Source organism: Prionailurus viverrinus, chromosome D3 (genome assembly GCF_022837055.1).
Source record: "Prionailurus viverrinus isolate Anna chromosome D3, UM_Priviv_1.0, whole genome shotgun sequence".
NCBI lineage: Eukaryota > Metazoa > Chordata > Mammalia > Carnivora > Felidae > Prionailurus > Prionailurus viverrinus.
Genome location: NC_062572.1, coordinates 91,379,746 through 91,522,537, shown reverse-complemented (window position 1 = coordinate 91,522,537; position 142,792 = coordinate 91,379,746). Strand labels below are relative to the sequence as shown.

Genomic DNA, 142,792 nt, shown 5'->3' with positions numbered 1-142,792 from the left:
CTCAGTTTGTTCTCAGTTTTTAAGACTCTCTTATGTTTTGGCTCCCTCCCTCTCTAACCTTTCTTTTTTTTTTCCTTCCCCTCCCCCATGGTCTTCTAGTAAGTTTCTCAGGATCCACATAAGAGTGGATGTGTATTTATTCTTGAGAGAGAGAGACAGAGACAGACAGACATAATGTGAGCAGGGGAGGGGCAGAGAGAGGAGACCCAGAATCTGAAACAGGCTCCAGGCTCTGAGCCGTCAGCACAGAGCCCGACGCGGGGCTCAAACCCACGAACCGGGAGACCACGACCTGAGCAGAAGTCGGATGCTCAACCGCCTGAGCCACCCAGGCGCCCCTCTGAGGTTTTGAAAGGGAAAAACAAAAGGGACTCTAGCTTTCTGGCCCCTTACAATTTTACCAAAAGAATCCCAAAGGCTTTTAAAACTAAAACTCTCCACCCAGACCTACACGGGCACTCCTCGGCATCAGTCACTGCTAACTGCCGGGCATACGCGGATGTGACGACAGCATGTAAAAAGCGATACTAAAACTTGATACTAAAACTAAAGAATGAAGTACGATGTATAGAACCCATCATCCAATGCTTCGCCACGACGGCCTCCATTCTACAACCCTCCCTACACACTGAACACTCCCTTCCGCCCTTCATTCCCTCATTCGGTCAATAACACGGGGGGCCAGGTCCGGAAGGGGCCCGCACTGACCAGCGCAGAGACCGGCACTGACCAGTGCGGAGCCCCTGCTCGGGCTATGCTCAGAGTCAACAGACCACCTCACCTCACCACCTCTTCTCAAGCTGATTCAGCTTCTAAACCGGCAGACAGGAACTAAGTGCAACACTAGTGACCAGCTCTAGCCTGAGAATTTTTCAGCGAGCCCACACAACCCTCTATCTCCCTGCACGTGAACGTTTCCCAACAGCACAAGTGACCAGTGCACTCAGAGCACCAAATGAAGGGCTTCGGACAGTCTTCTAACTGAATGAGAAGTAACTTTTTTTCTCATTACTTTGTTATGAGAAAGTAAAGCTCTAGCCAATGGAATAATGCAGGAGAGAAAATGCACCACTGTTTCTGGGCTCCTAATGTACTGGGAAAGGCAACACTGCCCTTCCTGGTCACGCCGATGACTTCACACGAGCAAAAGCACAGGAAAACTCTGGGGTGCTTTCTTCCTACAATTCTGGATAACCAAAACTCATTTATTTCTTAGAGTGCTGCTTTCATCGTGCTAAGGATGGGAAGGAAAGGCTACATGAAGTAGAGAGTAAATCACAAAATATGAAAACAGGGATTGGAAGAGTAAGTCTTTTTCCAGTTAACCATTAATAACAGCCCCTGCATTACTACTTCGCGGACATAAGCAAAGTATCAGAAAAGCAATTCATTTTCAGATGCCCCAAGAAAAAGACCTTGGATTAAAGCTGGGAGAGCAACATCCCCCAAAAAGTGGCTTGCAGAGCTGTAAACATGGGACTGGCATTGTGTCCGCAGAAGAGGGCTCCTCCGTGGCACCTGGGAACACGATAAAAATGTACTTGCTGATGAGCCCAACGCAAGATGTTAAAAAGTACGCTAACTTTTACTAAATGTTAGAATCAATGATGTAACTTATATAAGTAGGGTTACTTTGTCACATATTGATGGTTACCTCACTTTCACATCCACATTAACTTGATTTTAAATGCAATTAATACATATAGTCAAGGAAGACTAATGGACTACATTCCGCACTTAACCTAGTGGACGTTTTCAAATGGCACAAGTGACCAGTGCAAACCTATTTTGCATTGTAAACGACTAAATAAATCTTAATGGATTAAGAATGATCAGCTATCAACACACAAGGGAAATTAAGTGCTGAAATGCCTACATTGATTATTTTAAATTATTAGCCTTACTCTGTTCTTGAATTTGTATGCTTTTAGTGAGCTTTAACACATTTACAAGACTTATTGACTATAATTACAAGAGAATTCAAGTAATGGACACATCAATTATAAGCAACATGTCTTGACCAGACAGTTGCATAAAGAATTCTAAAAAGAGGTCCATTAGCATCTTTTTCTGAGTTTTATTCCGTTTTATCTGCCTTAAGAGGGCATGTTGAGGAAGTATACACCTTCTACACACGTGAACAAGCCTGATTTCTAAAAGCCCTATCATTTCACAAAGCCAGCTGCAAGCACAGTGCTGACAGAGGTATTAATAATGCCAACAAATAGTATTTGAATTTACTCCCTGACAACAGCTCCCCTCTAGGAAGAGTCAGCACCAGGAGCACAATGTTTGTATTTACCTAGATTAATCTGACGCAGGTTGCCCTGGTACTTTCTTCAATGAAAAACTTTTATCTGCCTTTAATCTCCCTAAACTAGCAACGTTTCACACTCTTTTGTCTTCCTCCTTGTAACCATGCACTAAGTTTCAAAAACTGCAAGAATTTAAAGTATAGCTTTAATAATAAGCCATTATTTAAAAGTACAGTAAAATAAACCTTACAGTTTTAATGAAAATATGTTCATTGAAATGTGAATTTATTATTCAAATCCACTCATAAATTCAACCATGAAGACAGAACTTGTCTAAGCAGAGCACAATGATTTAGAAAAGCTGTCTATTTAAAATAAAGAATGTATGGCAGGTTTATAGAAACAGTGCAGTGAATTTTTACATAAATTTAGAACAGTGGCTTATGCATTTTTCCACACACACACACACACACACACACACACACAAAGTTTAAAAAAAATTTCCACCCAAAATTAAACATTAAAATGGAACACTACATTTGACAGAGCAGGGACTGAATCAGGTGCTGCCTGCGTGAAAACCAAATCCCCACGACATAGCAACTTTGGAAAGTGTTCACTAACTGTGACCCTTGGAAGGAGAATCTTGTTGCCTGGGAGTTACACTTTTTGAAATAAACCATCTGGCAATGAGTAACTTTAAATCCCTAAAATTCCAAGAAAATTTGTATTATTTCATTCCTCAAAAGCCATTTAATGTGTCCTCTGAAACACACAGTGCCACTTGGTAAGTACCTTGGAAAAACCAAACGAGGACTCAGAAACAACTGAAAAGCTGTTCAGAGAAGGGAATTTAACAAAGGCATCAGAGGGGCAAGGCTTCTTGATGGAACGAAAAGAAAGCTGTCAAATCACCTGCCTTGGAATCACTAAGGCTTAACTTTGGAAATGGTAGGCGTCAACGATGACGTATGGCAGATGCCCAGAGGGCCACGCAGCAGGGTGACGGGAGCCAGGTGGAAGGTCGACAGGCAAACGCCCCGAGGACTCCACGTTCAGATGGGACCAAATGTGCCAACTGGATCATGCGTTCGCACTTTCTAGGTAAACACAGGTTTGCTCGCACGTACGTACCTGTGTGAGTGCGAATGTGCGCCAGGAATGCCATCGAATTGCTACTTCGACACATCTTCCCACAATACTTGCAGACGTTCCCCTGGTTTTCTTCTCTCTCGCGGTTGATCTGCTCAGTGTCTTCCACTATGTACTTATTCACCTCCCGAAGCAGCTCTTCGTGCTGCCCTTTAATATGGAGAAATAAATTCTGCTCTGAGTCAAAGGGCTCCGTGCACTTGACACATTTGAAGGTGGCCCCTCCCTCCGGAAGCTCCTCCACACTGGCCTGCTCGTTCCTCAGATGACCAGCACTAGCCAAGTGCTGGTGGAGGTTGCTCTCGGTATAGAAGGACTTTCCACACAGTAAACAATGAAAGTGCTTCTCTTTCGTAGGGTGCTTCATGGCTATGTGCACATTCAGTCCGCTCAAACCATCTGCTAAGAAGCCACAATCATCGCAACGAATTCGTGTGGATTCACCAAAGGAACTACCTTCACATTTCTTCTTTTTCACACCTTGGGCACAGTCTTTTAAGGGCAACTCACCGATCCTCACGCCTGTGGTTATGAGACCCTCTTCAGACTGGTCCAACAACTCACCATCTTCAGGGCTCTTTATTCTTATTATGGAAGAATCAAACCGGCCAAAACTGTACACGGCCTGTCCTTTGTCATCAATGCTGATTATAGTTTCATACACATCATTACTTTCAACTGTGCTATCAGAAGCCAGACCATCCTCTTCCAAGATAATTTTAGTTTCATGCTGGGAATTCATCAGAATCTCCTTGTTCTCTAGAACAGGGTCTTCTTGGGTACCATCTTTCAAGTCCTCTGAACTCTGCACACTTCCAACGTCGTTCTGACCACGGCTCTCCAGGTCTGGCTCCTGTCCCGTCCCTGTCATCACAACAGGGACGGTGCTTTCGGCCAGATGCCCTCCCCCTAAACCTCCAGGACATCCACGTTTGCTCAGGGTTTCACTTGCATTCTCGCCCACACGTCCCACATCACTCTCGCCACGCGTGCCTGGACCACCAATGTCATTCAGCATGCTGTGGCTTCTCTCTACTGGCTCATAATCCAAAGCTGAGCTTCCTGCATTTTCATTCTGAAATCTGCTCGGGGAGGCACAATCAGAGGAAACAGTAAGGGACACATCCTCGGGTTTCAGAGCTTTTTCCTTGGCAAGGGGCTGTTGGAAAGTTTCACAGAAGGAATGCTCTTCACTGACATTAGATTCATCTCCAGTCTCAATTTCTACTGAGTCGGGAGCACGGAGTACTTTAGCCACACCTAGATGAGTATTCTCATCCAAAACAGAACAATCAGCGGTACTTCTAGATTTCAGAATTTCTTCAGATGGTTGGTCTGAAATCACTTGATATTCCTCAGAATTTTGCTGATGCTGCTCGTTGGATATGATGATACTCCTGGGCACGTCTGCAGAACCTGCTTCCATGTCCGAAGAACTCAGGTAAGACTGTCTTTTCACCTTGTGTTTCTCTGTGGCTGCATGCCTCGTCATCTCTCGACGGGTCACAGCGTAGTAATCGCACGCCATGCAATAAAAAGCAAATTCCTTTGTATGCTTCCGTTTTACGTGCAGCTCTAGAGAAGCAGAAGAGTGGGCACTAAACTCACAGTGTACACACTTATTATCGCTTACACCCGTAGTGTCCCCCTGCTGGACAGGGCCCTCCGGTTCCAGACACATCTGTTCCTTTTTATCAGGAAGACGGCTGTCAGCTTCCCCATCTACAGAATGACACACACCTGCCACTTCGACTTCAGTTGGATTTCCACGCTCTGCTCCTGGCTTTTCTGAAACAGAGCCATCTGACTCAGCAGACTTGTTAGCGTGCTCCCCTGAAACCGCTGACGTAGCACTCTTTCTACAGGCTTCAAGGTTACCCCCTTCAGGGCCGACAATGATGTCTGAACTTTGTTTGCCGCTGGCTTCTACTTCTACTCGTCCTTTATGCTTCTTAGTGGCACAGTGACGCTCCATGTCTCCCTTGGTTACGGTGTAATACTTACACACTTTGCACAAGTAACTGTACTGGTGACTGTGCTTTCGTCGAATGTGAACAGTCAAGTTTGTGATACTAGAGGCCAAGAGACCACAATGAGAACATGTCCGTGAGATGTTACCTTTCGGTCTCCCTCTCTTTGGGGTGGCGGTCAAAGTGACCTCCCCTTCTTTGGTCATTCCGCCGGACTGTGACAGTTCCTTGGTAGTCAGCACGCTCTTTTCGAGGCAGACATGCTCCTGTAACTGTGCACCTTCCACGTGGCCTTCTATCCTGCCATTTCCAGAAACATGAAACTCTTCCTTTTTATCATTTGCACCTATACACACCCTTTCAATACATTCTTCAAAACTCAAGCCAATGTTATTTTTCTTGGCATTTTCAAGATGCTTGCTTCTCTTAATGTGCTTCTCCATGCCTTCTTTGCTCAACGAATAAAGATTACATGCTTTACACAAAAAGTGGTAGTCCTGACCATGCCGGAGCTTTATGTGTCTCGTGAGGACAGTGGAAGACCTTGTTTTATAAAAACACTTCTTACACTGAAACTGAGGCTTACTGGAATGCCTGACTTCATGTCCATGGCTCACCCTGGACTTAACGGGCTCTTCCTGAGCTGCTTTACCGGACTCACTCAGAGCATCTCTTGTATTTTCTGATTCTAAAGCACTTAAGGGTAAAGACTGTAACACCAAATCACTGTTACGCGGTTGAGAAGCCTCTGGCTGAACCAATAAACGAACGTGCTTCTCAGTTGTTCTGTGCTCCTCCAGGTCCTTCTCAGACAAGAAGAACAGACTACAAGGAGTACAGACAAAACACATATTGTGTTTTTCCTTCATGTGGTCTGTAAGACCTGGTTCGTTCTCGGAACTAAACGAACAGCGCTGACAACGGAGGACACTGGCGGTGTGCTGGTGCTGGTTGTCGTACAAATGCTTGTCCGAGTCCCTCCTCGACGGGCTGGAAAAGTCACGCTCCTGGCAGCGAAGCTTCACGTCTCCGGTGGGGCACCCCTCCCCACGGGTCTCCAGCTCCGTCCTTTCTGTAGCTACTTGAGCACAGTCCGTACAAGGACACGTCTGCTGGTCGGCAGCTGGCCTCGCGGCGGGAGAGTCCAGGGAGCACGCGAGGTGGGAGCTTCTTCTGTCCTGCTTCGGGTCCCGTGTTTCTGGGGAAGTCACACACAGACTGTGGACACCGCCACTCGCTTCTGCGTGTCTGGAAGCAGACTCTGCATCACCTGTTCTCACCTGGGTTCTCAAGTGTTTCATAAACACCCTCTGCACATCAGTAGTTGCTCGTTTACTAATTCCTAAAAGATTAAACCTTTTCTTGGCCTGGCCCTTTAAAGTAAAAGTGCCGCTTCGTCGACGGAAGCTACCGCCCAACGTGAGGACGTTTCGCTCAGGTCTTGGTCTCGAGCCTGCGCTGATACCGTGCACTGCCTGTAGGCTACTTCTGGAAGATTCCACCTTATCTAAGAGACCCTCTGAGCTGACCAGAGCTAACTTTTTAGTTTTACTTTGGTTTTCAGGATTTCGAGCTATGCCAAGAGAAGTTACATTTTCTGCAACAATCTCTACTGTTTCTGACGAAGGATCCCTGGACGGCGTCATTTCGACAAGCAGCTCACTGCTACTTCCGCTTTGCTGAGAAAGGCCCCCTCTGAAATCTTTAAATTTGCTTCCAACGTCTCGTAATCCTTTTGAATCACTAGCCTTTGCTACTGGCTTAGAAGCTCTCGGTTTCACGCGAACACTTTTTGTTCCCATGGAACAAGGTTTCTTGGGAAAGGGCTGTTTTGTTAAGATCTGTACAAATCCTCCACGAGCAGCAAGATTCTGACGCCGGAGGTGTGTTTTGCCAAGATAATGTGCATTCAACAGGTTTTCTTCCACGCACTGAAAGCCGCAGAGATCGCAAGAAAAGACCCGCTGCGGCCTGTGGGTCTGCCGGACGTGCGCGTGCAACGCCGCGCTGCTCTCTGCTTTGTGGCTGCAGTGGCAGCAGGCGTGTTCCCCAGGTGGCTGCAGGTGACACTCAGCATGCTTTTCCAAGTCAGTGCAGGAGGAAAACAGATGACCACATACGTCACACTTGAAGACCGTATCTACGTTTCCAACAGTACAACCGACACTCATCTCTTTCAGGGGCAAAGGAGATTCTCTTCCCGGGTCAAGGGAAACCATTTCCCGAGCAGACTTTTCTTCGGTGTCTGTTTTCGGAGAAACAGCATCAGTGGTGCTCAAACTGGGAGGCGGGGAGAAGGCACTGGGGAGACTCGTGCCTCCATCGGGGCGTTCATTCAGGAGGGTCTCCTTCACTGCCTCACCCAACGGGACGTGCCCTTCGGGGACCGTGCTCTCAGAAGCTTCCAGCCCGCGAGCGCCCCGCTCTTCACGCTTTAGGTGTTCTGCCTCGGCCGATAACTTCATTCGTTTGGAAGCATGTTTATTCCCATCTTGCCCCACGGTGACGCTGCCGAGGTTCGAGGATTCTGAAAAACCTCTCTTGCTTGTGGAGTTTTCAGAGGAATTTGCTACCGCATCAACTACGGGCCCACAATCTACATCATGACGTGAGACATCCCTCAAGTCTCCTGCTTCTTTGTTTGCATTTTCATCCTCATCGTTCTCTGGCTTCTTCTCAGTATCCATCATTAAGAAGGTCCTGCGTCAGGGCGGCTCACTGGGCACTCGTAACCTGCGAAGAGAGCAAACGCGGCGTTACACCTCGGAGCGGAAAGAACACGCATACGTTAGTCAGGCCACCGGCAACATGAAGGGACACACTGAACGGAAAAGGTAGCACAGCATCAAGATTTCCTTTCGTTGAGATGAACTTGATCCCACGTGTGATCCTTACGAAGACTGTGAAGTCAGACTCGGGGACACGGTTGACGCAGGAAGCGATGCCGCGGCATCTCTGACTGAAAGTGTTCTCACCCAGCTTGCAAACACACTCCCGTGCTTAATTCTCTTGACCGGTATGTTTCGGTTTACTTGTTTGTAAACAGAGAAGCCCTCTTGTCAAATTTCTCTCCTGTGAACCCGCCCCCCCCCACCCCCATCTGTGAAACACATTAGACCAAACAGCTGAGAGGCAAGCCAGGAAGTTGGGCCTTCCCCTAGGTAGCCTCCCAACAGAAGCCCAAGCCCCAGGGTAAAAGGAACAGAATTCAAGAACAACTGCTTCCTCCTTCCCCCCTACAGCAAAGAGCCTAACCTTGACTCTCTAAACATATGCTAATTAACAACATGCACATTCTTCTCGCCGTCACTGTTCCTGCTCAAACCCGCTGCCAATGAAAAGCCACTCCTGTCCCCACTGTCCGTCACCAGTTTCCTCACCTAACAGGCCTGCTGTACCTTCTGAAGGTTAATGGCAAACGGAATGTCGGCAGGGGAGCAGGATTAATGAAGCAAACTTTGGGGGGAGAAAAGAATTTCACCGAATAAAATGCTTTAAAATCAATAATATTGATTTTATTTTTCATTATGCTATTTAATTCAATTAAAACATATCATTTTCCATTTACTTTACACCAGGATTGGAATTTTCAGCCAAATGCTATTTGATTTGATGTGACTAAAAAACCATCACATATTATGGCCTCAAAGCTAATGATAACTATTTTTAACTATTTTAACTACTTTTTTCATAACAACGACAAACCAAATGAAGGCTGTTGCTTTGACTCTGCTAAAAGTGGGGAATGAATAAATAAATACACACACACACACGCACGCACACACACACACACACCAAAAGCATGAACAACAGAAGAAAAAGTAGCTAAATTGGGCTTTATCAAAATTAAAAACTTCAAATGACTATATGCTTTAAAAGCCACCCTCAAGAAAGGGAAAAGACAACCCATAAAATAGATAAAACATACTCCAAATCAAAGGTCTGACACAGGACTTAATCCAGAATACAGAGAAAACTCTTAAACAACTCAATAACAGAAAAAAAAAAAAACTCTAATGAGCAAAGGAGAATATACATTTCTCCATAGAAGATACACAAATGGCCAAGAAGCACAGGAAAACAGATTCTCCATCAACAGCCATTAGAGAACTGCAAATCAAAATCATCATCAGTCCCATTGGACACTCATCAGGATAGCTAGAAGCCCAGCATCAGATATAACAAGTGTTGGTAAGGACGCAGAGAGGACACCCCCGCAATGTTAGCGGTGTGTAAAATGGGATGTCACTCTGGAAACAGTCTGGCAGACCCTCACAAGAGGAAACACGGAGTTGCGGAGTTCCGATACAGCTCATCAATCCTGCTCCCAGGTGCATGCCCAAGAGAAATAAGCCATAGGTCATCGCAAAAACATGCATACAAAGGTCTATGGCAGTATTATTCGTAACAGCCAGGAGGTAGAAACAACCCAAGTGTTTATCAACAGATTAAGGAAAAACAAAAAGAGGTACACCCACATCCACACAATGGAATATTCAGCCACCAGAAGGAATGAAGAACTGACATGCCCACAGTTCGCATGAACCTTGGAAATGCTAACTGTAAGAAGCCAGTTACAAAAGACCACATACCAGGGGCGCCTGGGTGGCGCAGTGGGTTAAGTGTCCGACTTCAGCCAGGTCACGATCTCGCGGTCCGTGAGTTCGAGCCCCGCGTCGGGCTCTGGGCTGATGGCTCGGAGCCTGGAGCCTGTTTCTGATTCTGTGTCTCCCTCTCTCTCTGCCCCTCCCCCGTTCATGCTCTGTCTCTCTCTGTCCCAAAAATAAATAAACGTTAAAAAAAAAAAAAGACCACATACCATAGGACTCCTTTGAAAGGAAATGTCCAGAATAGGCACATGTCGGGTACAGAAAGCACATGAGTGGTTCCTTAGGCCTGGGGGAGGGACACAGCGGGTGACTGCTGAAGGACCCGGGGTTTCTTTTTGAGGAGATGAACATGTTCTAAAGTGTACTGTGGTGATGGTCGCACATGTCTGTGAATATACTTCAATCCATTAAATTACAGTGTAAATGCGTAACATGTATGGTGTGTGAATATCTCAACAAAGCTGCTTAAAAATACAATTTGTCACATATAATCTACGATACAAAAACATCTTGTATTTGTTATTGTATTACAGCACAGTAACATATAGTTTTATTGCAACTATAAAGTATTTACCATGTCTCCAGTATGTGATCCAGAAAATATAAATTAAGAGGTTAATAGATGTTTAGGCAAGAAAAACATATCCCTAGTCAAATACGTTTAGGAAACTCTGATTTGAACCAAAGTTTCTTTACCACAGGATTTCTCGGCACATATGCATTTCCCAAACCAGTTTCATTACAGAACTCATTGTTTATAAAGAATCAAGAAACCAGTGGTTCCAAAGGACCTTTTAGGAAAGGGACAAGGGACCTGTAAATAAAGCATTGGCTTTGCCATTCAACATTCACAATTAAAGAATAAACAGAGGGGGGAAATGAATCATGCATCTGTTCCAAAAACTTCACTTAGTGCCCACTACATGCCAAGTATTGTTGGTTGTAGATACTGGAATTATAGCAGAGAATGACACAAATTCTCTGCCTTAATTGTAAAGGGTAAGATGTTTGTTTGTTTGTTTGTTTGTTTGTTTTCAATGGAAACACTGAACACGCCTCTTCTAGAACATCCATTTCTAGTCAAGAAGAATCACAGGGACCGGATTTCCTCTCACGCGTGAAACAACCGAAAAAGAAAAAACGGACAGAATCTCTGAAACAACAGCCTAAGACTTTGGACATCAGCAACCAAGGGACAGCGATCCCTGAGAGATGAGATACAAACAAGGGGGGTCCGAATCCCAGCTTACTGCCTGGAGAAAGGACTCAGGCCACAGCACAGGCAGGGATCCCAGACAGGGCCCAGGAGTCTTCCCACAGAGTGGACAGGCAGCTAAAGTCTGCAGGGCAGAGTCAGAGAGAGCAGAGGCACCAGAAAGAGAAGCCCAGAGACCTTCCAGGGGTCCCTCAAGGGTGCTCCGATCAACACAGACAACATGCCATCTTTCCAGAAAATTGTCCCTTGCCCCTCCCACTCACTCCTTGGTAACTCCCCCTCCCTGAGGCAACCACTGTCCAGTATTCCATAATGCATCAGTCTGGCCTGTCCCGGATGTTCATATAAATGGAACCAGACAACAGGCCTTTGCGGGAAGGAGAGTCGGCCTTTTGCTCAACACAGTGTTTTTGCTGCATGTATTAACAATGCATCCACTTCCGCGCTGAGCAGTATCCTGTTGTATGGAGACACCACAATTCTGTTGATGGGACACCTGAGCTGTTTCCCCCTTCTGCGGCTATGGTGATAAAGCTGCTCTGAATATTCTTGTACAAGTCTTTTTATGAACATACATTTTCATTCCTCTTGTGGAAACACCTAGGCATAGCAAGGCCGGACCACGGGGACCAACGTGCATGCTAACTTTGTGAGAAACCATCTGACGGACCTTCAGAGTGGCTGCACTGCTTTGGACAGCCACCAATGTCAAGAGTTTCGACTGATCCACACATTCTCACCGATATTTGATGCTGTCAGTCTTTTAAACCTAAGTCATTCTAGTAGGTGTGTATGGTTTTAATCTGCATTTCCCTGACGACTAGTCATGGTGCTGAATACCTTGCTACGTGCTTTGTGAAATGTTCATTAGCCTTCTGCCCATTTCTTACGTAGGTTGTCTATTTTCTACTGAGCTGAGGGGTTACTTATGTGTTCTGAAGATAAAACATCTGTCGGATATATGTCTCACAAATATTTTCTCCCCTTTCATTTTATTAATGTTTTTTGAGAAGCAAAAGTTTTAAATTTTGATGACATGAATTTTTTTCCTGTTCTGGTTATTTTCTGTCTCCCCATGATAGAAAGTAAGGGCATGGTTTATTTTTTCCACCCTAATATCCCAAGAGCCTAGAACAATTCCAAGCACATATGAGGTACTAGAATAAACAAATACCTCATTGTGATATAAGAAATGTCTCTTTTCTAAGTATTTAGAGATAAAATGAAAAAAGTGTGAGAGACGCTTTAAAATAGTCCAGGAGGGGGGCACAGGGAGGCCATGTGCGGATAACAATGAAGGCTAGATGACAGTGACGTGGAATTCAATACACCACTCCATCAACTTTTGTATATGTCTGTATATGCATGTGTTTGAAAACGTCCGTTACATACTTTATGTTTAACGGGTTTTAATGGTTTGTCTAAAGTGGTATGAATTCCCTTCCTTTCAATGTTGAGTCCAACCGTCTCCTCCTCTTCCAACACCACTCTGACACACCACTGCCGCCTTCACTATGGACACCAGAGGACTTTCTTCTCCAGAAGCATATGCCTTCAAGAAACACGAACTTGGGGAGGACTCACACACGTACATCTAATCAGAAAGAATGTTCTAATGATGGCACCTGACTAACACATTTCTGAAGACACAAGAGTGACACCTGCACTGATATGCAGAAGCACAGTATTGAGACCCTTTATTATCTCCTATATAAGGGCTCCAAAAACTCTAAAACAAAAGGAGAAAATATTTTTATACTTGCTATTCCCCAATTAAATAATGCAACATCTCATTGCACCGAGAAAGAACATCAAACACTCAACAAATACATACTGAGTGCCTACCACAGGACAGGAACTACCGAGCTCCAAACGCGATCTCTGCCCTCGCCAGGCTCGTGTTCTGTTAGGAGCCACGTGACACACACGCCCAGGAACTCTAACACGAGACCACGTATGAACACGGGCGACAGGAACTAAGACCGAGAGCTGTATAAATGAGCAAGGGAATCCTGTGCCAAGCAGAACATTTGGCCAGAAGAGCAGAAATATCACTCCAGATAAACCTTGAGGAAACAAAAACTGCCGTTTTCTTTTTCTGACAGAGCAGGCAAGAAGGGTGAAACACTCAAGTGGAAGAGCGAGATTCGGCAAAGCCACTCCACACGCGAGACTGCAAGCGCACACGACCGTCAGCAGCCCGGACAGCCACGCCGCTGGCTCTTGCCTACACAGCGGCAGGAAACAAAAGCAGAGGACCCACCAAGAGCACGTCACACAAGGCTCTGAACTGAGAGTTGGAACGCATTCAGTGGTGTCGATGGGAAGTCACTGGAACACAACACTCCTTCCGGATGATCACTTTTACAGAATGCAGGACGCATCACAGGTAGAGAAATTATATAGGCAGAGCCCATTCCAACAGCCCATAACCAGGATGACGTCAGGGCAAGATGATTTAATAAATATCTTCAAGGGATCTAGACGAGATTAAACAGAAATGAGAAAGTTTATGCTAATATAAATGAAAAAGAAAAGCCTTCATCAGAAAGATTATTAGAACAAGTACCAAATCGCCAATGGAGATGGGGGAGAGAATTCAAACCTCACCCAACTGGAACAGTTTAGGAGCTCATTTTTCTGGAGGCAAATTTCACTCATTCACTCCACAAACATTCATTGAAAGCCAACCAGAAAGCATCTTTAGAAATTTTTTTTTAACGTTTATTTATTTTTGAGACAGAGAGAGATAGAGCGTGAACAGGGGAGGGGCAGAGAGAGAGAGGGAGACACAGAATCTGAAACAGGCTCCAGGCTCTGAGCTGTCAGCACAGAGCCCGACGCGGGGCTCGAACTCACAGACCGTGAATCATGACCTGAGCCAAAGTCGGACGCTTAACCAACTGAGCCACCCAGGCGCCCCAAGAAAGCATCTTTAATTCTCTCAGAAACAAAGCAAAGGAACAGAGTGGCTAGGGGACTCACTGCCAACCCTCAGGACAAGTAAGGCCTAACCTTGGTTTCTTCTGAAAGATCTGGTACTTGTCTGCAGAAAGAAAATGAGTCTCAGTTATCCTCCCAGAGTAAGGGTTCAAGACTCAGAAGTCCTGGTAGGTGTTTACACGAAAGGAATGGGATATATTATTTAACCAAATCTTCTTAAAGCATATGTATCCTTGGGGCGCCTGGGTGGCTCAGTCAGTTAAGCATCTGACTTCGGCTCAGGTCATGATCTCACAGCTGGTGAGTTCGAGCCCCGCATCGGGCTCTGTGCTGACAGCTCAGAGCCTGGAGCCTCTTGAGATTCTGTGTCTTTCTCTCTCTCTCTGCCCCTCCATCGCTCACACTCTGTCTCTCAAAAATAAATAAACATTAAAAAATATATATATATGTATCCTATACAAATCCATCAATTACCATTCAACACATATCCTCACTGTCGCACAAAGATTTTCAAACAGGCAATTCCATTTATAGTATCTATTCATCCAGATTCTCAACTAGTTCCTTGACAGGAAGGAAGGAAGGAAGGGAGGAAGGGAGGAAGGAAGGAAGGAAGGAAGGAAGGCAAGCTGCATGTAACTTTATCATCTTCAATTTCACTCACCGAGAATCTGTCATGAAAGAACGTTCCTGCTCTAACCGAAAGACTCCTTGCTACGGTTGAAAATTCTTTTAAAAGTTACAAGAGAGAAATCAAAACAGTCCTTTTTTTTTTTTTTTTAAATTCATATACTTTTAAGAACAAAATAAAACAAATCAACAGCAGCCTTCTGATGACACCTGGTGGCCAGTGCTCACAGGAAGTTTCTTTCACATTTTAAAGAAAGCACTTCAGGAACTACTGGAGAAACCGAAGTTATTGGACCATCTTTCCTGCTTCCCCTGCCCGCCCTGGGCTAAACTCTTCACTCAACCCGATCTCTTCTGCATTTCTCTCTTCGTCCCTTTTCTTTTCTGATCATGTCGCGTTAAGCGAGCTTGAGCCAGGCTCGTGCATGCTCACACTCTTACACACGAGCTCACAGACACGCTCTCACCGCTAGGACACTAGAAGCCAGCTCTCCCTGCCCCCACCCCACGGCATCTCACCCTTCACCCCTCCTGCACTCGCCCCATTAGTGGTACGAACAGTGTGGAGCCAGCAGGTGTTGGCACCAGGCCAACAGGAAAGTCACAGCGGGGGACACGTGTGTGCAGCACGGCAGGTGCGCACACACGTGCACGTACAACAACTCCCAACGGTCTTCTGACCTTTCCCTTTGGGGAGTTCAAAGAAGGATGAGCTGCAGAAGTCATTAAGATCCTACTGTAGGGACTGCCTCCTCCCAAAAGGACAGGGTAAGGCAGGTGAGACTTCCTACAAGCCTATTAGGAGCTGAGTTGACAGGAATAAATGGAAGCCAGCGGACTACTCCGATCTCTTCCAGCTACTACTTCCGACTGGACTTTTTACTGAAAAGAGCAGTCTTACCATTATATATTACCTAACTGAACCAGGTATCACCAAGCCCTATGTGGAGCTGCAATCTGTAACAGAGACCGCAAGACAAAGTATCTGATCCTACAAAGAAAAAAGTCACTTTTCTGTGAAAATGCTTATAAGTTGAATGAACTCTTCCTTGACAACAGAGTATAATTTAACAGCCTAAAAACCATTCACGAAGAGAACACCTGAGGCACCTCACCATGAGGGATGGATGTGGACACAAGTTGTGGTTTATTCACAACTGGACCAGTGCATGAACACCTCGGTCCAGGAAAGCCCGTGTCCTCACTGGCCAGAGAACAGGCTGCAGCGCGTTCTTAAGAAGTAAGTCTGTAAGCGTGCCCATTTCCCCACCCCCGAAGATGCCCGCAGTGGTTTACAAAGAGTCCACACACCCTGACGCTCCCTTCAAAGGATGAAACCTAATTCTCTCCCCTCAGCGTGGGCTGGCCTCGCTGACCTGCTCACATCGGCCAAAAAATAGTGGAAGAGAGAGTGTCCGACCGCGGAGACCAGATCACAGAAGGCAGAAGCTTTCTGCGCGCCCCTCTCCGGCACCCCTGTGCCCAGTGCCAGACAGGAACGGGGGGCTCCTTCCTGCCGGCTGGGGAGCGGCTCCTCCGGCCCCAGGCCACACTGCAGAGGACCGCAGCCCCTACAAAAGCCTGACTGCTAGAGAAACCCAGGGCCAGAACCTTCCAGACCCACAGAAACCGTGAGTAACGGATGCTCGCTGCTTTAAAGCCACTGAGTTCTGACAGAATTTGTTATATAGCAATAGAGAACTAACAGAATGCCCTGCCCTCTCCTGCCCACCTCGTCAATAGCCAGGGCTCAATTTCAGCCTCCTTCCTGTATATTCTTTATATATTTCCTGTCCTATGTGCTCCAACCTTTAATAAGAATCTTCTGTGCTAGCACAGTAAGATTAAGGAACACAGGAGGAAATCAGTACCCGTTCGCGGAAGTATACTGTTTGAGAAGATTTCAGAAGTTTACTCGGCTGACAAATACACACATGCCTCTTCCGCTACCAAAAGCAGATCTGATACAGCTCACAATGCAACGCGGATATAAGAGAACCAAGAGTTATTGAGTGCTAATAAAGAGATGAGGTAGAGCTTTAAATTTAGATTTGTATGGAGTAAAAGACATGTCTTAATGGTTCCTGAAAATCCTGCTCATTTTGGATGAAGACATCACCCATCTTTAGCAAGCAACCGCACCAGAACCAGCAGTAGCCATGCGTCGCTTCCCAGCTGGGCTCGAAAACGCTAGCAGCCAACTCCCAAGAGTCCCCGAGCCTGATGAGGCAGCCCCCGCGGGGAACACCCAAAGAGCCACAGGCCACATGACTACCTCCTTCCCTGGCAGGACATATCCAAGCTCAGGAGACCTGGGGACCTCTGGCCACAGGGCTCGTACCTGATTAAGTTCCATCTCCAAAGCATCTCACATACCACGTTTAGCGTGATCCCAGAAAGAACCTTCCCCTGCCAGAGTGTAAGGACACACTGAAGCCAGGCAGACTGGAGCCATGTGATCCCCAGACCAAATGGCAGGAGTGAAGTAAAACTATCAGATGGAAAAAAAAAAAAAAAATCTCACTCAAGTCAGAACAGAACTTTGCAGGGGATACCCATGTTCTATTTCAAATACCCAATTCAATTTTGCCCAAGTTACAAATTAGAGTATTTGCTTACTGCTTAAGTTAGAGCTAAAACAATCACTAAAAACCCATATTGATAGGGATCAAACACAGTGAGCACAACAGAAAAAAAAGACCATCATCCCTTTCATTACCAAAGATTCCTACCTTTCCAACACTATTTATGAAAACGTATTTTAATACATTTATACATTTAATGCATTTATATCACTTTTAAGTGATATAAAACAACAAATCATGGGACAAAAATAAACTATTAAAGTAGCTCAGCCTTCTTACCTGCCTATTTTTTTTAATCTTCCTACACATCAAGTACGATTTTCCAAATACGTTAAATTGATCTAGTAATAAAGTTAATTTTATGACGATCTTATATCAACCACCTCTGACAATGCATCTTTTTGTAGTCGGAAATATTTTACACAAAAAGTTAAAATTTAATATATCTTTCAGAAAGCATTTTTAAAAATCAATGCTTGTTAGAATTTCCATCTAATTTTTTAAAATTTATTTTAAAGAAATAAAATTCTTATTGGAACAGGAAAACAGGATAAAAGAAGGGAATGAAGACTCCATGCACAGAGAATGAAAAAGTTCAATGCCATTAAAAGCAGACACATAGGACCATCGGTATCTTATGCCATTTGAAAAGGTTGTTTTATTATCAATGTAACTAATCACAATGAAACCATCTCTTACAACTAAAGACATTATAATGAATTTTCTTTACAACTACAGAGAAATGGGATTTGCTGTTTCACATCAAATAGAACAGGCTGTATAAATTCTTCTTCCTATTTATTGTAAAATATAATTTCATCTATAAAATCAGTCATGAAATATTAAAACTGAAACAACAGAATTTATGTCCTTTACTTAATTTAGTTTAAACGGTCTATTCACTAAAAAAAAAAAAAGGAGAGGGAAGTACACGTGATGAACCCCTATACTTTCTCATTAAGTGTCTCCATCAGACGCTTTATTTTCCAGAATTTATAATGCAGCCGTAAAAAAAGCATTCCATGATAAAAGTTAGTATACTTTCCCTAAATTTGCCTTTTATCTTTTTCAAAAGGCAGGAGAACGAAGCACATGGCACGTGCAAGCTGAGGAAAGAGGAGAATAAAAAGAAACACATAATCCATTTGCACTGAACGTTTTAAACATCAGTGGACAAGAACATTAAAGTTCAAGGGACGAAGCCTTTGTGCGCATCCCAAAGGCTCCAACGACAGGTGTGGGACTCCGGGCAGCCACGGAGCTTTCCCAAGCCTCAGAGTCCACCTTCAGAAGGTGGGGGAAGGGCTAAGAGCCCTAAATCCAACAAGAAGCCCCTGAGTGACAGCTACTCAACGCCAACAACAGAAAACACACTCTTAGGAATGGATTTTTTTTTTTTTTAATTCCAGCAGAAACACAGGAAGAAAGAGGGGATTTCCAAAATGCAAATCTTGGGGGAATATAACAAAAAACATCTAGAGACACATTCCACCGAGTTTGTGCTTAGACAGCTTCATCAGGTCCACTGAGAAGAGCTGGGATACAATGGCTCATCAAAGAACTGCAGGGAAAAAAGACTGGAACTATTAATTTTGGAAGAAATCTGGAAAACACTGTAATTCCAAATGTCAATAAGCTCACACACGATATAAAACTATCAAGCCTCAAGACATTTGGAATATAAATTATTAGGTATAAAAGACGTGAGTGCTAAGAAAGTATATTTAGAAAGGAGAAAAACCTTCAGTATTAAATTTTCTAAATGGATGTAGTTCTAACCAAGTTCATTTATATACCAGAGTGAACAGTTTTCTTCCTCTAGGTGGCAAAATTATAGGTAACTTTTTTTCCTCTTCCTGGCATCTTTCTATACTTTCTAAAATATATTACCTTTGGGGGGGTGGGGGGGGGAGACTGACAGAGAAGTTTAAAAAAATCTCTACGTATGGTTGAAGTAATAGAAATTGACAGCCACTCTCGAGAAAAGAAGTCCTAAGATAGAAATGTATTTATGACTGTGGTTCTTGGACTAAACTCAGAATCAAAATAAATAAAAGGAAATTTATGGGCGGCTTATTTTAATAGTTAGAGACGTTTGGTGAAACACTCAGGGACACCAAGAAATTTACCTGGGGGGGCAACCTGGATGGCTTAGCTGGTTGAGCGTTCGACTCTTGATTTCAGCTTAGATTATGATCCCAGGGTGGTGATCTAGGCTCAGCGCTGAACGTGGAGGCTGCTTAAGATTCGCTCTCTCCCTCTCCCTCTGCCCCTCCCTTGTGCACATGCATGCCCCCCCCTTCTTCTCTCATAGATAGATAGATAGATAGATAGATAGATAGACAAATAGATATATAGATAAAAGAAACTTCCCTATTGCTCAGGGACCTCATAGTGACACTCAAGAACGAAGGGAGGCCAGAAACAAAACACTGACAGCACCTAGGTCTCGACCTCTAACACCACCTCCACTAAAAGGAACCTGGTCTCAAGAAATGGCAGATTCTAGGGCTGGGGCAAGGTAGCTGTACAAGATGAGCTTGGAGCATTTTATTTATTATGTCAAAAAATGGAGAAAAGTTTTTTTAAAAAGGATGTGACGATACCCACCCCCACCCCCCATCACTGCAGCTGGAAGCAGCTCCTACTGGCCAAATCTGGGACAACTTGAGCACCAAAATAATGAAGTACCATTAAAGATACGAATGGATAAGTCCACATGGATAACTGGGAAACAGATAGACACATGGATGAAACAATGGGCCAAAAAGTTGGCTCTGTACATAGTAGGATGCTGAGGGCCTACAGGTAAATATGGAGGGAGCGAAGGAGACAGAAAATCATACTGGCAAAGATTACATCAGGCAAGAATCATCATTGGATACTAACTCTAGGAGGCATAATTTTGATGTTAAGAATGTTTGAATGGTGTTAAAGCATCTCCCCACAAATTGTTTATCAGTTGCAAAGGAAGAAAAAAAAAAAAAAAAACTCAGTAATCGTCCAGTAGATAAATGGACAACACCTTGCTTGGGGCGGGGGGGCGGGGTGATAAGAATTAAGATCCTCAATGCAGGGCAGACAGACATGGTATACCTCCAGACAGAACACCCTGAGAAGGACAGGACAGGACACCCACCCTCCCCACCCCCACATCACTGCAGCTGAGAACACAAAACCTCCAGTTAATCAAGAGGAAACAGACAAATACAAAGTGAGGAATATTTTATCTTAGAAAAAAAAAGTGGGGAGGACTACATTCTTCACCAATGTCAATGTCATAAAAGACAAGCAAAGACTATGGAAACATTCCAGATTAAAGGAGGCAAAGGAGACAAGACAACTAAATCCAATACCTGTTCTCAGACTGGATCCTGTGATGGCAGGAAAATGCTATTAGGACATTTTAGGTCAACTGACAACAAGGACTGTGATGATTAATTGTATGTGTTAACTGGGTTAAGGGATGACCAGATTGCAGGTAAAATGTTGTATCTGGGTGCGTCTGTGAGGGTGTCTCCGGAAGGGATAAGCATTTGAATCAACAGACTGAGAAATATCACCCTCACCAATGTAGGTGGGCATCACCCAATCTGCCGAATGTGCTGAATGCCTATGTACAATAAAAAGACAGAGGAAGGGCAAGTTTGTTGTTTTTTGGTTTTTTGCTTGAGCTGGGACCCATCCTCTCCTGCCTTCACAGTCCTGGGTCTTGAGCTTTCAAAATCAGACTCAATTAAACCACCAGCTTTTCTGATTCTCCAGCCTGCACAAAGCAGAAGGTGGGATTCTTGGCCACTGTAGTCCTATGAGCCAACCCTTAAACCCCTATAATAAAGCTGCTCATGTACACATGTACTACATTTATGTGTATGTACGTATATGTACATATACGAATGCGTGCACCCTCTTCTGTTTCTCTGAAGAATCCTGACACAGAGCTTTGTACAGAGTGGTTCTAGAGGAGAATATTAAGGAGAAGTTTTCTGACTTGGTTCTGGGATTTCTAGAATTGGCTCTCTAATCTGATTAGATTGAAAGACAGGAATGACGGTTTTCAGTATAAAGATAGCACTTATATTTGGTCCAAGATAAGAACTGATTACAGGCACACAAAATATCTACATTGGATACTCGTAATCAACCATTTATGTGAACCCAAGAGATAAGTGACTCTGTATATGATACTTACTACCATTCTGGAAAACTAAGGAATAGAATGATTGGTTGGTTGGCTCTAATGCTGCTGGACAAGGTGATGAAAGAGATGATGAGCTCAGGGAGTCAAATTCCCAGCTCAAGCAGAGCATAAATGACCTAAAGCTTCCAAGTGCGCCCTGGAGGAAAGCCTGATCTAGAGCTGCAGGGCTGACAGTGCTGCTTATCAAATGCCTACTGTGGTTCTGTGACTGGCTAGATCAGAAAGCAAGCCGAATGCCCAGCCTCAAGGGGTGCACTGTTACTCTATGGACACCAACTGGGAAGGACCAAGGCCCTGTAAGTTGGGATGGGGACATGCAGGAAGACCCTGATAAACCTGGGGATGTGGAGTCCCTAAATTCTGACAAGTATTCTTTGCGAGAAGAGGTCTCCACAAGGCCAAGGGTCCCCTCATGCCAGTTCCTATAACAAACCTCGTATTTTACGTATGTATACTTAATATGCCATTGGTTCCGTTTCTCTGGAGAACCCTGATATAAGTACCAATGCAAATTTATAAAACTAAATACTATAATTATACAAGGGAATATCCTTATTTCTAGAAGATATACACTGAAGGATTTATGGGTAAAGGGTCATGACATACTTAATTTACTCTTAAAAGGTCCAGGAAAAAGTAAGGGGTGTGTGTGTGTGTGTGTGTGTGTGTGTGTGTGTGTGTGAAGAGAGAGTGAACACACTCTCCAAATCACCTCCAAATAAAAAGTAAAGAAGAAAAGAAAAGAAAAAACAAAAAGCTGAGCTGGTTTCATACATATGGCTTACAAAGACCTTGCCCCATCTCCAGTAACTGTCAGGGGGTCAAAAGATTCTAAAGCTCCTTAAAAATGACAAAGACCACTTTCTTAGACTGGAAAAAAACCCTTACTAAAGTTCCCATAAAGCAGTTCCCATAAAGACTCCCAGGAATCCAAAAAGCTTCACCTCCATCTGAGGGTCAACTACAAACTAAACCCTTCCCAGTGCAGCTGTGTCTCTGTAGTAAAAAGTTTTAACTCCTTTGCCATTAGGAAGAAACAAAAACAAAAACCCATTTGTTGGCATCTTTCTGTCAATTCCTGTCCACGGCTGTTCCCACAGCAGCCTTAAAAAAGTCCTGGGAGGCACCAATGCAAACAGAATGTCCTACGTCAGAGGGGTGTGAGGGCATTTTTCCTACTGCTGGCCAAGCTGGTCAATGTGTGTTCAATCTTTTAAAATTCCAATGGCATCAACCAGCTCCCTGCAAAAGAAAAACGTTTCCTCGTGTCCCAAGCAAACGGATGCAAGCTGGCACACACATGAGAGTTCACCGGCAAAGGCATGACGTGAAGAGGCACACGGTGAGGACATGTGGCTAAGACGTGTCACGAGACTAACGTCCTTCTGTCTGGTCAGCACCGCTTCCATGTTCTGTCCTCGGACACCTGAGCTCTGACTGCGGCATCTAGTCTAATGCTCTGCGACCAAGGGCCACACGCAATCGTACGTACTTGTGGATTCCTTCCTTACCCTGAAGGCTCTCTGCAGATTTCTAGTGATTCAGTATGAGGTACTATCGTTTTTCTGGATCTTGTCTTAGCTCTCACCTAGCAAAACTGCCTTTCCGTTTTCAAGTCTCCCTCTGAATCCTCCTTCTGACTTCCACATTGCTCCTTTCACTAAACCTCTGTGTCTCTTATGCCTCACTCTCAACTACTTACTATAAATGAGGGAAGGTTAAATAATCCCCAAACTTTATTTAAATGATTGTTCTTGGACTACTTTAACATATCTCTTTTGTTTTACCTGATGTGGTACAAATTATGAAAAGAAACTCATTTGAAATTCTATCACCTTTCCTTTATTTTTCTTGCCTGCTTTTATCTATCCCACCTACTGATATGGGTGTTGATGAATTCAAAAAATAAAAAACAAAATAGGGGTAAAGGAAGCCAGGAGAGGAAACAGGACTATATACAAAGCTAGACTCTTCAGAGAGAAAACCAAAAAGACTAAGTTTCAGTTTACTCAATGTCTACCGTGCGAAAGACTCATCTACAGAATTCTCGAACACTTTAAATAAGAAGCTCCCTTTTAACCTTAAAAAACAGATATTCAGAACAAACTTAAAGTATGAATTTGCACACCAGGAGACAAACTTATTGAAGAGGCTAAAAGTTAAATGATGTAAAAGTCCAATGTCGTCAGTAAATTCTAGAACTTTAAAACCACCTGAGAGGGGAGTGAAGAGGCGCTTGGGCACTTCCTCAGCTGAGAAGGACGAAGGCGACACAGAGGCGTCCCTTCCAGCAAGCACCGCCCCCTGCTGACAAAATGTGCCCGCGGGTGGCACCTTACCTATGCTCAGGTGAACACAAGAGGAGGGGCAGCCAGAAGAAGAGGGAGATGTGAATCCTGTCCCCACTGCCCTTCTTTCCTCGCAGACCGGAAACAACTTAAATCTGTAATCTAACGGTGCTTCTCAGCCCCTTCCAAGGCTTCTTACCCCCATATGCCCTCGGGTTGGGGGGTTACCATCACGTTCCTTCTCCACCCAAGTATCGGTGTCTTCCGGGACCTCGCCTTCCTTTCTGCAGGCCCTGTGGCCACTAACTCTAGAAGACTATGCCTCACCCTGTTTACGGACGGTTGAGACACACTGTTCTCCTTATCCCTCGGTGACAAGCAACAGGCGCAGACTTAAGCAAACAGAATACTGACCTTCTCAATAGGAAAATGCTGCAGCCAAAGCCCCGTGAGACGTCGCGTGTCTGCTAGTTTCCATGTGACCTCACTTACTCCTGTTCAAATCTTATGGATGTAGCACTGAAGTTACTAAAAAATCGTATTTCTCACGTGAACAGTATTTCCCAAATGTGACAGAAATATCACTAATGGCACTGTAAAATAAAGTCATATACCACAAGTGAGGATTTTTAAATAAGTTATGTATTATTCAAATGTGTACAGGAAGAAAACAGGACCACCCTAGGACTCCGCGTGTATTAACACATTGCTTCTTATGACAAGGCCAAGTTAAAAAACAAGATGAGATTAAAATACAAGCCCAGGTGAGATAAAATATAGCAAAAACAGCGAGGAAGTAGCAAATGACTTAACACTAGAAAAACTGCATCACACCATATTCATTTACTAACGTTTTAATCACATAAATTCTAAGAAATCAATAAAAATGGTAAGAGTAGGGGCGCCTGGGTGACTCAATCAGTCGCACATTCGACTCTTCACTTCGGCTCCGGTCACGATCCCAGGGTTGTGGGATTGAGCCCCTCATCAGACTCCACACTGAACGTGGAGCCTGCTTGGGATTCTGGCTCCTCCACTCCCCCCCTCCCCAACGTACGCACATGCGCGTGCTCTCTCTCTCAAAAAAAAAAAAAAAAAAAAAAAAGAATAAAAAGTTAAGAATTCTCGGCTCCCAGTTCATTTTTAAACAAGAATGCTCTGACAATCAGTCCCTTCCTGTCACTGACAACCTTCCAGGTCCTTGTCATCGTCTTCATTTACTAACGTTCACATGTGAGTAGCCTCCTTCAGATCAAACCTCTATGAAAATACTCTGGTCTGATAAGATGTCCTAACTCTGTACTATTACGTTTCTACATTGTAGGGTTAGAGAACAGAATTCCGTGGGAAGGAAAACCAGTTCTCTGCATATGTCTTCTTGATTTGGACATCGCAGCTAGACCCAAACCAACATGAACCCAATGCCCTGACACCTTAACTTCTATAAGAAATGGGCTTTAGAATGGGTCACATGCAGATACGGAAGTGTGTATCTTGCTCCTGTAAACTTCCAAGGCCAGTGTCCCTGGGCTGCAGGCAGTCAGCTCCAGGCTGATTCCAGAATCCTGGCTCCCTCCGTGGTCAAGGCTGGCCTTCGAGCTTCCTCATGCCCTGAGTTTGGCTGACAGAAGCGAACACGCTTGAACAAGGCAGCACGCTTGCTTCTTCGAACCCTGACTCCAAGGCAGCACCCACCACTGGACTCACACTTGCGTGGCTGGCAGGGAGTCTGAAGAGTGTGACCTGGAACCACACAGCTCTCTCTGAGCAAAGAGAACGGACTTGGGGGGGGGGGGGGGGCAGCCAGTCCCTCCCTCTCCCACACACCAATCCAAAAATTATCATACTGCTGAGCATCTGACCATTAAGGAAGGCTTTCAGTCTACAAGACTTACAAAACCCTGAGACATATAGCTATCCCTGAAGAGCATGCCCACGGCTATTACTTCCACACATGAAAACCAAGGGAATTACAGACAGGATCAATCACCTACAAATTCACCTAATCATCAAAGTTTGAACTCTTGGTCTTATCGACAGAGAGACACTGATTAAGAAGTCTGGAGTGAGGACAAAAGTCTGCGGTTTTAAAGAGCTCCCTGAGTGATTCTGATGAGCCAGGTTTGAGACCTACTGGATTAAAGTCCCTCCTACCTTCAAAAAAGCGAATACAGACTTCGCATGTATCTACAAGACCTGGAGCTGAGGTGCAGGGGAGGAAAGAGAGGGGAGAGAGAAAGCTGAGCCAGGAAGGAGAGCAAACGTGCTGCACTAAACGGGCCATCCCACAGAGACCCCCAAATCCTTTGCCTACGTCATCATCTGCCATGAAGAATTGCAGTGAGGGCGCCTGGGTGGCTCCGTCAGTTGAGCACTGCCCTCTTCGTTTTGGCTTGGGTCATGATCGCAGGGCTGTGGGATCAAGCCCTGCATCAGGCTCTGCACTGAACGTGGAGCCTGCCTGGGATTCTGTCTCTCCCTCTCTCAAAAAAAAAAAAAAAAATTACTCTGAATGTCACTTTTAACAAACACTGCCTCAGCCTATACCTATACCCCGAAAGCCTAGGGTATTAAACACCACGTATGTGGAAAATCACATAATGGACCCAGACGATTCTTCATGAAAACCATTTGATCTCATTTTTTGAAAGACAATAATTTCTACTAGCTCTCCTTAATGATCTAAATTTTCTAAGCTATTTTTAAAAGTACATTACCACCTTAGTTTAAAATCTAATGGCTTTATAATTATATGCACTCTTATAGCTATGAGTCCTCGTTTTATAATAACTGATCCAATAATTATATATCAAATTCTGATCCATAATTTACAATCAGCAGAATTCATATGTGAATTATGCACTTCAGAAGAAGTAGCTTATTGCTTCTTCTAGGTTTAAAACACAAAGTTTCCATGTATTTAGCAGCTGACAAGAATGCTGGACTTTGGTTAAATTAGATGATTGCACTGATATAACTCTAACTGTGTTAAACAATGTTTCTTCCCAACTACACTTCTTATTACCCTACTTGCATTTATTTAGTACTATCTGGGACTTTGTTGCGGGTTTTTTTTTTTTTTTCAGGGAAGAAAACAGCATAGCATGTGAGAGAAAATAAAAGATTAGTATGAACATGAAACACCGTGAAAAGCACCAAGAATTAAGACTGAGATTATGTATCTTCAGCAAAATGCAGCAGAACTAGAAAAGCTGAAGTATCTAAAATCTGTTTTAAGAAGCCCGTGTTCTACATTTGCCCATAAGGGATCTCTGACAAGCAGTACATGTGTCTGAAATGCAGACATTCCAACTATGGAAGGACTCTCATGGGCTGTCAACTTCTGAGTGAGGGGCTGACGCTGCTAGAAAGTATGACATTACATAATTACAAATGTTTGACAGTTCTCCTGGTTTAGACAGGAGACTAAGGAGACTTTGTTATCAAACAAAATTAGTCGTGCTATTTGGTTCCACAGGACATGTCATTTGACTTAGGGCTTCTAGAACCACATTTTTGTTTTCCCTATACTTGTTCATTTCAAGGAGTGACTGTCATACCATGATGGCTTTAAATAAGGTTTTCAGTATAAGCAATGTTGAAGAAAAAGTCCTCATAATATAGGATAAATATGACAGTCAAAAAAATTATCAAAGGTTAAAAAAAAAAACAAAAACAGGCAAAGGTAGATTTCCCCAAAGCTCCCTTTTTAACAACCAATTACCCAAGCAAAAAAGTATGATTTTCCAAACCCTATGGCATAATACCACTTTCTAATGAACTGGAAGACACAATCCCTAGAACTAACACAGAGTACAATTACTTTTTCTGCTTTAGGGACTTGCCATCTGCTAATGATAAAGTCACGTACACTGGTTTAAAAACAAAGCTAAGACTGGGGCGCCTGGGTGGCGCAGTCGGTTAAGCGTCCGACTTCAGCCAGGTCACGATCTTGCGGTCCGTGAGTTCGAGCCCCGCGTCAGGCTCTGGGCTGATGGCTCAGAGCCTGGAGCCTGTTTCCGATTCTGTGTCTCCCTCTCTCTCTGCCCTTCCCCCATTCATGCTCTGTCTCTCTCTGTCCCAAAAATAAATAAACGTTGAAAAAAAAAAATTTAAAAACAAAGCTAAGATAAAGTTAACTTTGCAAATGGGGTAAACAGCCCCTTTAAGGGTCTCCTACACCCCCACTCAGACTTTTCCTTTTTCTCTCGTGACCCCAACACTCTCAGTCCTGACTCTCTTTTGTCGGGTTGTCTTCAGCTCTGCCCTTCTCGGACAGGGTGTTTCAGAGTCAGACAGCTGGGTGCCCAGAGCCACCTCCCCTCCTCTCCAGGAGTGATCCTGACCCCCAAGGATTCGCTGTGATGCTCAGTCCTCAGTTAACAGAGTATATGCTCAGCACACAATGTGCTTAGCACCGAGTAAGCGCTCAGCAAGCATTACCAATCGTTATCATTGAGACTAATTTCCTTTTTCAAATCTCTACTCATGAAAGTACTTTTCTATCCTAACCCTGCAAAAGCACATCTTTACCACAATCACTCCATCATATCTTTTTCATACAAAGTCCCTGTGTAGACAGACTTTGCAAAAAGAGGGAACAAAAACCATAGATGTTTGTGTTTTAAATATTTAGCAGCTACAGGGGCGCCTGGGTGGCTCGGTCAGTTAAGCATCTGACTTCAGTTCAGGTCATGATCTCACGGTCCGTGAGTCCAAGCCCCACGTCGGGCTCTGTGCTGACAGCTCAGAGCCTAGAATCTGCTTCGGATTCTGTGTCTCCCTCTCTCTCTGCCCCTCCCCCACTCGTTTGTTCTCTGTTTCTCTCTCTCAAAACTAAACGTTAAAAAAATTTAGTATTTGGTAGATACAAAAAATAATTTTAATCTATGCAAGGTATTAAGCACAATGAAACAAAGCCCTTGGTACAGATCACAGCCTAAGAAAATGAAATTATGTATCTTTTAAGCCCCTCTTGGTGCCCCATCACCTTCCCTCTTCTTACAGAGCTGAGCGCTAATGTGGATTTAGCATTTGTAATGTACACGTTTTCTGTATTACTTTACTAAATCTGTACCTCTAACAGTCTGCAATTTTGCTTTGCACATTTCTAAACTTACAAGAAAAAAAAATGAAAAAAATACGGTATGCATTCTGCTGGAAGTGTCTTCTCTTCCCCCCAGTGACATTCCTGACACTAACCCCTGGTGATGCATGCATGTATCTAAGACCCATTCACTCCCAGCACTGCATAGTCCTTCACTGTGGAAATGTAACAGAATTTAACCACTCTCCTGTGAGGGACGCTGGTCCAGCTTTTTCCTCTGACTGGCACAACTGCAGGCGTGCTTTTCCGTGCTGCCCAGCACGCAGGTACATGACTTTCTCCAGGGCAGTGGGCTGCCAACTTGAGCGTGCGCTCAGTCACCCGAAGAGCCTGTTAAGCTGGCCCATCCCCAAAGTCGGATTCAGTAGGTCTAGGGCGAGGCCCCAATCTGCCTACCAAGTTCCCCGTGACATACCGGGAACACAACTTAGAAGCACTGCACTGGGATAAAGACCCAGGAATGGAATTCCTGGGTCAAAGGGCACATGCATCTCTAACTTTACTAGAGAACCCCAAAGTTATTGTACCAATTCACACTCCCACCGGTTGTGCGTAAGCACTCCAGTTGTTCCTTACCTCCCAAACAACAGACATTGCCAGATTTGCACGTGGCTGCCAACCTAATGTGGATGAAACTATACATTATTTTGGTCTTAATTTGCCCCTCCCTAGTTACTAATCAAGTTGAAAACCTCTGCATTGGGTTTCCTCTTTTGGGGATGCCAATGGGGGCCTTTGCTCATTTTTCTACTGTTATTACTGATTTGCTGATACTAATCTTTTTATCAGTAACCTGTACTGAACATAACTACTGTCACTTGTGACTTGTCTGTTCACTTTCTTGATGGCTTATTTTAATAAACACAAGTTGTCAATATTAATATTGTCAAACATTCCCCATCCTCTACGCTTTGCACCTTCTGTGATTTTTAGAATGTCTTCCCTATATCAGAGTCATACAACTGTTGTCCTACCTTCTCTTCTCCCAAGTTTCACAGTTTTGCCTTCTGTATTTAAGGCTTTAATTGACCTGTAGCTGATTTTTGTGAATAATGTGATTTAGAAATGTATCCCACTCTTAGGAAGTTTCCTGTTCGGTAAAGGCCAACAGACACAGCCAACTATAACCTTCAGGAGGATACAAGAAGTGTCTCAAGTGAAATACTGATTAGGTGTTAACACTCCTCCACTGGGTTTATTCTGCTTTCTCGCTGACGCAAACAAAAATCTGAAAATATGGGAAGTTATTAGCAAATTAGACTATGATCCTGAACCCACCACACTGCAGGAACAATCTTTAAAAATCTCAAAAGAACTCAATGTAATCTCTTTCTAAAAATATGAGAATTAAGCATTGTTGAAAAAGTGTAAGAAAATTGTCATTCTCAATAGTACTGGTTGGGACATAAATCTATACACTTTCTAGACGGTAATTTTGCGCTCACTCACTCGCTCGCTCTCTCTCTACACACACACACACCCTATACATATGTGCGTTTATATATACATAGCCTTACAATAGGTGTCTTCTTTAGGCTATCAATGACTCTCTACAGAATTTATTTAAGGAAATAACTGGACAAAGTACATATTTAAGGATATTTACCATGAAGCTCTTTATAATACAAAACTTATAAACAAACTAATATCATATGATGCAAGATGAGCTAAAGAGGCTGCTGTGGTATGTCCACATCCTGGAACACTGCAGATTACACAGCTGTGTCAATGTGAAAAGTTATCCGCAATACTCTGGTAACTTACAAGAGCAGTTAACAAAATACACATATAAATATTCATTTATTCATAAATATTTGTCAAGTACCTTTTGGGGGGGGGGGGTGTAACCCATCCAGCATCTCACCATGGCACACAAAGAGAACACATGCGCCTGGCTCCACGGACCAGCCAGGGCTGGTGAGGAGAGCACACTTAGAGCAAATGCCTTGTGATGAATGAAGTGCATCTATCTTCTACAAAAAGACTCTAGGGAGAATTTTAAGAAATGCAGTGTCATTACAGAAAGTCACACGCTGGAAAACAAATGTGAGACACTGCAGAACCACAGCAAAAGAGTTGGGACAAACAGCTTCCATTCCTGCCAATTCAAAACTGAGATTGACCAAGATCAAGTACCAGTTCTTGAGCAAATAACCATTCTTCCAAGAGCCTACACTTTTCCCTTATCCTGTTATGTTTGTGTCTAAGCCTCTCATGATAAGAAACATCTCACAATTGGGGATAGGCTCAAAGGATTCTGACATTATATGTTCATTCCTTTTAATCTGCTGCACCAAAAATCGGTAAAGTTATGAAACTCATTAATTACAAAGGGAAAATTTTTTAATTTAGAGCACAGATATCACACACTACCCCAACCAAGAAATCAAAATTAACACTCATCAGTAGCAAGACATATCTATATCATGCATGTCCCAATATAAGACTGAGCAGGGCACAACTTCTCCACTGTGGTATTCCTGCCAAAATGCTTAACCCTCAATTTAATCATGAAAGGACATCAGACAAATCCAAACTGAGGGACATTCTACAAAATAACTGATCAGCACTCTTCAAATGTATAAAGGTAATGAAAAATAAAGAAACCCAAAAGGAACTGTCACATTCTGGAAGAGACTAAAGAGACAGAATACCTTAATGCAACGTGGGACACTGGATTGGATCCTGGACCAGAAAAAGGACACCCGTGGTGAAACTCAAATAATAATGTTATCATGTGTCTGGTTTTCATAACTGCACCATGGATGCATAAGATGTTAACGAGGGGATGTTGGTTGAAAGTCTACAGGAACTCTTTGAACTATTTTTGCAATTTTTTTATAATTCTAAAGTTATTTCAAAGTATAAAGAGTTAACAAATCATTGCAACTGAATACTACAAAGGTATGAGAGGGATCACTGATTAAATGTAACATAAAGATAGGCTACATCCTCCAAAATTGTGCTAAAACAATCCCAGTAATTCCAAATAAGGCCTAAATTGGAATGAAGTGTAATTATTTCATAAAAGCTTATAGCTGGGATAATGTAGTGAGTACAGTAACTTTCCTAGGAAACTGAAATCTCTCCAGATAAATGACCTACTTTATTTTCTCCCTTAATGTTTGTTTAATTCAACTTTCATTCATGGGCATGTAACTGTGCTAGAGCCTGATAAGATTTTGATATATAAGAAATGAACATTTTAGAACACTACAGAGAAAAGCATTGAGTAACAAAACTGGAAGTAATTTTTCAATCCTACACAATCTAGCAATTAATCCTGATACCCTTTTTAGTGCAAATGTTGTGAAGAGGCAGGGCCCTCACACTTCACATATATTCCCTTCAGCAGTAAGTGGTTTTGACCTCTAGAGTTAAGTCCAAAAATTATCCCTGAAAATGTCAAAATGACTCTCTGAGAAATGCCATATTTCTAGTCCTTCCCCCCCCCCCCCGCCATTTAATCACTATGGTTTTGGTGCATTGCTGTTTATAGCACAAAATTAAGGAACCTGACTCTCTGAGTACCAGGGAAAAGATTATACTGGTATAAACCCATGGAGTTTACTTAGTCTCTTCTTGTAAGAGATCAAAGGCAACATCGTAGAAGACCAGGGTTCCCAAAGTGTGACCCCAGAGCCCAGGAGGAATTTGTCACAATGCAAATTATCACCCCAATCCAGACCTGCCAAATCAGAGCCTCCAGGGGGGATGCTCAGCGCGTTTTTTCACAAAGCTCCCCAAGTGACTCTGATGCACCCTAAGTTTGAGAACCAATGATGGAAGCAGAAAGACTAGCCTGTAAATCAGGAAGCCTGACTCTAATCCCTGTTCTCTCACTAATCTCTGAGATAGATTACTCAGCCTCTGTGGGGGCTCAGCCTCCTTACAAAACAAGGAGGGAACTGGAACAGATCGCTGCCAGTCCTTACACCCAGATTTGATCAATCTAGGAAAATATTCATTCCTCTAAAGCCTAAAACAAAAAGACCACCACAGCATTTCACCACCTATCTCTTTTTCATTAGAAAGAAACAATGAAAATGTCTTCTTTTCCTCAACTGGTCTCTGAACCATATCTATCTAAAATAATTTATTTAGATAAAATTACATTTGCATTAACCAAAGCTACGGAAATGCTGATTCTAAGGTTTCGTATTTAGTTCTATGTCAGGTGTGTGTAGGAGGAATCCCACATAATGACAATGTCTCTAGGAAACCCATCTACTGTAGACTGAATTACGTCCTGCATAATTCATATGTTGAATCCCTAATCCCCAATGTGATGGTGTGGCCTTTGAGAGGTAATTTAATTTAAACGAGTTCATGAGGGTAGGGTCTCCAAAAGGAATCAAGAGCAGGGCACCTGGGTGGCTCAGTTGGTTGAGCATCCGACTCTTGATCTAGGCTCAGGTCATGATCTCACGGTTCACGGGTTTGAGCCCCATGTCAGGCTCCGTATTGACATCACAGAGTTGGCACAGGATCCTCTCTCTCCCACTCTCCCTGCCCCTCCCCTGCTTGTGCATGCGCGCTCTCTCAAAATAAATAAACTTTAAAAAAGAAAATCTGTTTAAAAAAAAAGGAAAGAAGAGAGACTAGAGTTCTCTCGCTCTCTGCCATGTGAGAACACACCAAGAAAGTTGCCTTCTGTAAGCCAAGAAGAGTCCTCATCAGGAACCCGCATCACGATCCTGGGTAGAGCTGCGAGGCGTAAATGTCTGTGGCTTCAGTCCCCCAGGCTATCATATTTTGTTACAGCAGCCAAGCTATGACACTCACTCAAATGTCTGGCGTGGGATCTCACGCACCAGGTTATAGTTCAGAGCAACTGTGTCCCTGTCTGTGCATAAAGAACATGTGGGATCTGGGGCACCTGGGTGGCTGTCGGGTAAGCGTCCAACTTTGGCTCAGGTCATGATCTCGTAGTTTGCTGGTTTGAGCCCCACAGGGGGCTCTCTGCTGACAGCTTGGAGCCTAGAGCCAGCAGACTCTGTGTGTGTATGTGCGTGTCTCTCTCTGCCCCACTCCCACTTGTGCTCCCTCTCAAAAATAAAAATAAAAAAAATTAAAAAAAAAAGAACACTTGTGATCAGACAAGAAGTATTTAATAAGTTTGAAAACAAAGAATTTTAAAATTTATAGGTCTAGACATTTTCACTGCTGCATAAGAAACACAGTTTAATTTCTTATCCTACTCATGGATTTATGAAGTGGGATTCTTCTCACAACTGTGATACCTGTGACCCCCATGATACCAACCTCTTCTCTGAAATATGGGAAAGAGGAGGAAGAGACTCTGTTTTATGAAGGTTAGAGAATTCTCCCCTAACAACACAAACCTATTAGAGTCAATGTTGGGACAAATGTCCCATGGAGCAAGTGAATACCTACTAATCCTCAAGACCTAACTCACTGTAAGCTGCAAGCTCTGACCCCTCCCTGGCAGGCAGGTAGAATCAGACCATTTGCTCTATGCTCCCATATCTCCATGTTAGCAGTTGGCAAAAGGCACTGTATTTGTTTCTGTTGTCTCCCCAACCAGATCCTGAAACCCTCCGAGGCAGTGTATTATAACTCCAGCACCTAGAGCAGTGTCTGGAAAAAAGCAGGAACCAGTATTGGCTGAGGGGAAGCCACTTTACTGAATACCAGTGGAACTCTCTGTCCGGTCTTACCTGAAATTATGCCAAAATAAGGTTTTTAAAAAAGACCCCAGTGGCAACTGTTTTCAGCAATAATCACACTTGTCTTACCAAATGTGCGAGAAGCCATCAACTACTGGAGAGCCAACGGGAGTTCCTAATCTCGAGTGTGACAAACTTGAGAAAGAACGACTACCAAACACCCGAGATTTGAATTCTGACATTAACTTTGGTCACATTACTTAATCTGGCTTTTAACTGGTAGTTAACAAAGGGAATAAAAATTGCTACTCTAGAAGACTGCGGTGCTAAGCGACGTTTATAGAGTATACATCAAATGAGCTCTCCTAATGATGTTCTCATCAATACGTATTAGTGCTCTTCCCTTTACGGGTGTTTCAACTGGACTCACCCTTCACCGCAAAACAGGTGCATGCTGTAACTAATTCCACCAGCACTGGCCGTAAGGTTGTAACTCAGTCGCCATTAGGGTTATGATTATCTATAAAATAAAGAAATCCTACACGTGTGTCAATGGATGCCAACCTTGCCAAGATGCCCTTCGCGTTCCTGAACTCCCCCAAGAAGTAAAAGGGCTACTCAAACTCAACACAACCGACAGGGGTCAGCAGCTCCAGGACCCAGCTCCACCAGACTAATCTCCAGAAAGCGGGCAAGCGCACTCAGGACGTGCTCTCTGGCTAAGAAGAGGTGGGAATCTACCGGGGCAAAAGCCACTGCTGCAGACATTGGTGCGCAGCAGCCCCGGGTCCCCCCGCCCCCGCCCCGGTGCCGAGAGCGGCTGAACCTGGGGGGCCTGGACCCTCCACCTGCACTCGCTCAGCACTCGGTCGCCAGCGTCAGGGGCCGCCGACCGCACCAGCGTCCTTAACGGAAGGAGGCGCGGGTGGCAGCGGCGCCTCAGTGCCTCTGGGGGGTGACCGGCGGTGGGCGGGCGGCGGAGGAAACCACGGCCGGGACTAGAGACCCACACCTCCGCAGCTCCGCGCCGGGGCAGCTGTTTCACCCGGAGAGAGCCGGGCGGTAAGGAACGCCCCGCTGCGTGCAAGGCTGCTGACAGCCAGCCCCGCGGGGAAGCCGGGGCCCCGCTGGCCGCGCGAGCCCGGCCGCAGGCTGCCGCGCAGCGAGCGGGGGAGGGCGGGAGCGGAGACCGGGCGGCGGCCGGGCCGCGGGCAGCGGGCGTGTGCCGGGCGAGGCTGGGCGGCGTCGGGAGGGACCGGCGAGCGGGGAGGGGCGGAGGCGGGGGGAGGGGGGAGGAGGAAGAGCGAAGGGCTCTGGCGGGGCTCCCGGCGCCCGGCCGCCCGGGCCCGGGCCCTCAAGCCACCGCCCCCAGGCCCCGCGCTGACGCTGGACGGTCCCCGCCTCCAAACCCCCCGCCCCGGCCAGAGAATAACTTACCTGTTTGCCGACGGGATCGCTCCTGCTCGCCCCTCTGACTGACTCCTCCGGCTCACCGTCTTCCCTCTGGGAGGAAGGGGAGGGACTTCCTGTCTCTCCTTTGAGCGACTTCCGGCGGTTCCCAGGTCGACTCCGTCGTGGACCGAGCGCCGAACAGCACGTCCAAAACACAGAATCTCGGAACTGGTTTAGTGAAACCCACATCGGGTTCCCTGTTTCTGCCCCGAGTGGCCCGCAAAGCCCCTGTGCCGCCTTGTTTTCAGGCCATCATCTCTTACCGGAAGCCACTGAGAAATGGGGCCGGAAGTCCCGCCCTTCCCCCAGAGAGGAAGACGGAAGGCCCACGGAGTCAATCTAAACCAGGGGAGATGCGTGTCAGGCTGGAAAGCTGGCGCTGTCCGAGCAGGAGGGCCCCCCCACCCCTTGGGATTTCCAAAGGGTCCCGGAGCGGGCGCCTCCTAGGCGGTCCTGGCTCCTCCCTACCCCCTTATTCCCCACTCCGCCCCGGCGCCCGAAGGCCATGAAGGGCCCTGAGGGCGGCGCGGGAGAAGGACGCGGCCTGGGCCTTGCTTGCAGGGACCGCAGAGGCCTGCGCCGGCCGGCGACCAGCGGCTGGCTATCCCCGGTCTGGACGGGGCGGCGGGCGCCCGGCGCCTCTGAGCCTTCATCCGAAAGGACGAGGGTTTTGTGCTATGGCAGGCGCCTGCGCAGCTCCAGAGTGCGAGGAGACCCACTCGGGTGATTCCAGCAAGGGACCCTCGGAGTCAAGGCCCTGGGAAGCCTCGAGCCGAATCCTGACCCTAGCAGGGAGGCAGGGAAGCCGCAGGTGGTGGTTCGCCTGTTTGGCTGCAAAAGCTGCGAAGTACTCGGTGTTTAAAACGTCCCCGGACGGGCTGATTTCGTAAATGTTAACGGCAGGGCCCGAGGCAGGAGCCTACCCGGACCTACACTTCACAACCTTTTCTTTGGAAACCCAAAGTCTAGCAAGGAAAACCACAGCTTGAAAAGTTCAGTGACAGACACCCCGTCTGGGGTCAGGTTGGCTAGGAAAATCTGTGAAATAATCGGTTTGTATTTATAAAGATAATTTTAGGCAAACGGGATTTTAAAATTATTGCCTTACGGTAATAGTGCTAAGGCTTTCTAAAACAAATCATCTCTCAAGGTCAAGTCCACGCAATTATTTTTTAAAAAATGCAACTATTCGGGTGATGCCAACTTTTCATATTTGTTTAGAATAATTTCCATCGGTGGTATCTGGTCAAATTCCCATTGGAATCCATGTGAGTTCTCACGTCTGTGTTTCACAGCAGGTAGGATAATGCAGGTTGAAATAGTCAAATAACCATTCCAAGATCTGGCCGCTAGTAAAGGTGGGATTCAGCTTTGAACTCCAGTCAGCCTTTTCCAGCCTACCATGCCGACTCCGTTTAGTAATAGTGCATTAAAAGTTCCAGAGAAATACATGGAAAACAATTAGAACAGGTGGCTAGCCTGTCAATGTTATGTTTGTGCCATTAACCAACATTTACAGGTGAAAACAATGAAAATATTACTGGTAAAAGATAAGTAAAAAGCTAGATTCTGTCTCCAAAGAGTTCACGTGAAAATTACTTAGAATTTACTTGAAAATGTAGTACTTGTTAATATAACCTTCTAAATATCTGTTTTGACAGTGTTAGTCTTGTATGACATGGTCACAGGTCTCTGAATGGTAGCAATAGTGCAGTTCTCCATATGGATTAGGCATCCTTTTGGGTCTTTGGGTGATTGGTCTTGCTACCTTTCTTACCTGGGAGATACAGTTAACGTGTTATCTTTCACCCTTGAACATTGAAATAAAATCTGAGTTCATCTTCAGTTTCATCCATTATGTTGCTGAAACCGGACTTTTATGTCATAATGTGACCTTGAGAAAGTCAGTTGGACCTCATTTTCCTCGTGGAAATTTTTGATGATGTGTGTGTTTTCCCTAATTTAAAAAAAAAAAAAAAGCAAGAATAATGGATTTTATTTCCTTCCTACAAGCTTATCATTCACACTCAACTAGAATTTGGAGAACATTTAATTTCTGACCTCATTTGTTTTTGCTTTATAATGTCTAATTCCCATGTCTCCTCCAACCAGATTCTGTAATTATCAGCATTTTACCATATTTGCTTCATTGGTTTATGCATATTTTGTTCAGAACCATTTGAAAATACATTGCGAACAAGATGCCCTTTTAACCCTACATGTCAGTGTACATGTCCTAAGAACATGGGTAGTCTCTGAGATAGCAATACAATTATCAAAATCAAGAAATTAATGCTGATACAATGCTCTTATGTAATAATCAGACCTTGGGGCACCTGGGTGGCTCAGTTGGTTAGGCAGCCAACTTCGGCTCAGGTCATGATCTCTCAGGTTGTGGGTCCTGTGTCAGGCTCTGTGCTGATAGCTCAGAGCCTGGACTCGCTTCGGATCCTGTGTCTCCCTTTCTCTCTGCCCCTCCCCCATTCATTTAGAAGTGAGTCTCTCTCAAAAATAAAATAAACATTAAAATAACCAGACCTTATTCATATTTTTGCACCTATTTTTTATTGTCCTCCTGTATTACATAATTTAAGGGATTTGCAAAAGGTTACAGATGAATTGCCATAATAGATAAAAAAGAGTATCTTAGCCCCATGTGCTGCCCACAAGAGATGTTTATTAAAGATATCTTTCCATATCTTTTGGCCTCCATTTGTTTCTGATGGAGCAGAGATCATTCAGAACTCTTATGTTTCCCTATATGTAATTTGTCATTTTTCTCTGGCTACTTTCAAATTTTTCTCTTAATTTTTGGCTTTTAGCAGTTTGATTATGATGTGCCTAGCCCTGATTTTTCTTCATACTTAACCAGCTTGGTGTTTTCTGAGTTTTTAACATCTGTAAGCTTACCATGTTTGGAAAATTGGGGGGCATTATTTCTCCAAATATTTTTGTTCCCCATTCTCTTTTTCTCCTGAACTCCAATCAAATATATATACACGTCGACATTATATACAATTCACTGAGGCTTTGTCCTTTTTTGTTTTGTTTTCATTTTTTTCTCTCTCAGTTCTTCAGATTAAATAATGTCTATTCATCTGTGTTCTATGTTCCCTTCTTCTGTTATCTCAAATCATCTGTTAAAACTGCTAATGATTTTATTTCAGATATTGCATCTTTTAGTTCTAAAACTTCTATTCAGTTGTCTCACCATTTCTATTTCTCTGATGAAATTTCCTATTTGTTTACTTATTAAAAGCATATTTTCTTTTATGTCTTTGAGCAAAGCTGTAATAGCTGCTTTGACATTTTGTCTGCTAATTCCAATGTATAAATGATTTTGGGATTAAGCATCATTAATTTTCTTTTTTCTTCATTAGAGGTCATGTTTTCCTGTTTCTTAAATGTCTAGTAATTTTGAGTTGTATCCTAGACATTTAACTAATATAGCTATTCTGAATTTAGTTACTTTCCTCTGAAGAGGTTGTTTATGGTTGATAGAGTTTTAATAGGCAGTTAGTTATTCTGACTGTATTCATACTCCATACTTTGTCTCCCTTGTTGTGGTGGCAACTGAAATCTAATCCGGTTCCCTCAGCCTTAGCTGGGATGCTTTAATCTGCCTCACACAGGCTTAGTTCAGAGGTCATCTGGCAATTTAGGCAGAGTATGCAGAATTTGGTGTTTTTCCTTATGTGACTCTTCTTTCCAGAACCTCCCTCCTCTTACTGTGTCCTAATGCAGTAACTCTGGGCTCTGCCTTCTGGCTCCTCAAGTGAGTTTTAAATACAGTTTAGATGGCCTCGTTTATTCGATTCTAATTATTCAAAATTTGAAAGAAAGCATTGGTCATTTTTGGTGACTAATCGTTTTTGAAGATGAATTTAACAGTGACATTTAAAGTGCTAATTTCCTTTAAATTAACATGTACTTCCATTACTTTTAAATGCCTACCTACAATAACAGTAAGAATGTGCTATGAACACTTAACCACCCACGCTAGAATTTTAAATCTACGTTCTCTTTGAATGCTGTTTTGGTGAATTTCAATGTGGGAGGTGAGATGATTTCAAACTTCACATTTTCTATCATAGTCGAAGGCATAATTTTTCTGACATCTTTTCTCATTCTGGATAAGAAATTATACAGCATAATGTTTTTAAATAAAATTTTTCCATGCAATGAAAACTTTTTTCTCTTCAATCTACTCAAGCTAAAAAAGCTCAGAAGCATTTATTTATTTATCATAACTGTTAAGAAATTATAGTCATTACACCTACCATCTGTGCTCTTCCACATCATGCTGGAAAAGAAAGAATACATCACTTTGCTTCAGAAAATCTCCTGTATTTCTCTTTGCACTTCATCAATTGTTTGAGCCTTTGGATGGCTGAGCAAAATATAGAATATACCCAACCCAGCCTCTGCCTCCCAGAGCTTGCTTCCTATAGAGGAAAGTTCTTTACAGCATAGTTAAGAGGAAGATGAGCTTTCTTGAGTGTTACAAGCTCCAGAAAATATAAAGTGGATGTTACAAAGTGAAAGTAAGTGAGAAACCAAATTGAATAGCATTATCTTCTTTTGTGAACCTCCTTCTTTTTCCACTTCTAAGAAATTTGTTGAGCACAAATTATGGGCCAGGCACTGTGCTTAGCACAACTTCTCAGCTCAACTGGCTCATCAGCCTGTGGGAACAGATCAGTGTCGCCCAATCTGGTAGTTGCTCAAGAGAAATTTGTGCGAATCAGTCCACTGATTTTGCAATGCTGGCATCCAATTCAGAAATACTTAGGACACTGCAAAGGCCACATGAAACAGAGTGAATGGAGCCTTGAGCCACAGGTTGCTGTTTTGTGGCCTCTGAATTAAGGCATGATCCTTGTGAAGACACAAGTGCTGCCCAGCGGTATACATGTGAGCCATTATCAGTCACTGGCACCTCAGCATGACTTGTTGTATGTACTTTTCCCCAGTACTGGCTACTCCCAAGACAATTCCAACTAGGAAGAACATGAGAGGAAGAGGATAAAGACAGAAGTCCATGCAGGAGACAGCAGACCTACCAGAAGACACTCCAAAAATGCAACTGCAAAATTAAGAGGAAGATTTCAGCAAGCAATACTGAGCATTTTCTGTGCGCAGTGCACTCCACCGGGTCATGCACACTGCAGTGTGACACATACGTGGAAGAGGACTGCCATTTAGGCAGAGAGATTGGGTGAGGGCTTCTGCCATAAGCAAGCTACACAGGATTTGGCTTTCAGGCCATTGGATGTGACAGTGGAAATGGAAGGAAGTGGTGGCTTTTGAATAATGGAGTCACCTGGTTTTGATATTGAATTGGATCTGAAATAGAAGTGTCAAAGAAGATTTAGGATTCCAGTAGTCCGTGTACCAAGTCAGGGAACACTAGAGGTGAAACAGGTTTGGGAGGATGGGCAAGAGTTTCCGTTTTGGATGAGTCAAGTTTCAGATATGAAATCTGCAGGAAGATCAGGGGTCCAGTTCTCAGAAAAGGTGGCTGAGTAGAGCTGTGCTGGGAGTCCCAGGCATCGGGCTAACAGAGACTGACAAAAGGATGTAGTGGAGTGAGCATGTGGAGGGAGAAGAGGCCCACATCAAGTCCCTTGATGTGCCCTTGACCCACTGCCCCCCTCCAGCTACAAGTGCAGAAAACGTGTCACCGACAAGGCTCTCGCACCATGCAACGCACACTCACACAGGTCTCCAGGCCAATACACTGAGTGATGTTACATTGCTCAGAAGTGCTTGAATTTACTTTACAGCCAGCTTTTGTTCATTGACTAATATGAATACCCTTTTAATAGTATAAATTGGTGTCCTAAACCTCTTGCAATTAGTTCTTGGGAACTCTGCCAAATACATCAGGTAGGCCCTGCAAAATCCAAAACGTCACATGATTCAACATAATCTGGCAAGCATGAACCAAGCTTAACAATAAAGTGTATCAAACACCTGTCCATACTCTACAAATAGGAATCGATGTTCGCTACCATCAGAAGAAAAGCAGATCATTCATATAGATGCCCCCATGAAGCTGACACCTCGTGTGGTGTCCCATTTCTATGACGAGAAGCTGAATCACTAGCCTATGGTGCAGCCCTTTTAGATATGATGCTGCAACTTTTAAAACTGATATTTCAAAAACCCACAAAGAGATTAAATGCATTACGCTTTGATTTTATTTGGAATCCTAGGAGAAACATTCTTAATAAACTCTTAAATTCTTCTCCATTAATGTCATTTAAGTAATGAATTTCTAAAGATTGAATTGATTTGTTTATATACACTCAACTGTAGAAAAATTACATTCTGTTTGTTTGTTTGTTTGTTTGTTTACACCATCAAATGCAATCAAGGCAAACAAGACGGTTAACTAAGATGATTACTAAATGCAGCATTAGCTGATGGCTTTAAATTTAGAATGTGTTACTGATGTCAGGGCTGATTAGATTCATTCTCTATCTAAAACCGATGCTATTAAAAGCTTTGAGCAATTTAGATGTAGTCACTGAGTAAAATTCCAGCGGGGGGGAGGGAAATTCTATCAGGATTGATTCTCCTGTGGTGACTTTACGTGTGCAGGGATGTCTGGGGGGATGGGGCAGGAAGAAAGAAGAAGGTGCAGGAGAGGTGGTTGGTTGGCATGAGTCCTAGAAGAGGTAAAGAGCCTTGAAATAGAAAAAGTACTCATCTTCACAACGGGAATCCCAAATGGCATAAGGATGCAACTACTGACCATTTCTGTTTCAGAACTTTCCAAGAAGCAAGGCAAAATAAACGAAGGAGAAGCAAAAGGTTAAGAGGGCATCACACTCTAGTTACTCCTCTACAAATGAACCCACAGGGAAGTCATGGTCGCCAGTGGTGGGACCAACAGTTTTACTAACAAAAGGAATGTGTGGTAAAGGAAAGGGTGATAGAAACACGGAATGAGTATGTCATGAGCACCGCCAGAACCTAAAAGCACACTGGAGTGATCAGGCCCATCGAAGTGCCAGGGAGAGTCCAGTGGAAGAACTGTCCTTGTGCTCCAAGGAAAGAGTGAGTCTCCTCCCGGGGCTCCTACAGCTGGCCTTAGGGAGATGTTGCAGGTAGCTGTGACTTCAGAAAGGTGTGCCACTGGGATGGTACACCATTTCCAATATCTGTGCCTTTAAAATGTTTTATTACTGGCCCAAATGTCGGAAGATATTTTAAATGGGAGGGAAGACATTATTTCCTGGATGGAAATTCTCTGGATATTTAGATCCTACCCCTATGCAGGGCTGCAGGAGAGGGTATCTGTCAGTAGGTCAGCTCTAAGCTGGAAGGTTCCTGTCATTACAAATGAAGCTTAGCCATCTCTAGGAAAAAGGCAGCAAATAACTTGGATCCTTCTATGTAGTTCCACCTAACAAAAGAAGAAACAAAGAGAAACATTGTTATTTCCATGCAAATGACAGGGCAAAGTAGCCTACAATGTAAATAGGAAGGTTTGGTGATGGAAATTCGATCGCCAGTATGTAACACGACAGAGGGTTACCATGTGGAGACTTGGGGTTTGTGTGGTGAAGGACTGGCCCCTCTGAGGAATCCGCTAACCTGTTGATTTTCTCATTCTGAGAGTGTTCCCCATCATCAACAGCACCCAGCGGGAGCATCATCACACTCTTTTGGATGATATCCTGGAATATTCTGGCAATCGGTATGGTTGAGCCATCCCGGGTCATGTCTGGCTCTGTTCCAAATACTGAAACACAGGAAAGAAGGCATTCGAATAAAATAATGACAACACTACCCCTAGCGATCTTCTCAAATGCAGTGTTTGCTTTCTCTTTTCTTTTTTCTTTTTCTTTTGTATTTAACCATTAAATTTGGTGCCTGGGTTAAGTAAGCTTCTTGATATCATGCAGTTTATATTCTAAAATAGTCACTAGAGGCAAGAAGAAAACCGTGGTTGCCTTCTTTACAATTACTTACTTGGAAAAAAAAAAAAACTTTTAGGGGCACCTGGGTGGCTCAGTCTGCTGAACGTCCAACTTCAGCTCAGGTCATGATCTCAGTTTGTGAGTTCAAGCCCCACATCGGGCTCTCTGCTGTCAGCTCAGAGCCTGCTTCTGATCTTCTGTCCCCTCTCTCTCTCTGCCCACCCCCTCAAAAATGAATAAATGTTTAAGAAAAACTTTTTAAATAAAATTTTTATTTTGAATTGTAAATTTTATAGAAAAGTTGCAAAAATAGTACAGAGTTCCCATATGTTCCTCACTTTTCTTTCTGTAATGTTAACATCTTGTATCAGTTAACATCTTATATCAGTAAGTTATAAAGAATAAGAAATTAGTATTGGAATAATATTATTCACTCAATTCAGACCTATTTGAATTTCACCAATCTTTCCCTTTTTCTATTCCAGGATCCAATCCAGAATCCTAACTGCTTCTTAACTCTCCTCTGGTCTGTGACACTTTCTCAGTCTTCCCTTCTCTTTCATGACCTTGATCCTCTTGAAGAGTACTGATCAGTTGTTTTGTAACCTCTTCTGGGTTTGTCTGATATTTTCTCATGATTGGAAGAGGTCATGCATTTCTGGCAAGAGTATTGCAAAACAATGTACCTACTTTTATGGTTGCTTCATGAATTAAATATTTGGAAAGCGGGACTTCTTTGGTTTTATAAGCAATATATAAATAAATAGCTGTATTCAAGTGTCACCTGAATGTTGTTGTTTTTGTGCTCAGCTGTCAAGGTAGCCCATGGAATAGTTTTCATGGATATCCTAGGGTCTAGAGCCATGAGTTGAAACCGTCGAGGCTAGGGCACAAGTTGCCAGTGACGGAGGGGAGATGCAAAATAAAGACACAAAAGATAACATGCCACATGTTCTTTATCCACAGAGCGAGGTGTGAATGTGAGTCCAGGTGATGTACTTTGCTAGGAGAACTGGCTGTACACACAAGTAAACCAAAAGGTGCCTTATGCGTTCCTGCGAGAGTATTTCAGGTCTTTACTGCTGACCTGGACATTTCAATCCCACATCTCTCCTCAGCTGGCAGGGCACTTACCTTCCTGACTCTTCTTTCTCTCTTCCTGGTTTCCACAGTTTGGTGGGAACACCCTGCGACAGCCGGAGCAGCAGGAATGATTGCGTAGACAACTCTGGCTCTAAGTCTCAGACTGTCCTCGGACCTGCCCTCTAATTTTTATGGTTTTACTTTTACTATATTTTTTAAATAGACAGTGGTGAAAGCGGAATTGACCTTAATTTTATTTATTTATTTCGAGAGGGAGGGAGAGCGAAAAGAGGGTCCCAAGCAGGCTCCACATCCAGTGTGGAATAGGACGCAGGGCTCAAACTCACAGTCGTGAGATCATGACCTGAGGTGAAATCAAGAGTCGGATCCTGAACCAACTGAGCCACTCAGGCGCCCCTGTCCTCTAATTTGTAATGTCCCTGTCCTTGGTACGGATAACCCTGGTAAAGCGTCACTGTTCCCGGGTAGTCTGAACCTCGGAGTCCAGCTCAGCTCTGACTACTGTGGGGCCTGGCCTGAGGCCTCACCCAGGATATAACGCCCACAGGTCCATACAAACACGTGTCAGTGTTTTCCCACTCGGCTTTTGGGGAGACTCTGAAAATCCCCCTGCTTTTCAGAGATTCCCCTACTTTGCAGTTGTGGGCAGTGTCAGGAGCCAAAGAGACTAGGTATTCCTTCTCCCCGCCCAGGCAGCCAGGGCCCAGGCACGTGTCCCGTGCTCACCAACCGCACAATCCGGCCCAGGACTTGAAGTATGTGCCATCAAAATAGGGACCAGCGAGAAAATCCCAAGTACAGCTCTGCTGTCTTCTCTACCCTTGGACAAGCAGAGTGGCAATAAAAAAAGACCACTGGTTTTAGAGTCAGATAGGCTGGAACTGAGTTTATGTGTTTGGTAACTTTGTCCAATGATCTCATCCCCAGGAAGCACCTCTGTGGAAATCCCACGTGGCCTTGGAGCCGTTTGCATCTATGGACCTCACAGAGAGTGGAATTTGAAGACCCAAATATCATGAGGATGGACCCACAGTTAGACCCCTCCAGGGTGAGCCTGGCTCTTGGGGAAGGCCCTACCTTCAAGTAGTGGGTCTCGTTTCCTGTTCTCCACCTTGTGCTGGCCTAAGGCCATGAAAACGCACCCCTCCCTGTGACCAAGAAGAGTGAATCCTGGGGAGCCTGGGGGGCTCAGCCAGTTAAGCGTTCGACTCTTGGTTTCGGCACAGGTTATGATCTCACAGTTCGTGAGCTAGAGCCCCATGTTGGGCTCTGCCCTGACAGCACAGAGCCCTCCTGGGATTCTGTCTCTCCCTCTCTCTCTGCCCCTCCCCTGCTCATGGTCTCTCTAAATAAATTAATTCATTAATTTAATTTAAAGAAAGAAGATGAAGAAAAGAAAATCCCCACAGGGCGGCCCACTGTAAGCTTGCTCCCTCCATGAAATTTTAGCTCCTTCCTCATTTTTAAACCCCAGAGTTCCTTTACTTTCACGCAAATTCAGCTGTGCCCTTTAAAGGACATTTTTATATGTTGGCCATCACTTCCGTAAGTATCAGAGGCTCTCAAGTCCACCATTTTGCCCCAAATTCAGGCTTCCAGACATAAACCCTAATCCTGGCCTTGCCGCTCCCAGCTCAGTGCCCTTCAGCAAATTCCTTAATGTCCCCCAGACTTTATGAACCAGGGGAGGCTGTCGGTAGGGGCGGTGGGACAGTGTGTATGAAGAGCCCTGTGCACAGATGGCACCCAGCGACGTGGCCTTGGCGGAAAGGAGGGCCGGAGTGAAATTCGGAATGTGCTGCCTTCTCCACTGCCCCACCAGGCACCACACCTGGTCCCACGGTAAACTGGCAACTCGAGGTATCGCAAGTCTAACCTGTTTTGATGGCTCTTTTGGCCGCAAGATACTGATTATCTTTAATATTTGCCATCCACGGCTGTAGTCCCAGTGTCATAGAAACAGTCATCTGGTTGGAACTATTTCTTTTGGAGAATATATGTTCAAGATGCTGCTTCACCTGAAAAGGAACATTTTCATTTGTAAGAGAACATGTCAAGTTATTCTCACACGCAGTGACTATATAGCAATTTTTCATCCCAGCCTGACAAATTCCAGTGCTGTGATTTTGCCTTCATTCTTGCAGAGGGGCCTCAGGGACAGAGAGCTTCAGTGGTTACAGAAACACTTGTCTCAGGACCCTGCAGTCCTCAGCCCTCCGCCCGCCCATCCTGACCACAGTGTCAGACTTCCGACGCCTGGCTATTATGAATTTTGGTAATTAGGAAACAATACAACTTCTCAATTTGAATATCCCTCCTTTTTAACTCGTCAGTACCTTAGTGACTATTGTGGGAACATTATGCATTTGGAAATTTCTGGAAAGTGGGGGCAATTCTGAGCTAAGCTATTAAAGAGCATTTGATCAGAGTCCTTCTCTGTCCCCTGGGCTCCATTCCAGTTGCCACAATGGAAATTCTCCCAAGAAAAACTATACTCTGAAATATCCCTCCCATTCATTCCTTCAACAAACTTCTATTGACTGCCTGTCATGTGGCAGGAACTGTCCTAGGTGCTGGGAACACAGCTGTGAGCAAGAGGAAGACAGGCCTGCCCTCTCGGGGATTCGTATCTCCTGAGAAAGAGAAACAATACGTCCAAAAAGAGAAGGAGGGAGGGGAAAAAACAGGGACAGAGACTGGGAAGGCGGGTATTTTGGGATGTAATTAGTGCTAAGAAGACAATAAAAGAGGTCAATGAGAGAGACTTGGGAAGAGGTATTCTTGGAGCTCATCTATCCAGAGCCTACTTTCTGTTGAACTGGAGGTAAACTGATGATAGGTTGATAATTTGGACATGTAACTCCTTCCAGATAACATTTTCATTAAAACGGCTGCTTTCAGAGTACTGATTCCAGACACCAACGGGCAAACTAACTACGGGCTTGAGCATTTCCGGCTCCATCCGGCCGTAGGCAATCAGCTTTTCCGTCTGTGTGTGAACCAATCTTGCCTTTCTGTCAACTGTTTAACGTAAAAATATTTCCCATCACTCCAACCCCAAACGGTTATTTGTCTGACTACTGTAATTGCATACAATTACAGAAAGAGATTTCACCAAACAAAAATTATATTGGTTTCTTGACGTGTGTTACAATCCCTTTTATGTTGGGAAAAAATGATACGTCAGTGCCAACAACTGAATAGCCCACTAAGCCATGGGAGGCGGCCCTCAGAAATGGGCCAATGCACATCTGTCACCTGTTTTTCCACCACAGACGTATTCATGTGAGGGACCAGACGGATTGAAAATTTTCCGATAACTCGGCCAGGGATGACGGTTTTAGCTCCAGGCTCATCAAATGCACCCTCAATCCCGTGGATTGACAGCGATGGGTACCTCCATAGGTGCATTAGAATTTCCTCCTGAATTAAAATAAAATCATTTTACTAAATTAAAGAAGCTCAAGGAAAACTGTTCAATTGTATCGCTTGTATCGCCGATTTATGTGCATCTCTAGCACTGTTTGTGACAAGCTAATTATCACCTTCCTCAGATGTGTCTGGACTAGCCAGACAAGTGGGATCTCCCCTCCAGACCTGAGACACTCTGCTGCCTCTGGCTGACCGAGCCGCTCCACCGATGAGGGCCCCTCGTCGCTCGCGCACTCAAGTTAATAGATGGCAAAGGGGCCCTTTCAGAATTTGGGGCTTGATTATGAATTTCTACCCCCAATCATCACGATGATAAGTTGTGTAGTAAAAGCATTTTCTTTTTTCAGAAGGCTTCAAAGGACTCTGCGTATGGTTGAGCCAGTTTTCTTTGCTGCTGTGACCAAGGCGGAGCTGGTCTGAGGGAAGAGATATACTTCACGGTAACAAACTCTATCACGTCTGTTCAACAGGGTTCCCCTTCTCCTGGCAGGTCCCCCAGCCACCACACACCAGAGCAGCAAAGGTTTTAAAAAGAATAAGAAGGAGAAGGGGAAAGAAACCATCCAAATTTGCCAGAAATGAATGCTTTGGGCTCTGGTTTACTTACACTGAGGCAGCAATGTAGTAACTCACAGATTAGCCCCCAGGGCTCTTGATTTTGTCTATTAAAATGAACAACTGGGGGTCTTGGAACTGGAATGATCAGACTCTTCCCAATCTTTAAGCAGACAGGAAGTGCAGACAGCTGAACACATTGGGTCTAATAAACTGATTTGGAAAAGCATGTCTGTGAGATGGGTGGCTGCCCCAAGGTTACATGCCCGAGGCCAGTGCTGGACAGACCCCACACAGACTTCTGGTTGATCTAGACCTTAGGGAAGTAAGTGGCCACGAAAGTGAAAATCTGCCTCAGAATTAACATCTGCTTTCAGTTCTGAGATGTGTGGATGAGCAGAACACAGTAAATCAGGAATTGGGAAAATATGATTTATTACTGTCATTCCTCTTTCAGATCAGCCATCAACTTGTGAGCATACCTTGGTGTCAAACAGAAATTTCTTAACGTGGCTGCTATGCCGGTATTCCTCCAGGTCCAGATCAATGGCTTTGTACATTTTTCTCTCTTCTTCCGTAAGAGGAGCCACTTGGTCATAGATTCCAGGGATCAGAATATGACCAGATGAGTCCACCAGGCTGCCTGCAAGGGACACGGGAAACAAAGCCAGGGAGGGCTTACGAGTGCACTGAGGTTCCGGCCCGGGCGCGGGGGCCCGGGTGACTCCTGTGGCCGCAGCAGGCCTTGTGACGGGCCCTGGTCCCCCTGGGCAGAGCCGCTAGCAGCACTCACGTCTCCAAAGGACAGAGCTGGTCTCCAGGCAGACTCAGCCTGAGCCAGACCCATTTTAATGTCTACCTCATCAGTGCAGGGATGGAAATACAGGGGTCTGCGTACATGTAACTGGGTAGGACTTAGCTGCATGACACTGGTCCTCAATTGTACCTTCTGTATCAAAAACAAGGTTCGTTTTTTAAATGTTCATCTATGCTGAGTTAAAAAGTAATATATGTTCATCATTTAAAAACTTTGTATGGGTATGTCTATACAGCATTCCTGAGGAACCAAAATCATCATTCTCAGCTTCCCCCCCATAAGAACCATAATATAATAAGTACTCATCTTCAATCAAAAGTATAAAATCCTTGAGATCAAGTCTATGAGGCATACATGATGACTACAAATGCGTTCATAGTGAATAGGCAGATATACCAGTCTGTTATTTCTGAAAGAGTTTGGGGATTCATAGGAAGGGGGGGGGGAATCATCAATGAATATCTACAGAGGAAGTAGATTTAGTAAAACACTGCTCACTACCTTGAAAAAATACTTCTCAAAGCAGCAAGTAGACTAGTGGAGATGGTGAAAAATGTATGCGGGACATCGAAATTTCTCTTCGATCCACGCGGGGACTCTTATTCAAGTGAAGACACTTCGTAAAACATATGCCCCACAGGCGTAATGAGATTGTAACTTGACAATGTCAAAAAGCTACTGTGGCGCACTGTACCTTGAGGTCTTCCTGTTAAAGCTGACACTTGACAAAGCTCGGGGCTGGAGGCTCTGTGAGCACCGGTGTGTCCCCCCAGTTACGGGACACCCGCTGTGCTCAAAGAACCAGAGGAGTGCTGGGGACGCTGAGGATACGTTAAGACCCTGCTTTCGTCAGCAATGGTGCCATCTGTGGCCACACAGACTGAATAGCAAGTGTGACCCGGCACAAGCAGACCAGCGGGTGGTCTGGCTGTCTGCGGGCACAACGGGATCCAAGGCAAACAGGCTACCAAAACCCACAGGACCAGTGGTAGGGTGGTACGTAACAGGTGTCCCAGCACTCTGAGGCCATCCTCGAAAGCAAGACCCCAAGTTTCGAGGGCATCAAGGCAGCAAAATGAGAAGGGAGGTCTTCGCTGTTCTGGTTTTCGACCACCTCCTCCTTAGCCCCTCCCCGGGTCCCCTGTGTACCTCACCCAAACTTCCACAGCCACCCTGGGGATGGTATTGCAGACCGCTATCCACCTCCCTGTGCTACTGTGTTATGGGATTCGCCGCATTTAGCCCAGCACAGCATGTGTGAAATAAGTGATACAAACCGATTGATAAAATTGAAGTTAAAAACTAAGCTGGGTGCCAAGGGATTGGGACTGGCCGTCACTGGTTAGCAGGCCACCCTCTGCACCCTCGCCAAAATCAAAACCGAACCTAAAAGCACCACCAGGAATCACCAGGTCCTCCCTTCGGGGCACGTCCCTAAAGATCTGCCGACACTCTTGTACGCAAGGACAGAGCTGCAAAAGTGCACGAAAGACAGACCCCGTCCGTAATGCGGCTGGAAAGACACAGGGAAAGAAACACCTGAGGGTCCACGAGCAAAGAGCTGTGAAGGGGAGCGGACACCCAGGAGCTGGCAGGGCGCCAGCCAGGTTGTGTGGGACGCGACCGACACGGTCTTGATGGTGAGAAGAGATGGGTGTTCGAAACGTCAAGGTCAAAACAATGAAGACCTGAGACACGCAAGCAGCAGGATGCTCAGTGTCCGTACGGGACACTGAACCGGGACATTGTTGCTGTCATCTCAGCCAGCCGTGCCAGGCATCACCGTGGGGATGGGAGTCAGGGGTCCTTGGCAAATCAGGCTGTGACGTGAGCAGGGGCCTTGCCTCACGCTCACTGCACTTGGCCGGGGCCCGGTGCGGTTTCGAGTCTCGGAGCCTGTTTTCTCAGGATGCAGGACAGCCGTCCCAGCTGCTGGCAGGACAGAGCGCAGCCGACACCCCCCCGAGTCCCCCGCCCCCTGCCCCGCGCACCCACCAGCAGGGAGATTCACGGGAGGCTCAGCACGCGGTGGCCTCCAGGCGCCGCAGGACCGGCCGGAGGGAAGACACCGCGCGCGCCATCCGTGCTTCTGCCCCACACGGCGTGTTCCCGCCGCGTCTTTGCCCAGTCCTCCAACACCGAACGCGTCGGCAAGAAAAAGGACGTTTGCCAAGAATTCATCTCCCCACCCCCTCCTCATTTCCCACTTGACATCACCATCCTCCGAATGGGATGTGATTTCTGCAGCCACGAGGGCCTCGGCCGGGAGCCCAGTCTGGAAGCGCAGGGGAGGCGGAGGGTGGCACCTTTGAAAATGGCAAACGGGAAGCAAATCAAGTAATCCTTGATCCTCAGGAGGCCCCTTGGAATCTAACGTTTGGTAAAAGCACCCTGCACCCGGTGACCTCCCTGCTTTGTGGCTTTTAGGTGAGGGCAGGGAGTAGGAATGCCCACAGAGGAATGCCCAGGAGCAGAGGGCTCTGTGCAGACAGTATGTCCACCCCCACCTCCTCCGACCTCCCATGTACACCCCACTCTAAGCCTCTTTGAAAACAGGAACTTGCAGTGTTCCCGGGGCCAGGGGGAGCTCCCCGTATCCCCCTGGTGGAGACTCCATGCCTTTCATACCGTTGGCACTCAACACACGTTTGTGACTCATTAGCACTCATGGTTACCGGGATCACACAGACAAGGAGCGAGGACAGAGAGATTAGGAACTTGCACAAGGTCACACAGCAGCACCTGACTAACGTGTAGGGCACCTGCCAGTCTGCAGGGGGGAGAACCCAACAGAACCCGCTCTCCCTGACATCCGAACGTGCAGCGGCCCTCAGGGAGAGCCCGGGAGCCAAGATGCTGCCAGGGTCAGCAAGCAAAATCCCTGCTTGTCATCTGATCAGTGCTGCAGTTCAACCGTATGTCCTTCAGGTCTTTCTACAAAGCATATGAAAGCCATAGAGAAGACCCAATCCAGAGTCACTTCACTATGGATTATTTGATTTGTCTCAAAAATAAAAGAAAGTGAAACCACGTGCTTTTCATTCTGTTCGTGATCCTGATCGGATTGTTCTTAACGGAACCATATGCATTTGTAGGACTAAACGGAATTCTATGCCTGGGTGAAACCATACAGTCTAAGAGGATGCAATGCAGCAATCGTGATTGGGGGGGATTGAAATGTACCATAAAGATTTGATGATGCTGTTCTTAAGGAAAAGAAAATTAGCTCTGGTAAAACAGAAGATTAACTCTTTTTCCCCCCACAATACCGAGTTGCATGCTATGTGAATTCTTCTGGAAACAATTTAAAAACTTTAAAAGAGAATGGATTGTTGTATTCCGTCTGATATTTTCAAGCATGTGAGATATGGTCTAAGAGTTATATTTTAGGAAAAGTAGAAGGTCATAAAGGAATAGATAGATGATAGATAAAGAGACAGAAAGAACAGGGGCACTGGGTGGCTCAATCAGTTAAGCGTCCAACTCTTGATTTCGGTTCAAGTGATGATCTCACAGTTCAAGCTCCACATCGGGCTCTGTGTGGACAGTGTGGAGCATGCTTGGGATTCTCTCTCTCTCTCTCTCTCTCTCTCTCTCTCTCGCTCTCCCACACCCCATCTGCCCCTCCCCTCTCATGAGCTCTTTCTCCCTCTCCCTCTCTCTCTCAAAATAAATAAAAAAAAAAAGACAGACAGGACAGACAGATGGGAGATAAATGACAGATAGCATAGCTAGATAACACATGACAGATGGATAGATTTCATTATTTACTTTGGGGAATGAATGAGCAAGAAACTCTACAAGTAAAAACAGTTCTGAAGACCCTAATGGCGCAGGTGGACTGATGGTGCCCTCTCGAGACTGCCGAGGCCAAGGGGATACAAGCCAGGGGGCCAGAGGTGACGCTGTGTCCACACACGAAGAAAAGAGACTTTTTCTAGCTGACTCCCATAGCGGACATGCTTTTTGGGACATGTCTGGCCCAAAAGGGACACGTTGTAAAGCTTTCACAGAAGTACCCTTTGTGCCAAGTGAAGACAGATCCAAGTATTGTGGGGTCTGATGCTTCCCTGAGAACCTCTTTTTTTAAAAGAACACCCAATTATGAACACAAAAGCACAGAGTCCCTGCCAAGCCTGCAAAAGGGGCTCATCCAAGTGAGGCCCCTGAATATGAAGCTTCCTTGAACTCCCGGCATCCAGCCGGATGCTGGGCAGGCCGACATAAGCAAGAGATACAGGAAGAATCAAGGTGATCGGGGTGGGCACTCTGGCTCTCTGGAAACACACACACGTACACATGACCTCCGCTTCCGTACCCCAGACACGCTGCAAGGTCAGGGGCAGGCAGCCACGAGCAGACCCACGGGAGTCCTTGTGCCACTGGGGGCCACAGCAACCTGGACGAAAGGAGCCAAGTGGTGCTGATGTATTTGGCATCATCTCTGGATGCTTCTCCAGAAGGGTCTCTCTGCTAGTGACCCCGAGCGTGGCCAGTTGCGTCACAATATCCAGTAAAAGAAAAGGGGGTGAATTGAGGAAGAGCTTCAGTCCATGAACAAAAGTAATGTGGACTCAGTAAGCCCAAGGAACATTTAGCCAAAGCGGGGGAAGCTAGGAATACGGTTCTTCCTCTACTCGACCCTTACTCAGAACTGGCTTGGAAGCCAAGGGAGGAGAGATGCACTGAACCAAACAGAACTGTATTCCAGTAGGCTCCCCAGTGATTAAAAAGCGAAATGAAATAAGACATTACCAAGAAGTGCAACCAAATCAGCCATTGGCTCATGGAGGATGCCACCAAAGGTTCCTGAATGAAAGTCTTGATCTCGGCATTTCACCTGGAAGGCAGGCAAGAGAGAAGACAGGCGCTTACCCCTGTGGTAGCTCTGGCAGCAGCTATCACGTGGTCGGACACACCCCACGTGCTGTCCCTCAGGACTCGGGTGGATACCTCCCGGTCACAGTGCGTGGGGCACCTCCCGCGTCTTCATTTCCCGTTCTTTCCTGCATCCTCTGAAGCTGATTTCAGTCCCCAACTGTCCCTCCAACATGGCTCTGTCTGAGGCCAGCAGCCCCTTCCCCAAGGGGCTGACGTCTCTGTAGCCCAACCCTGCCTGTCGCTCAGCCCTCCTTCCAGAAACCTCCTCTTTGTCCTTTTCTTACAACTCCACTGGTGTCTCCATTGGTAACTTCTTCCCTGCCTCCCGCCCTGGAGCTCCGTCCCTGGCTCCTACTCCCTCTACACACAGAACTTCAAGAACCCCTTCCCTAGGAGGCGCCCGGGGGGCTCAGTCGGTTAAGCACCCAACCCTGGCTCAGGTCACAATCTCGCCGTTCATGGGTTCAAGCCCCGCGTTGGTTTCCGTGCTGACAGCTCAGGGTCTGGCACCTGCTTCAGCTTCTGTGTCTCCCCCTCTCTCTGCCCCTCCCTGGCTTGTGCTCTCTCTCTCTTTCTGTCAAAAATAACCATTAAAAACATAACAAATAAAAATGAAAAAAGAACTGCCTCTCTGTGCTTCATTTACCGCCTCCACACCCTTCCGTGTCCATCCCTGGAGGTCTGGCCTTTCACCTACCACTCATCTGACCTCAAAATGTTGGTTGCTCGCGGTGCATAGTACTTTGGTGTGCTCCCAGTTCCTGAAATCCTGTAGATGTGGAGGGGAGCTGCGCCTCTGCTCCCACAGCTACCTCCTACCAGCTCACCCATTTCCAAAAGAAGAACAGACACGGGTCCTGTAAACCTGTCACCTTAAAGTTATCTTTGACTTCAGTGCACCCCACACCCAATCTGCTACCAGCTCCTAATGAGTTGCGTTGAAATGTCTCTCTGGTTCGTTCCCCCCATCTCTCCCGCCGGGTTGGTCTTCCCCTCCTCCGGTCCGTCTTCAAAGCACTGCCAGACGCGTGTTCCGTTGAGTCACTTAAGCGTCAAACCTCTACTTCATGAGGCAGTCACACTAACTACAGCACTGTGGGGCCTGCAGAGTCCCACCTCCAAAGTCTTTCCCACCTTCCCCCCACCCCCGATTCTCCTGTCACTTCCTGCACCTGCTCGTGGCCTCCCTTGACCAAGCCAGGATCTCCGCACCTGTTGTCCTCCTGTCTCCCCTCAGCCCTGCATCGCCCATCACTTCTAACCGTCTGTGGCCAGTGGTGCTCTTGGCCGTTCCCTCGTCCCTCCATCACACCGCCTGGAAGGACCTCAGCCCTAGGTCAGCCCTGCCCACTGGGGCCTTCTCCTTCCCTGGCTACTGAGCTCGGCTGCTAACAGTGACCCAGCTGCAGGGCAGGGGACTCTCCCTGCCCAAGCCTCCCCGACGCTTGATCATGATCCGGTCCGTTCTCCCACCCAGTCCCCAGTCACCCTGTGGCAGGCAGACGTACTTCCTACTCAGCAGAGACCCAGAGACGCAGTGGGACAGATGTCCTGCATGTTCTCCCTCGGCAGTGTCATCCTGCACCTGCTCAGAAGAGCTCAGGACACCCCCCCCCCCCCCCGCCGCCCCCGTGCCTTTGCTCTCATAAACCCCTGCTCCCTTGGAGCTTTTCGGTTGCCTCCTGAAGGTGCCCAGACCCGGTGCCCCTCTAGACGTCCTCTCATGTCACGCCTTCTCAAGGCCAAGTCTTTGAGAGAGGTTTCCACAAGGACCTCGCTGCTTCTCCCTCCCATGTCTTCAAGCGTCTGGGTCTCTGGGCAGTAAACTCCTCGAGGGCAGGGGCTGTTTCAGTCAGGCTGTCTGGCCTGGGATTCAGCATCCTCACATCTGGTGAGCAGAAGGCACACGCTGCCATTTAAGTGCCTGTGAGCGCGTGAGCATTTCCACCTTCTCTACACCCTCTCATGCTCACAGCAGTCGGGTGTGGACAGGGCATGTGTGGCTAGTGTGCACCCTGTTACACGAGGACACACGAAGTGGCTGAAAACCTACTGATCGCCCAGGGAGGGCCGTCTGGCTCTAAAGTGCTATCGTATGACTAGAAAAGTTAAAGGAAGCCGAACTGGACCTCCTACTCAGGGATCCCAATGACCCTGGGAGGGGATCACTGGGCCCACTTTACAGGTAAGGAAATGGAGGCTCCGAGTGAAGGAGCCTGCACAAGGCTGCACAGGGAGTGAGCCAGAATTCCCATCAGCCTCAGCCATGCAGGTGCCCCCCCTCCTCCCCCTGCCATAGGGCTCCTGCCCCTCCTTTCGGCAGCCTGGGCCCCATCAGGCAGTCTCCTTACCCCCTGAACTGCTCTTCTCACCTCCAAACTCCACAGCTGTGCTTCCTAAACCTTTTGGTTTTATGAGTCACAAACCCCTGTATCCTCTCTCCAGAAAAATGCACACAGCACAGCCACTCTGTTTGGGGGGCTTCCTGAATCCCCCGTCCTGAGACCTCCATGACCTCCGTGACCCGGCCAAGCCTCCAGGTCAGAACTCTCCTCTCTCAAGAGCTTTCTCTCTTCCCTCCAAGATCCCAGGACGGGCTCCTCCCTCGCCCTCCTGGAGCTTGCAAATACCTCCACCCTGAAGTAGCTGTTCCCTCTCGTGCCGTAGGTGAGGGCCGGCTTCCCCTGGTTGATCCACAGGTTATCTGAAATCACGACGTAGTCTACACTGGAAAAGAACCCGTCCTTTTCTTTTCTGACCAGTTCCTCCAGGGCAACAGAACCGGCTTCTTCCATGCCTTCGATGATGAATTTGATATTCACGGGGAGATCCTGAATCAGATTAACAACAGAACAAACCATTCTGTCAAAAACTTGCACAACATGCCCATTCATCTTTTCGGATCCAGAAGTAGTTCGCGTGTGACATAAATACATCACCACACACATTCAACGTACGGGTTGTCCACATACCCAACGGCTCCATTTATAACAAAGGGGTCAGACCTAAGACCAGGAAGGAGAATTCAAGGGAAGGCCCAGCGTACGGCCTCCAGCATGACCCATTGATTCAGCGTGGACCACAAAGGACTCGGGGAAGGAATTCCTACCGAAAAAGCAACGTCTACACTTCAGGGCTCGGCTGGGCCGCCACAGAGATGGGCACCTTCCTCCCTCTCCCCAAAAGGAACTTTTCAAGAAAGGTTACTCGATTACAAACCTTTTTCTGTTCTCGTAATTCTGAGCGTGATAAATGAGAACTCCTTCCTTTGAACGACTGTCTAATGTTTAAGCCTCAGGATAATTTTTATTTCAAGTATCTGTTATTTTTCAGCTTTGAGTTCAATCTGCCTTTTAACTTATTCAAAGGCTTTGATCTTGCAGCAAAATGGAACTCAGGTTTTTCTCTAGCTAATATTAGGGCACAGAATAGCTCCTTTAAAATTTTTACAATGTGCCTTTCCCCCATTCGGTTTTGATCTTTTTGTATCTTTATAATTTATAACTTCATATCTTTGAGAGCCACATGAAGAGGAGAGGTCAAAGTCTTTTCCTGGAGCATAAAACATGCACAGGAGAACTCTAGAAGTAATTCCATGCAGATAATCAATGGCACAAACATACTAATTAGTTTTAACGAGTGGGATTGACTCACCAAAGATTAACAAAGGCAGGATGAGCGGAGGATTATATATTAGAAATTAAGTGACCTTCGGTCATTCAGTTGGTTAAGGGCATTTGGGGATAACGATTTGTTCAAATGTATCCCTTGGGTACATTTATTTCTATGTGTCTTAAGAAGTTAAGCTGAAGTTCTGAAATATTAATATTTGAAAGCTCTTTATTAACATTTAACTAGAAAACAATTGCTGAGAAGTAGTTGGAAAGCTTAAGAATTTTCTGGCAAAATGTGATTAACACAACACAAGCCAGTAGCTGCTACGTGTTGGGGGAGGCAGACGGCACAGCTGTCCGCTCTGTCACTGACACCCAAGGCGCCCGAGACGAGCTGCTCCACTCCTCGGCCACTCACCTATCCACCTACGCGGTATGGGTGTTAACAGTTGTCTGCCTCTCGGTGAAATTAGCCACTGAGGTGAGGTGCATTTGCGCGCTCGATAAGCAAGACACAGAGAGAGGACGGGAGGGCAGAACAGGAGGGCACCAGCAAGGAAGAAACCACACTGCAAAGGGCCTCACACTCCCGGGCTCGGAGCTCCTCCTACCTGGGACTTCATCTACTCCACTCTAGGTTCCTAAGGTCGAGGGGACTATTCCTAGTTCACACATCAGGTAAATGAGGCTCCAAGAGATTAACTGATTTGTCCAAGGGCAGTGAACATCTCTTCTGTTTTTGTTTTGTTTTTTAATTTTTTTAATGTTTTATTTATTTTTGAGAGAGAGAGACAGAGACAGAGACAGAGTATGATCTGGGCAGGGGCAGAGAGACAGGGAAAAAGAATCCACAAAGCAGACTCCAGGCTCTGAGCTGTCAGCACAGAGCCCGATGTGGGGCTCAAACCTGTGAACCATGAGATCATGACCCAAGCCAAAGTCGGATGCCCAAACGACTGAGCCACCCAGGTGCCCCTCTTCTGTTTTGTTTGTGATCGTGTGCATTTCAGAGTTGAAATTTAAAAAGCAAAGCAAACTTTGGCCTTTATATATAGGAACTTTATTATAAATATTGCTTTCTCCCTAGGAAGGAAGGAAGGAAGGAAGGAAGGAAGGAGACAAATAGAAGGAGGGCGGGAGGGAGGAAACAGAGAGAGAGGGAGGAAGGAAAGAGATAGAGACACAGAGGAAGAAAGGAAGGAAGGAAGGAAGGAAGGAAGGAAGGAAGGAAGGAAGAGAGAGAAAGAAAGAAAGAAAGAAAGAAAGAAAGAAAGAAAGAGACAAGAGAGAAGGAGGGAGGGAGGGAGGAGGGAAGGAAGAAAGGAAATAAGGAAGAAGACACAGAAAGAATGTAGAAAGAACTAAAGAAAGAGAAAAAGAAAGAGAAACCACGATCATGTTAAACACTCAGGGCTTATTTAAGCAGGTATGACAACTCGGGAGGCAGCTTTGTAGGGGGTCAACGGGACCCAGCCAGAACAATGGGCTCACTTAGGAAGCTCGTCTTTCTCAGTGAGATAAAGCAGTGGAGTCAAGAGCAGTTACATCCCTCTCTTCTGCTCTGTCTCAGGAGAAAATGAACTCCTGAAAGAGAAGCCCCTGGCTGCCGATGAAATTGCCTCTAGGAAAACATGGGGCAGAGTCAGGACCTGCTCTGACGGACAGGATTTGGAAGAGGCCATCCAGGAGGGTGGGCTGGCTCGCTCTGCCTGGCACCTGGACACAGACCCCTCCTTCCCCAGGTCTCCTTGGAACAGGCTGGATGGAGACCCACACAGCGGGACCCCCACCTCGAGCCTCCTCTGTCCTAGACAGGGTGTGCTGCTCTCAGAGCCTTTGGCTGGGGTGGGGACGACGGGCAGAGGGTCTGCTTCCTCTGTGACTGGTGACACCTTCCTTTTTGCCCATGAAGTCACCCGGTGGGCCCCATTTCCTTTTTAAATATCCAATCTTCAAATGGTTAATTCAATGAAGTCATGTGAGCAAGAGGAGAGGAAGGTAGAAAGGTTACACATTTCGGTCCCACAAAATCCTTCCGCACTCCAGAGGCACAGAGCTAATGCTTTGTGGAGCCCAGACAGGAACCGAGTGTAATAAATGTGCATGTCCCGGAACCAACAGAGCCAACCCAAGCTTCCTTCTTCTTGTAATACCGCATCGAACAAGATAGGTGCAAAATGTCAACCCTATGACTTAACTTAGACGCCCCATTCCAAACTGCACTTCAAGGAATATTCCACAATGGACGCCTCATAAGTAAGTCCTGAGAAGAAGGGAAGCTCTGGCTCAAAGGGCCTTGAAGAACTTCCTAAAACGCCGAGGCCATCTCAGTGTACCCAGAGACCCCAGGGCCATGAAGCAGGTCCGCTGTGAGCTAGGGAATGAGGCCAGGACCATGGGGACCTGTATTTGCAGCCCCTGGACCTCTCGGGTGTCTGGAGCACAGTAGGTGCTCTGAGCTTAATGCACAGGGAGAAGCCGGCAGGCGGCTTTCCTTGGGAAGTGCCTTAGGAGTTGGGGTGCAACGGTGGTGCCTCCCCTCCTTCCTCTCCTCTCTGCCATCTCCATTTGAAACGGCCCCTCCCACCACGTCTAGCCCTAGAGCCGCCTCCTCTCCAGGAAGATTCCCTGAACTTGCAGCTGGCTTGGGCTCTGCGTGGGGATTTCCCAGCCTTCCCCAGAACAGGGAGCACGGACAGGGGCTAGGAGGGCCCTGTCTCTCCCTGCCATCATGCTCACCAACTCGACGGGCTAACTCAGTGCCAAATGGAAATATGCCATCAACTAAACAGTGTTGGAAAGCTGACCACCCAAATCAATGCCCTCATTTTTACAGAGCAGAATCTGAGGCCCAGAGAGATTAACTCTCTTGCCCGTGGCCACACAGCTAGATTGAATCCTCTGTTTGGAGTCTAACCACATTCGTTAGTAGGAGGAGAGTGGTGTGAGTTGAAACCACCCTTGGAGAACATCGCATGAGACCGTTAAAGATGCAAGCTTGGGTCCACCAATGCCATCCTCCGGTGGCCTGAAAGAGGAGGTCCCCCTCCTCAGGCTGCACTCCTACCTTTCCGTGCCCTGACTTGGACACCTATTGAAACCACTTTTCACACAAATGGAAAGAGATCTGAGGATTCAGACAGAACGTCACATACCAGAGAGTTCTATCTTGATAATCTGTAAAGCAGCTAATACGTTCTTTAAGGTGCATGTCTGTCTCTATTAATGAAGCCATATCTCGTGTTAAGGAGGAGGAGAAGACAAAAAAGACAAGCTAAAGTAAGATAAAGATAAAAGAGACAAGATAAAGATAGGAGACCAGACAAGAGAAAGATAAAAAGACGAGTACAGACTCCTCCTGTGCTTTGTGTTTTGTTTTTAACTGTGGTCAACAGCGCAGGCTCAAAGTACAGCACCACCCCTGCCCCAGACCAGCGGGCAGCCTCAGAAAGTCCCTTTGTTTTCCCAGGCCTCAAGTTCCTCATCTGTGAAATGGGTGTGACAGTAACCCACACCCCTGGAGACTGCTGGGAACAGAAGAGGACACAGCGCAATTTTAAGCTTGGAGCACCGTGACACAAAGCACGCTGCCTTTATTGTCATCGTCATCCTCATCTTTGTCATCCTTGTCGTCATCATTGCCCTCGTCATCACTATCACCCTTGTCCTCGTCATCATCATGATCGTCATTGTCATCATTATGTCCTCACCATCGTCATCACCATCATCGTCGTCATCAGTGTCCACACGTCATTGTCATCACTGTCAACATCAATGTCCACATCATTGTCATTGTCATCATCATTGTCATCATCACTGTCATTGTCATCATCACTGTCCACATCATTGTCATTGTCATCATGTCATCATCATCGTCATCATCATGTCATCATCACTGTCATCGTCATCATCAATGTCTAATCATCATCATTGTCATCATCATCGTCATTGTCAGTGTCCACATCGTCATTGTCATTGTCGTCACTGTCAACATCAATGTCCACATCATCGTCATTGTCATCATCATATCATTGTCATCATCGTCATCATCGTCATCATCACTGTCATCGTCATCATCAGTGTCCACATCGTCATGGTCATTGTTGCCAATCGCCATCCTCGTCATTGCCATCTTCACCATCACCACCACCTGCACTGTCATCATCACCATCATCATAATGGTCATCATCATCAACGCTGTCACCTTCACTGCCATGATCGTCCTTGTCATCATCATCATTGTGATCATAGTGACCAATGCCGACAATATCCCCTCCCAAACACAGCTGGTTACCTACTTCTTCCAGGGCTCTGAAGGCGCTCACAGCATTAATCCACGCTAAAACGGGGCCCTTGTTGTCTGTTGCTCCACGACCATAAAGTTTTCCTTTAAAAATAGGGGAAGGACTTTGAGAAAGGCACAGACACCGCTGCCAAGTTGAGCAAGTTAAAAACAAAGGTAGTTTTATGGGTAATCATTTTAACAGTACTTTCTATTTTTCCAGGCACAAATCGTGCTTTGAGATCACCATGTCCGATTTCTTCTGTACAAACAGTATGGCCATCAGCTAGTCAGATAATACAAACTAATTTGCAATATACAAATCCCTCTGGCCTTAATAGGAATTAGCCCTTTTAGCCAAGCTCGCTGGAAAGGACCTGCGGACCTGTTGTGGAATGCCATGTAACACAGCCTCTCCTTTCAAGAGTTTATAATTTGCATGAGAATGAAAACAGGGTATGTGTGTATCTCCATTAACCTTTCTTCTTTTCTTTAAAAAACATAATTTCACTCAGTACTTTAACAAAGGAAACTGTGTGACCCAGACGACTACCTTCCTCCCAAGAACCCCCATCTTGGGAGTTAACTCGCCCAAGAGCATGCATCACGCGCACAGCTGTAGTTTATTTCACAAATGACTAACAGCCAGCCTTGTTGGACAACTGGTAGACTATAAGACTGGCAGCATTTTGTTGATCCCTAACGGTGACGGGATAGGGGTCACATCTTTAGTCCCCAAGCCTTGTAGGCAATCCCTTATCCACAAAGAACCCAACACTGATGCATCACTGACCATCCACTTCCGTCAGCGTGTAAGGGTCTGTGAGCCACCCATCTTCCTGTCTAGCAGGCTGCACGTCCAAGTGGCCATAGAAGCACACGGTGGGCTTTTTTGGGTCATTTCCCAGTTCGGCCAGGATGATGGGAGGTATCGGGAGAGTCTGACCATCAGGCAGCTGCAGAAGAAAAAGAGGTCACATAAAAAAATAAATAAATAAATGTTGTCTAGTTCTCCCAGAAAAATTCAGACATGAGATTAGGAGTCCTGTTTTGTGTCTACCCATGGTCTTTTGTAGAGCCCACATAGTTTTTCTGATCATCCCTTTATCTACATTTAAAAAGGGTACCATGAGCCACTTAATTAAAACCTAAAACGTAGTGAAAAATACTTTTTTTAGATGCATGGTGACAGTCAGCTGAATCGAATATGCTCTTCAGTATGAACTCAGACTCCAAAGGCCTAAATCCAGTAGACATGGTTCTGGAAAACAGACCATTCAGGGATTCATCAATGCTGACACGGGTGCAACGGCACTTGGATGGAGGATCGCCATTTGTGACCAAGACACAGTAATAAGCCGTAACTCTGATGCAAGACTGCGTCCTTTGAGAAAGGTACATTTGAATGTAAGGGAAAGGTCGGTTTGGGAGTAACTGGAACCACACGTGAAGGATGTGAATAGAATACGGAGGGGGGCCTTCCCAGTCCTGACACAACGAGAGATCGGTAACACCATCTCATCGGGGACAAGATGTAATTCTTCATCTTTACTGGGTATGAAGATTATAGGGGCGTTTTTCTGGAGGATTGAAGCCAGTTCCAGTCTTGCCACCCCCACGGGAAGCCATGGCTGACGCCCAGGGAGGTGGCCTCGCTCGTGGTGGGGGAGGGGCCATCCAACCTGCTGAAAGCCCGTGTCCACGGAGTCCACGCTGGCACCCAGGCACCGAAGCTTGTCTGCAGCCAGGGCCATCATTCGGAAGAGCTCTTGCCTGAGGTGGGGCACGGGCTGAACGGAGTCACTCTCTACGGCCACCCACTCCTTAAGTATCTGTGAGGAAAGGCGACAAGGTGATTTGCCTGAGGAGTGTCATCCACACCCGCTCTGGGTGGGGTGCTCCTCACTGAGACGTCACTCAGGGGTAGGGGACACCAAATCTCTAGCACTCTTCACCTGACCTGAACACTGAGCTGGCAAACAGGCAACACCCAAGATGAACCGCCAGACGGGCCGGTAGAGACGTTTGCTGTGTAAGGAAGAACAGGCCAGGACAGCTTGGGCACAGGGTTGCCTTCCTAGACAGCTGCGTCTGTCCTCCTTGGATCCACAGGGTGCACAGCAGGGCTCCTGACCCACCACTTCTGGTTTAGTAAGAGCCTGGAGCAGCTGTCTGGTGACTCTGCTCCAGGACGCTGGGCCTCCCACAAGGCCCCGGAGGCGCCCGGCCCTCGCTGCTCACTCTGGTTAAGCACACGGTGGCCTCGGCTGGGCTGCAGGGCTCCCTGACCACCCTTGGCATATAGGTGTTGTGGTCAGCCCCCGGCACCTCCGGAACCCAGTAGGCCGTGTATCCCGGGGCCTAAACTCAGGCCTCCGCAGGCGGACAGCCTTGCCTCCTGCACCGGGTTCTGCCCATTCGAGCTGGAGGGACAGCACATGTCCCTCATCCCCATGAGGAGGGCAGTGCTCTCCACCTGTGGGCAGTTGTGCGTGTGATACCATCACACAATAAGAAATGTATATTTTGACCTTTGTCCTGGGCTCTTGACCAGAGCCTCTAAAACCTTGGTAATTTCCTATGAGATGACGGTGCAGGAGTATCTTTTGTTCAGAGACTGGGCTCCTGAAAGAGAGCTCCCAACCCCGTTGGAATTTCCCGGGAGGCAGGAGCATATTTTGTTCTAATGAGGCAGTTCTAATGGGCTTCTGGATGGGGCTGGTCCCCAGAAAGACCACGCTGTGTTTAGAAGCTTGGGGCTTCCGACCCCAGCCACATCCTCAGGGGAGGGAGGGGCTGGACATTGGTTCACAATCGATCCTGCCTTGGTGAAGATCCTGCCTATAAGCGTCCCTGAAAGTATAGGGTTCAGACATCTTCCAGGTTGGTGACTGCATCTGCGGCCTGGGAACGAGGCACACCCCAACCTCAGGGGGACAGAAGGTGCTTCCAGACTGTACCCTCTGTGCCTCTTCACCTGGCTGCTCACACATACCCTTTATCATGTCCTTTATTACATAACATATGGCAACCGTAAGTAACTGTCTCCCTCAGTTCTGGAGCTGTTATAGCAAACGATGGGACCTGAGTGGGAGTCCCGGGAGCTGTATGGAACCTGTGGGTAACTGGGGGCTCACTACCTGTGACTGGCATCCACAGTCGGCAGTGGGGGTAGGGGGGTGACACTCGTGCCAGGCAGGTGGGTCGGGAGGGAGCTGGACTGTGGATGCCCCCTTGGTGTCCAGAGAGCTATATAGTTGCTTGACATGTGGGAAATGCACACATCTGGCCCACAAGAGAGGGAAGCCAAAAAGATAACAAGCATTCCTTTCCGCGAGGATCAGAGAAGATGACGACACATGACTTATCTCAGAGCCTGGGCCCAGGCACCCAATCAACACCAAGTAGTATTGAATTATCAATAATAATCAATCACAGGGGCGCCTGGGTGGCTCAGCTGGGTGTCCGACTTCGGCTCAGGTCATGATCTCACGGCTCGTGAGTTCGAGCCCCGCGTCGGGCTCTGTGCTGACTTTAGTATGAAGTATGTGGCACTTTTATTTAGTAACTGGACCTGAAGGAATATTGTGTTTTGCACTCTTAAACTAACATTTATAGAACAGAGGCCTCCAAGTAATCCCTAAAGGCAACGGACTGGGTACATGTGAGGAGGCTGCAGAAAGGAGAGTTTGGGCTGAAACACCCAAGTCAACACACGTCCATCACACATTGTCCCCCATTAATTCTAAACGACACCGGAGTCCCCAGTTGGGTTTCAAACACCCAAGAGGCCTCATGTGAAGTAAAGACACACACGAGTATGAGGAAGGATTCCATGAAGGTCAAGTGTAGGGCCAGCGGCCTGGCCATTCAGCTTGTGTATCGGCAGGAGACACGAGCTTTTCCCATCTGTCTGCCCATGAATATGGCCAACGCCGGCTGGTGGATCCAGCATACGTACACTGAACGTGAATCGTGTGTCAGACATGGTGTGCGGGCTCGGGTACAAAGTCCCGTGAGATGTCACAGAGTTCCCGGGCCATGGTGGACACTCTCACGCGTCAAGGGGCGAGAGGGCCAGCGGAGGAGGAGGGGACTTTCAGGGAGACAGTGGCTACAGCCCGTGCCTGCCCCCACCCTCTCTGCTCCCAGGCCCCCTCTCCCCTTTCTCCACCCCTCCCACTCCATCTCTTCTCCGCGAGATGTATGCCCTGCACCACGTGCAGTCCGCCATGCACTGGGTTAGGAATGGAGCAGAGGATTATAAGGGAGGAGATAAAGTGCACATTGCACAAGGTCTACAAAACAGCTTTGACAGTGACCTCGGCAGAACTCTGGACCTAAAGCTTGCTGCAGCCAGGTGGTATTACCCTGGGATGGCGTCACGGGGGGATGAGTCTCAGGCAGGCTCTGCAGGAGGAGGGACCTCAGCAAGGGCCCCAGTAGGGGAGGAATTGGCACTCTGATGACGGTCCAGGGTCAGCGTGGGCTCAGCAGGTGTCAGCACTACGCGGACAGCCGTGAGAGAGAGAGATAGCACGAGCTGGGAAGGGGCAGAGAGGGAGGGGGACAGAGGATCTGAAGCCAACTCCAGGCTCCGCGCTGACAGTGGAGAGGCCGACGCGGGGCTCAGACCCACAGACCGTGAGGTCGTGACCTGAGCCAAAGTTGGATGATTACCCAACTGAGCCACCCAGGCACCCCACAAATATTTCTTAGTTTAATTCAGTGAAGACTCAAGGGCATTTCAAATGGAATTAAGTTGTCAGGCAAAAAAAAAAAAAAAGAAAGAAAATTCCACACCTCCCAGCAAATAACCACTCACCCAGAAAGCCAAAGGGTATGCCATTTAAGCGTTTCGTGTGTGTGTTTCCTCCTACCTGTACAAACTCATTCTGGTGGAGATCAATGAACTGGAAGACCCTCTCCAACAGCCCGGAGGGTGGTGGGGACGGAGAGAACATGCCTCCCTCGAGCAGCAGCAGGTAAGCCAGGAGAGAGGTCACCTGCAGTGGGCGACAGGGGAGGGACATCAAAGATAAATACCGGATGTTGAACCTTCGATCTTTCAAATACTTCAAGAAAGCTTATGTTATCCAACACAGCTACTCCCGGTCATTTGGACTAAAATAACAAAAGGTAGTAGAACAGGAAATTAGAGTTTTTGCTATATCTTCACCAAATCACTTCATTTTCAACACTGAAGAATTTTAATAAGACAGAAACCAAGTGAACACGCTCGTTAACATGCCATCTTCCCTGTTGGCCCTCTTCCCGTGAAGGCAAGTCAGTGCTCCACATCCCAGGTGGCAGCAAGGGCAGTGTTTGTGAGAGAGAGAAGTATGATGCAGTTAAAAAAAATTTTTTTTGTGTGTGTGATCATCCAGTTTATTAGAAAAAAAAAAATTTTTGTAAGGACTCTCTAAAATCCTGTGTGGCATTGTGGGTTCCTTCCATCTGCTCCTGAGGTTAGAGTCCCTTAAAAAGAAACTTACAAGCCATGCGGTAAGGACATCAAAGGCCCGGCCATCACTTAGACACCGTTAGCCCCACCCTCCACCTGGGAGGCCCCCCGGCCCTATCTCTCGTCTTCCCCGAGAACTGCTCTGGCCTCTCTGCTTCCATCCATGAGGTGTCCCTCCTTCCCTTACCTGTAAATGTGGGACCTGCTAGAGACCCCAGTCTCCCCCCTCCTCCCTCCACAGCTGTCCCTCCACCCCGATGGTGGGCTCCAGGCTGGGCACAGAGCAGAAAAACTGGTCCTGACGAGGGTAAGACTACCAGCTCAGAACTAAACTCATCACCTTCTTCCAAACCAGCTCTTCCTTCTGGACTTTTGTACATTTTTACAATAGAGCCTCGGCCTACGGTTCCAGGCACCAGCACAGCCAAGGTGAGGACTTGTGTCTACAATATAAGAAACTACAACTCAGTAATAAAATACAGATTAACCCGGTTTACAAATGGGCAAAGAATCTGAATAAACATTTCTCCAAGGAAAATACACAAATGGCCAACAAGCACATGAAAAGATGCTCACCATCATTAGCCATCGGGGAAATGAAAATCAAATCAAACCGTAGCAATACAATTCACACCCACAAGGATGGTTAAACCCAAGAAGTCAGATGATGACAAGCGTTGGGGAGAATGTGAAGAAACCAGACCCTTCATGTGCTGCCGGTGGGGGCGTTAAATGAGGCAGCTGCTGGGGACAGCAGTCTGGCAGGCCCTCAGAGGATTAAACAGTTGCCATATGACCCAGCAATTGCACTCCTAGGTATACACTCAGGAGAGATGAAAATACATGTCCACACAAAAACCCGTACATGACCATTTATAGCAACATTATTCGTAACAGCCGAAAGGTGGAGATAATCCCAATGGCCATCGATGGGTGATACAGACAAGATATGTTGCTCAGCCCTAAAAACAAATGGAGTACTGATACCCGCTACTACAGGAACGAGCCTTTAACACCTTGCTAGGTGAAACCAGACACAAAACGCTACAGATTGTCCAGAATAGGCAAATCCTGAGACAGAAAGCACGTTGCTGGTTGCCTAGGGCTGGGGGGATGAGGGGAGATGGGAAGTGACTGCTCACGGGCAGGGTTCTGTTGGGGTGATGACAGACAGGTTCTGGGATTGTGACAATGACTGCACAAGTCAATATACTAAAGCCACGTAACTGCACCATTTAAATGGGCGAATTGTAAGATATTAAGTTATAGTGCAAAACAGTACAGCTGTTGTAGAAACAACAAGTATAAGCACTCATTCAGTATACCACTGAGTAGGAGAATTGTCCATAAAGGAAGCAAGGTAGTGGGTAACAAGGTGACAGTGAGCCGTCCTCGGTCAAGAGCGGATTAAGAACTTTGTCCAGTAGGTGGCGCCAGTGGGCCGCTCATGGGCTCCCTTTGCCTCCTATTCTGGTGGGAACACAGCTGGGTCCAGCTAGGCTCTTGTGGGGCAGAGCCAAAAGCTGAAGGCTGCAAATAAATCAGGAGGAAGGGACTCCTTGAGACCCACAGTGGCAAGAAGATGGAGCTCTGAGCACCCAGGAAAAGCCCTTTGAAATGGAGCAGGCTATTTTTTCCACCTAAATCAATATTTGAGCTTTTATTATCCACTCAATTTCCATTAAAAATTATCTGATGCTCCTCTCTGATGGAAAACAAAAAGGGCTTTTTGAAGAAGAAAAGGGAGCCACAGGCAAAGAGGGAGAACTGTACCGTAAGGCCTGAGAACATCTCCATTTCCAGGGGGAACTACCCCCTTCCCAATGGGAGCCGTATGCCAAGGACTGACCTTCCCAAAAGACTGCTCCTGGTGATGTGGCCCGGACAACAGGGGTCTACACCACTTCACTTTCACTCCCCCTCCCCGCGGAGCACATGGAGCACTGCTGTCCTTTGCTATCAGGCCCACGGAGTGGCTCGGGGCACCAACCCTGCCTTTAAGATCTGGGGCCGACCCCAGGCTGCACCTCTGCTCCTCTGGAGTCTCTCAGGTTCCTTTATCTGTTTGCTTCCCTGTGTTATAGTCAAGCTTGACCTTGAACTAATCACCCAACAAAATTCTGGAGATTTAGAAAGGCTATTCCTGACTTTGGCCTTGGCAGAAGGAAGAAAGTTGCTAGAGAAGGAGAAGTTGAAGAATGGGGTCAGGGGTAGAGCCGGGAAAGCCCTGGGGTGTTTTCTTTCGGGGAGCAGGTAGCCCAGCCCTGGGCTGCGGGGGCCCGTCACAGAGGAAGCCTTGCTTGCTAATTCCAGCTAGCTGTTCCTTGATTTAGAACAAATTTCCAAGTACCCCGGTGCTGACTCTTATTGTTAAACACTTTACCTTTAAGACTTCTCAAAGTCATGCCCATGTCTGTGGTGTAACCACCCCCAACCCCAATCCAGCCCCACCTCCTGAAAGTCTCCCCTCCCAGTCTGTGGCCTGGCTTCCCACCGGACAGGACAGGACGGACAGGACGGACAGGACGCAGGCCTGTTTCTACTCTCCTCTCTCTCAGCTCCGCCAACAAGTGGACAAAGCCGGGTCATCGTGCGCTTAGCCGAAGGCAGCCTGGAAATCGCCAAGGGCTGCCTTCACCAAGGGCCTTCCCCCCAACCTGCCTCCAAAGCAGCAGGAGCCCTGAGAGGGGGCTGGGGAGGGGGCGGATGTGGATAAAACCCACCCCCTCCCCATTTGCTGTCCTTGTTTGATTCTGACTGTTGAACAGAATAAACGATAGAAAAGGAAACTGTTGCCGCCCACAGAGCCTGGGCCAAGCTCGCTTTCTCCCACGACACAAAGGCCCATCAGCAGGGCCTGCTTCCCCTTGTGAGCAACTTCAGTGCGGGGCCAACGTGCACACATGCACTCTACTCACCACGTCTCCTGGCGTGTCCCGCGTGATTGCTCTACAGGGCCTGCCTCTGCCCCGGGTCTGCTTGGATGGATTTGTTACAACACGGAAAAGAAGGCTTTATTCACCTAGTTAGTCTTACCATGACAGGATTAAAAATAACCCCCCACACCAAAAAAACAAAACCAAAAAGCCAGGTTTTTCTGCCCCTGCTGGCATTGAACTGAGCCAAGCGATCCGGCAGAGATTAACTAACTCTGACAGCAATTGTCCCTTGAAGAATGAGCTGGAAGGGGGCGTGGCCTTCAGAGGGCAGCCTGGAGGCCCTCCAAGAGGAAGGAATCTTCTCCCCAGCAAGTCCCAAGAACTGGGGTTCCTGGGCCAGAGACCGCCCGAGGGGGAGCTGCGTAATCGCAGACAGCAAGGGCTCAGACACAAACAGGAAGCGGGCCCCTGACCCTGTGCTCTCAGGAGGCCTGAGCTCCTGTACACAGCATCCGGCCCTCTTCGGCCCCAAGGCTCTGTGCACAGTGCTCCCTCCTGGATGGCAGACAGCCTGTCCGATAACCGAGCTCCCGACATTTAGGGCGCGTGTTTTCTCCTTCCCTCCGGTCTTCGCCCCACGTGGGCCGCAGGGAAGGAGAAAGCAGGCATCGCCCGCCTGTGATGTCACTTCAGACAGGACTTTTGTCACCCTTCTTATTCCCTCCAGGCTGGCCAGGGATCTGGGCCTCTCCAAGCACCAGCCAGAAGGAAGGCCTGCTCTGCGCGGCTTCCGGAAGCCCGCCGACACCTGCAGACACGCCAGCTGTTTACAGCACGAGGGCAGACGCCGTGGACAGAGACGGTGAGGCTGTTTCTCCCACAGACAGGTACCCGTGGAAGTCCCACGACGGAAGTCACAGTGCGGTGACTGCAGTGTCACCGTATGGAGCTGCAGAGTGGCTTCTCCAAGACAAGAACCTGTCTCCGACTCCGCACCTACGCCAGGCCGTGGCCTTCAACTCGAGGGGTAAGGGTGTGACTCCCAAATTGTCAACGCTGGTGTGCCCAGCACTGGCCAACTGAGTATCCTAAGACGTCCTGGCTGTGGTTAGACCACAGGCACCGCCTCCTTTTCCTTCCTTAAATCTCATTTGATTGACTTTTTCTAAGAGTTTTCACAGGATAAGTCTAAACCGCCTGCAGGAGTGACTGAACGATCTCGGGAACAACGGGTGAGATCGGGGTTCGGCGGCGGAAGGGAAACACCCGGAAGCCACAGAGGGCACAACGTGCGCACTGGGAGCCGGGAGACCCAGGCCGAGCCCAGCAGCTGGGCTCACGGGGGAGGACAGAGGTGCTCCGGAAGTCAGAAGAGGAGCCCCGTGCAGTTCAGCCGGCATTTTGTCTTCCTTGGTCTAGAAACCTGTAATCGCGTACCTTCAACTCACAGAAAACTTGGTGTGCCTTCAAAGCCTGGGGCTTTCCTTGTCCTTCAAGGCTGGGAAGCAAGTCGGGGCATAAAGGGAAGGGCGGATTCCAGGCGTGGCTGCCTCCTGGAATAGTCCTGGGGGCGGCTCTTTGGACGTGAACAGAAAGTTCAACAAATACAAGTTCAGGCGCAGGGCAGTCCCAGGGGAGGGCAGGGATGGACCCATCCCCAGTATTAGCGTCCTGGGGCTGCGAGAGCAAAGGGCCCCAGAAACGGATGGTCTCACAGTTCCTCAAGCCTGTGGCCGGCCGTCCCGAGGGTCCCTGGCTCCCAGCTGCACCCTTCAACCTCGGCCTCCGGCTTCACCGGGCCCCCGTCCTCTCTCTCTTCAGAGGGACACTAGGTAGTGGCTTCAGGGGACACCCACTCCAGTATGACTTCATTTTAACCAATTACATCTGCAAAGACCCTACTTACAAATAAGGTCACATTCGGAGGTTCCGGGTGGACGTGAATTTTGCCCCTGTGCACCTGCTCTTTATTTTCTTATCATTACCCAATATTCTATATATTTGCTTACTTAATAATTATCTGCCTGACTTGCTAGAACTTAAGTTGTATGAGGCCTAGGACTTTTGTCTCCCTGATCTCCACCTCCCTCAGTGCCTGTCACAGAATAAGACCCCAAGCCATAGTTAGGGACCGATTCAACGCAGAGTCCTGAAGGTCGCCGGTTGCGACTGATCTTCACGGACGCACTGCTTCTGGTTCCACACTGTGTAGAAAAAAACGAACTTTGTCTACTGATAAAACCATTTCAGCTATAACATGAATAAGGGAAAAAGCCAAAGGTAAATCTGGGCAGACTGCGTTCGCTCCCAGCCATCCCAAGCATCTGGAGGGTTTCCTGAAAACCCACAACTGGATTTGTTCCTCGCTCTGTGTCAGGTCCTCCTGGCCTCCCTCCATCATCCACGGCCGGGCAACCCCCAGTTGTCCCCCTGCAGGACGCCAGCTGCTCCCGCCCCCTCCACGTCCACAGCCGGTACCCCACGACGCAGATGCCCATGGTCCGCACCCCTTCGTCCTAAAGGATTTCAGGTTTCCTCTTCTTCCTCAGCGTCCTCGGCTTCACCTGCTCAGTCTTCGGTGTCCTTAGCTGGAGACTCAGCCTTTCTTCTCTCCCCCCGATTCCACATCTCCGCCGTTCCCGTTATTCTTTTTCTAGAAGGACTAGCGTTGGAGTCTTTCACTCTGTCGTACATCCAAAAGCTCTCTCGGCTTTTCTTTTTTCTTTTTTACTTCTTTTCTCTTGGCTCAGCTTCTTGGGCAGAGCCCTGCCGTGCTTTCCAGGTGGCTGGTTCCCTCTTTGTGGCCCTTTATGCACTTCCGTGAACAACTGAGTTTTTCCAGGGACGAGTTTTCATTTTCAGGACCTCTAATAGGTTGTGCTTCCTTCCTCGCCATCTGCTCTTGACTCCTAGGTGCCTCCCACATGAGATCATTGATTTCTTGAAGAATTTTAAACAGACATCGTTTGTATCCATTTTAAACATGTTCTACTATTTCCATTTCTGAGGATATAAACTCACTTCCCAATAGATTCTGTGGGCTATCTTTCTTATTATGAGTCTTAGCCACTTGAGGACTTTTCACCTGCAGGCTCGCCTTGAGTGGCAGCTGTTTCGGCCTCCTTCTCTGTAGTATTTCTGCCTAGGGATGCTGTGGTGGCCCCCACAAGGTGCTCGGGATGCCTGGTCCAGGACCAGCTCTTACGGGGGTGGCTCGGCATTCCCAGACAGGGTGCAGTGGGCCTGGGGTGTGCCACCAGCAGGGACACCCAGCCGGTTCCTCGATTCTGCAACGACACCGGCTCCGGTTGCCCTCTGTGCCTGGGCACTTCGGGCCCCTGTCACTCCCCGGGAGTCTCATTTCTAGATGCCGCAGCCTGTTTGGGACCCAGAGTCCAGCAAAGCAGCAGCTTCCGCCCCTGCTCCCCGCTATAAGTTTTGTTTTGTTTTTGTTCAGTAGGGATATTTATTACATTTCTGAGTCTATTAATTAAATTTTAAAGCACATATAATTGGGGTATTTGAAGTGGACAGGAGAGCTTAAAAAGTGAGGGGAACCTGCATGATTCAGTCAGTTAAGCATCTGACTTCAGCTCAGGTCATGGTCTCACAGGTTCGTGAGTTCGAGCCCTGCGTCAGGCTCTGTGCTGACAGCTCAGAGCCTGGAGCCTGCTTCGGATTCTGTGTCTCCCTCTCTCTCTGCCCCTCCCCTGCGCATACTCTGTCTCTCTCTCTCTCTCTCAAGAATAAATAAACATTAAAAAAAAAAAAACAGGAAAAATGAACTCATAATGAATCTTGATCAGAAGTCCCTAAGTGATTTCACGTCCCAGAAGGAAGATCTCCCCAGCCTGGCCCCATGCCAGCCTTATATGCAGCGTCCACCTGCAGACTCACCAGAAACTTTCCCAAATCTGGGGAGGGCGGGGTTAACATGGAGAGAAAGCTCCCTGAAAAGCCCTGTGCTCTGATCACTGCACCTTAAAAGGCATGAACATCCGTATCCTACCTACCCTCAGCCTCCAAGCCCAGTACACGGGATATATTAATAACTGTGGGCCCAGCACCGTGAGCTTGGGACATAAATCAAGGTGCAACGTCAGTAGGGGCTTGGGCTCCTTCATTGCCACAGACCAGAGCTCCTGCAGAGGCCCTTGGCTGCAGCACAAGGGGTGTAGTCAGGCAACAAGATGTAAACTGTAAAGCTGAAGTCTGTTAGTACGGCCAACTCAAGGAGCTCCTCACCGTCTTTGGAAGCTCCACCTGTGTGCCCTCCCCCCACACCCGTGCTCACTCCCCCAACCTGTGCTCACTCCCCACCACCCGTGTACACCCCCCACGTGTACTTCCCCCACCTGCGTGCACTCCCCCCCCCGCACCTTTGTACGCTCCCATCCTCCACCTGTGTCACTCCCCCGACTGTGTGCACCCCTCACACCTGTGCTCACTCCCCCCGAGCTGTGCACACTCCCCCCATCTGTGTGCACCCCCCCACCTGTGCGAACTTCCCCCCTCCACCTGTGTGCACCCCCCCTCCACCTGTGCACACTCCCCCCCCCAACCTGTGCACTCCCCCTTACTTCTCTTTCACAAGCTCCCCACTTCCTCAGGGTGCTCTGCCTCCCATTCCTTCAGGGGGACACAGGGAACAGCACTCCCAACTTTATGTGCCCGTGGCTGCCAAAGCCGAATGTGGTCCTTTTCAGGGCCACGCATATTCCAAAAGGTGCCTCTGTTCCAACCAGAACTCTTCTGAATGGGAAGGATTGTAATCACTTGAAAGTGCAGTTGAGACACAGGACACTTGAGGACTTACAGGGTGGCAGGGAGAGGTGCTCTGGGGACAGGAGGCTCTTGCACCCGGCAGTGTAGGAATTACCTACTGTCCTGTGCCCAGAGCTGGAGAGGTGGAATGGGACTGTCCCTGTCCTTCACTGCCTCCTCCCCAGAATTAGTGAGACTGAACTAAAACAGCTGGTGGGGGCTGGGCTCTACCCCAGAAGCAAGCCACCAGCAGGCCCCCCCCAGGCAGGAGCTCGGGGCAGGCGCCCCTACAGTGTCAGACCGGTCCACCCCCCTCCGCTGTCCTCGCACTGCGACCCAAACAGTGCCTAGGTTTTATAAAATACGACTGGTTACAAAGTTTCCAAAATCTTCTTGGAAACTGGAAACCTTAAAGTTATACTAAGTTAAACGATGGATATTCATTAAATATCCAGACCGTTTCTAAGATAAAATACCGAAACACTTATAAACATAAATTTATCTACTTTTGGCTTCTTATTACAGACAAAAGAGACAAAAGATATGTGAGTCTGTTGGCAAATATGTTCTACATTTGGGAGGGAACCTGTACCATGAGGGAGCATATGCCTGTAGAAATTATGAAGTGATGTCTTCACAAAGTTGTTAATCTACTGCAGAATGTGTGTGTAACAACTAGTTCACAACTGCTTGCTTCCTGGTGTTCACTAGATATTACAGTTACGAGGCTTAAAGATTCTAATCTACGTAGGTAAGGGAAACTAAGAATAATTGGGGTAAAGAAATAAACTCTGTACATAAAGTACACAGGAAAGTATTACGTGTTTTGGGTAAGAAAATGTATTTAACGAATGAAAATGTGCCCTTATTAAAAGAAAAGAGCAATTTTGTCCTAGTTTAGGGGTTATCTAAAAGCTATTTCAAAATTTAAAGAACAGGAGAATTGGGCACGTGGGTGGCTCAGTTGGTTAAGCATCCGACTTCGGCTCAGGTCATGATCTCACGGTTTGTGGGTTCAAGTCCCGAGTCAGGCTCTGTGCTGATAGCTCAGAGCCTGGAGCCTGCTTTGGATTCTGTGTCTCCCCCTCTTTCTACCCCTATCCCGCTTGGCTCTGTCTCTCTCTGTCTCTCAAAAATAAATAAAAATGTTAAAAAAAAACACAGGAGAATAATACATAAAAAGAAAACAAGTATCAAAAGCTGGGGGAAAAAGAGAGTAACAGAGAAAATCTTGTGTTGTGTGGAAACTGGCTAAAATTAAATGAATTGATTACAAGGGTTTTTTTTAAGAGCTTTAATATCAAGAGTGTGCCTATGTAAAACTAGAATGTATTATTCTTTCTCTATTAAAAGGACAAAATTATCTTGGATTATTGTAAAAGACTGTTCTTTACGTGTTGAATAATTTGCCTAGAAAATAAAGATTATGTGCCTTGTCAAAATAACCCCCTGCACTTCCTGGTGTCATAATCAGGTCTTTGATTACTTAAGAAAGTTGAATCTTCTCAATAGTAAAAGAACTAAAGGTTTTGTTTTGTTTTTCAAACCAGGTAACTTTCTGGTCTGCCCTTGACATTTTTAAACGGTCACTCTGGTTAAATAGATAACCAAGTATTATTTCACAGTGACCTCTGATCATATTTAATCAAGTTTTAAACCTTTGGACATTTTTGATAACTTCCAAAAGTCAAATTCTACATGAAGTCTTTTTGATCTAGAACCAATATTGGAATTTTTCCAGAGGGTCTCTGGAAAATATCAAGAATTTGGGAGTGATATTAAATTATAATTAGGCCCACTGGACATGTTGGATTCCAGGAGAAGGAGTGTCAAACAAAAGTGATGTTTAACCTTCTTTAAGTTGTATTTGTACAGGTGTATGTTACTAATACAAGTATTTCAGAAGTTGTATAAAATTTCTAGAAATTTATCAATGTTCTTACTGTATGTATAATCCATCATAATTCCAATGTTTACTTTTTTTTTTCATGCTTATCGATTTGAGAGAGAGATAGAAAACAAGTAGGCGAGGAGCAGGGAGAGAGGGAGAAAGAGAATCCCAAGCAGGCTCTACACTGTCAGTGCAAAGCCTGACGCGGGGCTCAATCTCATGAACCATGAGATAGGAGGCTTAACGGACTGAGCTACCCAGGGGCCCCTCCAACGTTTACTTTAAAATGCTGTGTGCCTGAGAAATAACCAAATTTCCTTGTCAATTCACTCATTTTAAAAATTTCAACACATCTTTACCCATGGTCATTTTTAAGTCTCTGTCATCCTCAGACAAGTTGCTGTCTCACTCTGATCCTTCTCCCAGAACACCTGTGATCTGTCGTAGCAAGGACACTCCACGGTGGCGTCCCTCAAGCCCTGAGACCCTGCCACGTGACTGCGCAAGGATTTCCAGAATAAGAGAAGGCTGATGCGGTCACAAAACCTCTAACCCAGAATCAAGCAAAACAAAAAGTTAACTACATGGGTCTCAACAAACCGATGATGATGATAGTCATTTTTTAAACTTTTTGTTTGAAATATCACTGGCTCCTTTAAGATTTAAGGAAGCCCTTTTTTCTCCTTAAAAAAAAGTTTTTTTTAATGTTTTATTTATTTTTGAGACAGAGAGACAGAGCATGAGCAGGGGAGGGGCAGAGTGAGAAGGAGACATAGAATCCGAAGCAGGCTCCAGGCTCTGAGCTGTCAGCACAGAGCCCAACCTAGGGGGCTCGAACTCACGAACCGTGAGATCGTGACCTGAGCCAAAGTTGAATGCTTAACTGACTGAGCCACCCAGGCGCCCCCTTTTTTCTCTTCTTAAGCTATCTATAACTTACAGTAATCTGATAAATTATCTTTGTAAACAGGAATTAAAACATTTATGCTTTTCTCCCTGCCTGATCCCTCTGGAATCTGTAAACTCTTATTGAGTGTTCTTATTTCCATGGCAATATAATTTAATTGTATACACACACACACACACACACACATATATATATATACATATGCAATGTATATAATATTTCTATATAATACATATATATATATGCAAACTCATATGTTAAATAGTAATGCGTTGTCCTTATAAGAAAATATAATTTAAAACATTGATTACCAAAGCCTTGACTGGAATGTCATACTGGAGAATAATATGCATATAGAATCAGATATGACCACTTTTAAGGAACTAAAGTCGACTTTATCTAACCAATAAAGCCCCCCCAAAACCAGCCTGGTACCTTGCTTACAGGGTTTCCAGCCTTACGTGTAAGTAAGGAGGGATATTTTCTGGCAGATTTTAGGAAACTTAAGATATGAGTGCCATGTGATTTCACTTACATGTGGGATCTAAAAAGTAGAACAAAGGCACAAACAGAGTCTTAAAATCAGAGAACCTGCGGCTGCCAGAGGCTGGGAGGGGACAGGTGAAATAAAGAGGATTAAGAGGTAAAAACTTCCAGGCACAAAATGAGTAAGTGACAGAGTTGAAAAAGTACAGCATAGGGAATATAGCCAATATTACCGTGATAATGTTGTCTGGTGACCACACTTATGATGAGCGACGAGTAACGTCTAGAACTGGGGAATCACTATGTTGTAGACCTGAAAATAACACCGTATGTTAATTATAATTCAATAAAAAAATTAATTAATAAGAATATATATTGGGGACCACAGAAGAGAAGAATTCACCCAGATCTGTTGGTATTACAGGCAAAGAATGATGACAAGTCCTTGGCTTAGCTTCCCGGTCTAGAGAGACTTCAAAAGTCTAATCTGAGATTCTTTATTGAAAGTTCTGGTAAAGCAGACTTAAAAAGAGCCTATGTGACCAGTCAGTATTCTTGTTGCACTTACGTAAATTATCAGGCCAAGTGTAATGGGACTAGACTCACTTTACAAACACATTAATCCTACTGTGATCACATTTGACTGAAGTGGGGGTGACTGTAGAGAGAATATTGTGTTTCAGTACAGAACTGCAACACATTCATTATCAGATCCTAGACCTAGTCATTGTCTTTGAGGTTCTGTTATCCACCTATAAACTAGGCTGGGCCCTGAATTTTTCAGTTTCCTCCAATAGCTGGCGACAACTCTCCAAACTAATGTTTCCAATTTTCTCCCACCCTTCTGACTTGGAATTGCTAAAAAGGAAAACTTCCCTTTCTTCCCAACGCCCTAGAAACTGAAGCTGGACAACTTGGTACAAACCTCAGAGAAATCACTACACCGGTTCATATATGGACAGCTTTTCTTGTCTGCTACCGGGTGGACCGCTCAGGAACTTCACCAGAACACCCAATGCCATCACCGGTCACACCAACCACAAAGCAGGAATTCACTAGACTCACACCCACTCCACCATCTAAAGATGCTCCAAACCCAACATCCAGAAAAATCTCAACTGATCTCCCTCTAGACTAAAAAACAGAGTCTGGAGTTTGTCCTAATCATAAACTTTTCTTTCCTTAGAAATGCTTCTTGTTAAGTAGCTGACTGCCTGCACCACAGGGAGCCCTAGAAGAGATGTGAATAGACGAAGGGTTCCTTGGGGCTGGAGGTGGGCATTGGGGAATAGGAAGAGATTGATAAGGGTACAGGATTTCTTTTATGAGGTCATGAAAATATCCTAAAATCAGCTGTGGTGATGTTTGCACATATCTGTGAATATACCAAAAATCACTGAATTACCACCTGAAATGCAGATTCCTGGGCCTCCGCCCCAAAACTATGCACACGAATGTTGGTGGGGTGCGGGAGAGTTCAGGGTTTGGTGAAAAATGTCACCAGATGTCACCAAATGTCAGGGTTTGGTGAGGATTGTCCACACCCTCCCTCGAAGTTGTACCTTGCTTTCTGCATTCAACAGAAGTTCTGCTCTGTGGTTTTATTACGAATATTGGTTTTTGTGGAAGAAAAAGCGAATATGGACAAGCACGCTGTTATATGTCGTAGCTCACCCGCTCGGAGCAGCCGTGGGGGCCTCAAGTCCACACCCGACTCCACCACTCACGCAGCACAACTGCATTCCAGGCACTGCAGAAACTACTGGAAAATCCTGCAGATCTCACCTCTGTCAGGTGGAGACGATGAGCATCTAGCACACCTGAAGTGGCTCATCTCAAGGGCCACCCGGGCATCTGCCCTGCCCACCTGGCACACCGGCACGGCACACGCTCTCCTTAGACAAACACAGTCCGGCACCCTGTCCCCTAGACTCCGGATGTCGGAGGTCTACTCTCCATTCTTCCTAGTTTGGGATCCACTGGGCTGGAGTTCCGCAGCCTCTAGAAATTCCCCTGGACCTCAAAGGAAAGGGGAAGAGAAGGTCTCATCAAGGCCCTCAGCTGCCCAAACTAGAGATCTCTCTGCAAACTGCCTGGCTGTGCTCCCACCGCCACCCGCATAAAAGACAAGGCTGGCATAGTGGGCCGATTCACATTTGGAAAACAAAGGTGCTTCAGAGATATTCATTCAATCTGAAGGCAGAGGAAGGAACAAGGCATCTCATGCGCACAGATAAAGGGATGAAGTAGGGGCCCGGAAGTCATCTGACGTTCCTGAAGGCCATCAGGGCAGCTCAGGCTTCGTGACAAAACAGGTGCTTCACCGCGTACGTGTGGAGGGGCTGACCTGTGAGCGGGAGCAAGTGCGTGTACCCAAGGCCAGCAGAGCTGACACAGAGGCAGGGAACACATCCTACGACGTTGGCCAGGTATGGGAGCCCCTGCTCTGTCATCACGGGCCCTCAGGAGGAATGTTACGTATGAGCTAGACCAGCATCGCGGGCCCCGAGGTAGCCTGCTCGGGCTGTCACAAGGAGGTTCCACAGGCCGGTGGATGCAACAAGAGAAACCTGTTCTCCCCCAGTCCCAGAGGCTGGGAGTCCAAGATCAAGGTGTGGGCACAGTTGGTTCCTTCTAAGGGCTGGAAGGGAGAAAATCTTCCCGGCCTCTCAGCTTCTGCTCCTTGCTGGTGGCTGGTGTTCCTCATCTTGCAAACACATCACCCAATCTCTGCCCTTACCTGCACACGCCCTTCTCCCTGTGTGCGTGTCTGTGTTCAAATGTCCCTCTTTCATAAGGTCATCAGTCCCATGGGATTAGGGCCCACCTACTCCAGTATGGCCTTGTCATAATTGATTGCATCTGCGAAGACCCTATTTCCTAATAAGGTCAAGTTCTGAGGTAATGGGAATTAGGACTCCACTGTAAGAATTTTGCAGGGGGACACAATTCAACCGCTAACAGGCTATGTCTCCAAACCACCTCAAGATATCTTTCTTTTTATTTTTTTAATGTTTATTTATTTTTGAGAGAGAAAGACAGAGCGTGAGCAAGGGAGGGGCAAAGAGAAAGGGAGACACAGAATCCAAAGCAGGCTCCAGGCTCTGAGCTGTCAGCACAGAGCCTGATATGGGGCTCACATTCACGGACCGTGAGATCATGACCTGAGTCGAAGTCGGACGCTTAACCAACTGAGCCACCCAGGCGCCCTGAGAGATCTTTCCAAACACACCAGACTGTGAATCCAAATCTCCAAGGGTTGTCCTGGTCAAGGTTGGTCCCTGATCTCTCCCCACGCACGGTTGGGGCCACAGGACCATCTGCACCACACATCTGGCTCAACGTCCACACTGTTCCCTTTCAAGCAGGCTTTGGCCATGACCATCTGTTACTCCAAGGAACTTCTCTTCTTACTAAATAACTGTTCAAGCTGCACATTGAAGCAGTCTGTCCACCAAGGCCATTTCAAACACAGGTCAGTGGAATTCTGCAAACCATCTTTCTATGCATCACTCCATATAGGGGCTGTTGTCTTACGACAGATTGACAGGTTCTCCTAGACGCAGGTGATTTATGATGCTGACTGTGAACCTGGTTGGTCACGGACGGTACCAGGCTCCACTGACTGTCCGAGTCGGCCCACAGTCACGTGTTGATGGGAAACGGTGGAAAGGAAAAGAAAGGAAGGCGTGAACAACGTTGGATGAGGCTTGCTTCCTGATCCCCACACAGCAGGCTCCCTGAAGCCGCAGGGACTGATGCAGATGTTAAAGTCCCCTCAGAAAACTGAGTTAACAAAGTGTGTCCCACGGATCCTTCCTCTATCTGATGCCACGCAGTCTATTTTTCTGATTTCCTTGGGACAAATGTGATGGCACACCTACAGAGTGACGGGAATTTCAGCAGGCACATTTCCTGGCCCTGGTGCAGTTACAAGTGGCCACGTGACCCCTCCCGAGAGTCAGAGGCACGTGGAAGGAACACGGGTGAACTCTGGATTGTGCCTGAAAGCCCAGGCTGAAGTGCGGGGGGCACCGGAGCAGCCACCAGGGGCCGTGACGGGACAGAGCAGCGGGAAGCGGGCCCCCAGTGACAGAAGAGCTGCCAGCAGCCCGGCCTACCCGTGCAGACCTTACGAGGACAAACGTGGACACGGTCGTCGTGGCGAAGCCTCCAGTCCCAGTTGCCCGGCCTATGTCCTCACTAATACACGTGGTAAGGATTCTGACACGTCTGTCATCTTCTCCTGACACTGTTACCACAAGGAACGGGCAGACCGAACTTGACCTTCCCTCCGTTACGCGGAGACGCTCCAGTCCCTTCAGGTTCAGGTCTGAGGAGCTCCTCTCAGCTCGTGGCCTTCCGGGTCAAGGATGTGGCCCTGTAAGTGCTAGCTTTTTCTACAGGAGACCAGCCAGGCGGTTGTGTTTTTGTTGGTGGAGTAAGACAGTACGGACAAGCTTTGATTTCTGCAGTTCGGAGGCCTCCCCAGATGCAGAACAACTTCTGGAATGCTCACTGATGAACGCCATCCCCTCCGCACCACATGGGGCTCTACCCCCCGACTAGAAACCAGAGCTAAAGCGCAAAGGCCCGGAGCGAGGTGGCTTAGAGGGCCGAGCCGCACAAGTGTCCACGGTGAGTGAGTGGCCTCAGAGTCTGTCCTCGGAAGAGCCTCACAAAGGGGTATGGATGGGCCGGGGGAAGGTGAACAGGGGGGAACCCAGACCCGAGGGCTCTGCGGAGGAGAACCCAAGGAGTGAGGGTGAGAGAGGCCGCGGGGCTCAACGAACCACATCTGGTGTCACCAGTCCGCTCTCCTCGTGTGGGTGGGCAAGGAGCCCCTCCCCCCACCATGAGCCCACATAGCCACCCACACCCCCTGCATAGGACGGCGTGCTCTGCCAGTGAGGGCAGGGGCAGGGACTCTCCCAGACGCTTCATTTTTACTTTTTATTTAGCAGCACATACTGAGAACAACGAATCATTCCACTTAGGCTTAGGTTTTGAGGAATCATAATGAAGAGAAGACAGGAAACACTAGTCACGGTTTAAGGTCTCGAGAAAGGACAGAACCGCACAACAGTGAGGGATCAGAAAGGGTGGCCCCCCGATTAATATCCTGAGTGCGCACGAGCCTGAGTCAGGAAGCAGAGATGGGACAGAAAGCACCCAGACCTCTGTTCAGCCCAACTGGATGCCAACCAGAACCTCCCACAGAACGTGTGCTTTCAGATCTTGGCTATTTTCCAGAGCCCCTCACACTGACCACTTCTGAGAACTCAGCTGTCATCCAGTCTGTTACCGACAAGAGGGAAAGGAGAGAGACGGGCTTTGCTCTCCTCAGCGATCAGAAGAGAGCACGGGGCGGGGGCAGAGGGCGGGACTCCTCCGGCAGTGCTCCGGGGAAGACGGGCCGTCTCACTTCTCCAGCTGAGACACCTCATACAGGTACGCAGCCAGCATCTTGGTTCCTTCTATGTAGTTAAGCCTAACGGAGAAGAACAAGCCATCGTGTCGGCTGGTGTCCAGAGGTCCAGGCGTGCACACGGCATTTTCTGGGACGCCCACCGTCCTGCCCTGGTTTTTAGTTCCGCTGGCCTCTAGAACCTGGTTCTCGAGTGCAGGGTCCAGTCCAACCGCTCCTCTAGGGACCAGTCCTGGCCCGGCCTCACAGAGTATAGGGGGCCTCACCCAGGACTTGATAAGAAAAGCCTTACTTTGATCACAGCTCCTCCTTTTGTGTGTTGGATAAGAGGCTTCCAACTTGTGCCCTGACACCCAGGTCTCTGGCCCCTCCTTCTGCCCTCCGAGCAGGGTCTCGCCTCTGTTTTCGCCCCTGACTAGCCCACCCCCGTTACCCCGAAATGCCCACGGGTCATCCCTGCCTGGAGCGCTCCTCACTGCCACTAACCCAGAGACCACCTTCCATCCCTGTTGGTTAAAAGAGCCCCCGGCACATCTGCATAAGCCAGGGACACATAAAAGGGGCTCAGGAGCACAGCCGGCAACGACACTGGGATTTTCCAAACAGGAAAAGGGCGGAGGTTCTTTAGGAGCCAGAGATGAAGTCCTGAGATCAACACACACCACCGGCTGAGCCTCCTGGGGAAGACCCACCACCTCCAGGAGCACCCCCCCCCCCCCGCCTCTCCCCCGAAGTGTTCACTCCCCTGCAGGCGGGGGGCCATAGAAACCGCCCCCTCCTGCTCTGCTACAGGACAGGAGGAGGCGGGGAGCGAGGAGGCAGCCATGAGGACACGAACCCAGGTTCAGGACGAGGACCCAGAGCCTCACCTGTTGAGTTTCTCGTTCTGGGAGTGGGCGCCATCATCGGCTGAGCCCACAGGCAGCAGCATAACATTCTTCCCTGTGGCTTCCTGAAAGGTCAAAGTCACAGGAATACTGCCACCTTCCCTGGTCAAGTCCGGCTCGACACCAAACACTGGGGGAGAACAGAAGGAGAGATGGTGAGGCAGGGCGCCCGCCGCAGATGCAGGGTCCGGACCCTGTGTGTGGCCTGCAGCCGGCAGCCTGGCTCTCAAGGTCGGCTGGTGGCAGGGCCCCGCCCACACACGGCCTCCCCTCGGGGCCCTTGCTTGCGTCCCCAGAGAGAAGTCTGACCTGTTTTCAGGGCTCTTCTCCCAGCCATGTAATGAGGGTGATTGAAGTCCGACACCCAGGGTTTCCCACCGTGGCCCATGTACACCTTGAACTTGTTGGGGCTGTGCAGTTCAGCAAATTTCTTTGTCAGGTAGCTAGTAACCTGAACCACAAATGAGAGACACAATGTACTATTAGCCTGGCGTCTGATCCAGTGCTAGAGATTTACTCTACAGTGGTCTACAGTGAGTCTACGATGGGCCGATGACAAGCCTACAGAGGTCCACAGCTAGTCTACACAAGCCTAGCACACGTCTACAGTGCTAGAGCCTGCAGACTCTACTAGTCTACGAAGAGCCAGAGTGGGTCTCATTTTCTGCTGCTAAATGCTGAGCATAACTGCGATAACAAAAAATGGATTTTATCCAGAAACAAAACCCAGCCATTTGAAGGTAAAAGGTAAGCTTTAATTTCAAGCAATTCACCCTTTACATAGATGTTCCCAAATGATAACACTTCAATCAAGGCTTTACGAAGTCTCTTGGTTTGCTTTATGATAATAATCACATCTAGACCAAAAGTGGAGACCGCGGAACACCCGATGGCAATCTCAGTCCTCAGTTACCTGCAGGAAATCTTCCTGGATGAGGTGGGGCCACTACTCCCCAAATCTGCCCCCTCTGGAATTCTCCCCTTCCAGAATCTTGCCCTTCCGCTCCTCACCACAGCCCAGACACAGCTCCTGCGGATCCCTCACCCAACATACTCGGCCCAGTCAGCATCGGATCTGAAGCCTTAGGATGAGGTCAGAGGTCAGGTTTTAGCATGCCTCAGCAGTGACAAAGGTCACATGTGAGGCTTTTTATATGGCCTTTAATCTTTCATCAGTTTCTGAACTGCTTATTCAGTAATTACAGAGTTGGCAAGAGTCAAGAAGCAGGAAGTGTGGGTCTGGAGTTTGTATCTTTAGCTGCTCAGTGCCCTACTGGGAATCTTCACCCCCGGAGTCTCCAAAGAGGCAGAAGCCCCCCTCCCGGCGTCCCAGCTCCCTCACATGCCTGCTCGCTCACAACTTCAGGAGTCATGTTCGGCACGAGCCTGATGGAGAACTTGCCCACCACTTTCCTAGGGATCACAGTCTTGGCCCCCGACCCAGAAAAGGCGCCTTCGATCCCGTGGAGGGAGAGGGACGGGTACCGCCATCTGTGCATCAGGATGTCTTTCTGCAAAAACAGCAAAGTGGGGCAGGTGACAGCACTGCCTACTTACGAAGGAAACGCCAATGTCATCTGGAAGTCGCCCGTAGTCACTGGCCAGCCCGGGGTGGGCACAATCACAGGCGGGAGGTACAGACCCTAGAGGGCTGACGGATGAGCCCGCCCCAGTGCGCTCTGGTACCCGCTGTGACACAGCACAAGGGGACTGTGCCACTCTGAACGGCCTCGAGGGTGGCATCTCCATGCCTCCTCGTGGCTCTATGCTGCTGCAGACTAGAAGAGCCACGGGGTTCCCGCCAGCCCCGCAGAATGCAGGGGTAAGCCGTAGTCCCACAGACATCAGAAGCATCAGGAACCGGGAGGAAGAGGGCAGCACGACGCAGGCCATCTGTGAGCCCCGAGGCCCTGGGCCCACAGGGCACAGAATGCAGCCATGGTTCCTACTGGAGAGCAAAGCCAGGACCGTCCACTGTCTCCTGGGCCCAGTGACCACAGACAAACATCGTCCCTCTGCCAAGGGGACTGGCACAAAGCAGCCCCCATCTCCCAAACGTATGACGGGTACCACAGACACGCAGCCACCTGAACAAGCACCTGGCAGAGAGGAACCTGACAGGGTCCCCGGGGCTCCTCAGTGACAGCCACCTAATGCGTGGACTTCCTGTCTGTGACCAGGTGATACCTGGCCCTAAGGCAAACTGCTTTCATAAACACAGACCCTAACCGGAAGGCGGCAGGAGGAAACAGAAATCTGCTCAGAGCCCCACTTTTCCAGGCTCTCCCCCACCCCCCCAGACTAATGTCCCCTGGCCTCAGGACCCAACCGCCAGCTGCCCCGCCTCCGCTCTGACCCACTGACTCTGGGGTGCCTGTGCCCAAGGTGCCTCTGCGCCCCTCCCGTCCCCACGACACCAGCTGCAGGCTCCCCCCTGCAGCAGCACGACTGGTCTCCCCACCCCACGGCCCCAGCTCCAAACCCATAGAGCCTCTGCCAGTCTGCCCTCAAGTGAGGTCTGATCAGCCTGTACTCTGCCCAAAACAACCGCATCCGTCATCTTCCTGGAGAGCACGTGAGCTCCTCAGCGCATCACAGGCCTGCTCGCCCGGCCTTCTCCGTCCTCCTCTGGCCAGCCCTCCCCCCCGACAGCTTGCCTCGCTCATGCCCTGCTCTGCCGCTCACCCCTCGGGCCTCACCCCTCCCAGGTGCACTGCGCTGCAGACCTCGGAGTGGCCTCCACACCCTTTCACGCTCCCTCACCCATCTGTCTCCTGGAGAGGTGAAACTCATGGGCTGAGCCTGGCCACACTCCTCGTGCAACCCGGGGTCCGTTGCTGCAGTCCAACTCACGTTGGCTAAATCAGATGTACCCCGACTAAGAAGAAGAAACACGGTAACACGGTTTTCTCCTAAGAGTTAAGTGACCATTCTGTGCAAACAGTTTCCACCATGGCACCCGGCTATCAGGTATGCCTTGGGTCATCCCTGGGCCCAGAGGTAAAAATTATCCAACAAATGCAAATAAGGCAAAAGCCCTGCCACTATGTGTTCTCCGTGCACATTCTCTAGCTCCTAAGTCGTCAAAAGCCATCGTGTGACTTTTTTAAAAACCTCCTAATTCCAAGCCCGAAAATGTGCCGCTTTCCAGCATCTGCACCAACCGAGGGCTCCAGGACACAAGAACCTGTCCAGGTCTTTGCCAGCACCTCGGGCTCCTTCCCACCGGGGTCCCCTGGGCAGGGCATGTCGGGAGGCCTTGCGGATGGATGGGCTGAGGCGGTGGGGGGTGGGGGACAGCACCTTGCATCCGTGCAGCAGAGTCTCTGCCCCCACGTCCCTGGTGTACTCGTCCAGGTCAAAGTCGATCTTGTCGTAGAGTGCCAGCTCCTCCTCGGTCACGGGGGCCACCGCCTCACTGATGCCTGGGATGAGGATCTTTCCCTTCTTGTCCATCAGAGAGCCTGGAAGGGCACACAGAGGAGGAGCGCTCGGCGGGCAGGCAGGCAGCTCCCACAGGGCGGTGCTCGCCGCGGGAGTCTGTCCGCCCAGCCACGGGCCGAGGAGGACCGTCTTCCGGGCACGTGTGAGGGAGCGCTCAAGCACCATCTAGGCACGTGTGATCATCGATAGTTCAAATAGCTCAACAACGCAGTGAGGTGAGCAGCATCACCTTCCCATTTTAACGCAAGGACACCGAGACGCCGAAGGGCAGGTGACGCGTCCACAGTCACAGACCAGGATACACACAGAGCAGACTGCCTCCAGCAGGCTCCCCGTAAAAGCCACTACGCTAGCCAACAGTTCTTTTTTAATACATGTTCCACAAGAAACTAGCTGCTCCCAAGCTAAGGAGGAAGACAAGCAGGGGCACCTGGGTGGCTCAGGCGGGTGAACGTCCGACTCTGGGCTTCAGCTCAGGTCTGATCTCATGGTTTGTGAGGTCGAGCCCCACGTTAGGCTCTGCGCTGACAGCTCAGAACCTGTTTAGGATTCTCCCTCTCTCCCCTTCTCCCTCCACCACTCCCCTGCTCACGCTCTGTCTCTCCCTCTCCAAATAAATTTAAAAACTTAAAAAAAAATTTATATAAAAAAGGAGGAGGAAGACAAGTAGAACAGAGTAGACTCTAGTCCCAGGAAGGAGAGGCTGACAGGGAAGGAGACAGAACTTAACTGAATCATGGGTGAGGCAAAGCCACATCCAGCCTCAAACCGGCAGGACACCGGGACTGGGCTGGGCCTCGCTCCCCGTTCCCACAGAGCTGAGAGCACAGGAGCCCTCGCTGGGCCGCTAAGGTATAAAACACGCTGAGGGGGTGCCCTCCGAGGGGCGGGAAACACAGCCATGTCCAGCGGAAGGATGGTCAAGTGATCCTAAGGCACGGCTCCCACAGGGCTTGGCGAAGCCAGGGTCTGCCCCAGTCGGGTCTCAGGGGCCAGGCAGGCAACACTGGAGGGGGTCAAGGGAGACAGCGGCAGAAATGAAGCGTGTCCATCTTTTAAAGGAACAGGGAGCAGCGGGAGGGAGCAAGAGGGAAAGAGAGGAAAGTGGACCACAAAGGGTGGTGACAAGCCACCAAATGCGGGGGACAGCCTGGAAACAAGGCCCCTCCAACTTCTCTCCCACGTCAGCAGGGAGTGGCGGGAAGCGTGCTCACCCATCAGCAAGATGAGATCTGTCATGGCCTCGTGCACCGAGCCTCCGTACACGCCAGAATGCAGGTCTCTGTCGCTGCACTCGACCTGCACGGACACAAGAGACCCCTCCACTTGCGGCTCGGTGGGAGCTCATCCTCAGCACGCGACAGTCACGAGACCCGACAGTTTTCAAGACTGCGACCTGCTCCCTCCAGGAGCAAAGCAAGGCATTTCCCAAATGACACCACTCCGGGCCACGTTGGCCACGGGTGGGGGGAGCGCCGCCGGCCAGCTCCCTGAGCACCCAGAGCCCTCTCCCGAGGCTTCGCAGGGACCCCGGGCCTTTCTGCTGACAGGGAACACCAACACGAACAGCAGCGGCAAGGCCCTTGAGCCTGAGGACCCGGGACCAGACCCCGCCCAGACCCCGCCCGCCGCACCTCCACCCCCCCCCACTCACGTGCGGGCAGGGGCAGGTTTCAGGCCTCGCCAGGCCCGCGCCTCCACACCTGTAGAGCGGTGAGGTGGCAGCATCTGGCTGTCGGCCAGAGGGTCCTTGCTCCGGCCACCCGTGAAGCAGGCCGGGGAGACCGAGCGCTCAGGGCAGCAGTGATGGCCGCTCTGGCATCTTCGGCCCACAAAGCACTCCCTCACGGGAACCAACCCGTTCACCCCGCGCGCCAGGCAGCTCATCCATCCGCGGATGGGACCCGGGCTCAGCTGCCCGCCCCGCCCCTGCGCCCGGCGGCTTCGGCGGCTTCGGCGGCTTCGGCGGCTTCGGCGTCTAGTGAAACGACCCAGTTCCCTCAAGACCTCCGTTCCAGGCAGGGCCTGAGGGGACATCTTGACTTTTCAAAGTCTTTGAAAAATGCTTTGCACGAGCCAATCTTCCTAAACGAGCTACCAGTTATCTCTCCTCGACTGCTCCGAGGCGATCCTGCAAACACCCCCTAGCTGCAAGTTGGGTGAAACGGCCTTGCGAGCGCCGTCCGCGCCCGGAGAAGCGCCAAGTCGTGTCGCGTTAACAACGAGACGCCGAGAAGGCTCTGTGCTCCTCCATCACGCGCATGGCGCCCTTCCTGGGACCCACGCCCCGGGGGCTTCGCAAGGGCAGGGGGGCCTACGGGTTGGGAAGAAACACCACAAACACGTAGAGCTCTACACGATACCTCAATGAAAAAGTAGCAAATGCCCCTGAGACCGTATGTGATGCACGGCTTCTTCTTTCCCAGCCAGTAGTTGTCAGAAATGCACACGTAGTCCACGTCTTTAAAGAATGTGTCCTTCCGCGAAAATATCAGCTCATCCAGGCCTTCCGAGCCCGACTCCTCCATGCCCTCTAGACAGAATCGGACGTTAACCGGGATCTCCTGTGGGCGGAAAACGAGCACTGGGAGGCATTCAGCTCTCAGGCGCTGGTTCTTCTTAGACACAAAAGGCCGAAGTCACCGGACGCTTTGCAATCACAAATCTCCAATACTCAACTTCCCCCAGACCCACCACTCGGGCAGGCTGTGTGTGCCCTGCAGCCACCCTCCGCCCTCGGGTGCCGGGCTGTCAGGGGACAAGCACGGACCCAGCCAGCCCCACACGGAGGACTCCTTCCGAGGATGCCACAGTGCGGCCACACTTCCTATTCCCGGGGACGTCTGCGCTCACCCAGCGTGAATCAGGCGCCTCCAGGGAAGCCTGAGCTGCTCTCTCTACGACACAGGCCGTGACACAGAGAAAGCCAGTCTCCATGGCGTCAGTCACCAGTCACCACCCGCGCACTGTTCCCATTCACAGGTGCTCTGCACTAGGACCCCCGCTCTCCACACGCTGACAGGCCCTTTCCCCGAAGAGCGGACGGTAACCGTAAGACGTTGCCTCCCTGACGCCTGCTCTACGGTTTTCCAGGTCTCCCCAGCGCTGTGCAGTGAGGAAGGCGGCCCTTCCACAGATGGGAAAATGAAGCGGCCTCCAAGCAACGCGACCCGCCAAAGGTCACACAGGCTACAAAACGGCAGAGCCCCACGTGGATGCAAATCCGTGGAGTCCTGGTTCCGAACTGCCCCCAAACAGCACTCTGCACCAGCTACCTCGCTTCCCCTGCTTCTGTCTCTCAAATGAAATCTTTCCTGGGACGTTGGCAGGTGGAACGACTGTCAGGTGGCGCTGCTCCGGCAGCCGCACACGGCCACGCTCCCCGCGGTCACCCCCAGATCCCGAAGGACCCCGGAGGAAGGAGAGCCTTTCCAGTCCCGAGCCCAGCCAGTCAGAGGCTCTGGGCCTCAGCTCCCTCCTGTGCAAAATGACACCTTGGACCAGGGAGTCCCAGACCCTTCCCAGATGTACCATTCTACCCTCTGACAAAAATGCTTCTCTCATTGTTCTCGTTTTATCATGACACGAGATAAACCAAGCCACAAAAACGCTCTATATACACTGATCGAGATTAGGTTAAAAACAGTTGAAAAGATCAAAAAGTAACAAAACAAAAAACTTTGGACAGCTGAGATTCTAGGACCTTTTTCCTCTCTACTTTTCTAAACTTTAGACAAGGAGAAGGTATTTCACAGTTAAGGAAATATATTTCAAAAGCTAAAAATTTCTCAGGAAGATAAAAACCACCCTGAGAGAGACAGGGGTTGCCCACGACCACAGAGCCCAAGTCACGGCCCGTCGGTGAGCCCTCTCAGAGATGGAACCTACAGCTGAAAACTCAAAGTTCAGGTGCTGGCTGGATTCCTGCTGAGTCATCAGGAGTATGACCTCTGAACAACTGTAAAACCATTAACAATTCCTAAAGCTGGAAAACAACCTATAATCTTAAACCTGATCCAACTGCTGATGCGGTCTTGGGGAACCTTGCTTTCTCCGATCCCGGTAACCTTCGATCTTCACAGGCGGTTCTAGAAACAGACAGCCCTGCTTTGTACCGCTCTGAAGGAGCCAGTGAGACATGGCTCAAGTACCTGATTCGTTTTCTGGAAGGCTTCCAGGGCATTCAGCCAGCCGGCCACCGGCCCCTTATCATCGGTTGCGCCTCTCCCATACAATTTGCCTAGAACAGCAATCAGCAAATTCAGTTACAATCACAATGAAATAGAAAAGAAAGTGCATTTCTGGAGCTCATCTGATACCATCTTCGCGCACCACACGCAGCCCCTCTTCAAACCAGGCGCCCTGTTTTCGTTCTATCAAAAGCCCCACGTCTCCATCCGAAATTACATTAGGATTCGCTATGATCTAAGAGCAAGCCACGTGGACGCCCCCACGCTCCCCTCCCCTTCTTCCGCAGACACAGCAGTTAGCGCTCACGTTCCTCCTGACCCGGGGCGTGGACTGCAGGCCCAGCCCCAGGAGGTCACTACCAGCCGGCCAGCTACTTAAAATCTACTTCCATGACCACCGGGCAGCAGTAAGGGTAGGCAAAGTGGTCATATGTAGGACCCACGGTGCACCATCATCGAGAGAGAGCTGTCTCCCTCAACCTCATTTGGTAAAGGAAGGAACATGTTTACTCTTCACTTCTCCAGGCCATCACTTGGAAAACCAGAGGACACAGTATTGCCTCTCCTCTGTGAAATCAGTCACAGGACCAACCCCCCCCCCCCTCCCCGCTGCACACTCACTCCTGGGACCCCTTACAGAGGGAAGTGGCTGGGCTGGGCACTGCCTGCCACCACGGACACTGGGGAATCAAGCTCAGACCCTCCTCCTGCCCCTGTCACACGGTGTGGAGCTCGGCACAGGGAGACCAGGACAGAGGAAGGACGGCAGCCCAGCGAGGGCGGGCTGAGGCTCAGCCCCTCTCTGGCCTGTTCTGTGGTGAGCAGTCAGTTCTCTGACTTCCTCATCCTCGGCTTGCTTTTAATGTTGGACACGTCAACGTGACCACCCTGAAGCGGCGTGAGGCTTCAAGCCATCACCACCCTGGGAATTTCTTTTTATCAACTAAACCGGCTTTTCGCAACAGCCGCAGAGCCCTCCTGAAAAGCATCCTTGTTCCCACGACAAGCACTGACTGCATCACTCCAACGAGCCAGAATGCGCTGGACAGAGGTGCACGGAGGCGCCGTGCTCCCTCCCTCCAGGCCCCGGCCCCGACGAGGCGACACAGGTCACCACCAGCTGACCACAAGGTGAGGAGCTGGTGCAGCTTCACCCATGCCCGGGACTCCGCTGAGGACACCACTCTGTGTGTCAGAACCGGGGACAGGCTGAGTGGGAGGCCTCACACGCCAGCGCCGATGCACAAGCAGGTGTTCCTGTGGCGCAGGTGAGGAGCCATGAGGGGGAGACGGTGGGGGAGGCCGAAGAGCCACGGAGTCTCCCGAGAGGTGTCGGGACAGACACATCATGCTTCGGTCATCACGTGGCAGGAAGAAGAGGGGGGCAGGACCCACAACGTCAACAAGCCATGGGAGAGTGTTCAACAGGGGAAGAGCGGTGGCCGGGGAGAAGGCCCAGCAGGCACCGGGGCGTGCACAAGCAGGGGGGGACTGGCCAGGTTTCCGGTGCGTGTGGCGGGGGAGACGGTGACAGAGGAAACAAGGGGGAAGGGCAGGCCGGAGAGCAAAGACACGGACTTGTGTTCCGGACAGTGGCAAGCGGAACGGCCCGCAGACGCGTGGGTCTGACGCTCGAGAGAAGCCGAACGGCAAGTCACAACTGCACCGCGATAGTGACGGCCATGCGGAACTGGGTCTCCTCAGAGACGCTGCTCTAAGTGAAAAGGTTCCTCAAGTGTGCACAGTAATGAACACGGCTGACACTGAGCCGGGAAAAGGTCTGAACAGAAACTAAACGCATCCAGTGAGAAGGGCTCTGATGAAAGATGGTCTGGACTTTGCCCCAGGGGGCCGGGTACAAATGAAGGGGCTTTTTCCTCTGGCCAGAGATGGCCAAGTATGCAGACAGGGAAGCTCAGGAATGAGTGAACGAAGAACCTTTATACCGGACAGGGACAGGAAGAAAGAGGCCGGCCTGAGGTGGGTCCTCGGTAAAGACGGTCCAGTGCCTGTGGGCACGTGGCCGGGGCGGCACCCATTGACTATTACTGAGTGACTGTTATGTCCCTTGCCACGGGAGGCAGGGCTTGGGCAAAGACCAGTGCTTCCCTACTGTCCCAGCGCACAGCTGCTGAAACACACCTGGGAAGCAGCCGCATGCCGGGTTAGGTATCAGACTGCAGGTTTTTGAGGGCTGCAAGCCTGAATTCAGAACACGTTCTCTGAGAAAATATCAGCAAGGGAAGAAGTCCGACAGACCCCAGGCTACAAATACTCCTCTCCACGAGGACAGGTAAGCTTTCTGATGTTTCAATGACTGGTGCACATGTGCGAAACTTCCGGAACCCAATTGCTAGGTGATGTGAACACGACTTGCTCTGGAAAGAAAACAAGTTATCTTTCTGAGGCAAGAGAGTAGAGAGGCTTCTCCAGATGCTTCCCCTGCTAGAGGAAAGCGTCCCTCACCGTCGCGTTCCACCAGGGTGAAGGGTTCGCTATCCCAGCCGTCCTCGAGGGCTGCCGGCTGCACGTCCAGATGTCCGTAAATACACACGGTTTTCTTCCGGGGGTCGGAGCCCAGCTTGCCGAGTAAAATGGGAGGAAGTGGTATCTCGGACCCATCAGGGAGCTAAGAGACGAGAAGGAAGCAACAGAGGACAGCCATTGTTTCAAAAATTCGGTGCTTATGGGAGATACCATTAAAGTACCTTGAGAATTTTTATCTGTTCTTATCAACCTTCATTGTAGAGTTTAAGAACACATTGTTCAATTGCATCAGTTAAAAACAAATTACTTTCCCATAATCCACAGTACTTAGGCCACATAATGTTTACCAACCGCAGGGAGTTTGGTGAATATTTCAAAGCTGACTTTTTTAAATGTCTATATTGACAAAACATATTATGAAGGCCATGCTTGGGATACAACTTTGCTCATTATTTTCCAAAATAACGGATGAAAACTACTACCGTCTTCAAGCAGGAGACAGGTTTGAAATTCCGCACGTGGGTCACAGTTATGCACAGGAAAGGATGCAGACCAGGACAGAAGGGAACGGAATTCACAGCAAGTCATATTCACGCGGGCAGTGGGAGCTGGAGCCCCCTCTCGGCTCCCTCCCAAGCCTAATCGGTGTCCCACAGCCTCGCAAGAACGGGGGACAGGGTATCAGTCACGGCACTAAGTGGACACGTCCTTGGGGGCCATGCCAGGCTGCTGGAATTCTTGTACGATTTGTCTTTTTGTCTTTCCAGTGCACTACGCTCATAAATGCTCAACTCTCAACTCGTAACTCTTGGCAACCCTGCAGTACCCATGCGCAGCCTGGGAACCAAGGTCACTTACCCACATGAACCGCCCCCAGGGCAGGGTTCACGCACCAGTACGGAAGGACAGCCACAGCCACGAGAGGCAAAGAATCGTTCCTCAGACTCACCACCCTGGTCACACGTGACGTGTGACACTAGTTGCATCCGGCCCTCAGCTGGCCTCAGAAAAATAATGACTTTCAAATGACAGATTTTCTCTAAATAAATTTCTACTCAGTATAGCTGAAATGCTCAATAGTTTACCATTCTCAAGGATGCCATTTGGGCCCATAGATCAATTCATACCGAAATTCATGTTGCAAGTTGCAAACTCTGTCGGGATGTCCCTAACTTCCCAGAACGTGAAAGAATAAAGTCTGGCTGAGAAACACAGTCCAGGGTTTACGGGGATACCATGTTATCCTCTACCAGAGAACCTGCCTGGGCAGAAGCCTCCGACAAGGACCGCACGTGTCTCCCCACTCCTGCCCCAGCCCCACAGCCACCACGTGGCTCCAGCTCCCAGCCCTCAGGCTCATCGCACCGGCACCCAGCGGGTTGCATTCCGTCCTGTGCACTTTGTTCACTTCTTCCCTCACGCCACTTCTTGCTCAGGGACCATGACTGTTCCATTTCCTGAGCACTTCTGTCTGGAGGTCAGGCCCTCGGTGACCAGGTCCCCCACAGCTACCGGCCAGGCACCCTTCCCATCCCACCGCCCAGGCAGCAGACGGGCCCGACATGACGTGGCCTGAGCCAGCCTCAGCAGTGAGCCCCATGCCAAAGAGCCCCACGTCGGCCCTTCCCACTCTCCGTGCCTGCCCTCAAGCCTCACCTGCCAGGGACCCGTGCACTGAGGTCTGGCACTAGGACCCGGGCTCCCTCCAAACGTCACCTCTCCCCCAAAAGCCTGGGGCCACTCCAGCTTCTGCACGTACGCAAGACATCCAACTCCACCTTCAGACCTGCCCCAAGCCTCCTGGCTTCCTAAGAAACGGAACGCTGCTGCCCGGTGGACTCATGGGGAGAGAAGCCCCCAGAATCTATGGAGAACTTTTCTTTTTTTTTTTTAATTTTTTTTTTCAACTTTTTTTTATTTATTTTTGGGACAGAGAGAGACAGAGCATGAACGGGGGAGGGGCAGAGAGAGAGGGAGACACAGAATCGGAAACAGGCTCCAGGCTCCGAGCCATCAGCCCAGAGCCTGATGCGGGGCTCGAACTCACGGACTGCGAGATCGTGACCTGGCTGAAGTCGGACGCTTAACCGACTGCGCCACCCAGGCGCCCCTATGGAGAACTTTTCTAACAGTGGTGCAATCTGTCAGTTCCTTGATAAAAACAGGTCTTATGTAATTCAAGAGCGTAGCAGTCATTTGTGTTTTGTGGACACCCTTTCTTTAGGAATGCGCTGTAACACCAACATTAAATAGAATCAATCTTGTAATGAAACAACCCTTACAAAGTATTCACCACCTAGATTTTTTTTAACATGTTGGGAAAAAAGGTAAGGGAGTGGTCAATTATGCTTCTAAAAGAAAATAACACAAAGAAACTTGATTTATCCTCTCACAAGTAGGGAAAAGTGCTGGGAAGATGCAGTGTGTCTTAAATCAACTATTACATCTGTTGTCAAAAGAAATCTCAAAGATACGATACTGGACTGGGAATCAGGAGGCCCACGTGCGAATCTCCTTTGTCATGACCTGACTGCGGGTTCCCTGCAGAGACACAGCCCATCTGGGCCTCTGGGTTCTTCCATTTGTGAAAATACCGGACGGGGCTGAATGTCCACACAAAACCCCAAGATTATGATACCACCGGACACTTAGATCATTAAGCAAGAGAACCGAGAAAAGCCAACCCTGTCACACTGTGCAATATAAAAGAATATTACAATGGGGCATTGGTGGTTCAGTGGTAGAATTCTTGCCTGCCACGCGGGAAGCCCAGGTTCGATTCCCGGCCAATGCAGCCTTCGTCTTTGGGGCACCTGGGTGGCTCAGTTGGTTAAGCAACTGACTTCAGCTCAGGTCATGATCTCACGGTTCACGGGTTAGAGCCCCGCATCAGGCTCTGTGCTGACAGTTCGGAGCCTGGGGCCTGCTTCGGATTCTGTGTCTCCCTCTCTCTCTCTGCCCCTCCCCCACTTGTGCTCTGTCTGTCTGTCTCTCTCTCTCTCTCTCTCTCAAATATAAATAAAATGTTGGGGTGCCTGGGTGGCTCAGTCTGTTAGGCATCTGACTTTGGCTTGGGTCATCATCTCATGGCTGGTGAGTTCGAGCCCCACGAAGGGCTCTGTGCTGACAGCTTGGAGCCCGGAGCCTGCTTCAGATTCTATGTCTCCTTCTCTCTCTGCCCCTCCCCCACTTGTGCTCTGTCTATGTCTATTAAAAATAAATAAATGTAGGGGCGCCTGGGTGGCGCAGTCGTTTAAGCGTCCGACTTCAGCCAGGTCACGATCTCGCGGTCTGGGAGTTCGAGCCCCGCGTCAGGTTCTGGGCTGATGGCTCCGAGCCTGGAACCTGTTTCCGATTCTGTGTCTCCCTCTCTCTCTGCCCCTCCCCCATTCATGCTCTGTCTCTCTCTGTCCCAAAAATAAATAAAAACGTTGAAAAAAAAAATTTTTTTAAATAAATAAATGTAAGAAAAAAAGCAAAAATAAATAAAATGTTAAAAAAAAAAGTAAAAAAAAAAAAGAATATTACAAACTTATGAAATATGGCATTACCATGGGACTTGAAATCACCTGAAACTAAAAAGTGGAATAATGTTCCATGAAGTGAGACTGTTTGTTCAAGTTAGGAAGAAAACGAACCGATTTCATCTGTCAGAATCCTGACGAAAATGCAGCCGGGCCCCCAGCCCGGCACAAAGGTGTTCGTTTTCAGGAACCGAGTCATTAAAAAAGTGCCGTTTCTACCCCCTGGGATGCCAGGGGACACAGGGCGGTGAGCGGGAAGCTTCATTACTTCTACACCTACGTGGGTAGCATGTGACTGCCTGGTTTGAATGCAGGCTGCTTTCTGCTGGGGGGGGTGCCCACTACCTTCTAAGAGTGGCCACTACATTAATGTATTTCTAAGTAACCTCAACAGCTCTGCCATCTGGAGAGAAATGCAGAAAATGCACTCTCTTCATCTGGAGAGAGTGTTACAAAAGCTTTGCCGCAATCCAACTGAGGGAATCACACAGTTTAGTACCCAAATCGGGCCTTTCCTGTCTGTTTTAAAGACAAGCAGATTACCTGAAGCAAGATGGCTTAAGAATGTGCTGAGTCCTACCAACCCCTCAGGCAGACCTGCTCCCCAGGGTTCTGTAACTCCCAGGTGCCGGCCCCTTACCTTCTGTTTCCCAATATCTGCCAGTTCCACAGAGCCCCCCAGCTGCTTGATGTCCGCCGCAGCAACCTCCAGCATCCGCCTGATTTCACCTCTCTTCTCGGGCCACGCAGATACACTCTGGATGGCCACCCATTCCGCGAGTTTCTGTTTGGGGATGATCAGCAAAAAGGGGCTGTGAAAAGGTGCCCCTTAAGGAAGAAAGGTAGTCGTGATTTTGCCAGGTTTCGAGGACGCCAAGTTGACTTCCTACCTGTGGCCACTCCATTTAAACGTGACGGCTACATGTAAAAGAGAAGAGCTACCTCACTGGTTTTTTTGTTTAAGATTTTTAAAAACTGTATTGTTTCACGAACTACAGCTTAATAGCAGAAAAATGTCAGAATGTGTATTTTTAACCATTAAGCATGAGATGAATGTAAAATGCACAAAGTTCCCTAAGTAAGTTTATGTCCGAGTCTAACAAAATTAAAGCTGAAACATACAGAAACAACATCTTCACAGTCCAGGTCAGCTTATTATCCACGCTGACAACGGCCAAGTTCTTTAAAGTATAATTTTTAGAATGAGAACTACAGATTTCATCTGAAATGTGTCTTCCAAGAATAACTTTAAAGCACAATTCTTTAAATTCATGTCAAGAAACAGATGAACTTATAACATTACTGAATCATTTAAAACAGACTAAATGCAAAAAAAAAAAAATTAAAGTGCTTTAGTCTGTATCTACTACAAGAATTTGCATGTAGAGATTACACAAAAATGTCGGATGAGCTCTTCTACTTCTACGAACATATATATATATAAAGACTCTCTGTCAAACACTAAAGGGTAACTTGCATACTGTGATGAGAAGGTGGAGGAGAAGACCTCTAAATAATACATTTTAGGTTACTGTGTGTGTGCGTGTGTGTGTGTGTGTGTGTGTGTGTGTGTGTGTGTCAAGAACTCTGGAATATCTCTCAACAAATTTTCAGTACAGAACACAGTATTATTAACTACAGTCACCCTGCTGTACATTCAGTCCCTGGAACTACTTATCTCATAACTGAAAGCTTGATCCCTTTGACTGATATCTCCCCATTCCCACCCCCCCAACTCCCAGAAACCACCATCCCACTTTGTTTCTCCACATTCTACTTTTTAAGATTCCACATATATGTGAGATCACATAGTATTTGTCTCACTCTGTCTACACAAAATTTTTAAAAAAAAATTTTTTTTAACATTTATTTTTGAGAGACAGAGCATAAGCAGGGGAGGGGCAGACAGAGAGGGAGACACAGAATCCGAAGAAGGCTCCAGGCTGGGAGCTGTCAGCCCGACACAGGGTTCGAACACACAAACTGCGAGATCATGACCTGAACTGAAGTTGGACACTTAACTGACTGAGCCCCCCAGGCACCCGTGTCTACATAATATTTTTAATACTTGATATAAATGGCATGGCTCTGGGGTGCCTGGGTGGCTCAGTCAGTTAAGCATCAGACTCTTGATTTCAGCTCAGCTCATGATCTCATGGCTCATGAGCTCGAGCCCCATGTCAGGTGGGCTCTTTGCTGTCAGTGCAGAGCCTGCTTGGGATTCTCTCTCCCTCTCTCTGTCCCTCCCCCACTCATGCTTGCTCTCTCTCTCCCTCTCTCTCTCAATAAACAAACCAAAATAAATAAGTAAATAAATAAATAAAAGGCATAGCTTATATTTGCTTCTTGACAGTTCCTCTGAGCCCCACTGGATTAAACCTAATTTTAATGTTTACTGGAATAAATATTCTCTTACCTTAATGTAGCGATCCTGATTTTCATCAACATACTTAAACAGGGTAGTGAGGGCCGACATCTTTCAACCAAATCGTGGACCTTACAGGTTCCTGGAAGGAAACAAAACCTGTCCGTCCTGCCTGTAGATGGGTCTGACTGAGCAGTGGGCCAGGACGGCACTTGTCGAAGAGGCTATAAAGTTCTGCTCCACCCTCGCAGCCATCACGAGGCTTCCAGGAAGTGATTACAGTGCACACGCAAGCAGTGAGAGGCTCAGGGTGATCTCCCAATTCCTTTCTCAGAAAGAACGTGTGCACAAAATTGTGGGCCAAAAAAGATAATTAACTGAAGGAAGGGCCTGAGTTGAAGACAATCTGATGAAAATTAGAAGTAGGCAGCTCCCGGTAACACTGATTTATCAGCACTTAAGATTTTTCTCTAAAGCACGCACTGAACTTCCCACTTACTACCTACCACCACAGACAAAATAATCACTCCAGGGGCGCCTGGGTGGCTCAGTCGGTTGAGCGTCCGACTTCAGCTCAGGTCACGATCTCGCGGTATATGAGTTCAAGCCCCGTGTCGGGCTCTGTGCTGACTGCTCAGAGCCTGGAGCCTGTTTCAGATTCTGTGTCTCCCTCTCTCTCTCTGACCCTCCCCCGTTCATGCTCTGTCTCTCTCTGTCTCAAAAATAAATAAATGTTAAAAAAAAAATTAATAAAAAAAAAAAAAATCACTCCAAAGACTGCAGCAAAAGTGTCACATCCTGTCTGTTACTGTCACAAAGCCACAACACAACAATCAAAACCCAAGGCAAAGAAAGTCCGATTTAAAAACTTGATAATCTGAGCCCAGAAATGGTCAAAGGCAACATGTGAAACCTCCACACAGGCCTGATTAAGAAACTTCCATGGAACTCAGCAGAGTGCATTTTCCAACACCCAGCGTCTCATGGGTGAGACCCAACACATCCTGCTCTGCCACACAAACACATACAGGGGAAAGGAAATCATTTGACCAGCCGTCTAAAGATGGGAATGAGCAGGAAACAAAAGGATTCTGGTTTGGGGACTTTCAAAATCGGTTCCCTCTCCTTCCCTCAACTGACATTTCAAATTCCATCAAGTGGCAAGACTGGCCGGAAGCATCACAAGTCACACCAAATATCTCAGAAATGCAGCAGGAGTGACGAGGTCCTGTCACATCCAGGTAGTTCTAAATGCCTGTGTACTGACACACTGCAGTCGAAGAGTAGTTTTTTCTTGGTAGAGGATTCCAAAGTGATTGCTAAACACAGCAGTGACTCTATACCGTGACATGAGGCCTGGCGGCTGCTTAGCAAACAGGAAGATGCCCCAGCTGTGCTGTATGATTTCTATGATTTCAGAACGGCCAGCTCCAGCTACGTAGTTCTCAGCGCATAAAATATTTACACACCTCCCAGCCACCTAAGACTGCTGTCCCTGAGGCTTTGATCTGAAACACAAGTCAGTCCACAAATGCTGGAGAGGCATTTCATGAGCATAAATAAGTCAAATTTCCATCTATCTGTCACCAATCACGTAAACTGGGAAGCTATCTAGGACCATATGCTACACTGGGTGCTTTTCATTTGGGTTCCTGGTTATGAAATACCAGAAACCCCAAGCTCACTGTGGGATCTCCTCACTAATATTCTTTGCGGTCAAAATGAACAACCACCTTCCAGCTAAGGCAGAGATATATCTGCCTAAGTCGCACTTTTACCCAAGACGGAACAGAGATCAGATTGTTCAGCTCTCCACGCCAAGTCACCAGGGCTGCCTGAAAAGCAAATGCTTCTCTGAATTCCTAATCTGGTCAAAGGAGGTCAGGCCAGGGCCATTTTCTCGCTCCCGCTCACAGTTCTAGGAGTTCCTGTCCCAAACTGCCCCTCTTCCCCATCCAGAACGGAAACCATTAAAGATGGGACCCCTTGGACATGCCCTGCTGAACCCCACTTGTGAAGGTAAAAGCGCTGTGTGGGAGTGAACAAGAGAAAATATTATGCTTTCAAAATAAATGCCAGGATCTCTAACTTTCCCGGGGAGTGCCACCACTTAAATAATGAAGCTAGTGGCAGCAGGAACCACCCGGCAACACCTACATGTGTCCCAGTCCTTGTCTCTCATGTTCTCCAGCTCGTGACACCGGGTCAGCACGAGGATGACCGTCCGGGACCCCACCCATGCCGCGGGGGGCCGCCCGAGGACAGGACCACCCCCAGTTTGCACATGGGGAAATTGAAGCCGAGAGCAAGACTGAGCCGACCGCCTCACACCCGCCTGAAAGTCTGACCCTAAGGACCGCTGACCCCGGGCCCTGGCCCGCCAGCAACATCGACCTAAAGGCTCCAGGGGAGAAAGAGAACCTTGAGTTTTTTGGGGGCCTCGTCAGGAGGAAGTGGCTGGGCGGTCTTCTGCGCGTCTTGCCCGCCGCCCGCAGCGCGCCGGGTCCCCGCGAGGGCCTTCTTTTAACCGCGGTACCCTCTCTCCCCGTCCCTACTGGCCACGCGCACCAGGCGGTGGGCCAGGCCTCTCCAAGCCGGGGCTCCCGGCCACCACTCCCCCGGGGACCTCGGTCCCTGCTCCCACACGCCGAGGCGCGACCCACCCGCCCCCTCCGAGGACCGCCCGGCCCGGCCCGTCCAGACCGCTTACCCCCTCAGCTGCAGCAGCGCCGGTTCCGTACCACGTGCCCAGTCACGCCCCCGGCGCGGGACCGCCTCCCGCCGCCCCGCCGCCCCGCCCACCAATCCCCGGCCTCTTCCGGAGTGCCGGCGTCGCCCCGCCCCTCCACCGTCCCGCCCACCAACCTCCGAGCTCGTAGGGGAGCTGGCGTCGCCCCGCCCCACGCCTCTCCACCCACCAATCCCCGGGCTTGTTGGAGAACCGGCTTCGCCCCGCCCCTCCCCGCCTCCCAACTTGGGAGACCTGCGGGGAATTCCTGAGCTGTGACCCTGAGGGCTGCGGCCGTGCGGCCGACTCCCTGCCTGCTCCTTGCTAGGTCCCGCTGGGCTGGGGTCGGGTGCGTGGATGGTGAGGTTCTGAGGCCCCGGGAGCGGCGTAACACCCCACGTTCAGGCTCGGGGCGGCGCGCCTGTGCCGACTCACACGCGGTGCCGTTTGATGCCTCCGGGCCCTGGGTCCGCAGGGCCCCAGCGGCCCTGTTTCTGGGGGAGGGGGTGTATCAGTGTTTAAATCCAGTGATCTCGGGACTGTGGACGCAGGAGGACCCACCGTTTTTCTGTGCTTACCTTTGAAATACCGAGACCCTAGGTGGTGGTGATCGTCTCCGTGAGAGCGGTCCCACAAGAACTTGGCAAAGAGTCTACCCTCCCACATTTTGTCTGCTGTTTATAAAGTTTATTTATTCTGGGAGAGAGAGAGAGCAGGGCAGAGGGAGAGGGAGAGGGAGAGAGAATCCCAAGCAGAGCCCAACCCGGGGCCTCGGCCCACTAACTACTTAGATCAAGACCTCGGCAGAAAGCAAGAGTTGGCTGCTGAACCCACTGAGCCACCCAGGTGCCCTTGTTTTTAATAGCAAGTTTAGTAGTTGCAAAAGATGTAAATACTTAAAAAAAAAATGACCTCCCCCTTAAATTTTCCATCTATATCCCCTCAGAGTGTTGTCAAATTGTAACTTCTTGTCGATTAAAGTTCGAAAAATGAGGGAAAATTAAATACTGAGAAGTCCCGATTCCACTTCCTCCCCCAATCCAGTCATACTATACAAACAGCTTTTATCTGAAGAGGAAATTTTTTCCATATTCGGTAGTCTATTATTTATTTTTAACTATTTCTTTTTTCTTGAATCTTTGTGTTTTTTAAAAACATTTTTAATTGAAGTACAGTCTTGACATATAACGGATTCGTTTCAGGTGCACCAGTGATTCAACAGTTATAATCATTACGAAATGCTCAGTGTGTAATTGCCATCTGTCATCATACAAAGTTATTACAATATTATTGACTCAGCTCTAGGTTACATCTCTATGACTCATTTTGTTTATAGGTCTGTGCCTCTTAATCCCCTTTACCTAATTTGTGCTCCCACAACCACTACTCTGGTGTCTATATTTATGAGTCTGTTACTCTTTTGCTGTTGTTGTTGGCTCATTTGTCCACGTATAGGTGAAATTATAAGGTTTTTGTCTTAGCATAATACTCTATAGATCCATCCAGTTTGTTGTGAATGTCAAGATTTTATTCTTTTTTTTTTTTTTTATGGCTGGGGAATATCCCATTGTGTATATATCTCACATTTTTATCCATTCATCTATCAATGGACCCTTAGATTGCCTCCATATCTTGGCTATTGTAGATAATGCTCCAATAAACAAAGGGGTGCATATATATCTTCAAGTTGGTGTTTTTGTTTTCTTTGGGTAAATACCCAGAAGTGCAATTACTGGATTGTATGGCATGTCTATTTTTCATTTTTTGAGGAACCTCCATACTGTTTTCCAATTTGTACCAATTTACCAATGTCACCAATTTTTTAACCAATTTTTTTTTTTTTTTTTTTTTTTTTTTTACCAATGTTACACCAGTTTATATTCCCACCAATAGTGCATGCTGGGTTCCTTGTCCTCTGAATCCTTACCAACACTTGTTATTTCTTATACTTTTTATATTAACCATCAAACTAACATTTTTACATTTGATAGTCTTTTATTGATGATCCTATTACACTTCTCTGCAAGAGAATATGTATAGAAATTTAAATTAATGTTTACTTTTCTATAGCTAGAAATCTCTAAGTATTAAAGTTTTTTTTCTGGATTAAATTCTCATTACAATCATTATTCATATATGACTAATAAAAACCATGGAAATATATTACAGTTCACCCTTGAACAATACAGGTGTTAGGGGTACTGATGCCCCCTGCAGTCAAAAACCCATTTAAAAGTTTTGACTCCCCAAATACTTAATTACTAATAGCCTACTGTTGACCAGATGCCTTACTGATAACATAAACAGTTGGTTAACATTTTGTATGTTATTTGTATTATATACTCTATATTCTGTAAAGTATATATATTCTATAAAGTAATCAAGAAGAAAGAAAATGTTAAGCAAATTATAAGGAAGAGAAAAAAAATATACTTACAGAACTGTACTGTATTTATGTGAAAAAGTCCACATATGAGTGGCCCCATGTAGTTCAAACCCATGTTTTTCAAGGGTCAGCTGTATACATTTGACAAAGAATTTTTAGATATTAAAAGCAATTTATTAGAAATGTATCATTTAAGCATATCTATTTGGCTTTTAAAAAATTAGTTCAGGTGTCTATAAGTGAGATTATTGCTTGAATGAGACAGGGTTCAGTGAAAAATACAACAAAAAGGGGACTTAGAGTAGAATACATAAACATTAAGTTCATAAAGTTTTTATAGGTATGTGGTCATGATAAATAAAAGAAAAAAGAAGCTATTGGTAAATGAGAGCCAGGAAGAGGTTTGAGTCCAAGTAAAAAGTGAATATTATTTATGTACCTACTAATCATTTGGCAAAGTTCATTGATGAAAATGTTTCTCTTACAAATCTGAATAAAAGTCAGGAAAATACAGAATTTACTCTTGATATGGAATTATTTTACTTGGAAATATAATGTTAATTGTCAGAAGGTGGACCTTCTATTTTCTTCCCCTTGAAAGAATACAAATTATGTAGCCAACAGGCATCCTTGATGAAGGAGGCATTCTCCAATAATAATATATGGTGGTATTTCAAATTGCCCCTTTGTTTGGGACATTTGAGGCTTTTTGAGTTAAATGTACAGCACTTAGGGACACCTGCGTGGCCCAGTCGGTTAAGCATCGACTTCAGCTCAGGTCATGATCTCACAGCTTGTGAGTTCAAGCCCTGTGTCGGGCTCTGTGCTGGCAGCTCCGAGCCTGGAGCCTGCTTCTAATTTTGTGTCTTCCTCTCTCTCCGCCCCTCCCCTGCTCAGGGTCTTTCTCTCTCTTTCTCTCTCTCAAATATAAATAAACATTAACAAAATTTAAAAAATTAAACATACAGCACTTAGAATGATGCCTGGCACTGAATGTCTTCGGGTGTTCGGGCTGCTACAACTACCATAGACTAGGTGGCTTATAAATGGCAGAGATTTATTTCTCACAGCTGGGGAGGCTGGAAGTCCAAGACCACGGTGCTGTCAGATTTGGGGACTGGTTGAGAGCCTGCTTCCTGGTTCTGTACAGAGAGCTGTCTTCTCGCCGTGTCCTCACATGGTAGCAGGGGTAAAGCAGCCTCGTGGGCTTCTTTTACGATGGCACAAATCCCGTTCGTGACCTAATCACCCTGGTGATTAGGTCTCAATACAGGAGCTCTGGGAGGACACATTCAGTCTACAGCACTGTCTTAAAAGGAGCGCGGAAAGACGGGAAGCAGGACAGCAGGCAGCTCACTGCCCGAAAGTCCCGTCCTATCCGCCCTAAGAGAGAGGACATGTAGAATTTGAGCAGCTGGGGATTGGTGCCCTCAAAACTCTGAGGCCTCCTTGAAAAGTCCTCCTGTGACCCCAGGTGTCTCAGTCTGGGGACCACTACCTGGCTCGCTGTTAAGTAAATGAGCTGGTATTTGAACCCAGGGTGTGCACAGCTCGGAATGCCCAGCAGGTGGCCCTGCAATCCATTTGTTTTCGGGTGAAGGATGCTTTGCAGACCGCTTTGTAGCAAGGAATCTGATTTTAGCTCAAGGATCTAAGCAAATAAATTTCCTCTTCTTCTCTGCTGGATTTTTGGGGGGACAGGGACACCGTGAAACAAAAACAAGGAAAGAGGTATGTGGACGGTTGACCAGAGGTGGGGTACTTCCGAAAGATAAATGATGTGCCTTATCTGAGAATTTAGGGAATACAAGATTTGGAAAGTTACTATTGATTACAGACCCACTCATAAAAGCTTTAGATGCTACTTTCAACTACTACAAGCTCCAGTTCCCGGCACGAGTCACGGCCTATTCTCCAGAATAGTTCTCCTCACTCGATTCGTGGAACCAAGCTTAACTAAACACACAGCCGTGGGAGCACCCGTCACCCCGGAAAATGGAGATTTTCCTGGGCACAGAGGCCACTTGGGAGAAGGTAACTACATTAAGAGAGAACCTGGCATGCAGGACGGCATAAGGAAGAAAGTAGAATCCTAGGGGACCAGCAGCGAGCAGCTACAAATGACCCACACGGCTTCCCACTGCCTTAGCCCTAAGCAGCTGGTAAAGTCTAACCTCCCCCAGAACTGGCCTCCGAGAGTCTCTCTCCCGCCCTGCTTTCATTCCCTTGGCCTCAGCCAGTCTGTTTTTCCAGCCCTAAATGCTTGTATTCCCTGCAAGACACGTTCAGGATTAGTATGTCTGTCATGTACCACACCCCATTGTTTGTGACAAGAACCAGGGAGCCGGGGAGACGGAAAGGCTGAGAGCGAAGTGTTCGGTTTCTCTCATAATTCGGCTTCTGTCTCGCTGTCTCTGATCCCAGGGGGGCATACAATTAGTAGGGACTGGGACTCTAAGTAACCCCTGCCTGGGGTTAACAGTTCTCTAGTTCTGGCTTTTTGTCTTTTGCTGTTGTGTCTGGGCAACATGGACAGTGCGTTCTCTGTTTTACTGCAGGCATTCTTAGCCTTATTTATTTATTTATGTATTTATTTTACTAAAGAGGTGGTTAGGCAGCCATGTGTCTGCAAAGGGAGCCTTGTCAGCTTAATGCTAGATTTTCTTTTTTAATACTTGGTGTTTCAGAGATACATTTTGTTAACGTGTCAGAGTAGCACATAGACCTTTGCAATAGAACTCTTTCAGAAAGAACGTTTTGAGGGGCGCCTGGGTGGCTCAGTCGGTTGAGCGACCAACTTCGGCTCAGGTCATGATCTCGCGGTCTGTGAGTTCGAGCCCCGCGTCGGGCTCTGTGCTGACCGCTCAGAGCCTGGAGCCTGTTTCAGATTCTGTGTCTCCCTCTCTCTGACCCTCCCCCGTTCATGCTCTGTCTCAAAAATAAATAAACGTTAAAAAAAATTAAAAAGAAAAAAAGAAAGAATGTTTTGGGAGTTGTGGTTGTGTCATACCAAGACGAAGCCGTAACTAAGCGCATTGGACTTGAGCTTCAGGTACTGACAAGTCCAGTATCTGGCACACAGTAGGCGCTCACTAAGAACTTGATGAGTGAAGAGACGAATGGATGGATAGAGCTATTCTTGCTTTCTTCTATTCTTTCCTCCCCTGCCTCGGGTTGCTGTCCAACAGGTGTAGTTTTCAGCTGTAGTGATTTGGAAGAAAAGTGAAAATGCTCTCCCTCCCCCTAGTCCTGCATCATCAAGCAAAATTGTATGTTTACTGGAAAGGCTGGAGCCTCAATCTCACAGTTGCTTACTCAACATCTGAGGCTGGACCTCTGAATAAATGCATAAAATTCGACATTTGCAAGTTACAAATGTTGGTAGGCAATCTAAGGCCATGGCAATTCCATCCAAGCCAAAAAAAAAACAAAAACAGGGGCGCCTGGGTGGTGCAGTCGGTTAAGCGTCCGACCTCAGCCAGGTCACGATCTCGCGGTCCGTGAGTTCGAGCCCCGCGTCGGGCTCCGGGCTGATGGCTCGGAGCCTGGAGCCTGTTTCCGATTCTGTGTCTCCCTCTCTCTCTGCCCCTCCCCCGTTCATGCTCTGTCTCTCTCTGTCCCCAAAATAAATAAACGTTGAAAAAAAAAAAACACAAGCTCCTCCCGTCCCCGCAAAATTTCAAACGAACAAAATTTTTGCCCTACACTTGGTCCTTGGACAGAATGAGGGTTGGGGGAAGCCCCCTTATCAATTCCTTAACAGGTTTTAAGATGCTTTGGCCAGTTACCAACTGGGTGTGTGACAGCATTCACATAGCTCCAAATGGTTTTGTGTTTCCAGGTATCTTTGGATCAGATCTTTAGATTTAGTCGGAAACTGAATCGTGGTACCTTCCCTTTGGGTTAGTTGCATTAATTAAATATGGGGAAAATGCAGAAACTCTCATTAGAAAGGACTATTCCCCGAACTTGTGATGTTTAATCATCCACAGAGCAGGCTTCCATATGATCCTCAGAGCAAACACAGAACAGAAGTTCTTTGCCCTCTGTGTTCTGCTACCTTTCTGTTTTTTTTTTTTTTCAACATGTATCGTGTGCTATGACAGTAGAGTGGGGATAGCAAAGAAGACAAGTATCTTCCGTCTACGGTTGTGATGGACCACCTTGTTTCTTACCAAAACGCTCAAAGACAACGGATGCCATGCATTTCTTGCCTGTTTTTGAAACAACAGCTATGACTCAGTTACAAAAAAAGGTAACTTTGACAGAATTTCCACTTTCTTTTTTATTGTGGTAAGAACACTTAACGTAAGCTCCACTCTCTTGACAAATTCAGTGCACTCTCCAGCCCTGTTAACCCTGGGTGGTATATCGTACAACAGACCTGTAGAGCTCATTCACCTTGTGTGACGGAAACCCTGTACCCACTGGATGGCAGTTCCCTCGTCTCCTGTCCCCTCGCCCCTGGTAACCACCAGCCTCCCCTCTGTTTCTGGGAGTTCGACTATTTTAGACACCTCACGTAAGTGGAACTGGGCAGTCCCTGTCCTTCTGCGACTGGCTTACGTCACTTGGCATAATGTCCTCAAGATTCAGCCACGTTGTTGCAGATGGCAGGATTCCCTTGTTTAATGCTGAGTAATATCCCATTGTATGCATGTACCACATTCTCTCTATCTACTCCTCTGTCCACGGATGTTCAGGCTGTTTCAAAAAATTAAAAATAGAACCGCCATAAGATTCAGCCATCTGACTTCTGGGTATTTATCCAAAAGAATTGAAGTCAGAATCTTGAAAAGATACCTATGCTCCCATGTTTTATGGGACATTATTCACAATAGCAGTGATGTGGAAACAGTCCAAAAAGTATTTTAATTGCCTTTGTATTTTTAACTCCAGACTTCACAAAGTCCTTCATTCTCTGTACTTCAGAGAAAAACATTAACTTGTCCAAGAAAGAGAAACTGTAGCTGTATTTACTGCATTTACTGTAAGTAGGTAAGTCTGAAAAGATGGAATGGGAGTCAAGGTCACAGAATGAGCCATCATCTGAAGGGAAGTCTGAAGAATGTTTGGAGATCTGGAAGATGGATCCTAGGCGGGGACAGCCCACCCCCACGCCAGCCCAGAGGGGAGGTTTGACAGCCTGAGGCTCTCAGTCACATTATACCACAGTAGAAAGGTCTGGAATAAGGGACGAGGAGGACTGGTTATCAAGTGCACTGGCCGGGGTTCTGCTTACACGAACACCTTTACTACAACACTGACGTGGACAAAAATGATGTATTTTTCATTTTAGTCCTTGACATCTTTTCCACTCGACTAATGTGTGTGAATTTCCAAGTGCTGTGAGAATTTCAAACTGATCTCGGAGCTTGGCAATGAATAATGCTAACTGGGATTTGTCATCCTTTATAAGAGGACAGGTTGTCAGGACTCACCTCTGAGCTGGCGACGAGCCTTCAGGGTTTATCGCCTCTCTCGGCTGCAAGAATACCGCTATTCATCTCTCACCGATACTTAAAAGTGCCCAAGTATTTAAGGGTTATATTTAATAATTAATCAAGAAAAAACTTTTTAATGTTTAAGCCTGCTTCCCCGCCCCTCAGCTTGTACTGCTTATTTAGAAAGGATCCAAATGCTGAGTTTAATTAAAAACATACAACACTTGTTGCGGCTTACTGCAGATTTAAAATAAAGGGTATAAAACATAACAGAAACACGTGTGGTCACCAAAATTATACCCATTTACCGATACCTCACAGCAGGTTTCTGCCAGAAGAACTCTCACACGTTGCATTTAGTGGTCGATGATCTTTACGTCTCCGCCTGTTTCTAAGCCAGTACGGTTTCTTCTTATGACGTAAGGATGGCTAGGAGAGAAGGTTTTCAATTTTCGTTTCCGTGATCAGCAGACTCCCCTGGTACCTTTCCTTTTCTCGTTTGAGGAGGAAAGTGTATATTGGGGGACTTCAAAAATTCATCATTTGTTTACATTTCCCTGGCAGTTTGCAGCTATTTTCCTGGCTCGTCTTTTATGTGACAGAGAGAGAGGTGGGGGAAAGAAAACTATCCTGTTTCAGAATATAAACAGCGTTAAAACCCTTGGCTGAGCAAAGGAAAGCTGAGACCGCTGGGCGTTCCGGCACGCATCAAGAGCTCCGTGTGTTTTAGGTGATAGCAATCTGTCCACAGGCTGCAGGCTAGGCGAGCCCGGAGGAAGACAAACACACCGAGCGCTTCTGCGCGTTGTGTGTTTGCTGCACAAAAGCTGTGAACACAGCCGGGAAACCTCGGTTTCTTCTCTGGACACAGCAACAAACCAAACGCGCAGAGAAATGCTCAGCTGTGCGATGGCATTCCCTGCACTCGGACATCCATCACCTCCTGGGGCCTCAGGTAGGGTTTTCAAGACGGTGGCTGGCTCGCAGCGTCCTTTGAGGTGGTCTAAGGTCAATCAGCGTGTCACTGCACCTGCGCCCGTTTGCTTTTAGGTCTCGCCTCCGATCGCGGAGCAAAGGCCACGTCAAAAAGCATGTGGCGCCAACTCTCAGCCTGGGGGTTTGGCCTCTCTCAGTACCATGTGTATATGTGCACCCGGCCACTCTTGGCCTTGTTTTCAAATAATTTATTCACGCGTATATGAGTCTCCCGGGGCTGCTGTAACAAGGTGCCACAACCAGGTGGATCGCAAGCAGCAGGAGTGTATTGTCTCGAGGTCTGGAGGCCAGGAGACTGCAATCAAGGCATCGGCAGCGGGGACGTGACCCTTCTGAAGATTCTAGGGGAGGATCCTTCCTGCCTCTTGCAGCGTCTGCTGGCTCCAGGTGTTCTCGGCATTCCTTGGCCTGCCGCTGCGCCTCTCCAACTTGGGCCTGCGCCCCCACGTGCACCTCTGTGTGTCCCTTCCTCTCTCGTAAGGACACCACCACCCACTCAGTACAAACTCCCCCTAATTAATTATGTCTGCAAACCCCCACTTCTAAATATGGGCACGCCCCGCCCCGAGATTCCAGGTGGACAGGAATCTGGGGGGACACGACTCAACCGGGTAAACGTGTACCTCACAGCCACCTTCTGTGCGCACGGTACAGAAATCCATTCTCCAGCCCTCCCCCCACCCCCGGCCAAGGAAGCTGCTGCCGACTACACCTGATGGGTCCCTTCACCCTGGCACATCCATCCACTGAGTCAGCCAGACACCCGATGATCAGTGCCCAAGCGGTTTCTGGCATCTACTAGTACTTCCAGAAGGAAGCGGAAGAAAAAGGAAGGAAAATAGAAGAATGAGGTCGTGGGAGAAGACTCCTGACGGAGATGAGACACTGAGCAAGGAGAGCTCAAGCAAGTCCCTGGCTGTCAGGCTGGCTCCCAGGGGCTGAGCACCTGCTGCCTGAGAGCCAGAGTCAGCACAACTGGCCCACCCACGGCGTGTGGGCGTGTCTCTGAAGCACAGGCATACAGGCGGCTTCGCTCGGATGGAGCTGCACGCTGCCCGATCGGAGGGGCACACAGCCCGTGGTTCCCATCCCCCACCGCGTGCGAGTGCAGGGGGAGCTTTCTAGAACCCAGCGAAAGTAGCGCGTGCGAGTCCCTCCTCGAGGGTTTAAGGCCACCGTGCCAGCTGTCCACACACAAGGACACAGGGATGGACGCACATCCAGCATGTGCCTAGCTGAGCGGCACCACCCGGAGCCCGCTGATGACGGGATCTTCCAGCCCAGTCGGAGAAGTTCTTTACCGTGGAATTTACTGTTCAGGCCTCCTCTCCCACTTTTAAGTAAGTATCCACTTTTGCACCTAATTTTGATTCGTCATTTTGTGTCTGTCTTCTTAAGCAGAACATCCAAATCCCAAAACCTTCAGGTCTGACAAACGGGGACCAGCCTGGGCTAATGAAGGATGGTAAGGCTGCCCAGAACCACCAGGCAAAACGCTCACGCAGCCCTGGGCCCCGGCTGCTGCCTCAGATCATTCCGTGAAGACATCGGGGCTTCATTCCAGAGGCTTCTGCTGTCTCCTTGTGATTTATATCATGCTGTCTAATTAAAAAAAAAAAAAAAAAATATATATATATATATATATATATATATAGGTTTTCACCATACTTAATTTTACAGAAAAGAAAATTGAAGAAACCATCCATGCCAGCAATCCCATGTTCTTGCTGATCTTCAAGATCTACCTCAGCTCATGGAAAAATCCCCTGGGCCGTTGTGAAAACCACGTCATCTCCCTGCAGGTCTCTCGTGGTTCTGGCAGAACCTGTCTGGGATACAACCTGAGCATCAAGATTCCTGAAGTTCCCAGGGCCCCTGTGTCAAGGGCCACTGATGTGACCCACGTTCTTCCACGTGGTGTGCTTGTGTCATCGGGAGGAGCTGTCATGGTGGGGGGATGGGCACCAGGGGGTTGTCCTTGCCACACTTCCTTCGGGCCATGTACGAGGTTCCTGCAGAGGGATCCAGGGAGGGCTCGGGGCGGGGTGGCTGAGGGTGGGGTCTGAGCACCCGTGGGGAGGGGGACAGGTGCTGCTGCAGAGCAGGGTGGGGGGAGCCACTCTCCTGCCTGTACCTTAAGGCCAGCAGCACCTCGGCACCGAGCCGCCAACATCAGCTCCCAGAGGGGACCTTGTCTTCATGATGCGTGTGGGTTTGCCAGGGAACTCTACGGGCAACAGGTATTGGATCTGAGGGGCCCATGCGCTGCCTGCAGCGGACAGAGTGGGGCCCCCATCAGAAACACTGAAAAGTAACTGGGGGCACCGTGAGGTGGGCAAATTTATAGCATCGAGCAGACCGAGGGGATTGTGCCACAACAATAAATACGAAGAGGACGTGTGCCCTTGTTCTGTAATCCTGGTCTGCTAAGACCTAAGACACAGGGCAACATTAATGTGAACTTCTTTCGGCTGGGTAGATTAAAGAATTCCCTCAATACAACCAAAGACAACAAGTTTCCAATTAAAGCTTTTGTTGAACAGATGGGGTTCAATTGTTAAACGCTACCGGGAACGCCAAACAAAGGTTTACTCCGCTTTAAAACATTTGTTTCCTGTTGGGCAAACAGGGGTAAGATCAATGAAGCGTTGAGTTCAAACATGCAATCTGTTCATGGGTTATTTTGCAGGTTTTCAAACTGTAAACAGTTGTTGTCACTCACAATTCAAGTGTCGCTATTCACTGTGTTGTAAAAAGAAACAAAAAGGAATTGGAGGCTGGTTTTGTGGACGCGAGGAACTCATCCTTAAACCTGCCGGTGGCAGAGTTTCTGCTCAACACTCAAGTGCTCCAGGTTTCCCTCCATGGCTGCTGGAAATCCGTAGGACACAGCTGAACCCCCACCTGCACCCAGCACCCGCATGCCAGCAGCGTCCTACCTGCACGGTCCATTCTCTAACTGCTGGGGGTGCCTGGAGAATACTCCTACCTTCAGGCAAGTAAAACACGTGTGCATTAGCTTGCTGTCACTATTGTAACTCACAAAAACTTAGCGACTTTAAACAGCAGCTGTTCCCTCTCTTACAGGCCTTAGATCAGAAGTCTACAACAAAGGAGTCAGCAGGGTGGTTCCTTCCAGGCACTCTGGGGAGAATGCACATCCTTGCCTTTTCCAGCTTCTGGAAGCCCCCTGTGCTCCTTGGCTCGTGGACCCTTCTTCCTTTTCCAAGAACCTTCCCTTAATCACGCCTGCAAAGTCCCCTTTGCTGTAAAGGGTGATAGACCGCAGGCTTCAGGGATTAGGAAGTGGATGCATTTTTGTTGTTGTTGGGGGGTGTCATTATTCAGCTTCCCACATGTGTGACGTTCATCTCCTGGGAAATGAACAAACTCCGATCGAAGACCCATCTGGAAAAGTCCAACCTCGCAGTGTCTTAGACCAACACTTGGGGGTCTGTGCTCCTGCACAGTGAGTTTTGGCTTAGCCACGGGCTTCTTTTTCACTTTGCTCACACCGATAAAAACACTCAGCCTTTCTTTTCCATCCTCCTTTTGTTGGTAACTGTCTTGTTTCACACGTGTGACCAGATGTTAAATGCGATTCTTCCTATGGTCTTCAAAGTTGTGACAGAAAGCTCAAACACAAGTACAATACAATAGGTCCAGATATTCTGACACCCCGGTGCGGGGGCTCCACCAGCCAAGCAGAACTTGGTGCAGGAGGTGTCCAAAGTGGTCCTGACAAGATTAGCCCTTCTCCCCTGTCACCTCCAGGCCACCGGCAAAGCCAAGACTGTTCAGAAAGATTGAAGAGGGAGTTGATGAAAAGCTCTTTCGAGTACGCTGTTGGGGTGCTGGATATCGGTGCTTCCCAATGGGAGCTTGACAACCTTGAGCCACTTGAAAAGTTTGTCATGAGTCTAATGACCTCAGCTGAATCACCACAGCCCTGGCTGCTCCAGCAGAGCTAGAGGAAGTGGCTGGGATGGGAACGGTCTGCTTCCAAAGTTTCCTGTGGGCCAGATGTGGACCCTGCAGCAGGGAACCAGCCTGGATCATCTTGAGAATCTACCCAAGAGAACCATCTGGAGAAGGGGATCCCGGAACAAGGGCAGAGGATAAAGCGTAAGCAGTCAGAGGAAGCATCAGCCAACCAAGTAAATTGTAGGTGAGAGACACTAGCCCTGAGAACATTATCTCTGAAGAGCTCACAAAAACTTCTCTTGACTACAGAAATCAGCATTTGAGATATGCCATACCTCTAGGACTCCAATGTCAAATCACAACCGTCCTCAAGTAAGACCTTTCCCTCCTGAGGCTGCCATATGCATGTGAAAGTCACCCTGTGGACTTTTGCAGTGCACCACCTGTGGCACTTTCCCATCCTCTGTAACACAACCATAAGGACTTGAAACACCAGCTAGCAGGTGGAGGGTTTCTGGTTCCTGCTAATATGAGACTGAGCGTGGGCTTTTGGCTTTCTTACCATAAACAAACCTTGGGCTATAGAAAGAAAGCTATACAAATCAAAACGACAGCACGTAGGCAACTGCGATTCCCCCGGGAGACTGGTGTCCCAAGTGGGTTGGAGCAGGGTGAGAGTGGCTGTAGCTGACACAGAGGGTGACTGGTGTTGGCTGGGGGAGAACAAGTGAGTGGAAACGCAATGGAAGCTCTGCTTCTGCCCCGGCCATTGCCTTGGGATCCTCACTGCCTAAGACCGATGATGTAGACATCCATAGGAGTCAAATCAGGGCAGGACCAAGCCCATGCTGAGCGGGGACTCAGTGCATCTGCTCATTTGCTCGACAAATATTTACCAGGTGTCCTCCATGTGCCAAGCACTAATCTGGACACTGGATACAGCATTGACAAAACAGAAAAGGCCTCACGCACCCAGGAATGGAAGCAGCAAGTGCAAAGATCCTTAGGTGGAGGTGAATCCAGAGAATGGCAGGAGGCCAGAGGGACTACCATGGAGCATCTAAGGGAAAGAGAATCAAGAGATGGGGTCAGAGATGTAATTAAAGCAGATCATGTGAAATATGGTAAGGCTTTGGTTTTTAATGTAAGCAAGCTGGAAAGCCATTGAGGATCTTGATAAAAGAAATATCTCTCTGTTCTTGAGAATGAACTGCAGGAGGGCAAGGGAGAGGCTGGGTGAACAGACTGTGGCAGGTAGAGCTATGGATGGGACCTGGTGGTGGCAGTAGGACGATGCTAAGTGAGCGAATCTTGGATAGATGTTGAGGTACAGCCAACAGGATTTGATGATGGATGAGATTTGGGGGTAAGAGAAAGACATAAGTCAAGGATGACACCAAGGAATTTAGCCTGAGCAGTGGCAAGAATGAAGTTGCTACTATAACTGAGTTTAAGAGATCTGCAGAAGGAATAGTTAGGGAATATTAGGAGCTCAGTTTCTCTTAACTGACAGGTTAAGAGCGAGATGCCTATTAGTTATCCTTTTGGACACAGATAAACAGATGAGGAGTTCAGGTCTACTCACCAGCACATAGATCATATTGAAAGCCACAAGAATGGATGATATCACCGGGGAGTAAGTGTAGATAGAACCAGGAAGTCCAAGGACTGAGGTGAATGAACTAACCACTCTAGTCAAAAGACAGAGGTTTGCAGAATGGTTATGTAAATATCATCCAACTATATGCTGTCCACTAGAGACACACTTTAGAGTCAAAGACATAACTAGGTTGGAAGTAAAAGAACTGAAAAAGATATGCAAACAATAGCCAAATGAGAGATGGAGTGGGTGTACCAATATTAGATAAAATAGACTTTAAATTGTTACTAGAGACAAAGAAGGGCATGTTTTAATAATAACAAGTAAATGATCGGGGGGCACCTGGGTGACTCAGTCAGTTGAGCGTCTGACTTCCACTGAGGGCATGATCTCACAGTTCATGAGTTCGAACCCTACATCAGGCTTGCGGCTATCAGCCTGCCAGCACAGATTCTGGTTCAGATCCTCTGTCCCCCTCTCTCTGCCCCTCTCTTGCTTGCACTCTCCCACCGACTAAATATTTTTTTTTTTAAAAAGAAGTAAATGATCAGGAAGATGTTGCTACTATAATAAGAATATGTGTACCTAACAATAGAGCCCCCAAATACATGAAGCAAAAACTCACAGAATTGAAGGGAAAAACAGACAATTCAATAATAATTATTGAAGCCTTAAATACTTCACCTTTGGGGCGCCTGGGTGGCTCAGTCAGTTGGGCGTCTGCCTTCGGCTCAGGTCATGATCTCACAGCGTGAGTTCAAGCCCCGCATCAGGCTCTGTGCTGACAGCTCAGAGCCTGGAGCCTGCTTCAGATTCTGTGTCTCCCTCTCTTTCTCTGCCTCTCCCCCGCTCATGCTCTGTCTCTCTCTGTCTCAAAAATAAATAAAAACATTAAAAAAATTAAAAAAAATAAATACTTCACTTTCAATAATAGATGAACAACTAGATGATCAATAAAGAAATATAAGACGTGAACATCACCGAAAAACAACTACACTGAACAGACATGTATAGATCTCTCCCTCCAATGACAGCAGAAAATGTATCCTTCTCAATTACACGTGGAACTCTCTCCAGGATATAACCCTCCAAGGATATAACATGTTACACATAAAACAAGACTGAGTACATTTAAAAGTACTGAAATCATACAAAGTATGTTCTCTGACCACAGTGGAATGAAATAAGAAGAAATCAATAAGTAAAGATAATTTGGGAAACTCACAAATCTGTGGACATTAAACAAAAAACTCCTTAGTAATCAATTGGCCAAAGAAGAAATCACGAGTTAGAAAATACACTGAGGGGTGCCTGGGTGGCTTAGTTGGTTAAGCATCCGACTTCAGCTCAGGTTATGATCTCATGGCTTGTGAGTTCGAGCCCCGCGTTGGGCTCTGTGTTGACAGCTCAGAGCCTGGAGCCTCTTCAGATTCTGTGTCTTTCTCTCTCTCTCTGCCCCTCCCCGCTCACACTCTGTCTCTCAAAAATAAATAAACATTAAGAAAATAAATAAAGAAAATAAAAAGAAAATACACTGAGATGAACTAAAACAAAAACACAGTATGTCAAAACTTATGAGATGCAGGGGTGCCTGGGTGGCTCTGTCGGTTAAGCGTCCGACTTCAGCTCAGGTCATGATCTCATGGTCCGAGAGTTCGAGCTCCTCATCGGGCTCTGTGCTGACAGCTGAGAGCCTGGAGCTACTTCAGATTCTGTGTCTCCCTCTCTCTCTGTCCCTCCCTCGCTCATGCTCTGTCTCTCTCTGTCTCAAAAATAAATAAACATTAAAAAAATTTTTTTAAAAACTTTTGAGATGCAACTAAAGCAGTAACTGTAGAGAAATTAATAGCTATAAATTCCCATCTTAAAAAAGAAGAAAGACCTCAAATCCATAACCTGATCTTCCACCTTAAGAGATAAGAAAAAGAGAAATCCAAAGCAAGCAGAAGAAAGGAAATAGCAGACAGTAAAACATTAAATAAATAATTGAATAACAATAGAGAAAATTAACAAAGCCAAAAGTAGCTTCTTTGGAAAGATTACTAAAAATCAACAGATCTTAAGCTAGACTGACCAAGATAAAAAGGGAGTTGATACAAATTATTAAAATCAAGAATAAAGGAGAGGTCACCACTAACAACTCTACAGAAATAAACAGGATGATAAGGGAATACTATGAACAAGCATATGCCAAAAAAATAGACAAACTGTATTAAATGGATAAATTCCTAAGTAGATAGAGACCACTGAGAAGGATCTGAATATACCAATAACAAGTAAAGAAATTTCATTAGTAATCTGAAAACTTTCCACAAAGAAAATCCCAGGCCCAGTTAGCTTCACTGACGAACTCAACCATACGTTAAAAGAAAAGCTAACACCTTCCTTCATGGCTCTTCCAAAAAACAGAAGAACGGGAGATACTCCAAATATTGTTCTATGAAGTCAGTAGTATTCTGATACCAAAACCAGACACAGATCACAAGAAAACTATAGACCAATATGCCTGCTGGTACATTAACACAAAAATGCTCAAAAGAACAGCCAATGAAATCTAGCAATATATAAAACCAATTATATGGGATTTATAATTGAGGTATTATATTATATTATATTATATTGTGGGATTTATCCCATCAAGGTTGTGGGTAGTGTTAACAGAATGTTTCAGAGCCTTTATATTTATATTATATTTTTATAAATATATATATTTATAGCCTTAAATACTTGTATCTTTTTTAAAAAGCAAGCAAAAAAATCAGTGAGCTAAGTTTCCAGCTTCAGAAGTTAGGAGAAAACAGAGAGCTCCCTAAAGTCTAAAAAAGGAAATAACAAAAGACCACTTATTGCCAGATAGAAAACAAAGCAATACGAAGACTTGCTAAGTTAAAAGCTCGTCTTTTATTTATTTATTTTTTTGAGAGAGAGCATGCACAAGCAGGGCAACAGGCACAGAGAGAGAGGGAGAGAGAATCCCAAGCAGGCTCTGCACTGTCAGTGCAGAGCCCAACAGTGGGACTTGATCCCACAAACTTTAAGATCATGACCTGAGCTGAAATCAAGAGTTTGATGCTTAACTGACTAAGCCATCCAGGGGCCACAACAGTTGGTATTTTCAAACTTCGGGTAGATCGCTTAAAGAAAAAGAACAGTTATAAATAGATAATGTCATAAATGATAAAGAAGAAAGACATGAGTAGATAGAGGGGCTGTTAGAAACTCTCACTACTACATGTGACTCAGGAAGAAATAAAGCCCCAATAGTCCTGTAACTACTACAGAAATGTAGGTGTAATTAAAAATCTTCACACAAGAGCACACCAGGTCCAGAAGATTTTACAGAAGCCTTCTAAATTTTCAAGAACCAGATCATTCCGATCTTACACAAACTCTTCCAGAGGAAATGCTGTCCAAGTCATTCTACGGGGCCAGTATAACTTTGATAACCAACCAGATAAAAACAGTTTATAAAAAGGAAATGAGAACCTTATTTTACCCATGACTATAGATGAAAAGTTCTAACAAAATATTAAACTGAATTCAACTGCGCATAAAAAAAGATAAAAGGCTATGATCATGTACCAAGCTGGAGTCAGAGGAATTCAAAGATTCTTTGATATTTGCATATCTATACATTTGATTTACTGCATTAAGAGATCAAATGAGATAAGCTATGTGACCATATCAATAGATGCAGAGAAAAACCTTTGATAAAACCAACATCAATTCATGATTTTTAAAAAGCACCTCAAGTTGATAAATGATATCTATGAGAAACAACATACGTCATTGTGAAAAGGAAACTATGTGGAACTTGAGAAACTTAAGAGATGGACAGAGGAGAAGGGAAGGAAAAATAAGATAAAAACAGAGAGGGAGGCAAACCATAAGAGACTCTTAAATACAAAGAACAAACTGGGGGTTGATGGGGGTGGGGGATGGTTAAGTGGGTGTTGGCTATTAAGGAGGGCACTTTTCAGGATGAGCACTGGGTGTCACACATAAGAGAGGGATCACTGGATTCTACTCCTGAAGCCAAGATTACACTATATGTTAACTAACTTGAGAATGAAAAAAATAAGAAGAAGAATAAATAAAATAAATAAAATAAAAAGGAAACAAAAAGAATTATTCCTTTTAAGGGTAGAAACAACAGAATCTGCAAATAGGACCCGTGTGTTGAAAATACAGAATCTGTACACTGCAAACTAAAAAATGTGACGAAAGACATCAAAGAATGCCCAAGTAAATGGTGAAGAGGTTGTGTTCATGGATTCGAAATCTCAGAATAGTAAAGATGTCAGTTCTTCCCGAAATGATCTGCAGATTTAATGCAGTTCCAAACAAGAGCCCAGCAGGATTATTTTGTAGATATAGACCAACTAATTTTAAAATTTATATGGAAAAGCAAAAGAATTAGAATAGTCCAGTCAAATTTCAAAAAGAAGAATAATGTTGGAGGAATCACAGTGCCCTAATTTATGTCTCACTGTAGGACAGTAATCGTAACAATGTATACTGACAAAGGGTAAGCACATAGATCAATGGAACAGAATAGAGTCTAAAAGTAGACCTACATAAACATGGCCAAGTGAATTTTTGACAATGGTAGAAAAGCAGTTCAATGGAGACAGGACAGCCTCTTGCAGCAAACGGTATTAGAACAATTGGATGTCTGTATGCAGAAAAGGGATCTTCGGGGCACCTGGGTGGCTCAGTTGGTTAAGCCTCCGACTTCAGCTCAGGTCACGATCTCACGGTCCGTGAGTTCGAGCCCCGCGTCGGGCTCTGGGCTGATGGCTCAGAGCCTGGAGCGTGCTTCTGATTCTGTGTCTCCCTCTCTCTCTGCCCTTCCCCCATTCATGCTGTGTCTCTCTCTGTCTCAAAAATAAATAAACGTTAAAAAAAATTTAAAAAAAAAAGAAAAGGGATCTTCATCCTCGGGATTTATTAAAAAAAATTTAACTCAAAGAGTGAGACCAGGTGTTAGGAGAATAAAAAGGCAAGCTCTTTATTGAGAGATAATATTTATATACCACATATCCAGTAAAGAACTTTTACCCGAATGTGTAAAGAACTCTCAACTTCAACAGTAAGAAAATCAAATAAAGTATGGGCAAAAGACATGAACAGACACTTTACTAAGGAGGATCCGTGGGTGGCACACAATAAGATGTTCGACATCATTAGATGCTAGGGAAATGCCAATCAAAACCACAGTGCGTTGCCTATAAGCCTCGCGTGTCCCTTCATCCCGAGGGATGTCTTACACTGTAAATCCCGAGAGGGCAGGGAATTTACCCTGTCAGAATGGCTAGAATAAAGGAATACTTACAACAGCAGTGTCTACTGAGGATACAGAGCCACTGGGACTCTCACCATTGCTGGTAGGGTCGTAAAATGGTACAGCCACTTTGGAAGGCACTCTGGCAGTTTATGATAAAGTTAAGTCATCCCATTGCTGGGTATGAAATTCCTAGAGAAATAAAAATGTATGTTCACACAAAATCTTGGACACGATTATTCACAGTAGCTCAGTTCATAATCAGCCCAAACTGGAAACAACTCAAATTGTGGTACATTTATACAATGGAATATGACCGAGTAACGCTAAAAAGGAATAAATTATTGATACACGCAAAGACTTCCATGAATCTCAAAAACATTACATTGGGTGAAAGAAGCCAGTCTCGACAATGTACAATTCCATTTCTACGACATTCTCAAAAAGTCAAAACTCTGGTGATGAATCTATATTGCTAGATTCAGTGCTCGCTTCGGCAGCACATATACTATATTGCTAGATTCAGTGATTCTCAAAAGAACAAAATTTCGTGATTACCAGGGGATGGGGGGAAGGGAGAGGGGAGTGCGGAAGGGGGAGGATTTGGATGATAGGACTACTCTCTACATATGGCTATACGAATCTATACATGTGCTGAAATTCATAGAATGGTATACATGCTCACACAAGAGTCAATTCTACTGTAAAATAACATAGTAGAAGCTAGTATCAGTTAGGACTTGTACAGTTGATTTTTATCATGCGCCTTCTGGATTTATTTATTTTTAATTGAAGAGTAACCGACATAAATATTGTATTAGCTTCAGGTGTATAACATAATTATTCCATATTTATATACATTACAAAAATGGAAGCCACAGTAAGTCTAGTTACCATCTGTCACCACACAGCGTTGTTACAATGTTATTGACTATGTTCCCTGTGCTGTTTAGAAACTAACTACCAGCAAGGCCCTCATTGTAGCTGGATATCTTATAGCTCCCAGTAACAGTTGTACAGTTTCTTCAGTTACACAAATAAAACATTTGATTTAGTTACAGGAAATAAATAAGTGGGAACAAGATATGGGTAACCCATTACTACCACTTCTAACCAAGAATGACTGGAGGTTTAGAAAAAAAAAAACACGAAAAGATTTGCAAGGATTGCAAAAGATTGGAAAGGATTGCAAAGGAGGTAATCAAACCACCCTGATTCGCAAGTGGGAGAGGAGGGAGACTAAAAAACTACAGAGAAAAGAGATCACACCCCCCTCCTCAGTGCAGATGTTCTGGTCAGAGGCTGCCTTGAGCCAAGAAGGGAGGGAGTTTGTGAATGAACCCTGGAGTTCTAATGTTCAACAGAACTAGACTCTTTACCTCCTAGAAAGGAGGCTATTGTTTAGCACTGAAAGTGACTAAGCCTGTGAGAATGGCCAAAAATGTCAGGAGTACTGAGAACGCTACATGCCGTGGAAAAACAGAAAGAAGACACCTGGAAATCTGTCATCTGCACGGCAAGGGGACAAGCATAATGTTAATGTTGATCAGAGAGGGTCCCTCCGATAGGATAGAAGCAGAGCCGTGGGGGGCCTGGACCCGCTCTGAGACTTGCCTGCCCTGATGATTCCCTTCCTCACATGCACACCCTCCACTCGTGTCAGAGGAGCAGGACACACGGGCAACAGCCCAGCTCCGCGGAGACAAAACCAGTGCCTTCTTGAAATTTACAATCTACAGCGGCAGCGATGTGAAAGGGCACCTAAGGCTTATAGACAACTCAGCAAACCTTTCCCGTTACAACCGCAATCTGCAAAGGGAGAAGCATAAGTGCGTTTGGCAGGAGGAGTGAGTGAATAAGGGAAAAACTTACGTGAGGGAATGAGAAGAGCCTGGCAGCGAGATTGGAAAGGGAGACGTGGGTGTGGGAGGAAGGCTGGCCGGGAGGGAGTTAGGTGAGGACCGTGTTGAGCTAATTGGCCTGCATGGATGAAAGGCAACTTTTTTTTTTTTTTTTTTTTTTTTTTTTTGGCTAGAATCACTTGATTGCTTGCATTGACTGGCATTTCTCTATGAGATTTTCATCCTGAGTAATGCTATACCTTGGCAAACGTGTAAGATACAGCTTTTGTAACATTAAAAAAAATATATTGCTGGTCTCTGTTGGTTGCAATCAGAACAGACACAATCCATGCTTTATAGAGAGTCCGTTTTCTGATTTCACAGAGGCAACCATGCTTTATCAGAAGGCTCTCTTCCATTATTGCTTGATATTTTTATTTATGGACAATCCTATATTCTAGCAGAGACTCAAGCAGATCTTTGTACACCCGTGTTCATAGCAGCACCATTCATAAGACCCAAAAGGTGGGATCAACACAGGTGTCCACAGACAGATGAATCAATGAGCAAAGGTGGTCTATCCGTACAATAGGATGTTACTCAGCCTTAAAAAGGAAGGAAATTCTGACACAAGCTACAAGACGCATGAACCTTGAGGACATGCTGAGTGAAATAAGACAGACATAAAAGGACAAATTTGTATGCTTCTACTCCCGGGGTACCTCGACTGGCCAAACTTGTAGAGACGGAATGTCGAATAGTGGTTGCCAGGGCCTGGGGAGGGGGCAGGGGGGTTCATGTTTAAAGGGGACAGAGTTTCCGTTTAGGAAGACAAAACAATCTGGAGACAGACGGTAGTGATGTGGCACAGCAGAGTGAATGCACTTTAATGGCACGGAACTGTATGCTTAAAAATGGTTCCGATGATAAATTTTATGTTATATATTTAACCACAATAAAAAAAATCATGTTTTCTAATGGGGAGTTATATATCTTCCAGGCACTTGTTTTATTATTAAAAATTAATATCACCAAAGAAAAATATATACTACCATCAATCTATTTATGAGCCATTTTCATAGCTTATCCTTAATCATTTTTCTCTTTGCTATTGATTCAGTGCCGGAATTATCAAGAAAACTTATTGAAGTGCATACTGATTTAGGAAGTCACCTTGTGGCTTCACGGCCCTTTTTAAAGTTCTATTTAGTTTTGTGAAAATCGTAGCTAGTGGTAGGATATGAGGAAGAGGCATAAGCAATGAGAGATCTTGTTTCTGTGTTAGTTTGTGCAGAGGTATCCTTGGGAACGGTGTAGAAACAATGTTGTAATTCTTTAGCTAACTTTTGAAACTGCTTAATTTCTCTTTAGCATCTTTTGGGGTGCTGCCTCCCACAAGCTTACTCTCTGCAAAGTATTCTTCCAAAGGACTTTCTGCCCATTCTGAATCTCAAGGTTGAGGTTAATGAGAGGAGCTTGTGGGACCTCTTCCTGCTGACATCTGAGGACCTACTCAGAGTAATGGCCTGAAAGGTGAGGAATTCAAGATAAACGTCACTGCTTTCCCCTCAAGAAGTCCTTGGTTGAGTGGGAGAACCAGACTTGTAAAACACACACACAAGCAGATAGGTGCTGCGGGAAGGTGTTTAGACAGTGGCAGGGTTGGGAGGGGGGAGGGGAATCAGTAGGTGAATGGATAAATAAACTGTGGTACATCCAGACAATGGAATGTTATTCGGTGTTTTAAAAAATGAGCTATTGAGCCATGAAAAGACATGGCTTCTGGAACTTCAATGCAGAGCAGTAAGGGAAAGAAGTCAATAAGGAAGGCTACACACGGTTCGATTCCAGCTACACGACATTCCGAAAAAGGTGAAACGATGGAGATGATAAAAAGATCAATGACTTCCAGGGGTTGGGGAGAGGGAGGGGCGAATAAAAGGAGCCCAGAAGATTTTTGGAGCAGGGTAAATACCCTGTTTAAAATCATAGGTAGATACATGTCATTAGACATTTGTCCAAACCCACAGGATGTGCAATGCCAAGAGTGAACCCTCATGTAAACCACCTGCTTTGGGTGATTTTGATGTGTCAGTGTAGATCCATCCATTGTAAAAAATGTACCTCTCAGAGAGGTTGGTGGGGGGGGGGGCGCGATATTGATCAGGAAACAAACGTACCTCTCAGAGGGGGAGGAGGGATATTGATCAGGAACGAGGCTGTGCATGCCTGGGTTATCTCTGTACCTTTCTCTCATTTTTGCTGTGAACCCAAAACTGTTCTAAAAAGTAGTCTAGTTAAAAAAAAAATCCAGTGTTGGGTGTGAGAGAGGGGTAGGACCAAGAATCGCCCTGGGCTTCTGGACGCCCGGTGGATTGTGATGTCATTTGGTGAATTTAAGGTTCCCAGAGGAGCATCATATCCTAGACTAGAAAAGGCCGCAAGGCGCTTTCTGGGGAGCAGGGCTCAGATGGCAGAACCCTTTCTGTGTAATAATGCAAAAGCCACTGCTATCTTTCAGCAGCACGTGGAGAGCTAAGATGAATGAGGGTGAGGGGAAATTGGGGTGCTTTGACACCAAGGCTTCTCCTGTGGTGACACTTAGTGACCTTTGGTAACAGAATCTAATTCCAGGATTACCAGTGTTTTCAGGGCGTTGATTTGGTAACGTAGCCGCAACCAATCGGCTTCTCTGATGTTAACAACCTCAGCCCCAGCAGAGAGTTGAGAGCTCTCTCCTTTGATCTGTGGTGACAAAGACCCACTTAATTAGGCGAACAGAGCTGCAGACTATTTCAGGCTTGCTCTCGGCGAAGAGTTGCATGTCATTTGCCAAAAGGGAAGTAGATTCCGGAATGTCCCCCTTTCCTAAGGACCCTGGTGTAAGAGCCTCACTGCCAAAGAGCATGATACATATTTTAGCCTGGGAGGTGCTTCCACATGACTAGAATGGGCTTGATATGGATCTTTCACATGTGCTCACATGAAGACAGCACTGTGTGCAAAGTGTCAGCTGCAAAAGGGTGCAGGGCGGGACGAAGAAGGACCAGCATCCGTGGGGCCGTTCCCATCCCTCCTCCTGCACCGGAGGGAGATCCCAACCAGCAGCTGTGTCTTGAGTTGAAATGAAAATACGAGAAGAGAGGCCAAAAAAAGGTTAGAAATTTCCTAAAGTTTGTTCTAAACAATGTGGCGCAACTGTAGGTGGTTAGGAAACCCCAGAGACTTATAAACCAAGGCGAGCCCTGTAAGGAACACAGTGATTCATTCTGTGCGAAGATTTCTGGCCAACCTTAACAAACAACAAAGACATCGGCAAAATCGCACAGCGGAGACTGCAGTGAGTGGCTCTGGATGTATTACATTCAAAAGGGTATAGAAAATAATGCTGAGTGCCTGTAGTTTCTCAATTCACTGCCCTTAACCAATATCGCTGGTGTTCCAAGATCAACGAACACCATGTGTATGTTCTGTGGTGCTGAATCCCTGTAGCACCTACAGAGGACACAGTGCTCCACCTTCTCGTGCTTCAGCTCTGCTGACAAATCCATGACAAGCCATGGTCTCCTCGCGCATGCCGACTCTTTCCATGACCTCAAACCAGGCAGCGCCATGAAGAAGAGAGAGCCTGGGCTCTAGGTTCTAAAATGTGAGTCTATCATAAAAGGTCCTACTTACAGGAGAGTGAAGGCTACGTACATCGTAGGCCACTTCTGGTCATTGAAAATAAAAATGAAGATTCTTGATTAGGTGAATGCCTGATCAACTTTAAAATCACAATAAATGCCACTTTACATCCACTGCCATGGCCCCTCACCAACGTAACAAGTGTCGGCGAGGACACGGGCAAACTGGAACCCTCGTGTATTGCTGATAGGAATGTAAAATGACACCACCACTTTCAAAAACCATTTGGCAGTTTCCTAAGGGAAACATAAATTTACCATAAGACCCACCAATTCCATTCTTAGGCATTCCAGTAAAATGGAAACATACGTCCACATAAGGACATGTACATAAATGTTCAAAACAGCACTATTCACAAGAGCCCAAAGGTGGAAACAACCCAGACGTCCGTCAGCCGATGAATGAATAAACAGTTTGTGGCACATCCAGAGAACGGGATGCTATCCAGTAACACAAAGGGAATAAAGGACTAATATAGTTACAACATAAATGAACTTGAGAAACACTGAATTAAGTGAAAGAAGCTCGGTGGGAAAGACACCTATGATCCTATTTATATGAAATATTTAGAAAAAAAAAATCTGTGGAGGCAGATTAGTGATCACCTGGGGCTGGGGATGGGAACAGGCAGCGAATGTAGACAGGCAAGGGAGATCTTTCTGGGGTGACAGAAATGTTCCAAACTGGATGCAGTGATCATTGCACAACTGTAAATTTACCAAAAGTCATTGAATTATATACCTGAAACTGAGGAAATTTTATGGTATGTAAATTATGCTGCAATAAATCTGTTAAAAAATAAGGTTGCTGACTATAACCCAGCAATCTGAGAATATATGGGGTGCAGGATGCCTGCTCTAGGAGGCTGCCTGCCATTAGAAAGGAGGAAATTATATCCTCTGTTTAGATGGGCAAGAATCGAGAGGGGCAAGAGCCACTGTCTTGTTTCTGGGCAGATGATGAGAGATTTTCTCTGACCCCTGGAAGATGACAAAGATGAAAGAAAGAAAAAATGATATAATCCCATGGCTTAGCCAGCAGCCCCTCCATCGCCATGGCTCACAATCACGTCCTTTCAGGGTCCTTGAGGAAGCTCGGAGTGCAAGACCTAGCAGGTGATCCTGGGATCGGCATAGGTTTGGCGACTAAAGCTGAAGACCTGTCTTCTGGCAGGGTCCCTCGGGGGTCCCGGGCAGCAGGAGGGCACAAAAAGGAGCAGAGATGCAGCGTATCCTTCTGCAGAGAATCCCATGTTGTAGAGCATCTGTTCCCGCCAAAGGAGGGCTAAGACTCTGTTCCTTTCAGCTCGACATCTTTGACACCAAAGTAGTGGTGCTTATAGGATGGGTGGATGGATGGATGGATGGGTGGATGGGTGGATGGGTGGATGGATGGATGGGTGGATGGATGGATGAATGGGTGGATGGATGGATGAATGGGTGGATGGATGGGTGGATGGGTGGGTGGATGGGTGGATGGGTGGATGGGTGGATGGGTGGGTGGATGGGTGGATGGACGGATGGGTGGATGGATGGATGGATGGATGGATGGACGGACAGGTGGATGGACGGACGGATGGATGGGTGGATGGGTGGATGGGTGGATGGATGGATGGGTGGATGGATGGATGAATGGGTGGATGGATGGATGGGTGGGTGGATGGGTGGATGGGTGGGTGGGTGGGTGGACGGGTGGACGGATGGATGGATGGAGGATGGATGGATGGATGGATGAAAATGAACTCCTACCATGTTAAGTGGTATTATAGAAAAATGAGCAAGGTTGGGCAACCACAGAAGATGAAAAAATAGCACTTAGAAAGTGATTTAGGGTGGCCCAGGGCTGTATCTCTCAGACACCCAGCATTACAGCAGCTGATGAGACCAGAAGCTATGGATTCCAGAGCTCTGATGTTTGCTTCTCCTCAAGTAATTCATCTCTTTAAACAATAATTTTTTTTTACTACACAAATAATACATGGTTATCTTAAATCAAGTTAAAAACTTGACAATAAAAATTTTTAAAAAATCACCTGTCCTTCCTCCATTTGGAGGTAATGGTGTAAACAATTCGATGTCTCCTTCCATACATTTTTATGTACATGCAAAAATATATGGTATGCATTTAGAAAAACAGCTTCAGATGGGACAAAATGTTTTAAAATCTGCTTCTTCACTCAGTAACATATCATGAGTGTCTGTACTGGTCAAGACTCTTTCCATTGTAAATGACAGAAACGCAACCCAAGCTGGTTGAGTCACAAAGGGAATTTATGCACTGGGTAACTGAAGAGTCAGGGGCTCAGATGAAGTCCTCAGGAATCCTTCCCGGAGGCTGCCTTATTCTCCAGTAGATTCTCCCTGTGGTGGTCCCTGGTGCCTGCATCTGCAGACCCTGGCCACCTCAGGGGAAAGAAGCTCTCTCTCCCTCACCGATCCAACAATAACGGGGTCCCCTTGGCTCTCAGTGGCCCCTTGGGACTTCACCCCTCTTGTTGGGGAAGGTGCTGCTTTCCTTAGCAGGCTTTGTCTCAAGCCCATCCCCATTGGTGGAGACCAACTCCAGAGACTGAGTGGGAGAGGGCATGATTCCCCAGGGAAACGTGGGGTGTGTGATGACAAGGGAGGGGAAAAATTACACCTTCTCCTGTGATACCTCTTGTGTCAACATAGACTTCCTGTCCCAGTTTCTGCTGACATGATACCTTTTCCATGTATGCATGATGGAGGTTTACTAACCAATCCCCACGATCCTTTCCAACTTATTGTTCTAAAGTGTATTGTAAGGGACATCCTGATGCTTCAGCTTTGCCCAGATCCTTCAAGGACACTTAATTCTCCTAAGTTAGGGTAAAACGGTTACTGAATTTATAAACTAGATGATCCGAGGACTCTTGGCAAGATTGCAAAACCTCCATCTGTTCACATCCCAGAACTCTGGCCTCTGGTTGTAAAGGATTCCCAGAGAGACCTACCCCCGGTCTCCCACCCAGGCTGGCCCAGACCCAGAATCGCATCTCCTTCCTCTCCAAACAAAACTCGTATTTTAGAAGTACGGCTGATCTCAGGATACCCGGGTGGCTCAGTCAGTTAAGCATCAGACTCTTGATTTCGGCTCAGGTCATCATCTCACGGTTTGTGAGTTCACGCCCCACATCTGGCTCTGTACTGACAGTGTGGAGCCTGCTTGGGATTCTCCCTCTCTCTCTCTCTCTGCCCCTCCCCCCCTCACTCTCTCAAAATAAATAAATAAACTTAAAAAAAAAAGTAGGGCTGATCTCACTTCAGACAAAAGCAAGGTAAGTACTTGGACATAGTAAAATCCACACGATGGTATAGTTTACTTTCTGAAGTGTGGAATGTGTTTGAGGAGAGATGTTTTTTGAGCGGGGTGGGAAGTTGGACTGTCTCTTAGTTTCTTCAGGCTTACCCTCCCTCACCCCATAACCCCATAATAAGTGACCAGAAACACGGCCCCTTCTGAAAGGTGGCCTCCTCTTCTGTGTATTTCACTGTCAGGCCAATATGGCAGCCACTGCTGGGATGGGAAACAGAGACAGATCGGAGGAAAGCATGAGTTAAAATCCTGTTCCGACAATAACTTCTGCAAATGACTGGTGCAGACAGCAAACGTTCGAAATGTTCTTGGCCTGTGGCAGATACTTCAACAGATGATCGTGACAGGTATAGACCCTTTTACACTCTCACTTCTGGAGTGTGCTATGCCAGCATCGAAACAGGAATTAGAAGGTCACACACAGAAGCAGGTGTGTGGGCCTGTAGCACAGCCACTGCCACTAACAGATCCTATAAAACAGGTCATGCCCTCTTGTGTGAGATCTTAAATAGTGGCATTCACTCAGTCCACCCTGCCGGGTGGCTCAGAGAATCACACGAGCTAATGCCTGTGAATGTATCAAGAACTATACAAAAACAGGCATAGCTGTTGTTACCCAAGCCCTTTTAGGAAGAAAGATATTTTTATAAGCTCAATGTACGTGGAAAGAAGCAGAATCATGCACTCATAAACCTATTTATCTAGTATAATCAGAGTCAGAACACTACAGAACTTTACCTTTTTTTTCTAGCAATGACCTATAAGCAAAACGTGCATGCTCTTCTCAGTGACAAGTTCAACTGTCAATAGAGGAGTTCAGAACCCAAAGGATATGTTCAAACATATTCCTAACCCTGTGATGTGTCTGGATTGCTCAATTTAGCCTCAGGAAATCAGAAAGAAATATTTATGTGTGAAAAGCACTTTCTCAAGAAAAATTCCACAGGGTACTCAACGTTTTCTACCCTTTCAGGGGAAATGCTAGAATTGCCTATTCCACTCATTTCTTCAGCAGATACCTCTTTACATCAGGTACCAGACTGCAGGTGCAATAATAATAATAATAATCAGGTGCCGGGATTACAACATAAAATAAGACAGTGCCTAGCCTCAAGTAGCCTCTAGTCTGATGGAAGAAATAAATGAATAAATACAGGCCAGTCTAAGTGCTCGATAAAGCAAGCAAAGCCTGATCACATAGTGTGTTTCCTCCACTCTGTTGTGGAGGGTCCTGGAGGTCTGGGCACAGGACACGGGTCCTGGACTCGGGAACACGGGGGCCTTCCATCTGCTTGCGGACTTTCACCTGGGTGGTATGCAGAGCAAAATATCCATCTCCTTCAAGACAGAGGAAAACTGCCTTGTGGATTTCTGCATGACTGCAGCAGTATTGGGGGAGTCTCTGTGCCTGGCTGTTTCTAATATGAGGACTCGTTTTCATAGTTTGGCTAAGGGAGCAGGGGGAAGGAGTTCTTGGGTTTCACACCATTTTCCTAAGGAGTCAAAGCCTATTCAAATCAACCTGATGGGAAGCAGGCACGGGGCCAAGCCACTCCCCAGCTCTGCCTGTTGCCCTACTCCTGACCCGCAGACCCCCCGCCACCCCCTCCCCTGCCCTGGAAGGCTGTCGGTCATCCTGAATCACGAAGCAGGATTGCAGAGCACCAATGGGTAGCAGGCAGGGCTCCTGGGAGATGAGACCCAACTTGTTTTTCTTTGTTCATAAAGCCAAAGCTTCACATCTGTTGTTAATGCCATTACTTGTTTGTTTGTTTGTTTGTTTGTTTGTTTGCAGCTCTAGGGGGAATACCTTCAGTCTCAAGGGCACAGCTGGCCTGTAAGTGACCTTCATGTGACTACCCAAAACAGCCCCCTTGGGACAGGTGATTCAAAAAAGCCCCCTCCATGGGGCCCCCTAGGGAAAGGGTTTGGTGAGCTGAGCTCTGGTGGTGGACTTCAGTCCCATCCACCTCTCCCTTGGCTTTGTGCAGTGTGCAAACTGCCCAGCCGGATAGCAGCCCGCGTAGGTCCTGCATTCTGAGGATTTTATTTTGGTCTGGAGAGTACTGTAATTTTTGTGTTAAAACGATGCTGAATATGTGAAGGATCTCTTTATTGTGGGGTTATAATTTTGTTCCTGTGTTTTTTTTTTTCTTTATAAAATGCCAAAAGAAGTGTGACTGACATTTTTAAAAACTTACCGAGAAGTAGAAGCTGCCTTGCAGATCCTATTTGCAGGTTCTGCTTCCTGTCTGTGATTTTTATTCATACGTCGTAAAGGGTAAGTGTTCACGTGTCTTGACCTCATTTCTTCTTCCTATTCCAGCCCCGGCTCCCAAATTCCTGGGAAAAGGAATCAGCTTTACACCATCAAGTCAGGATTTTGAAGCAATATTCTGGGATGTCTTCTGGGCTCCACAGCTGTTTTGAAATGAGACAACCAAATTCTGATACGGCCAGTTTAGCAGAACATTCGCAGCATTGCTTCTGTTGGGGTGTGCCCTACTCTGTTTGGGAGTAGGACAGAAATGGGGGTACTGGCCATACAGAAGGAACCCCAGCACTGCTGGGGAGCAATGGATTCCCAGATCCCAGCGTCTGCTGCATTAAGGAATATTTGCCCTGTACCCAAAGGGCTCCTTTGGTGGTATTTGTTAATTTGATGTTTCACAATTTCTAGAGACTCCTACCGCGGAGCCATGAAGGTTAAATGGGCGAGTGGCAGAATAGGCAAGGTTAAGAAGCCAGTTCCCCAGGGATGATCAGAGCGGGCTTTACCAGGGCTGGAGTAGTTCCTGTTTTTCCTACACTCAGGAATGGACATTGAGGCACAGAGCAGGCAGGAGAGTGATCTGCCCTGGGCTGGCCCAGGACACCGGGGAACAAAGTTTTTAAAGTTGAATGCAAGAGACGGGCATTTCTGGGGCCGGCAGCCTTCGGAGGCCGTCAGCTGTGACAGGTCACCTCCTGGGACACCCACCTGGGCCTCTCTTCTTGGGGGAGCAAGGCTTTTAGGGAAGGAGGAGCAGCCGCGCAGGGAGGGGTGGAGAGGGCTGGCAAGAACCCGAGGCAGCTCTGTTGGCCAGGGCGCCCCCTATTTGATATAACGACTGGGATTTGAATGTGGAAGCGTGCTCCCCAGATGATGTTACAAACATACATAAATACGGATTTAGACGCTTTTAGGGAACACTGTCTCCTAGCCAAGGGGTAAGCGTTTAAAGAGTGCGGCGCTCTTTATCCCTGGAAAGCACACTCGGGCGTGTTTCGGCATCCTGGGCCACAGCGGTGGGGTGCAGTTGGCTCCTTGGGAAAGGCGCGCGGGCGGGGGTCGCCAAGACTTCCCGAAGGTCCCAGACCCCCGACGGGGGCTCACCCCGGGAGGCAACGTAGGAAACCCAAGTTGGGGCAGATTCAGAGGAGAGAGGAATGTAGCCGAGTGGTAAATGCGGGGTTGGGGTGGGGGGACAGAGCTGCAGCCAAGAGCAACCAGGGACCGTGGCGGGGGGGGGGGGGGGGGGAGGGGGAGGGGGGGAAGGTCTGTAGAAAGATAAGGTGCGGGGCACCGAGCAGCCACCCCGAGAAGAAGAAGGGAGATCTTGTCTGAATTAAAGATGTGTTAACGGAGGAACTAGGAGCCTGACCCGGTGTGTGGGGGGGCGGTGGTGAGTTTGAATCCACGCGGGTTCTGCGGATTCTGTTTCACAGGGGAACTGGTCTTCTTGGGGAAAAGGTGCAAAAAAAAAAAAAGTGGAAAAGGTGGCAGGGTGTGGCGGGCGGAGCAGGGCGCGCAGCGCGCAGACCCGGGGAGCGGCGAGAGGACGCCCCCTTCGCCAGGCGCGCGGGTGGCGCGCAGGAGGGGGCCGGCGGACACTCCACCCCCCACCGCCACCCCCGGGCCGGGCCGGGCCGCCGGGCCTCCCCCTCCCCTCGCGCTGCCTCTCCCCCGCGCCCCCTCCCCCGCCGAGCCGGGCCGAGCGGCGGAGCCGCGGGGAGAGCGCGGGGCGCGGGCGGCGGGTCATGGCGCGGAGCGGGCAGGGTCGGTGCGGGCGGCGCGGGCGGCGCGGGCGGTGCGGGCGGTGCGGGCGGGGCGCGCTGCTGGCCTGCGCTGCGTGGACCGCGGGCTGGGTGCTGGCGGCCGCGCTGCTGCTCCGCGCGCACCCGGGCGTCCTCTCCGAGCGCTGCACCGACGAGAAGAGCCGGCGCATCCTGGCCGCGCTGGTAGGTCCCGCCGCCGCACCGAGCCCGCGCCGCGCTCCCCGGGGGCACGGGGCGGGACACCCTCCGGGGGGCCCCGGGAGCCGCGGCACCCACCGTGTGTGTGTGGGGGGGGGTGGGGTGGAGGGAGTGCCCGATGCATGCGGACAACCCGGTCTCTCTGCTCCGGAGTCCTCTGCGGGCGCGCGGAGGTGTCTCTCCCTTGTCGCCAAAATTGGTCCTTTGTCCCGAGAGTCTTCCTGCCCAGCTGCTGCCCTGCCGCCCCCGAGCCCGCGCTCGGAAAGTTTGCAGGTCGGCTCTGAGTCTCCGGCCGCGCCTCGCCGCCCGCGTCCGCTGTGGTGCGGCCGGGCTCGGGGCGCTGGCGAGGGCGCGGGCCGGCGGCGGGGCTCGGCGGCGGGGACCACGCCTCTGCCTCTCGGGTCTGCTTGCCTCGCCCAGCGGCTGTTCTGGGATTCCAACCTGGGGGTCCCTCCCGAACCCAGTGCAGGCGGCTGGTAGGGCCCCTGTCTCCCGGCGCCCCAAAGCCGCGGCTCTCCCCTGCGCGGCTTGTGGGACCCCCGGCGGAGCGCGCTCAGGCCAGGGGACCCCGGCAGACCGGGGTCCCGGGGGTCGAGACCGCAGTCTCCTCCAAGAGGGGTGGGCCTGAGGGGTCCTAGGCGGGCCGGGCGGTCAGAGACACAGCGTCGGCTTGCAGGCTGCCTGGCGCACTGGGTCCCAGATGCTCTTTTCGCTGAGTCCAAACGTTGGGTGCTGCTCAGTCTCGGTTTGGTGGGGAAGATTATGCGCATTGGGCGACTTGAGGAAAGGTAGGAATCCCCGCAAGGAAAGCCAAAAAGGCCAAGACACTGGCAACTACTGTTCCGTTGGTGTTTTAAGCGGTTGTCCGCTTCCTAAAACAGTGACCATAGAAGCATTTGCTGTGAAAAATTATTTTCTAAGAAATCCCGAAGGGGAAGAAAAAAAAAAAAAACGCATGGGAAGTTTACAGACCGATTGCTGACATATGAGTGGGTGTTTTGAGAGTGTAGGTTTTCAAAACTTCAGAGCCTAAAGGTTTAAAAAATTCTTAAGTGAGATTGGAAAAATTAAAGTGAGTGAAACATACAAATGAACAGAAATCGTATTCCCTAATGGAGTCTGACATGTGTCATCATAAACTCATAATAATGCAAGTAAGACCCTCACCACGGATTCCCTGCATCCTGTGTATCAATCATCCATCCATTACCAGGCATGTATGGACCCTGACGCTGAAGTTCTATCAAGTTTTCTGTAACTTGGTAACAACTCATTGAGTTTCTCAGTGACCTATATAAAAACTCCTTTCACTTATAAAGGCTTCCCTCGCCCCCCACCCCAGCCCCGCCGCTGTTTTTAGGGCGACTGACTACTTTTAATGAACAAAAATAGTGTAGCCACGATGGAACAGCTATTCACAAAAATAATACAGTAATCTTTTACATTAAAATAAAAATGCTATTTTCAGGTAGTTGTCTTTGGTTAAGTGGGAAAAGGACTAATGGAAATTATATGGCCTAATATAATTGAGCTAATCATAACTTTCCCAGCATTCCAGCCCATAAATTAAAACCGATTCTGGTTAGAGGCTCTACCGCTATGTCTCCAATGGCAGCCATCTGGGCTCACTTTTAGTCAACACGAAGCTGGACAGATGGATCCTGCTCCCGAAGCCTCTCAATCCTGCCTGTTGCCAAAGGAACGAATCGAAATGCCGCCTCTGTCTGTCTCCCTGAAGTTCGTCTGACCTTGTCTCAATGAACTGAGTTTTTGGGGCGCGTCCCCTGGCCGCCCTACTCAAGGCCATTATTTCTTACACGCGCTCGGGGCTTGGCCTTCTCTGCCTTTCTCCCTGCCTCCTCGCCTTCTACCCTCTCCATTCTGGATGTGCTCATGTCAGCCCCCCTCAGCACGCTGGTTCCCAGCTCCCCAGGACACTCTGAACAAGAGCAGGGTTGGAACAGCACGGCGGGGCCCGCACCGCAGACTCAGCTGGGCCCTGGCTGCCGGGGCAGAGGCCGGCACTGTGGCCTCCCAGGACTCCAGCTGAATCGGCCCTCTGTCTCCCGGCTCCCAGGCACTTTCAATGCATCCTGCCTGGCTTTTGTCCTTCATAAGAAAACTGGCTGTTATTTTTCTGACTGCTCTCCAGGCCCTCATTAGCTTTCCCTCTGAATACCAAGCTCAGGGGGAGCCACAGGGAGCCCCCTCCCTCCCTGGCAGAGATGGTGAGTGCCTGCTGGTGTCCCAGGCCTCCGGCATGACAGGTGCCATTGCCGGCCTGCGGGGGAGTCTGTAGACAAAGGTGCAGAGCTCCAGTGGCTGGGAGTGGGGCCTGCTGGCACCCCCCCCCCCCCCCCCCCCCCCCCCGAGAGGTACTCCGCCTGCTGAGGGAGCCCAGTGCGCTCCATGGCCCTGGACGAGGGGAGGGCTGGAAGAGCCCTCTGGCATTTCTCCAAGGAGTCGAGCCCTCTGTCTCCTAGCTTTGCATTTTTTGAGTCAGACTGCTACGCTCCTCTGCGCCATGGCTTTCCAGCACATCTCATAATCAAGACATCCGTAAGCCCCCTTCCACTTCTCCGTGAGGTTTCTAGAGCCCTTCTTTTCCAGCGAGCTGTGACAGGGGCCACCCCAGGCTGGCAAGCCTTATGCTGTGTCTGATTATTTACAACCCCGGCTCCCCCGTTCTGCTTGCAGAGGGCTTCACACAGCCGCAGAGAGATGTTGCAGGTGCCCGCTGGGCTGACTCCGGGAAGGCCCTGTGCAAAGTAGTTTTCCCTGTATTATTTCATTCTGTCCCCCTCCACAACCCCTGGGGGGTATGGGCTTTTACTGTCCTCATTTCAGAGATGGGAAACGGCGCCCCACAGAGGTAGAGTATCCTGATGGCGCACTGCATCACAGAGCCCGTGTGTAACCCTGTGCGCTTTGGTAGTGGAAACTCCAGCCCAAGAGGTGGTTCCCCAGTGATGAATTTAGTTGCCTGCAGTAGAGATTGCTTCTTCATAGGGCAGGCTTATCTTTCTTTGCTGTGGTAGAAACCCCATGACCCCAGTGGGACTACAGCATCCGGAAAGATTTTACAGGAGAGAAGGACTCTTATTTTTCTGAGTGCTTTGGCCATGTTTGTGATATGTATCTTCTAAGGCATATCCAGGGGCCAAGAAGGGCTGGAGGGTGAACTGGCTCAGTGTTCTGAGATTTTGCAATGCACAGATAACTGCTCAGGTGAGGAATTCTATGGTGGGATATGTTGCTAACCACATAGAGACTTAATGCTCCTTGAAAACAAGAACAGATACACAAAAGAAAACCCAGCCCTTAGGCATGACCTCCGGGACCCTGTCAGCAGTTTCCCAGACTAGAGTGGACAGGTTTTGTTTTTGCCTGAGAACCATAATACACGCTGGAGAGATCCTAACCGACAGCCTCTGAGACGCTTCCTACCAGACCTGAGAATTCTGGCAGTGTGAGTTTGTATGCACGCATGTAGGCTAGAAATGCCAATCCACTGTGAGCTCAGATAATCACAAAATGCCAGTCAACTACAAGGAGAGTTTATTAATTTTTTTCTCAATATGATACCTGTGGATTTTATACGTGCACTCATTTGGGCACAGGGTTGTACCTGTCTCCACGCTGGCAACACCCCTTCACATGCAGAGAAAAGTGATTTTAAAAATTGAGTTGAAGTGAATAAACTGGTTTTTTTTGAGCTCAAAAATAGCTACTTCAATAAGACATGTGGCACATAAAGTAACTTCACTATTGTCTCTAACATGATGACAATTTTTAATTAGCTTGTAAACTTGTAGTTTGTACTTAAGTTCACTGTTTTTTATTTTTTGTTTTTTTTTTTTAAGGGCTGGTTTATTTTTGAGAGAAAGAGAGAGAGAGAGCAGGGGAGGGGCAGAGAGAGAGACAGAGAGGAGAGGGAGAATCCCAAGCAGGCTCCACACTGTCAGCCAAGAGCCCGACATGGGGTTCAAACCCCTGAACCCTGAGATCACGACCTGAGCGTAAGCCAAGAGTTGGAAGCTCAACCGACTGAGCCCCCCAGGCGCCCAGCTAAATTCGTTGTTTTTCAAATAGGAGATTAGTTCTTTCTCTGTGTTTAGGAGGCTCAGACATGCAAAAAGATCCTGCAGACCACTCCATCACTGGAACCAGCACAGCCACAGTGGATGAATTTCACACTGTGTGTAAGAGAGTGGGAACGGAAGTGGCAAACGTACATCCTCAGACAGGGTGGTGACAAAGAGTAGCTCTGACTAACCACGCTGTGTGTACCCTGCTGTAAAGCAAATTCTCTCCTAGGACGAGCTGGGTGACGGGGGCACCAGAAGTTAGGGCACAGATCTGAGGCCTCACCTACGGCAGCTGGCAGGCCCCCCTGGGATTCGGGGCACCCCGTTCCACTTCCCGGCCTTTGCGATGGCCGACACTGCCTCCCCGCAAGCTGCCAGCCGCGCAGGAGGCACACTTACGCCCCAACGTGTTAAGCTTCAGAAAACAGCCCATAGTAATTAATGTTCCCCTCCAAAACGGATGGGCTCTACCCCCAATTCGATGATTATTCCGTTGTTCAAAATGTCTTCGACTCCTGTTTGGAATCGCCGACCAGATTTGTAGGGGCAACGCCGTAGAGACTTTCATTTGAGTTGAACTCGATTTCATCTGTGCAGGGTAGTTTTGTAGATGACACTGTGCGGTGGGGAGCCGGTGGGGGAGAGGATATCGCAGGTGAGTGTGGTGGATGGAGAGCTGGGGGCAGAGGACAGAGGTGAGGACCCCTAGGGGCAGGGGGGCTGTCTCCCCGGGAAGGTTGATCCGGCACTTGGGGGCCAGAAGCAGTTTTGTGTGGCAGAGACGTGGCATTTTGTCCTAGGCCAGCCCCCTTGATCACACACAGCTGCTGGCACTAACTTTGCCTCCCACAATGCTGACCCGGATCTGGTTCTCTGAACATACCAGACCACTTTGCAACTCCGGCTCTTTGCACAGGCTGTTCCCGGCAAAGGAGCTGCCCTCTGTCTCCTCGTCTGCTAGGCGCACCTGCCGTTTGGCTTTCAACACTGAACTCAGGAGCCTGTCTCCAAGAAGAAGCCTCCCCCACCTCCGGCCGTCTAATGACCAGGGCTGGAGAGGGGGGTCATCACTGAGATGACCAGGTCCTCTGCACCTGTGACCTTGGCTGACCTTCACAGGTCTCCTGTGACACCGTATTAGCTCCCCATGCTACAGACCTGGAAACTAGCCACAGCTGCTGGGGGCGCCGAGCTGGGAGACAAACCCAGTCCTCCCGGAGCCAAGCCTGGCTGCGCACCTATCCTGCACAGGTCATACTCTGCTGTCATTTATGAGTTTGGAAGGCAGCCACCGCTGTTCTGGGAACTCCTGAGCCTGGTACCTGTAGTGGATAGTGGCTCAGCTCACGGTCGGCTGGGTTAAGTTGGGAGAGAGAGTGGCATGGTTCATTTGGAGCTGGCTGGGGGTGGCTGAAGCAGCAAGCCCTTGCCCGTGGCCGTTGATAGCCTCAGAGGATTGGAGGGGTCTTCTTGGCCCACAGGCGTCTCTCCTGGCCCGGAGCAGTTCTGGATGAAAGTAAAGCCCCGGGCCATCGTAGCTGACGCCCTCCGCACTCCCCACTCACCGTCCAGTGGACTCTGTCCAACTCCTCCCTTCTGTCAGCCCAGGACTCCCCTCCTCCCACCAGACAGGTGCTGTCACCTGCTCTTTATCTGTTCTGTACTTCATACAAAAGCACTTTTGATCAAGTTACAAATGTGACAACACTCTAAAAGCGTTCTGGAATTTAATCAAATAACTTTGGAAATCATACTTAAAGAGGAATTTGAGGGCTTTATAAGGAAATCAAAAAAAGTTTTTATTTTCTGATCAGGTTTACTGAAGAAATGTGAAACTGTAAATTCCAGAGACAGTAGGAGAAAAACTGCAA

At 47.8% G+C, this 142,792-nt stretch overlaps 5 protein-coding genes and 1 non-coding gene across 17 annotated transcripts in view; 3 read left to right on the top strand and 3 right to left on the bottom strand.

The window, feature by feature from the left end:
* ZNF407 (zinc finger protein 407) overlaps positions 1-36,099 on the bottom strand; it is a 456,641-nt gene extending 420,542 nt beyond the window's left edge. For both annotated transcript variants that reach the window (XM_047827318.1, XM_047827319.1), the window contains exons 1-2: positions 36,025-36,099; positions 3,390-8,110 (exon numbers count right to left, since the gene is read on the bottom strand). In XM_047827318.1, the coding sequence (XP_047683274.1) occupies positions 3,390-8,067 (4,678 nt within the window). In that variant the 5' untranslated portion in view covers positions 8,068-8,110; positions 36,025-36,099. The remainder of the gene's footprint in view (positions 1-3,389; positions 8,111-36,024) is intronic.
* Positions 36,100-42,224: 6,125 nt separating this feature from the next.
* CNDP1 (carnosine dipeptidase 1) lies at positions 42,225-79,346 on the bottom strand. Of its 6 annotated transcripts, none has more exons than XM_047827326.1 (12): positions 79,280-79,294; positions 67,536-67,661; positions 64,338-64,487; positions 63,449-63,611; positions 62,672-62,760; positions 57,390-57,590; positions 54,634-54,718; positions 49,544-49,704; positions 48,333-48,497; positions 46,951-47,092; positions 43,645-43,792; positions 42,225-43,453 (listed from the first exon to the last, which is right to left on the bottom strand). In XM_047827326.1, exons 2-12 carry the CDS (start codon positions 67,617-67,619, stop codon positions 43,384-43,386), a joined length of 1,458 nt encoding a protein of 485 aa, XP_047683282.1. In that variant the 5' UTR covers positions 67,620-67,661; positions 79,280-79,294; the 3' UTR covers positions 42,225-43,383. The 6 variants fall into 6 exon arrangements, with proteins under 6 accessions (XP_047683282.1, XP_047683279.1, XP_047683278.1 ...); XM_047827323.1 differs by lacking the exon at positions 79,280-79,294 and adding an exon at positions 71,038-71,461; XM_047827322.1 differs by lacking the exon at positions 42,225-43,453 and having other exon boundaries at positions 43,465-43,792; positions 79,280-79,346.
* Positions 71,467-74,545, top strand: LOC125148890 (uncharacterized). Its single transcript, XM_047827327.1, has 2 exons — positions 71,467-72,025; positions 72,169-74,545. Exons 1-2 carry the CDS (start codon positions 71,680-71,682, stop codon positions 72,558-72,560), a joined length of 738 nt encoding a protein of 245 aa, XP_047683283.1. The 5' UTR covers positions 71,467-71,679; the 3' UTR covers positions 72,561-74,545.
* Positions 79,347-83,985: 4,639 nt separating the features above from the next.
* On the bottom strand, positions 83,986-104,152 carry CNDP2 (carnosine dipeptidase 2). 6 transcript variants are annotated; one of them, XM_047827923.1, is made up of 12 exons: positions 104,082-104,152; positions 101,423-101,513; positions 99,647-99,790; positions 95,462-95,624; positions 92,957-93,045; positions 91,169-91,369; positions 90,020-90,104; positions 88,665-88,825; positions 86,708-86,872; positions 85,671-85,812; positions 85,344-85,491; positions 83,986-84,537 (listed from the first exon to the last, which is right to left on the bottom strand). In XM_047827923.1, the coding sequence occupies exons 2-12, from the start codon at positions 101,480-101,482 to the stop codon at positions 84,468-84,470; spliced, it is 1,428 nt and encodes a 475-aa protein (XP_047683879.1). In that variant the 5' UTR covers positions 101,483-101,513; positions 104,082-104,152; the 3' UTR covers positions 83,986-84,467. The 6 variants fall into 6 exon arrangements, with proteins under 6 accessions (XP_047683879.1, XP_047683880.1, XP_047683878.1 ...); XM_047827924.1 differs by lacking the exon at positions 104,082-104,152 and adding an exon at positions 103,793-104,017; XM_047827922.1 differs by lacking the exon at positions 104,082-104,152 and having other exon boundaries at positions 101,423-101,862.
* On the top strand, positions 98,206-98,276 carry TRNAG-GCC (transfer RNA glycine (anticodon GCC)). The gene has a single exon. It is a non-coding gene; the product is annotated as a tRNA-Gly (tRNA).
* A 32,465-nt stretch (positions 104,153-136,617) lies between the features above and the next one.
* DIPK1C (divergent protein kinase domain 1C) overlaps positions 136,618-142,792 on the top strand; it is a 17,740-nt gene continuing 11,565 nt past the window's right edge. The window contains exon 1 of the mRNA XM_047826688.1: positions 136,618-136,818. Within this exon, the coding sequence (XP_047682644.1) occupies positions 136,618-136,818 (201 nt within the window). The remainder of the gene's footprint in view (positions 136,819-142,792) is intronic.

What these genes read in the sequence shown, in the direction of transcription:
- CNDP1 (XM_047827322.1), bottom strand. Translation starts at nt 67,619, where the DNA reads ATGTTCTCTCCGTCCCCACCACCCTCCGGGCTGTTGGAGAGGGTCTTC. An exon ending in CCTTCAGAGCCCTGGAAGAA is followed by an intron (nt 57,591 to 62,671) that starts GTAGGTAACCAG and finishes AATCTGATTCAG; the next exon opens with GATCTCCCCGTGAATATCAA. An exon ending in AATTTCTGTTTGACACCAAG is followed by an intron (nt 48,498 to 49,543) that starts GTATGCTCACAA and finishes ATTTTAATTCAG; the next exon opens with GAGGAAATTCTAATGCACCT.
- LOC125148890 (XM_047827327.1), top strand. Translation starts at nt 71,680, where the DNA reads ATGTCACTTCAGACAGGACTTTTGTCACCCTTCTTATTCCCTCCAGGC. An exon ending in CGTGGCCTTCAACTCGAGGG is followed by an intron (nt 72,026 to 72,168) that starts GTAAGGGTGTGA and finishes ACTTTTTCTAAG; the next exon opens with AGTTTTCACAGGATAAGTCT.
- CNDP2 (XM_047827923.1), bottom strand. Translation starts at nt 101,482, where the DNA reads ATGTCGGCCCTCACTACCCTGTTTAAGTATGTTGATGAAAATCAGGAT. An exon ending in CACCCTGGTGGAACGCGACG is followed by an intron (nt 93,046 to 95,461) that starts GTGAGGGACGCT and finishes TTGCTGTTCTAG; the next exon opens with GCAAATTGTATGGGAGAGGC. An exon ending in AGATCTCATCTTGCTGATGG is followed by an intron (nt 88,826 to 90,019) that starts GTGAGCACGCTT and finishes GTGCCCTTCCAG; the next exon opens with GCTCTCTGATGGACAAGAAG.